The following is a 144,179-nucleotide window of genomic DNA, read 5'->3' on the forward strand; positions in this document are numbered from 1 at the left end:
TAGACCTACTTACACTGTTACACGCCTTGGATCATTATTAGCAACCCTATATAATCTTTACAAAAACTTAATGGAAAAACCTGGCATCCTTTTATAATTGTATTATTATGTCTTGTTATATTGTTTATAATGAATAGATTGAGGAATGTTAAGAATGTCTAACTTTTAATAAGGAGGACGGTATGACGTCCAGGGTCACTATAAAGACCCGAGGTATGCATTTAAGGGTTAAAGAGGTTTTCCACATTGCTTTTGTGTGTATATAAAAAGTATAAAAATATCTATCTTTATTTTTTATTTATCATACAAACGTTGGGATTTGGGGTTATATCAAAACTCTCCATACTCCATAGACATAATAAGTTTATACTGTAAAAACGTAACAATCTATCCCCTGGAGCCTGGACTTGACCATTGCAGGAAACTTTCTGCATTTTTACATAAAAATAATAAGAAGTTAGTATAACATACTGTTTTCATCATTGGGACCAAAATGTTCAGATTTCTATTTAAAAAAATGCTGTTCTTTTGAACTTTCTGTTCATGAAAGAATCCTGAAAAATATATTTAAAAATGTATTGTGGTTTGCACAAAAAAAAAAAAAAAAAAAAAAAAAAAGAACAACTGTTTTCAACATTAATAATAATTAACTTTTCTTGAGCACCAAATTATTTCTGAAGGATCATGTGACACTAAAGACTGGAGTAATGGCTGCTAAAAATTCTGATTTACCATCACAGTAATACATTATATTGTATAACAATATTTGAAAACATTCCTGTTTTTACTGTTTTGATCAAATAAATGCAGCCTGGATGAGCACAGGAGACTTGATAAAAAATATTTTAATATATTTTGATAATGTATTAGTAAATGATCAAATTAACATTAAGATTAATAAATGCTTTAGATGTATTTTTTAACGTTAGTTCATGTTAACTAATGTAGTTTCATTAATGATTAACAAATGGAACCTTATTGTAAAGTATTACAAAAAAAAAATCTCACCGACCTCAAACTTTTGTCTTTTGAACAGTATATATAATCTTAAAAATCATGGGGCATTGTGGTAAGATCTGATATCACATAAAAAAAATGAAAAAAATTATATATATAAAAAAAAAAATATATATATATATATATATATAGGCTATATATATATATATATATATATATATATATACACTGAATGAAAATGACTACACCAACAGAAGTACTTTTTTAGGGTCAGGTCAGGTAGAAATAGCTCTTTATCTACACATTTTTGACATCTTTAGACTGTGCGCACCTGTAATTTGAAAGAGGATTTTACATTTTACAGTCATTAGCCACATCCAAACATTGCATTGATTTTATGCTACACATCCGATTGCATGTTTCATGAGAAACAACTTGGCCTGACTACTATAGCACTATACTACAAGAAGAGCTACACAATCATGTCCACAAGCGTTTGTCATGTAGTACTATGAATGTCTAATGCATATGGAGAGTTCAGCCTGTGTTTTATCAAACGGTTTAAACTCTGTAAATTTCATTATGTGTAGGTTCCTCCTCAGAGACCCTGTCCATCCGAAGGCATGAAAGACCCATCACGGGATTCCAGCTTATTCTCATGGACAAGTTTCCATGTATTCGCCTATGTCTTACTTTGTGTGTGAGTGTCTGTGAAAAGAAAAGAGAGACTAACAAGGTTGAGTCCACGTGCCCAGCGATGGATGGCTCCCTCTGCTCTTCTCTACATTGGAAGCAGATGACTATATCAGCGGCCTACAAAAACACAGTCCTGTCCGTTCATGCACACGGTTCATGCACATGGTCTGACAAACCTCTCATCTCTTTCTCTCTACATCTTCTATAAAATAGAGAAATATAGAAAGACATAGAGAGAACAAGAAACAGAAACATACCAATTTATCATAATGAATGTGCTCATTGATCAACTAGACCTATATATATAAGGAGTTTGTTTTCTAATTACAAGCATAAAGATAAATAGACTAGCCGAGAATAGTTCGCCTCTATATTTCATGCCAAACCATTCCCTTCAAACACACATGGATTAATCACACTAAAGGCTCTGACCAATGAGAGAACCAGTCCTTTTCATTTTATAGTGCGGTCTCAGGATATTATTATTATTTTCCCTATCATAAAGCCATAGCGCGGCTGAAAGTAAAACCATGTGAGGTGGTTGTTTGAAGAAGGAGTGATGCTGTGAGTGGGAGTTGTGGTTCTGAGAAAGACCCCATATTCAACCCCATCTGGAGGTGATGGTCCATGGCGAAGTGACTGTTGACTGGATTTTCATTGCACTTATTTAATTGCAATAAGAGCGTTATATTTTCACCATAGAGTAAGAAAAAAAAAAGTTGTTATGGGACCACTGACATAACAATGAGTACATTAAGTTATGATGACCACCTATTACTCATCATCACTAGTACTCTGCAACAGTGTGAACAACACTGATACATAGTCAACCAAACATAATAGAGAAATTCTAAGATTCTTAAAGGTACAGAAGCAAACCGTTGCTGCTGGGCAAAAACCTTGTATCTCCATATTTCATCGTTTTTATTTATTTTCATGAATCATTACTATTGGTCAGCCTTCACATGTTTCTGTGGGTTTTGCAAAAACTTAACCAATGAAAAGTGTTAAAAAGAGCTTTTGACTAAACCTCTTAACTCCACTGGCTCCTCGAATTGTCAGTCAAACCCATAGACTGTAAAAAAATATGGACGTAGTGTCCGTGACGTCACCCGTAGGTTTCTAAAGACCGTTTTTTGATGCCTAAAGTGGGCGTGGCCGACCGTCGCCATCTTGGTAGTGCGTCACTCCCGAATTTATTTATTTTTACAGTCAGACAATTAGCTGAGGTAATGTGACGGCTAACAAACAGCAGACAAACGGCTAATGATGACTAATGACCAAAGCAGCAGGAATCCACCTGTCACTCAAAAGTGGACACCCTTAATTAGGCAGAACTTTAAGGCTTAATATAATGTAAACGGATGAGTTATAAAAAAAATTCACCCCCCTCACAGTTGTCATGAAGGGAAAAATAAGCTATATAGACCAAAGCCACTTTTTGCACCAGGCTGTAACGTGTTTTTTTCTGCTGTAAAGTTGGGTATTTTAACATGGGGGAGATACAGATTTGACTCACTTCTGCATCCAGCCTCAAGCGGTCAGTCGATGAATTGCCGTTGAATTCACTTCCGTGTTGGTTTCAAGAGAGAGACAGGGAGGTTGCCGCTTGGTCAAACCTCATACGCCTTTATCGTGAACGAACTGCCGCACGCAGTTTGGACTGTCTCTTCTTGTTTGTGGTGCAAAAGTAAATAATAAAGAACTGTTTGTTTGAACAAGTACAGCGTTTTCTTTACTCAAGAAACACTATATAATATAAAGACTAATGTTTTATGTATTTGAGGAACAGAGAAGAATGCCTTAGTCTAGCATTTGTCATCGAGTCTTAGCCAATACTGTCTTAAATAGCCTGTGTGAAGCATTTTGTCTTTAATAACTTGAGATTTGGGCGAAATTACGAGAATACAGAAAAAAACTGGCTGATCGCATAGCTACTGTACAGTAAACTTATAACCTGGAAGTTGATGAAAATGTAATGAGATGCACTTGCGGCCTCAGATCCGGCTGTTCTAATGACGGACAAAACAAGCAGCTTTGAAATTCGCGGGTCAAAACCCTCTTAACTCCATTTGAGCTTGATTTTGATAATATGTTAATAATATAATGTCACAGGTAAGTGTCTGACTATAAAGCCATAATATCAGCTTTGACAACGCAGTGTTTAATTATATAAATAAAAAAAAATAAATACAGTGTTTTCCATTTCTTGAAAAGTAGCGTATTTGGAGATACCAGGTTTCTGCCCATCAGCGATGAAATATAGCCTGATAAATTCTACAGGTCATAGGGAGGGTTAAAAAAGGTTATGATGAACTAAATTACAACTGTTTTCGTTACAAAACACCTTTACTAACATAGTGGATAAAATATAGGGATGCATAATCAATAAAAAGCCAATATAAAAATTCTATTCCATCATGTATAACATTCAAAATAAGACTAAAAACTAATCGTTTCTAATGCCACAAGTCACAACATTATATTGTACAGTATGACAATTGTACAACAATAATGACAACAACAATGACAACATTATATTGTACAGTATAGTGTTTTTAAAGATAATAGCTTTTAAAGCGCAATAGCTGACACTGAAGGTAATCTAAAATGTATAAATACATGTGCAATTAAATACCAAATGTTAATAACAATATACTAATAAGGATAACTAATAATATACACAAAAACAAACACCACTACATTATAGTGAGCTGTGGTAAACTTCCAAGTAGGCGCTGTCACGTATGCTCTCCATCTTCCCATCTTCACCAGTCCAGTGATCCAGTTAGAAGCTAGACTTCCCAGCATCCCTCCTGTCCCTCACCTGCACCTGCACCTGCCCCTCATCAGGACTTGAATAAAAGCACACACCTCACAGTCACTCTTTGTCTGGTCTCCAATACGGCTGTATTACTACTTACCAGTGAAATCTCCTTGTGGTACTGTAGCGAACTCCTGGAAGCTAATGTCTGGAACATTACACTTACCTGTCTACTCACCCTATACTCCGCCAATAGGTGTGTGCTCTCTCGACTCTTCACGCTCCAGTCACCGCCAGTCCCCCGTTACCCTGGTAAAAAGGAAAGAGAACCTGTTAGTCAGTATTCATCTGCTCATTATACTGTCTGCTTCATTACTCGCCTGCTTAACTGTGCATATCATCTCTGTCAATGAATACCTGTTTAAGTTGAACTAACTCTCTCTGTCTCTGAATCTGGTAGTCCCTGACTGCAGCAGGATAACTATATATATATATATATATACACACAGGGGTTGGCCAATGAAACAAACACCTGGTTTTAGACTATAATTTATTAGTATGGTGTAGGGCCTCCTTTTTTGCAGCCAATACAGACTCAATTCATCTTGGAAACGACAGATACAAGTCCTTCGCAGAGGCCAGAGGGATTTTGAGCCATTCCTCTTCCAGAACAGTGGTCAGGTCACAATGTGATGCTGGTGGAGGAAAACATTTTCTGACTTGCTCCTCTAAAACACCCCAAAGTGGCTCAATAATATTCAGATCTGGTGACTGTGCAGGCCATGGGAGGTGTTCAACTTCACTTTCATGTTCAACAAACCATTCTGTCACATGTTTTACTATGTGTTTTATTGCATTATCGTGCTGATACATGGCATCGCCTTCAGGGTACAATGTTTGAACTATTAGGTTAACATGGTCCTCCAGAATGGTTCAGTAGTCCTTGGAAGTGATGCGCCCATCAAGCACAGAGAATATGTGTTTCCAGCCTGATCTCACGGCAATTCGTACGAATTCTACGAGGTGGCTAATTCGTACGAATTCATACGACCTCACTCGTATGAATTAGTACGATTTTTGCTAAATCGTACATATTGTACGAATTGCCCAATTCGTATGAATTCATACGAATGACCTACCCCTGACCCCGCCCCTAAACCTACCCATCACGTGGGTTTAGACAAATCGTACAAATTCGTACGAGTGAGGTCGTACGAATTCGTACGAATTCGCCAACTTTTTATCACTCGTTCGAATTCGTACGAATTGGTCATTGGTGTTTACCATACAACGACATAACTCGCTGCTTCACTACCATAGTACGATGCATCGTTGAAGAAATCATCCAGCTATTCACGACTGTTTCCCGAAACCGTACTGTCGCAAATTGGTCGTTCAACAACGTTGGTTAATGATGTCATGCACGTGCTGGAGTAATAACCACTTTTAATGAATCTGTTTGAGCTATAAATGAGTGACAAGGCATCTGAGGACTATTTCTCATTTTTCTCAGTTATTTTGCTTTATTTCCAGATTCAATCATAGACTCATTCTTGCGTATTAGAGCACGTTCGCACATGCGCACTCTTCAGAAACAGTGCTTTAAATCTCTTGACGAGCTAAAAGACATAAATGACATTTGTATGTATTCTAAATAAAAGATACAGGTTGTACTGAATGTCAGCTTGCTTATTTTGCTCAATATAAGGATTTATTGAGTCCACATCTCATGCAAACAAAGAACTATGAATCTAACCACAGGTCGAGAGCTGTCATTCCAACTTTGCGATGCTGTTTGCGAATGTTTATTGGAACTATGGTTTCGGGAAACACCGACTTGTTGAACTACGCTGATAACGCCGGAACTTGCGATCATAGTTGGCTAACGATGCTTTTGGGAAACGCACCCCAGAATGGTTCAGTAGTCCTTGGAAGTGATGCGCCCGAATACTGTGATATTGCAGCCCAAACCATCATTGATCCTCCCCTGTGCTTCACTCTGGGCAGCAACTGTCCGGTTGTTAAGGCTCTTTGTGGCTCATCCACACCGCAACTTCCACGGATGTGAGAAAGACAGTGAAGGTGGACTCATCAGAGAACAATACATGTTTCACATTGTCCACAGCCCAAGATTTCCTCTGCTGGCACCATTGAACTCAACGTTTGACATTGGCACGGGTGACCAAAGGTTTGGCTATAACAGCCCGACCATGAGTATTGACCCTATGGAGCTCCCGTTGAACAGTTTTGGTGGAAACAGGAGAGTCGAGGTGCACATTTAATTCTGCAGTGATTTTGGCAGCTGTGGCTTTGTTTTTTGGATACAATCCATGTTAGTACCTGGACATCCCCTTCAGACAGATTTCTCTTGCGTCAACAGTTACTCCTGTTGGAGTCCTTCGTGGATGTATGCCGACATTACCCTGGACAACGTGGCTCTCGATACACCACAAAGACTTGCTGTCCTGGGGTCTACACTATGATGGTAATTGAACAATCTCAGGGTTACTGGATTAGTTTCAAGTTGACAAAACCAACCCAATTCAATCCGGCTTAGTTTGTACCATGATGCTGATCAACTTTATATGTCAACTCAGGCTTTGATCCTGAGTTTATGGAGCATGTTTACATGGAAGTGTGGCTTCAGTAGCAAACAGCCAAATGCATGTCATTAAACAAAGAGAAACTGCAATTCACTTCTTGCGAGAGAATCAGCAAGGTTTATTTTTCTCTTCTGCCGAAGATAGAGATTAATGAATATGAAGTACATAAATGCATCTCGAAACAATTCGCAAAGGTTTCAAATTTGTTTCGAAGACATCCATAACTAGTGCTAAGATAAAACTAATTCTATTAATATTATATAGAGATCCTTTGAATACTTATGTCGAACAGTCTTCCAGTCAAAATGCTTGATAACCACTGCTTCAGACTGTGTTTACCTGACATGTCTTGGTTAGTGGATGAGTTGACTGGGAAACTAAACCCCCGGCCTAGTCCCAGACTAAAATGCATGTATGAGTTGTCTTAACTGAAAGCGACTTGCACTGACAAATCTTAGAATATATCAGTGTGAATGTTGTCTCAAGATAACTGTCACCAGTTATGTTTTTTTTCTAATGCACATTTAAAAAGCTACTTAAATGTCCTAATTGAACTAAGACCTAATCCTGGCTTAAACTAAGCCCTGTCTATGAAACCAGGCCTATATGTTCTACCTGCTCAAAGGAGTGTGAAGTTGACAGGAAGGACAGCCATGAGACCGTCCTGTCTCCGCAGCTCATGATGCCTAAACGGGCCAGTGAGACAGAACCTGTGCCTGTGTGTCTCCTGTTGCTGCTGTGTGTTACTAAAATCATCAACACACCAGTGACTCTGACACCCACACACTCTAGAAACCCCTATTAGTTTGTCTGGGGAAAAGAGCAAGAGTGACAAGAACAAAGACAGCCAAAATGCATCTGTGGTCACAAATAAGAGAGAAGCGTCTGGGAGAGCTAAAAGTCATTAACACGCTTTCTTTTCTGTAAAATTAAACACAAAAGCGGCGCTCTCTGGGATTAATGGAGGTTGATGGGCTGTAATGTTTTGCCAAGGGATGTCAGGGTCCTTGTTAAACTGTTCTATTAAAAAAAATTTTTTTTTAGATGACTGTTATTGCAAACTACTGTATTTCATATGTCAGGCTTTACAGAGTAAAGCATAAAGTGTACCTCAAGTTACTGGAAATGAGACTGAAAACAAATCCTAGGATGAAGGCTCAGAGTGGGGTTAGGTGTGTCTCTTTACTGAATATTTTCTCAGGGTGGGTAATTGGAAAAAAAGAATTGACACAATAAGCATCTTCCACATAGTTAAAAACAATTACGTCTCACTGAGTATTTTGTGGTGCAAGTACAAATAAAAATACATTCTAAAATGAGTTTAATGCAATTTTATTTTTGTTTTGTTTTCAAAGAACTGAATAAAACAACATTCATGGTAAGACACTCCTATTTGTGTACATTTAGACTAGTTACTGTAGTTTAAAAATCAAAATAATACAAAAAAAATATTTAAAAGAAAATCATAATGAAGTTGTTTAAATTAGGCTAAGTTTTTTGGCAGATTATAATATTAAAATTACAATTTTAAAACAACAAATCCACACCATCTGTTTAAAATAAAAAGTCTACATTTGAAACAGTATATTCAATAAGAAAAAATGCTAGATGTACTTGATTTTTAGCCATTTGACCATGTAAAATCTTTATATGGCACGGAAGTGAGAAGTTTTGCATAATGCGCATGACGCCACCATTTCCACATATTCACATTTTTGTAGTTAACACAGAGATGATAAATTGTATCAATTTCAAAAACTTGAACTTTGAAAGCCGCTTTCAAAAGCGCTGTTGACATGTAAATGAAAAGTCAATGAAAAGTTTTCAGTTTTTAGTTAAAAATGGTGTCGTGTAAACGGCCCCTAAGTCTGCATAAACTCTGATCTTTGGATTGCTAGATGAAATAAAATGAGGACTTCACTACACTGTTTGCTTCTTTATACCAGTGGTACTGGTGAATCTTCACTTTCTGGAGTCATTGGGTTTATGGGAAGGCTGCAGCGCTGTGTTCATTGTTGAAACAATAGTTGTACTGTAAAAAAACAGAATAAAAAATAATTATGACTTCAAAAAACAACGCCAACAATGATATTTTTATGTGTTGCATTGTATTGCAACTCTCTTCTAGACTGAAAGCAGCATAAAATTCACCATTGCATAATTTCATCTAATAGCAACTATAACACAATTTGTTTCATTGCCCCTCTTACAGATCAAATTGGTATTTACCCAGTAAATGCTGCTGAATGGCGCCCCCTTTAGTACGTGACCAAAAACACAGCCACTGAATTATGAAGGCAAACTAATGAACTGCTTTCCACAAAACAAAATATCTCATGACTTATCACTCATTTAAGCTTTTTCCGTACCTCATAAATACATTTATTACATCTAAATTCCCTGACATTATGTCCAAATACAGTGCAAGAAGTAGTCTGTTACATGTATATCTTTAAGACTAGGCAAAACTCAAATAAAGGATTATGTTATGCACAGAGAAATCATGTGTTCAAAATTAAAAATAAAGAATTCACAGAATCACTTACCCCTGCTTTTATCTTCAGTTACATTTTTAATAGATAATTAATATAAATTAATAATTATAGCCTATTATATAATTACTGTATAGCCTGTTGTTTAAATAATTAGCCTGTTATCTAAAAAAAAAAACCCATATCATTTATAGTGACTAAAATAGGAGGATTGGGATTTACATCATATAAAAGTACATTAGTAAAAAAATAAAATAAATAAAGACAGAATTAATTTATTCCTTTAACGGTTTTTAAAATTGGAAAATAAATATGATTGAAAATAAGGTCTTGCTTTTAAGCTTCATAAAATGCCCTTTTAAGGTGTCATGCTGAATCGCAGCACTAGGTGATGCTGGAGGATCACACAACAACACTGCACTTCCTTTCAGAAATCTCTCTTTCTCTCCCTTTCATCTACCTGAAGCAAAACTGCAAGTTCCACCAACATGTCACACGTCACACGCCGCTTAGTTATAATAAAAAGTCACACACAACACCTGAGTAATAAATAAGCAAGTACGTGTGTGTATGTGCGCGCATGTATAAATGATGGATGGATAGGAATAGGCTGTTATCACAGAGTGCATGAATCACTGCCTGCCATTTTTACACAGGCCCGTGACAGGACAGTGACATGCGGAACATGGGCGGCAGCCTCCGAGATGAGCAGATCTTCATTTCCTGTTCCTGCTCAGAGCAGGTGAAAATATGTGACATGTTGTCTTCATTAATTCCCCCTTCATTTGAATCTCTCCCCGCCTGGGTGTCCTATCAGTCTCTTTCTCCCTCACATGACCATATGTACAGTCACACACACACTCACACGTCCATTATAGCATGTTATAGGTCTGGTTTAAAGCCATGCATGACATCACATATTGTGCATCTTTATATTCCATGTTTTATCATATATTCTAGGTAGCTGAAAACACGCGCACACACACATCCTGAATCATTAGCCTCCCTTCAATAACATTTTTCAGCTGTGCAAACTACATAAAGACGTCAGCTCAAATCACTAACTAATTAACACTTAAAAAGACACAAATTAGATATGCGTGGCTAAAAGCAATTATAATCTCTACGAGTTTTGCAAATCATTTGGGAAATGAAAAGAATGCGTAATTGCTGGAACCAACATCTTCAAAAAAAAAAAAAAAAAAAAAAAATGGCTCAAGTGATGCTTGTTAGGGAGCGGTCTTATCGACGGACCCGATTGTGATTACGACGCTTTTCCGCAATTACATGTGCATATGTTTAATGTCACAAAATGCCTCTTTTTAATGAATGTGTTTTTAATAGAATTAGCAATCAGTCAATTACGATGTGCATCAAGGCCCCGAGCAGAGAAGTTATCATCCAGAGACTAATGAAAGAATACGTGCAGATTCCTACTGGAAATATGTATTCAGCTCCTGGTCTATAAATGCAACTGATTTATATTATACGCTCACTTAAAACTACAACTTTTGCAACACTTTACATGACAGAATCCATGTTATACTCATTACTTATTTCTAAAAAGAATGACTGCAGTAATGACAATTACAATATGTGATAAATAGCACTACAAAATTATTACATTACCATAGATATTATTTAGTAATAGATCAGTACAACTGGCACAGAACTATAAAATAAAAAATACAAATACCAAAAATAAAACTTTTTTTGTCACTTCATTGCAGCGGGCTACTCAATAAACAATTATTAACATAATTATCTTTATTTTTGGAACTCAATTACACCACATACTGAAGAGGAAATACATAGACAAACTATGTATTATGTTTTATACATCAACAGGAAATCAATAGGAACATTACCTAAATATTTCATTTAAAAATGTAATAATAATTACTGATAATATTTATAATTTATAATTTTTGAAGCCGACTTACACCACAAACCAAAGAAGAAATCAATAGGAGAATTACCTAAAATGTAATATATACACACATACATACACACAAATGTATAGTATTCTAATATATATATATATATATATATATATATATATATATATATATATATATATATATGAATGAATGAATGAATGAATGAAGTATTTATATATATATATATATATATATATATATATAGTATAAAATATATACATTTGTGTGTGTATGTACAGTGTGTGTATATTACATTTTAGGTAATTCTCCTATTGATTTCTTCTTTGGTATGTGGTGTAAGTCAGCTACAAAAATTATATATATATATATATATATATATATATATATATATATATATATATATATATTACATGCATTTAAGCATGAGCATAAAATGTTATATATAACATTTGTAAGAACAATAATAATAATAATAATAATAATAATAATGATTTTTTATTTATTTTAATTTCATTTTAATTTGTTATGTCACAGGGTCACACACAAGCAATATACGACCAACAGTGACTGATTCAGAGCAAGAGCATCCCGGCTTGCATTTTTGACAGGGTGGCAGGGAAACTGCGTTCCAGGTCGAAGATGCGGCTGAAGAACAATAGCTGTGGATGCTCTCACACTGATTCTAATTATCAGGGCAGTCGCCGTCAGCCCTCGCTTCTCCATTAATCTTGTGCTGTCGCGCACCTCACTAAACCCAGTGCTGTTACACTATCTCTGCTTTACTTCATCTGCTGTAATTAATGAATCCCCCCTCCTCGTGTGGGTCTGCTGCTTCTAATCACAGCCTGCTTCGCCATGGAAAGTGTTGATGGGGAGGGGGGTCAATGCGATAGTAAATATGTATAACTAAACAAAGAGAAACTGCCATTTTAAAACAAAATCCTGTTGTTTTCACATAATTTATTCTAGATATTCTGTAATGGCTTGTAATGAAATGAAAGCCATTATCAGTCTTGCGTATCACCAAGTTCATTTTCTTTGAACTGTCTATACACTGACTTGCATTACTGCCTCCTTGCACTACATTCTTATGGCATTACTGCTGTAACTATATTCATTAATATTACTAATTTTTAATAATAATACTTATTTGTCACTTCATTGCAGCTGCCTATACGCTCTCAAAATTATCATGCGATTTTTAGAGCTCACTTACACCACATCAACAGGAAATCAAAAGTAAAATTACCTAAATATATTCGTTTAAAAATGTAACAATAATTACTGATAATATTTATCATTTTTCATTTTTTAAGCTGACTCACACCACATACCTAAAATGTAATAATATTAATAAAAATATTGCTAAATATCACTGTATCGTCAAAAAACTTGTCTGCTTAGTATGTTGGCAGCTGATAATTGCAACAATGACTGAGAGCACATTCATTTTACGTTACAACACAAATGTAATACAATATAAAACAATATGCGCATGTGCATGTACAGTATGTTAGCTATACTCTCAGGGCACCTAAGCATATTTGAACTTACTTCCTCCTCAATCTCTTGTGGTGATTTGATGGCAATGCTCAATAAATGGACTGGCTCTATCTGAAAAAAAGAAATAAATAATAACATATGAAAACAGACAGAGGAAACATTACGGTGGCGCTCATGGCTAAGTAAGCATGATTAAGATCTTTAATCCTCTCGCTCTCATTCTCTCTCTGACAATAAGAGCAGAGCACTTGTGACAGGGGCCAAATGGCCCTCCGTGAGCCAGCTCTGTCTGTCTGCGCGTATTCATCAGCTGCAGATCCGTTACATGGTTGGGCAGCATCTGGGTGGGATGGGGGGTCTAGCAAAAGTTTGGTTGCATAAGTAGCACAGCGACAGATTTGTTTGAGCATCGGGATCAGCCCAACATCGCAAGACTGGCTCAACCACTGAAGCTCAACCTATCCGTCTCTGTCCGACCAATGAAAGTCAGGGAAAGGGTTTTGGAAATTTGTTTGAAAAATGATGATTATTATTTTCCTTTTAAAAAACTTACTTCATCTCTGGTTGTGGAGGTAGATTTGTTGGAGATCATAAAGGGTATATCATCCATAGCTGGAAAGAGAGAACAATATAGAAGTGATAATGAAGTGGTTATTACTGAAAAAACAAACCTGGACTGGACAACTGCAGCTTATTACACCAAAAACAAAAATAACTAGACATCCCTGCAGAACAAAACCAAGTTAAAACCAGCCTAAGCTGGTTGGCTGGTTTAAGATGATCAAGCTGGTCTCCCAGCCTGACCAGCTAAGATGAGCCGTACCAAACCAGCCTGCTAAACCAGAAATGACCAGGCTGGAAGACCAGCTAAGACCAGCCAAACAGCTTATTATTTTATTAATTATTTTATCAGAGAAGAAAAAGATTGAAGAGACATGAAACTAGTGCAGTGCAGGAAATTGTTTGCCAGGGACAACGGTCAGATACACATTTTACTCAGACAGCAATATAGCGTCGGCCCAGATCCGGCCCACATCTGGACCATGTGTACCAGATGTGGGCTAGATCTGGGCCGACACCACGTTGCTGTCTGGGAATAAACGTTCATTGTACAAAAATACTTGACAACTCCACTATGGACAAATCAGAGAGCACTGTAATAAAATTCAAAATAATAATAATGATAATAAAAATAAAACCAAACAAGTGATATTCCAAACAAACATCTGCAATATTCTGTACTGTTTTCTATGTTCTGAAAATGCATTTGACTTAATCTAATGGCCGCAAATAGCAGAAGACGGAAAGTTCCCGAATCCCCTCGGAAACTCGCTCAGACAAAGCGAGATGAAAGCCTTTTTTATCCTCCACTGTACCCCCCCCCCCACTCGCTCTCCTCCCTCTTTCCCTGTTAATTACTCTTGATTATTCCTGATCCTGTCTTGTCAGGGAGACGTTCGACTCCAAAAACAAAGCCCCACTCGCACACGTCGAAAGAAAAAGGGGAAAGAGAGAGACAAAACATTCGCCGGATATCAATTTGCATGAAAATGAGCCAGAGTGTTCGGCTCTTGGAGAGAAAGCGAGAGCGGGAAAGAAAGAGAGAGGTGGATTGAAAGAGGACTTGCCAAGAGTGCGGTGGTATAATTAGCATTCTACCAAACAAACGAGCTTCAACAGAGCTATAATTAAGCAGGCCTGTAATTAAGTGTATGCCCTTTATCATAATGATCATGGTTAAAGCGCCTTTGATGGCTGCCAGTGGGTTATTAACGGCGTAACCCTGCGCCACACGGCGCCCACGCAAGAATCAGGGTGTCACGACTGTCAGGCTAAAGAGCGCCCCTTTGTTTATCAAATACATTAGAGCCCAAATTAACACAGGGTGACACGAGCGCACAATAGCTCCCATTGACTGAACTGAAGAAAATGTCCATCCCCTCAAAAAAAAATTGGAAAGTGCCTGAGTTTGCTCATGGAAAACATATTGAGTATGGCAACTAACAGCAGCGCTATATATTTACAACAGCACATGGGATCCGCTGGCATGGAAGGAGGAAACCAGAGGACGACTTCTCATAAGTTACCTGGAGGTCGACAGTGTAACATTTACTACTAAAGGCAGGAAGAATATCTTAAACTGTCATACGGTTTCATTTCCTTGGCAAAAGCTGAATGCTTCTTTGTCCCCAACTTTTCCACAATTTGTCCATTTTTCTTAATAAATATCTGAACACACGTAGGATGTCTTGGGGAAAAGGTGAACATGTTATAAATGATGACAAAGTCCCCCAATCATGAGCTCAGTCCACCTTGGCAAAGGTTGGCACTGCATAATTCACAAACTATTTGTATTTGGGTAATGATGTGATGCTTTTTTTTTGTAGTCATTTATTCGAAAATACAATAAAACACGGTTCATACATGCAATTACTTAAATACATCTCTTCTATGATGGGCACGTTTCATAATAAAATTAAATAGTTTTTTCATAATATATTTTTTTCAGGTGGGGGGTGGGTACTAATATCAGTTGGATCAGTAAGGATAAGTAGTTTGGCATTATTTATTACAATTACAAAATAACAAAACAACTACACTACTTATTGAAATATGAATAAAGTTTGTCCAAAAAATCAAAGTCATGTGATAAACCAAAAAATAAAAAACCTCCTATTTTGGGTTTTTATGGGGAATTTCCATAGACATAATGATTTTTATACAATGGAAACTATATATTATATCCCTTAACCCTAAACCTACCCATCACAGAAAACTTTCAGCATTTTTATATTTTCAAAAAAACATCACTTAGTATGATTTATAATAGGATTTTGTATATTGCCATCCTTGCATTACCACACACACACACACACACACACACACACACGCACACACACGCACACACACACACACACGCACACACACACACACACACTTTAGTTGAAAAAATTTTTTTTTAAATGGTATAAAACAACATAAATACATGAATATATCTGAGAAATCCATTTTTTAAAACCAGATTTTACTGTGTTTTAAACTAGATTCTACATAATAGACACAGTATATATATACACTGCCATCCATACATCTCACCCTAAGAAACCTAAAACCTTTAAAGCTAAAGGAGGGCCCGACTCATTCTGACTTATCATACAAGCTCTAAAATCAAGAGAATGATATACAAGGTTAAATTACTTCACCACAGCCATCAACGACCTACTCAAATAGCCCCTTCGGGCTTCCCTTATGGATATATTTTTAACATAGTTTTGGATACTACCTTTACGGCCATTAGACAGGCCTCTGGGAATGTATCACTCAGCTTTAGAATGGACTATTGAACAACAAAGCGCTTCAAGAGGTCATTTTACCAGCAGGGCTCGGGTAATTGAAAGGAGGATGATAACGACTTGTTTCGGTCCATAAAAACAAGTGAATAAACATGTGCTAAAGCATCACTGAACAACAGCGTGGGGGGAGAGAGCAAGGCTGGCGGGGACTGCATTCGAATCAACATATAGTCGCTAGGAAGGCTTTGATGAAACGAGAATGCGTCGGATGAATGAAGGTGGGACTTGAAGGCCGGAGCATTCCCTTTTATTGTTCAAGCATTGCGTTTTCAATCAGATCGCACTTAGTATTCACCCGCCATTCATACTGGGTGTCCCACACTAATACACACATAAATGCACACGCTTTTTGCACACGCTCATGGCCTGATGGTAAGATTTGGGGGCGATTGTGAGGGAAGAAAAATGGATGTGAGTTTGGGGTCATGTTGGGGAGGAGTGTTAAGGTAATGTTTGTCCAGACTGGACTGAAGTCGTAAAGGTAAAGTATGGTGCCTGGCAGATTCTACTCAAGTAGGTTAGACCACGGCAGCCTGATATGTACGCTCCTCTGGAAGAGCATAACTGAGATTATAGAAGCAGCTTGAAATGTCTATAGGTACTAAATCACCAAAATGCCAGTGTTCAGGAAATATACACCTATAAATGTAAAGTGTCGGGTGAGATATCATTATGGAACTTTGGGTCTTTGTGCTCCAAGTAGTTGTAAAGCATTTAAAACAATTAACTTGCCCATCTACCCACTTCATAATTTCCAGTAGGTACAACAGCAATCAAACCCATGACCTTGGATTTGGCCCATTACAAGCACAATGCTCTACTAGCTGTGACCAAAACACCTTGTGCAGGTCGAAAAGAGCTCATTGATCTTCACAAGGCTGATGGACACAGATGTGCAGTTCAATGATGCATGATATCTGTTTATTCAAAACAAACACTACAATAGGGATTTTCAGTCTGCCAATACTTGATATTAGACCTGGTCCACATGTACCATCATTTCATTCATTGCTGATTAGAGTGGTGCGTTCAGCACTGGGATCGGTTAGAGTGAGTGAATGATGAGGGAGTGCTGAAGTGAGTATGAGTGTGGCTATGAGGATCATTGCCTTATTAATAGCAGTGTCAGGTGTTGTGAAAAATTTCGGCATTGTCATCCCCACAGCCCCCGAACCCTGACGGATGGTTGCTGCAGGCAGAGAAGACTTCCCTTACATGCTGCTATGAGCTTTAATCCTTCACACTTCCATTGTTGGATGCACTCTCACACAGGACTTCCGCCAGCCACGCTCGCCACACCGACTCGCACACACATCAGATTTATACGTAGGCTAATGCTAAAAGACTGACAGATGGAGGACTCGGTCAGCCAGTACAGCACAGTTCATGAAACAAAAAAATAATTTCTTCCCCAGAGGATGAGGGTGGGGGTGGCGGGGGTTCGCGAAAGGTGAGAAAGAGAAATTCAGTAAGTTTGAAATGATATATGGCGAAATAGCAAGTCTGATAGGGAGTGGAAAAGACATTCCTGAAAAAACTAACCCAACTACAATTTGTACACTAGTTTTTAAAAGTTTGGGGTCAATAAGATTTTTTTGTTTACAGAAATTAATACTTTTGTTTAGCAAGGGTGCATTCAATTGCTCAAAAGTGACAGTAAAGACATTTATGTTCCAAAAGCTGTTCTTTTCAAGTTTCTATCAATGAAAGAATCACGGTTTCCACAAAAAACACGTCAGCTGCTGATGCTACAGTATGGGGACGTGCCCTCATGAAAACCCAGTGTCCCAGGCACGTGTAGAAACACTCCATACAATGATGTCGCAAGGTGCGCCTCAGTGTATAAGAAGGGTGCCTGACAACACATCATCAGATTCTTTGTCTTCAGTAAGCCGCTTGTTTGAGTGCTGTGTGAAGATAGCAGTGTGTGAAGAAAGGATAGAAGGTAAGCAGAATAATGGCAAGAAGACAACTCAAGCGCTGTGTTCCTCTGTGCCCGCGTTTGCAGTGAAGAGAGTCAAGCCGCAGAGCCCAACGGCTCTAGCCCCATGTTTGCTGAGGCTACGATCAAGGGAATCTCATGCAGAACTTGTAGAGGAACGTGAGGGAGTTCCCCTCTCCTCTCCTGCTGGCTCTATTGACTTTGTGCCAGAAGCGAAAGCCCTCTCAGCGGTTTCTTCAGTGGAAAGTGAGGACTCATTGCTTGTCTGTGATTCTGATATAATAGATGTGGTTTCAGTAGAAATGGATATATTTAATAGATCTGTTTCTTGCTCAACACAGCTGCATATGGTGAGCTGGTAAAACTTATGAGTCGTGCTACAGCCAGACTGAGTTTAAACTGGTCCGGCTCGAATGGTGAGAGAACATTGTGCCTGGTTCAAACTAAACTTGGGTCTCCAGCCAACAAAGTTTAAATTCTGGCTAGCAAGCTTCCTATAATGTTTATGAATTAAGTCAGTAAGCGGAGAGTAGGCGGTCTTTTGTGGCTGTTCGAACACATTCAACCACATGAGCGTCTACATTGAAAGCAATCCGGTCTAATGCGTTTTCGACTACCTCTTGAAAGTTGAAAGGGGACAAGCTCAAAATGTTTTAGACCCCATTTACACCTGTATTTAGTATCGCCCACTTGTGATCTGATCAACCAAAATGCATCTCAATACCAGGTGTAAACAGGGTCTTAGATGAACGATATCTCCGGACTCATAAGTGTGCAGCTCCAGTGAGCCTTCCCCTTCTCCCAGACCTGCACAGCATGTTGTCAGGTGTGTGGAGACATCCATACTCTGCCTACATGGTCCATTCAGCTTCGAGTTATTTGAATCTAGAGGGGCTGAGCGAGCAGGGTAATCGGTGGATGCCTTGGGTGGAAAGAAATTTAGCGAATTACCTTTCTCCAGGGACAAAGGCACAATAGGAGAAAGCCATTCACATATATGGGCGCTGTTGGTGTGATGAAGAAGTGGAGGATGGTTGAGCAGGGCTAAAGTCCAAGCTCTCTGCCCACTTTTTCATTTTTTTCAGCTCCTTAGATCGTCTGTGCCCTTTCCAGGAACAAATTCCTGGGGAGAAGAGAAAAAGGCGAGTGTAGCTAAAGCTAGCTCTCCTTCTGAGGAAGCGAATCAAGTCACACACAGATCTGGGTGCTGAAAAAAAGAGAGTGATTGAGCAGGGATGCTGTTTAAGCATACCCCCTTTTCATTATTTTTCCTTCTAGTCTCAAAAGGGAACATCTAAGGTTACGTATGTAACCCCGATTCCAAAGAAAGGGAACAAGAAGCTGCTGAAGAATCATGTGACACTGAAGAATGGAGTATTAGCTGCTGAAAATTCAGCTTTGCCATCACATGAATAAATTACATTTTAAAATAAATGAAAACAGAAAATAGTTATTTTAAATTGTAATAATATTTTACAATTAATTTATATACTACAATATACAAATTTATTATTAATGCTCACAGTTAACACGTATTGGTCAAAGTAAAATAATGCAAAATACTATAGATTATAATACAGTACATATTAACAACAACAAGAACAACAATACACTTTTTTATTAGTAGTATTAGTTTTATTTTAGTATTATATGTGTACATTATATTACATTAATATAGACTTTCCCCTGCCATGCACGTTATATTTAACCATTTGACAAAAAGTTATTATTATTAGTATAAAGCTATATTTATATATTTGTTTTTGTATTCTGTATCCTGGGTGAGGAATTATGTATATTTTGTATTCTGTGTTGTACAGGTTTTGGGTTTAAATGTCACATGCAAAACATCATTATTTTCCATACATTTAGGCTCTGTAAAGTAATTAATGCTTTTTCCATTCAACTATTCAGTCCTTCCCCTAACCTTACCTTTTCACCCCATAACATGCATTTAATCTCCTCACACCCACAGCTCACACTGACAACATCCAGCCAAACCACAGGAGAGCAACAGCCGACTGCAAGTCTGACTCACTGCAGCAGCAGGTCATGCATAAAGGACAATAGTGCAAGTGGATGTGAAAACTGGAGAAGTTGATAGAAAGGGAGGGATACCCAGTGGGTGTGAACTGCAGATTAGACACAGTAATACACGGGATACGGACCAGGGCTAAGATGGGACGCTTTAACCCTTTGGATATCCCAACAGCTCTCCCATCAAACAGACAGTCCTTCATGCTTTTAAAGAAAAATTGTGCCCGCCGCCTAAAGACATCTTAGAGACATATTGTCGTTTATTTTGTCGCCTGGGTTTGCCATCTGTGCCGTTCCAATAGAGGCTGCTGCCTGGTGAAGCCAGAGCCTGGGCGAGGAGGTCTGCCCGAGCCCCTCCAAAGCCCAGCCTGGTCATTAGTCAAATTGCCTAATGAGAGAGAATACAAATGGCCCCCTGCCCTGACAGGAGGAGTTTTGGAAGTGTCAGCGCTCCTGACCCGTGCTATGAGAACAGATGATGGCTCGCTGCTATTTTCAGCACCTTTTAATGACTCTGTCGTGGCCCTTGCCATTCCTCCTCTTTTTGTCTGATTTTCTTCATTTATTCATTTTCCATCTTGACTTTGTATCATTGTGCATCGCACTAATGCATGACTGAAGTGAGAAGAATCAATATTTTGCTTTAGAGCAACATGGTGCCTGAACTTGCCGAACAGAAAACCCAAATGAAATGTAAGTAAGACAGAGATCTTATAAACAAGTACAACCACATGAGCTATTCTTTTGTTGTAAGACTGTATGAGATTTTTTTACGAGCCATTCAGAGAAATGCGGCAACACAACATTTTAATGTACTAGTTTGGACAAAAACTAAAAATCTGTCATTATATACTCGCCCTCATGTTGTTCCAAACCCATTTGAGTTTCTTTCACATTTTGGATAAACATACTGGTTGCTGTTTTCCATGCCATTACAACAAACAGGGCCAGAGGCTTCACATAGGACACTATAATCCTATATATTTCTTTTAATAGCTTTGTGCGAGAAACTAGGAAAATCTCCCACACCATTGGGCTGTTAACAGATGCGAATACATCTTAACAATAATTTTGATTAAAAAGAAAAGAGTCGCCAGGAGATTCTTAAAAATTCACCTTTCGTAATGGATGGAAAGTTCTACAGGTTTGAAACGACATGAGGTGGAGTAAATTGTTGGGTTTAAGTTTTTGGGTGAAGTGCACAAAAAGTGAAAGAGCGATAGGGGGAGATTAGAGAGATAAGGGGGCAGGGGGGAGATTTATTAAGTTTATTTAGAAGAGAATTGTTATTTTTCCATCTGGGTGACAAGTGGCCCTTGAAATCTGGTAGAGGGTTGGGTGCCAGCAGGCATCACCCACTGGGCACTGATCTATCTGTCTTCCATAGTGGAAGAAGAGCCAAATTCTCCAACTGAATCCTGGCAATAAGCACATAGTTCAGAAATACTGTAACGTAATGCAGTCCCAGCACCTATCACCTGTTCCAATCCATAAAGAAGGTAAAGAAACATTAGCTTTAGATAAATTCCTCCATGTAATGATAAAGAACTAAAGTATGCTTTCATAGGATGCTTACAAGGTATTGGTGTCCAGTTCATATGGTTTCTAAGCAACTCAGTCCATTTGAATAAGTGGTCTGGAGTATGGTTCAAGTAAACGACAGTATTGTTCACAGTTAGTATGAACACTATCTGTCCTAATTTACAGAAGTGAGTCACTAATTTGCATCGTTGCACCTGGAAACACATAGAATTATGCATTTGGTCACACTTTAGATTAGGGTCCAATTCTCACTATTAACTATCTATTAAGACTTTTGCCTCAAACTCCTGATTACTGCTTATTAATACTTAGTAAGGTAGTTGTTATGTTTAGGTGTTGTGTAGGATTAAGGGATATAGAATATGGTCATGCAGAATAAGGCATTAATATGTGATTTCTAAGTACTAATAAACAGCCAATATCCTAGTAATATATGCATGCTAATAAGCAACTAGTTAATAGTGAGAATTAACCCTAAACTAAAGTGCTACCATGCATTTTTCTCAGCTTTGATCTCATAATAAATTGTCTTCAAAGAGCAAGTATTAAAAATAAATACAATAACTGAGTAAATAAAAAAAGAAGCAATATAAAATAAAAGCAATATTAAAAAACACAAAATAAAAACAAAACACAAAAATAACATAAAAACAATAAAATAAAATACACATAAAAATAAAAACACAATAAAACAAATTACAATAAACAAAATAACAAAAAGTAAAAACACTGAAGTAAAATAAACAAAATTAAATTAAAAACCAGACAATAAATAATGTAATAAAATACAACTCAAAACATAAAATAGACAATAAAATAAAAATGTAAAATATAATAATAATAAACATTTTATAAATGCAGGGGTAGGAATTGAACTGATTTGGACCAAGTGATCTATGGATTAGTCTATTGTACTAGAGAGATTAGTACTAGCTCTGGCATGTGAGAGGTCTAGTGGTGCTGTAATTCTAGCATAGTGATCTGAAGTTGTTTTGAGACTCTGAGCAAATGAGCTCGGCCTCTCCAGAGCATGCATGAGGGGCAGAGCTGGCAATGGACCCGCCGCTAAATTGCGTGTGCCGGATGGGCCGCAGCAGAAGGCACAATTACATCAAATCCCCTCTTAATTAGCGGTTCTGTGGGTATGCTAACTCACCATGCTGAAGCAGGAGGTAGGGCGTTCTTGGAAAGGGATGTTGAACCATAAAAGAAAGAGAAGCAAATTAAGGCAAGAAAGTGGTGTTAGGGTCACGCAATAGGGTCAGTGCCCGTATTTGTGGGCTACAGTCAGCGTCAGAGCTATTTTGAGCTGAGCTAGCATCCCATACCTCTACTTAAGTTGCACTAGCCCTCTACAGTAGACAATCACTGGCATGGAGCCCCAATAGATCCCCTCAGAGCTGGGGAGTGTTATTAAGTTTTCCATGTTGGCGGCTGCAGGGCGATGTAAAGTGGCACCTCGGCCTGGTGAGTAATGATGTGTGCCAGGACTCAGGCAGGAGGGATGACAGCATGAGAGGCCTCGTTGGCAGCCACTGGTGCAGCCATCGGACCATTCATCATCTCTTTAAACCAATCTACCAATGCCGCACCGCCATTCCTCATTAATTATGCTAAGCATCGTAGCATTACGTTCGCCGTGACATGAGGCTCAGTAGACACTGTAGCTTAGATGTGTCATTGAGAGATGAGAGTATGTGCATAAGGTTTGACAGCTGCAGTTTGGCCTAACAAACAGTGCAGCTACAACACTGAGCCCTGAATGAAGTAACCAATCGTGGTTATGATGCAATAGCCTGATTGACTTTAGATGGCTAGATGTCCAGTTCAGGAACTATGAAGTGCATGGAGCATAGACCACTGATATAATATTATATATATATATATATATATATATATATAAAGAAAGCAAAAAGAAACAACACCAAAAACAAAAGCAAAAACAAACAAAATACCAAAAACAACATGAAAAGAAAAACAAAACAAAACAAAACAAAACAAAACAAAACAAAACAAAACAAAACAAAACAGGAAATTATAGAGAAGACCCCTAGAGAGCCTCATGACTGTCAAGGTCAACTCTGTTAAAATTTTAAAAAACGTTTTACTAAGTCAGAGTTGGTTTAGATTGTAAAATATCATGTGTTATGACTCTCCCCCCAAAAAATATACTCTAGAAAAACAGAAAAGTAATTAAATAAATAATTAAATAAATAAATAAATACATACATACATACATACAACAATTTTAACAACACATACAATAGCATGCTGTCTATAAGCATTTATTTTTGAGAACATGGGTGTGGGAATTTGGTCAGTGTTTTAGAAAATAAACTCTTCATACAGCTGTAGATGAGTCTCTTAATATATTTAGAGACAAAGCAGGCAGCACACTTTCAAAACAGCCTTTGGGGGGCCCACTTCCCCCTTATCAGAAATGGCTCCATTCCCCGGAATCTCATTGAGAGTTTAAATCGCACTATGTATTAGGGGCTCGTTAATAACCAACTTAACGAGTCCACAGACCCATTAAAAGATCTTTAAGAGCATATTTGATCATAAATCTCCTTAACCTATATTTAATGGCTGGATTTCGAGGGAAATATTTTTATCAAGTTCTAATTAGATGTGCGATAACAAAGACTGCTGAACATGAGGGCAATGGGAAGGCTAGACAGGCCCATCTATTGAGGGCGGCCATGTTTGATAGGCTGGAGACTAATGAAGGAACAGTTCTTATTCTGGGCTGGGAGATGGACGGCTGAGAAATGATACCCCGGACTGTGATTAGGCCCACAGGCACGTGGTTCTCATTAGTCTTACAATTGACTTAAATCTCCAAGAAACTTACAGACATATTTAGAAAATAATAGAAGAGCACATTTATATTTTTAGCATGAATAGAAAAGTAAAAGACTAAATATTTCTCCACTGGTAATGATAAGAAAGGGGATATTAATGGGATATTAATTGTAATGCGAATTGTATTTTAATGCTAAATAAATAAATATCACATTAGAGTCTCGTGTACCTGCCCAACAGCAGCAGTACTCTGTCAATTATTGTTGGATGTATGGATGGATGGATGAAAACTTCAGCCAAGTAAACCTAAAAGGTGTTCATTATGTTTCATGTTTCATTAGCCCCTTTCACACATACAGTCTTTACTGGTAAATTACCGGTAAATTAACAGACCATGTGTGAACCGGACCTTTTCAAATACACCGGTAAATTGGTTCCGGCAATTTACCAGTAATCGAAGTTGTAACATTACCAGTTAATTACCTGTATATGCGCTGTTTGAACGCGGAATGAAGATAACCGGTATTGTGCACATACGAGGTCAGAATGCGTAGAAGCAAGAAGTGCCGATCAGAAGCCGTTGAAAGAGCAACGGCTCTAAGCCATTCATAAAATTATGACGCAGGTGACATGTTTACCTCAGCACTGTTTACAAATGTCTTCAAATTGGAGTGATACCGAAACTAAAGCTCTTCTCCTTGTCCGGGCGGATGAAGAAATTTGTCAACAACAGTTAGCGATACTGTCAGGTATGATAAAATAACTAGCCTTCTTCAGGAAAAAGGAATGAACTTCCGGTTAATGACACCATCACAGAGTTTACCAGTATTTTGGAACTGATGTGTGAATGGTCTGTTACCGGTAAAAATCAGAACGCTGTTGCTTGTGTGACCAGCACATTTTGAATTTACCGGTAAAGACGTTCTGGCAATTTTATGGTAATTTACCAGGATTGCCACTGTGTGAAAGTGGCTATTGACACTACGGAATTAAAGGGTTAGTTCACCCAAAAATGAAAATTCTGTCAGTAATTACTCACCCTCATGTTGTTCCAACCCCGTAAGACTTTCGTTCATCTTCGGAACACAAATTAAGATATTTTTGATGAAATCTGAGAGCTGTCTCACTCCTCCACAGGCTTATGGACACTATGGGCCCTATCTTGCACCCAGCGCAATTGACTTTGTACACCGACGCATGTATCATTCCTATTTTGCACCCGCGCAAAGCGCGTTTTTTCCTCCACAGAAGCACGTCACTAAACTAGGGAATGAACTTGCGCTCCCTGGGCGGTTCAGCGCAAAAAAGGAGGCGTGTTCCAGCGCAAACGTTCCTTCATGCTATTTTGCCGGTTTAGAAAACAGTTGCGCCACTAACCAGGAAAAAATGGTTTAAAGTCAGTGGCGCGTTGCGCATGTTATTCATATGCTATTTTAAGGGCGCATGCTTGGCCATAATCAATGTAGCGTGTGCACAACGCGCATACACTTTGATTCTCTCATCTACACAGAAGCAGCAGTTTTCATTTTTGCAAATCATACATTATTACGATAGATAGATAGATAGATAGATAGATAGATAGATAGATAGATAGATAGATAGATAGATAGATAGATAGATAGATAGATAGATAGATAGATAGATAGATAGATAGATAGATAGATAGATAGATAGATAGATAGATAGATAGATAATTTATTATAAAAACATACATCTAGCTTACACATTTACCCAAATTATCATACGCCTTTTTAACCGAAGTTAATTTGGGTGGGTTTCTCCATCCCCAACGTCCCTGACGAGAGCGTTGCTCTCCTCGGCTGTGAACCGCGTCTGGCAAATCCGCCGTTATAATAGGAATCCGCTTTAGAACAAGCGCGCCTGCTCTTAAAGGAAATGTGAGATGACGCTCTGATTGGTTTATTTCACGTTACGCCCAAACCACACCTATGAATAATGAAGCTACTTCAGACCAACCCATTTTAGATTTGCGCCTGGCGCAAGAGTCATTTATCCCGCCGGGAAAATAGCAACAGCGCCAAGACCCGCCCACAAAGTTACTTGCGCTTTGCGCTTTGACACTTGCGTTTCAGATCGTTAAAATAGGGCCCTGAAACTTGCTGGCCCAGAAAATGTATTAAAGACATTGTTAATATAGTCCAAGTGAAAACTAAAATGTAAATGTAGAAGTATCTTTACTCTGACAATAATTATTCTAATTCTAACCCTTGGTCTCCCCCTAAAGGAAGACTGAGAGTAAAGATTCTTAAATCTGGATTAATCCAGAAACAAACATTTGGAAGCAACATCAGTCACAGGTTTAGTGGTATACGCTATCATGCACACAAGCCAAGCAAGTTGTAAACCGACTCTACATTTTCCTCCGGCTCCCTCTACGTAGTCCACGAGAATAAATCATTAATGGCTTTTTTGGAAAAGAAGCTGTATGCAGTCTTTCATGCCCTGTCGCCAACCTGAAGTCCTTGGCTCCCTTTCAGAACGGTTTTATTGCCCCGAAATTGCACGGCTTAAATCGTGTACCCATCGAAAGTAAAACACAGCTGTAAATCTGGTCTATGTCTATCCCCCTCCTAGTCCCCCCACCACCACCCATCAAATATCCATACACAATTCATTTAGGGCAATTTAGCTGATGCTAAACAGAATCAAGGTGAACTTTCAATGGGCCCTCAGCTATGAGAGAGGAGGAGCAGAAAAATGGTGGCCTAGCTTTGGGGGGTTTTAATCAACTAGCTCCTCAAGGCTAGCCATCCAGCCATGGAGCGGCCGCACTTAGCAGATGAGTTTTTGTGTCGCTAGCCCGAGTGCGTGTTCTCTAATCCTTCAGCCTAAAGTGTTTTGGTATTGTAAAATATGGCCACACGGGTCTAGAGAGCTGCTGGGCTACACGAGATTAGAGTCACGATTAAAAGCCTATGGGATCCTCCTCGACTGCCAAGCGCTAGCTGGAGTGCTAGTCACGGCGCAGTCTGCACCCGGAGATAAGATGGAACTTTTGTTTGAAACCTGATGAGAGGATTCCTAATGAAAGTGCTGGCCCAAAAATAATCTTTTTTCTCTGTGTTAGTCAATCAAAAAAACAGTGTGGTCGGAGATGGTTAAAAAAAAAAAAGTGGGGAAAAAGAGAAGTCATTTTGCATAATCAGTGAGCACCATCTGGAACAATTAACGAAATTCCACAGAACTCGGAGGATCAGTCATATTGGCTTATTAAAGATCCTGAATTATAGGAGCAATAAATCCGTGGAAAAATGAAGCGTACCCCCGGCCTGTCATCACTATTTTAACTTCAAATACGCACGACTATTCGATAAGGCTGAAAAGAAGAGATTAATATATGCAAATTAAGTCAAGCATTTAAAAAAAAAACCAACAACTGTCTGCCATTTTTTTCCTGTCTCTTATTACGAGCCTTTATGTTTTATTCATACACCAGCTCACCTGTCATTTCATAAGCTCTAATATTATGGGGGTATTATTAAAGTGCGTAAAGTGGCGCTTTAATTGGAAAGCTCTGTTGCATTTTCCAATTATTTGGAGCAAATTAAAAGCAGATGCACATACTTTAATAAGGGGAATAATATCAGTTCCGGAAAATCAAAAAATCATTGTCAATTGCTCTGATATTTTGCAAAGGTAATACTGAAACATCTCTGTATTTTCATCTCTCTCTCCAATCACCTCTTAATTGATCTTCCTTTAATGCACTAACGAATAACTGATTGGCACTCTATATTATATTTAATAAAGGGCATTGTCATACTTTTTTGATTAATGTAATAGATATGTTAATGCAAGTTAACTAGAGGATATTGGATATCTGTGAATATTTTATTAAGAGTGTTCCCTGTTTTTTTATAGACATGGATGAAAATAAAAATGTGGCAAAAGTCAAGCTCCTAACCACATATAATACTTACAAAGACATTATCAATTTGATGTTACCATTTAGAGAGTCACAGCTCATATGACCACACAACGCTCATTTCTGAGACTTCATTAATACTCCCCAAAAAAAGATTATATTCAAATCCGTCGCCTCACAGATGTTGCAAACGGACTCTTTTTTTTTTCACACTGATTCCTTCGCTAATTAGGAAATATTTCTTTCAACCCATCAAGCTAAATGAAAAATAAATGACACCAAAAATCTGCTCAGCTTCAAAGAGGCAGTGGTGAAACAAAGTAAGAGGTTGAGAAGTCTAGAAAGACCCAACTTGTTAAAATGAGCGTGGACTGTCAAGTGAATGAAGTTTGCCAAATCTATGTGAATTAGTTTTTAATACTCTGGTAATAAATGTCAAAACACCTGCACCTCAAATCCACACATAATGTGGCTGACGATGACAGATTCCCCGACATGTTGAGTCTCCTACGCTGGGATAGTCTTTAATGCGCTGGCCCTTTTTTTTTTTTTTTTTTTTTTTTGCATGTGTGTGTTTTGTTGGGAAGTGACGGAAGGTTTAATCAAGAAAGCAGGCAATTCATCAATCCTGAAGGAGCTGGTGCTATGAGCCTGACAAGAGCGCACATGGTTTTAGCCCAGCTCAAACCTGGCCAGCTGTCAACATCCACACACATACATATATGCGCATATGCGTACATGCGGAGTCCCCAACGATTAAGGTAAATCCAGCTGTCTGTTCAAAACCCCACATTTGCTCCTCAGGTCAACTCAATTAATGCAGAAATTCAAACAATATAATGCATAATTATATTGCATTATATATATATATATATATATATATATATATATATATATATATATATATATATATATATATATATATATATATGCATAATTCTATATAAAATATATCCATTTATAATATCTAATTACAATAAAATATTTAATATTATATAATATTTTGCATAATACTAGATAAGTGTGTGTGTGTGTTTGTGTATGTATGTATATATGTACACACACACACACACACACACACACACACACACACACACACACACACACACACACAATTTCTATGGTAAAAAATGTGTTAATTGGTTAACAGTAAATTTCCTAACTATATACTATAAAAAGTAAAGTAAAAAAGAACAAGTAATTGTATTACAGTGAGTAATACTGAGTAATACAGTGAAAAACCGTATACTGACATTTCCAGAATTCCCTGCATGACACTTTACAGGTGATGTATTTTCGTTGAAATAACTATGTTTCTCCTTAGTTTTTATGTAGGCTACATTAGGGTTTTATATTACATCTAATGTTGTTAAATCAATGTTTTTTTGCGTTATTTTAGTGTCATGTGTGTTACCATGATGGTCTTGATACCACCAGTTTTTGGTGGTTGTCAATGTATTAAAAAGGTACAAAACAGATATTAGTACTTATGTTGATATATTAACATTATATCAGATAATGAAGTATGTTTTTTTACTGTGTATTTAAAGGGTTAGTTCCCCCAAAAATGAAAAATCTGTCATTTATTAATAAGACATTCGTTTATCTTCAGAACACAATTTTTGAAGAAATCTGAGTGCTTTCTGCAGTCTATGGGGGTCAGAAAGCTCTCTGATTTCATCAAAAATATCTTAATTTGTGTTCCGAAGATGAACAAAGGTCTTACAGGTTTGGAACGACATGAGGGTGCGTAATTAATGACAGAATTTTCATTTTTGGGTGAACTAACCCTTTAAATTCAATCTGTACAACCTAAAATGTTGCTACCATATTTTAGATTTCTGGCAACCACAGCTGCCGTTGCTTTTCCCCCCCACTGAATATACACACATCTAATTTATTATTATTATGTCTATCTTATTTATGTATAAGATATAAGCCTAAAATATCTACTTCATCAGAGCTGCTGCAGAAATGTTGATTCACATTCCCTCTCTACTATCTCCATTCAATAAAAATAGCCAAATATCCACTCTATAACTAGACCACATACTGAACTGCAGCTGAGCTCATCTGTGAACATAGTTACTGACGGTTACAGAGACGTTGCTAAAGGAGGATCAATAGAACACACTACTTGTGGTGACAGAGTGATGATTGGTGGCAGAGCATGTGTCTGCCTGTCAGTCAAATGGCATTACCATGGCGACATGGAAGCAGAATGCATCAGCCTTCGTGCTGACAGAACCTTTCCTTTCTCTTTGGCCTCACTTGAGATGAACAAGTCAATCTGCTGTCACTTTAACCACGTCAAAGGCAAGTGGCAGAGTTTAATGTGTCAGTCACTTATTTTAACCAATGAAACCTTGATATGATCGGCGTGCCTGTAACCATGCAATTACAGTATGCATAAAATCTATACATGGCTGACTGATATCTTTGAGGCTGTGTTAAAATCAAAGAGCCTGAAAATGCAAAACATAATTAATTCCGAGCGTGAGAGCCCAATTCGTCAGTCGTTCTGACGTAACGTCGAACGTGACTGGCTGAAAGGAAACAAAAAGTGTTTCTGTAGCGAATCACCGATTGCACCTTTAAAAAACGCTTTTGATGAGGCACGTGGAAATTTGTCTGATCCTTGACGAGATCGCAGACAGCAGCGCAAAGTTGATTCTGTGCTAAATTGATCTAATATTTAACTTTTTTTTTTTTTAAATGTAGCAAATGAGAATCGATAAAATTGATGTCTATATTTTGAGACAAAGGTCTTGCTATTGATTTTCAGTTTTGTTCAAGGTAAATAAAGCAACAGTTTTTCAATAACGGAAGAATATGTAAAAGTATGGTATTTGGGGTAAGGGCACAATATTTACCATAAGAAATAGCCAGCTGACTTTTCCATTTGTTCAACATTTCCAGATTCAGATGGGAAATATCATATATCAAGATGGGTGTCCAATCACCATATTTATATTTTAAATATTTTAAAATACGATATTAATCATATCATTTAATAAAAGTATTTATTTGTTACTACTGTAAAGCTTTATGGGATCTCATTCAATGCTTTCAGAATTACTTTTTTAAATGATCTTGTTTCTGTTTTTTTAAAACAAAATCTTTTAATGACAGTATATTTACTGAACAAAAATGTATTATTTTATATCAAAATAAACCGAAAGTAGTGCAAACTTTGTATAGTGATTGTTCTGAACAAGTATTAACTTAGACATTATGTAAAACATTATTTAAGCTAAAGTATTTGTATAAATAATTTGTGCCTTTTGTCCCACACTGGTGAGCCTTTTACCCCTTGTGCGGGGTAAAAGGCCCCCCTCGCCAACAGATTTTTAAACAAACCACTTTTATCACACAAAATCTGTTGCTCCATCAATGTTCAATATATATTTTTTAAAACAATCTGCAATCATAAACTATGGGAGTAGTGAAAAGCACATTTTTCTTAGAGTGTGCCTTTAGCCCCACTGTACACTTTATAAAAAAAATGTATAACTCAAAAAACAGCACACAAGAAATATCGATAACACTTTACTTAAAGCCTTAATGTATAATGGATTATAAAGGTATTCATAGTGTATGTTATAATGCATTATATCTTTTCATAAATAATTGAAACCAAAGTTAAAATGCATTAGAATATGTGCAGATTCCTTGTTACATCTGAGATTGGCTGTTTGTCGTGTGCTTTCATGCATTCTACTTTCTAAAGGCCTAACATGAGTATTATAATATATTATAACTGTGGTTACAATTATTCATGAGACCAAACAATGCATTATAAGGTGAATTGCAAGGCATTATTCATGCATTAAAAATACTGCATTATATAAATGTGTTACTGAAATATCTGTGGCTCGAGAATTCACACCACAGGTGTGACCAAATGTTTCTTTTGGACCCGAATGTACCTCAGTACAGGAAGATATCTTTCCCCTGTACTATAGATAAGCTCATCCTCACCACATGGTGTCTCTCTCCAGCCAGAAAAAAAGCACATGAGCATGCCTTCACAGTCTAAACTCAGAGTTATATTTTGGACCTAAAAGACAGATCTGCAGGACGGTGGTGGTCAGTGGGATTTCCTGAAGTACACAAATGTCATTCCCCTAATGTTTGCATAGAAGTGCACACGGCGTGGTGTGACGGTGTAATTTTCACTTAAACGTTAGCAATAGTCCTAGGGATGTTGCAAAAGTTTATTCAAGACAATGGAAGGTTGTGTAGTGACAAAATGTTGAACTCTATAGATAAGTTACATTGTAGAGGGACTGACCTGATTTGGTGTATATGTTGTAGATTTGGTGTTCATAATCTGGCCTGACGATGTTCTTTTTAGTGGGACTGGCCAGAGACTCTGGGAATTGTCTAGGAAAGAGAGGCAAAACTCAATAACAATGTGCAAAGATAGGCAATAATGAACATATATTTTCAAAAGAAACACTATATTCAATGTAAAGATTCTAGAAGGAGATATCACAGACAGTGTTATATAGAAAAGTTTTTGCTTTCTAGAATTTCAGTGTTCACTGATAGAACTGTTTATTTGCACATGCTGCCTGAGGAATTATGAGGGAATTATGCGAATCAGGTAACAACGCAAACACGTGCTGCAAAATCTGTCATGAATGCAATTTACACCGTGCAGTTCAAAGTGTCTACGAAGTGCTAAGTTGTGAATGATGCACCAAACTGCTGAGATCTGGCATACTTTACTGGAACTGTACAATATCACTGCGATCCACACCTTAATCAGCTCTTTAAAAAGTTCTTAAAGCTAGAATATAAATGTAATAGGAATCATTGATGGTGGGTCTCCATCTTTAACTACTGTGAATCACTGACTCCAACTGATCATTAACCTCCCATTTTCTCTCCCTCCCTGTCTGTGGCTCTTAGGTGCCTGTGAGCGGTTGTCATGGAGTCATGGTAATAAGAAGAGTTAAGAGACAGGATGCTATAAGACACACACACACACACACACACACAGGTTTTCCATGTTTTATGGAGATTTTCCATAGACATAATACGTTTTATACTGTACAAACTGCATATTCTATCTTCTAACCCTAACCCTACCCTACACAGATTTCGTATATTACCATATTTGTGGGGACATTTTGTCCCCATAACATAGAGTTTACCAGGAACACACGCACACCTTGGTATTGGTGGTCTATTTGCTGTTTTCTTGAGATCACAACTTGAACTCCAGTAATTTTGGCAATACGCAAGTTATCTAAAATAAAATCAACATTTACTTGATATATATTTTATTATAAAATAAACAAAAAAATTATAAATAAAATAACACACATTCCATAGGAGTAATGGTTTTTTATACTGTACAAACTGTATATTATATCCCCTTATACTAAACCTACACCTAAACCTACCCATCACAGAAAACTTTCAGCATTTTTACATTTTTAATAAAAATCGTTTTGTTTATTTTGGGTTTTGAATTACAAGGACATCGCCATGTCCTAATGTAGGGGGTGTGGCCTGAAACCTGAATACACCAAAATATTAGGACTTTGTATCCTCATAATGTAGGTCAGCACACACACACACACACACACACACACACACACACACACACACACACACACGCGCGCACACACACAGAGAGAGAGAGAGAGAGAGAGAGAGAGAGAGAGAGAGAGATCAACAACAACAGCAGCCCAGAAACAGTCCTAAAACTCAGTTACACTCTCTCTCTCTCTCTCTCTCTCTCTCACACACACACACACACACACACACACACACACACACACACACACACACACACAGAGAGAGAGAGAGATCAACAACAGCAGCAGCCCAGAAATAGTCCTAAAACTCACAGTTACACTCTCTCTCTCTCTCTCTCTCTCTCTCTCTCTCTCTCTCTCTCTCTCTCTCTCTCTCTCTCTCTCTCTCTCTCTCTCTCTCTCTCTCTCTCTCACACACACACACACACAATCACACACACATACACACACACACCTCATCAGTCCAAGGAGGGTGTCTGTGGTTAAGGTCATTAGTGTCACCCAGCATGGACAGCTAAAGTGTTGGACTTACTTTTCCTTGGAGTATCACACTAGATTCCTTTTATACCATAGGAGTGCCAATGAATCTAATCATTTTGTGGTAATGCTAAAAAAGATTCTGCAAACCAAATTATCTGATCAAAATCCAACCAATAATTTACAATAATGAGATGTGATGAATATAATTATGTAAATATCAATAGTAGTATATAGTAGTAGTAGTTCTATATAATAAATCATTATTATTTCTTAAATTATTTTTTTTTATAATAAATGCTAGTAAATTTAATTGTAAACTGAACAAAAACAAATACTACTTCTACTACATTTATACTTGAATAAATGCAATTTATTCTAAAATATTTTGAATAATATTAATAATAAAAATACAAATTAGAATAACATTTGCATAAACAAAAGAAGCCTCTGATGATTTCAAGTCAAACTGCTTAACCATATCAAAGTTTTGGGGAAGAGCAAAAATAGCATGCACTGCACTTCATGGACAGTTTGAACTTGCTCTCCTCATCAATCAGGCGCTGGTGAATTACACTCTCTGACTCACTCACGGGAATCAATAAATTCAGTGCCTCGCTGCCTGAGTTTCTCTGCATCAGGAGCGCTGCATAATTCTGCTTTAGACATGCTTTGAAGACCAAATGAGCATCTCCAACAGGTTACAGGATGCATCAGATGCATTAAAGTCAGACGGAGTCATGTTTGGAAGAAGATTAGGAGCAAAGTGACACCGCCAAGGGGAGTAAGATGTCATTTAGGCGGCGGGAGAATCCAGAGTTTGAGAGTAAGTTAGGAAGGTAAGTGCAGAAGTGGATGTTGGAAAAGCTTCTGAAATGTGATATCAATGCAAAGCAGGAGATGCCTACATGTTGAAAATGGAGGACGGGTATGTCTGAAATAAATAGATGAAATGGTTGAAGTGCTCGGGCCGGGCAAAGGATGCAAATGCAAATCTAGTTGGTTACTTTGTTGTAGAAATCTGCTATGCAAAGGCAAAAGCCAAATTAGAAAAACAGTCATCTATCCTTTCTGGAAGCACTTTTTTTAGTCAAACACTGTCCACCAGAGATCAACTGTACATATTCATCCGAATAAATGAATGGTAATTGTGGGTCAGCTCATGAGTAAACTGAAGACAGGTCTGTCCTGAGTGGCTACTCTGCATTTCTATCAGGTGTGATGAGATAAATAAATGCAGTAATTTCTATCAGAGGCAATAAAACATGCTTCCTGACAGCCTGTGGTATTTATGAACTGAAGCCTGCAACTCAGATTTATTTCTCTCGATGGGGCCGACTTCTCCCTGTTCATCTGCATCAGCATTTGCCCGTGTTCAATTCGGCCCAATGGTGAATTTTTAAAAGGTTGGCATCAATCTTGTGGAACCGATTGCCACATTTAATGAAGACTTCCCTTCGTTTGCAAAGGTTGACTCGAACGCAGGGTGGAGAGAAAGCCGGGGACATGGCTCTACGCGCATCCAGACATTTCACAAACAGCCATAAACTGAAAGGAGATGGTCCGGATGCTCTTTCGTCGAAACTGGCCTCAACTACCCCAGTCACTGGAGCAAGCCAAAACAATAGCGAATAATACCGAGCGATACAGAAAATGGAAATGAGATATATTCAGTGAAAAGCCTGTTTACGACACACAAATCTATTTGGACGTAAAACATCACCAATTTGATAAGGTCAAAATTGAGATAAGAGTTGGTCTTTAGAAAAGTGACCATTTTAAGATTATCTAACATCTTGTATGTTTAAAATGCAGTATTTATATAGAGCAACTCATTGTGTCAGTGTCAAGCACCCAGAAAAAACATCTCCAAAACTTTTTGTCTCTGTGCCGCCTCTCAAAAAGGGAAATAAAATATATGCTTGAATCAATATAAGTTGCAGGAGCAAGCGTTTTCCAATCTTCAGAGCTGTCAAACAGTGTAACCATACTCAATCCCAATTCTTTGCTTTTTACATTTTAGGGTACATTGGGTTTGGGTAGCATATGGCAAATCAATTACACATCTAATTCTTAAAATATAAACATGGCTACATAATCAACGGCAGCGCGAGGCTTGCATTACGTCGGCCACTGGAGTTTTGAGTACAATTAATCATCATTCAAACCCATCAGAGCCACAGTGACACAAATCCCAATTTTGAATATATAAATATACCATAATACCTCCCAGAATTAAAACAGAACTGGGATTAAGATGTAAACAATTGCAACATTTAGCTTGTACACAACAACATACGTTAAAAAGAAATGGAGAAAGCCTCAAACGGATTCTGTATCTTAAGACATTGTAGATGTTCAACATGCTCCACTTAGATCTACGGATGACGACGAGGCCAAGAAAGATCAGAGTTTGAAGACAGACGAAGGTCTCGAGGCACAAACTGAGGACAGTTGATGGTTGATTCCTAATAAGGCCAAATGGAAGACAAGTGGACACAAAGACAAGCGCTCAAGAATATCACAATGCCTGGTAGGAGGAGGAAGAGGCTTGACTTGGGATGAAGGACTGGACAAATTAAAGGAGACAGGCACATACGAGCGGCGTAGGTAGACTAAAAGAAGACAAAATTGTGCTCGGACTAACACTAATGATGAAACGGAAAACAATTTCATGTACTTTAAAACTGTTGCACGAACCAAAAGAGTTGCCACAGTATTTACAGGCAAGGCAAAATTACAACCCGGAAAATTTCAAGAGGCACGTAAAAGGAGCCAATTAGTCAGAGTAATCTCAATATCAAAAGCCCAATCCCACATGCTGGAATCTCCACGGGTGGCTGATGAGAAACTCAAGAAGGCATCGACGTAGAAGCGGAAGCACAAGTCCGTCTCGGGGAGGAGACGTCTAGAACATCTGTCATAGTGTGGACAAATTTGCCAAAGCCTTCGGTGAGGCAAAGACTGGGATAAAAACTATATATAAAAATAATACTGTGCGAACTGAGAGGAATCTGGAAGCCGGTGTTTTGACACTCATCCGAGATCCTCGATGACAACACCTCAGCGCTCGCTCCGAGCAGGCAGCCCACACAACCTACGGCTTGTAGACAGCTGCTTTCTGCAGTGGCGGCTTTCCCGCTTGTCATTACCCCACTTAAAGTTCCATGTCAGGTGTGGAGAAGGAAGAATCTTGAAGAATTCCGTAGCGGAATATGGGAGTGTAGAATCTCTAAAGAGCCACAGATCTTTGCTGATGATTCTATTGTTTGTGGCACTGCTCAGTTTGAGTTTACTTGATGTGTATGGAAATTTGCACGCTTTTTAGGGCTTTCCGGGAAAGGGTACACAGAAAAGTGTCTGGAAAACACATTTGAGGATGGTGTCACAACAGATCTCGTACAAGCCCTGCCTTCCCTGAGAACTGGTAGATCAGCCATTGTTTGGAGTGCAGATGTTGAGTAGGTGACACGGAGGTCAGTGAAACCAACAAAGAGCGGAAAGATTGACACCCGTCCATCAGTGCTACTCTTACGCTGCATAGAGTACATGCATTTATTTATTTTTTGCATTATTATTTATTTTTTGTCATATTATAACTTTTGTCTTTGCTGTTTTCTTGAAATCACATCTTTAACTCCTGTAAGTTTGGCAATACGCAAGTTATCTAAAATAAAATCAACATTTACTTGATATATTTCATTATAAAATAAACAAAAAATGTATAAATAAAATAAAGACCACGTAGACCTAAAATACAACACTTAATTTGATTCAATATGTTAACAGGGTGGTCTTTTATGTCTTAAAGTGATCTAGATTGCAAACTTTTTTGAAGTAATTTTTTGTTTTTAAAGTTCTTTCAAAGTTGCCAATGTGGTCGTATATTTACTGACCTCCAGTAGTGAATCAGTGGAGTGAATCATGGGACGGCATAAAAAAATCTTCCTGCTCACAATGGGGAATATGCTTGACCTTTACATTTATACTGTTCGGCTTTTGGATATAAAAACTTTCCCTGCCTTACTGTATATTGCCCTATCATTCAGAGAGAATTGCCTGAAACCTTGATTCTATGAAGAAAAAGAGAAACCGAAATATTAACACAAGGCAACTTTATGTTCTCTGTCAATCTAGAGGTCAGATTTCAGAGCGAGAGATGACAGTTTTATCAGGACGACAAATAGCAGCAAAGAGGGGAGAAGAAGATCTGTTGTAGAGCTCACCCTGAAGAACAACAACCCTAAAATCTATGGTTCTGGAACGGGATTAAACGGGCCTAGTTTGAATGAAATGGGGGTCACAAACTTGACACCAGGCAATTTGATGCCAGATACAGTATTCACAGTGCAACACTAACACCTAAAACATATGACTGTCAGTAAAAATAAAATGTTGACCATTTAATGTACACATAAGCATTAATATTAGCAATATAAATATAAGCAAGACAAAGTGGAGAAATGGACAAAAAAAAAAATTAGATTCATGGAAATGCTTTGAAATTTCAAACAGGCAGCAAGGGAAACTGAGATTTAAACAACTTTTTACTCAGTAGTCTGCAAACACAGTGATTAGTGTCCTTGTAGCCTGAGGCAAAAAGGTTTATTTGCAGAACCACCAGCATCCAAAGTTAAAGGGCGGGTCATTAAACATTTATTCCTTATTGACTATGCTTAAAACATCCTTCATATAACTGTAAAAGGCATTTAAATTTGACGGCGTCTTAAAAGAGTCATACAAACAGTAAACATTGATGGGTCCGCAGAGTTTGTGTGAAATGAGGCAAGAACAGCATCAAACCTTGTAATGCGACATGAACACAGGCTTCCTATTCTAAAGCCTCTATTTTGCCATTCTGTGACAACATATTCTGATATCTTTAATACCACTTTTGGTTACATCACAGAGGGAAAATAAGTATATAACATTTTATTTTTGAATAAATCAAATCCAATTTTTTTTTTACATTTAATGACCTTTAGCTTACTGAGGTATCATTTACTACAATAATATTTATTAAAGGGGTCCATGATTATACTTTCTCTTTTTTTTCTTTGTTTGAGCATAAACAACATCTGCAAAGTTACGACGCTCAAAGTTCAATGCAAAGGGAGATATTTTCTTTTACAGAAATCACTTTTTAAGGACTACAACAAACGGCATTTACAGAAACCCACACAACAAAGGGGATGAGGCCATGTTGGGATGCTTTAGAGAAGAGAAAGAGTTGTTGCCGGTGGAAAAAGTTTGTCCAAAGGCTGACATACTTAGAGAAGTAAAAAAAAAAATTTAACACTGTACCTGAATTACAACCTCAACGTTTGTCTGTGCACATTTTACGGAGAACAGCTTCCAGAAGACAATACAATGCAGGCTATACGCAGAAAGATTCTCTTGAAAGACGTAGCCATTCCCATTTTGTCGGGACAATCTGTTGTTTATGGATCACAACTTGTAACCATGTCTTATTATTTGTAGTTGTGTTTTCTATTAACAGTTCCAATTATAAGTTTATGTAGTTGCTATGATAGCTATGATGTAAACGAAGGGCAAAGCTTTGCCTCCGCTAGCCTGCTAAATAACATTACAGTATTGATGTAGTGCTTACTTTAGCTTTTGTAAGCTCTTGATTTTGTAAGCCTGTTTACCGCCCCTTAGGAAAATTATCCATGATTTTGTGATCGATTACTGTTTGCTAGACTTGTAGTCAAGACCGCCTAAACCGAGACCAAGACACTACCATGACCAGAGGGTATCGAGACCAAGACAAGACCAAGACAGACCAAGTCAAGACCAAGACCAAGTCGAGACCGGAGGGGAAAAAAAACAGACTAGTGTTGAAGCTAAGCTATAACTTGTATGAATTCAAGAACAGCAGCATACTAGGGTTCAGCCGCAGTTTACATTCAATACATATTAGATGGTATTACTTCAACTACACAGGCAGAACAATACAGAGACAGACCATGTCATGTGTGTGACTGTGAGCTCACTGTAAATGTTTTTGCAGACTGGATGAGATCAACTATGTGTAGCAATTGCATGACAGCTGTTACTGCACTATTAGAGGATTGAGACTCCCTTAACTTTTGTGTACTGTTGAGGACTGACATGACTGGTACTGACTGGTTCATCTGACAAAACATCAAACACCTCCAACACCATCTCGTGGATATTGTAGTATTGTATTGCTAAATCCCCCGACCACTATGTCGTTCTGAGACAGCGAGACCTAGACAAGACCGAGAGGTCCGAGACCAAGACAAGACCAAGACCAAAGACCGTCAAGGCCGTGACAAGACCGAGACCACGTAAAAGTGGTCTCGAGACATACATCACTACTGTTTGCATTACCATAGTTTTCTGACAAATATGATTAAATGGTGGATAACATTGTATCTACAGTATAAGAAAAAAAAAATGAACGACTGGAGAGAGATGAGCTGTAATAATGTAAAATATGTGAAAAATAATGCGTTTTTTGAACAATCAACCATGAAAGCATTTTCTAGTACACCCCAAAAACAAAATCAAGACTTCGTAAAAGGGCATAATAAGACCCCTTTAACATTTTGAATTAGCTCTAACTTTAATATTTTACAATTTAATGTTCCTTTTTAATTTTAGTTTAAGTTTTAGGTATTTTGTTATGTACTTCTGTTATTTTTATTATTATGTTTTTAAATTTCTGTTTAGCTTTATTTTTATTTCAGTTTTAGCAATTCTATTTCCGTTAGTTGCCAAGGCACCACTTCTAATTATCGTTCAAGTTAAGTTTAAGTTTTTCATCTATTTATATTTTATTCAATTTCAGCTTTATTTCAATTATTAAAAATGATACTTAATAGTTTTAGTTTACCATAACATCACTGTGTCACAGCCTTGAACATGAATTGCTACATTCTATTGTTAGCCAGAAGTGAGTGGTTTTAGAAGAACAATAAATTACCTCAAAGCTCATGGACATGCATTAAAAGCAACAAAAGTGATATTCTTTAGCAAATACATTTAGCTCAAGTGGAAGCTAGTCGGAAAACATCTTCAATAAAGCACTTGGTTACCTCTTGTGCCTCTTAACCAAGTTCTTTTTCACAGATTCACATATTGCAGTTGGACATTCACACAGAAGTAAGAGCATGAAATGTAATAACACCAAAGTGCACAGTCTGTGATCACAGCAGGTATCGGAGTGGGGAGGCGTGGATCCTCGCTTGGAGGTACAATTTATTCTTCTCCAACTTGAAAAGTGGCTTCAAAAGAGTGAAGAATTAACAGGGTGAGACGGAAGTGTGTGAAAAGTGTGGGACTGGATGTAGGATGACTCAGAGACATCAAACGCTTCTCCCTTGTAGCTGCCCCTTCCAAAAAAAATACACAGCACAAAGGGCTTTATTCAAGCCACGAAACCACGGTAGGTTTCAGAGGTCGGTCTTGAGCAAAGGTTCAAAGAGCAAAACTTCAGAAAATATTTCAAGTGGACCCCACTGTAAAATCGTATGCTCATCGCGGGATAAAAACGACCAATGATCACAGAGAATTTATGTGAGAATTGGACCAAGTCAGATTCAATGCCATATTTAATTTGAAGTGGACAAAACTGAAGGAAAAATATAAAGTTATTTAAATGTTGTACAGTACTGTTGGGTACCTGTGTGTTTGATCATTCACCTGACAATACACTGTTTTGTTCACTGAAGTTTGTAGAAAGACATATTTTATTTTCCAAAATCAAGCAAGATTACTACACAGTCAATACCACTGCAAATAATGTGTTTGAGTCATTGTTTGGAAAGATTGTATTTATGAGCGAGGAAGTGAGAAATTCTAAATTATCTTTGTTTTTTTGACTTGTCAAGTTAGAGGCATGTCAGTGAGAAAACATTCTGGATGCACAAGTCTTGACAGTAAATTTGTTGAAATATTTGTTGCATTTTTCATTAACAATAAAAACTGCATGTCGCAAGTTGCATGTACAAAATACAATCGTATTGTACAATTACAATCGAATATATTAGAATTAAGTTTAAAGCACTTTCATAATTGAATAATAAAAAAGCAAAAACATACCTGATATGCATTCTTTATTTTTCATTTTTAAGTATGTTTTGTAGAAAAGGTACATCACCATCTTGCTCTACCCAAAGTAATTTGACTGACTTCACAAATATGACTTCACAACTTGTACAACAAACTTCCCCGGAGGTTTGAGTGCACTAAAAGGCACTTTGAAAGGAATGATGTACAAAATGTTGCTGCTTTTTAGGAATAAATACAAATAAAGATAAATTTAAAATGGCAGACGAGATGATTATTATGAATAATACACTGAATATACTGAAAAATATCAAGAGTTTATTTATTAATATATGTATTTATGGTTCATTAATTTTGCATATTTTTATGTTCATTGGTATCACACACTGAGAGCTTAGCAACCTGCTAACAACAAAATGTATTGAAATCAGTTGCTCTGTCCAATCTGTGTGGCGCACAGAGTTGCTGTCTATGTTCCAGATCAGTCATGGTTGTTAGGATGTTAGATGACTAGGTTTTGGAACAGAGATAATGAGTTGTCGACTGACTGACCAACAACTATAACTTCCAAAGTAGGAAACACAAATCTATCAAATCCTCAAGCACTGAACTGGTATTGAAATATAAAGTGGCTAAAGTTTGCAGAAATAAAATTCCATCTAAGCTTTATGTGCACTGGCCCTAACTGCAGTGCCAGGAACCCTCATTACCTTCTGGCATGCTTAAATCTAGCACTTTCAGTTGGCACCATCCATATGCCCCCTCCTACCAACCATTGGAGGGGAACAGTGATTGTTTATTTACTATTTACAGAGGAAAAACCCCTCTACTTCCTGCTCATAAATAATTGACATGTTTGAGTTGGATGAGGTACAAAGTCACACTCCCTCTCTGTCTTCTTCCCTTCAGGCTGTGTGTTTATGTGCATGGCTGTTGGGCAGACTGTGTGTTTGTGTTGTGTGTCAGAGCAGACAACAGACTGAGCTCTCCTCATGGCAGTCTCTCTTCACCTCGTGGCTTTTTTGTCTGAGCTGAACTTCGGGTTATCAATGGAAACACACTCAGTTATCTCGTGCTGCATTCTGTTCAACTCGAAAAGGTGGAACTTACAACTTCCTACATACATAGTAACTTAATTTTACAGACTGTTGGAATATCCCACATCCGATGAGACCCAATGACAATGAATAATTTCTCCTCATGAGTTAAGGAATATCCTATTAAAATAGGCTTTATAGTATATGTATTCTTACCTGACGACATCAAGAGCGGTTGTAGAGGAAGAGGAGGTTTTGTGCGTCATCTCCTGCGACTTAGTGACTTTTCCCAGCTGATACCAAATCCCCAAACTGTTCAGCTCTCTGTGGACAAACCCAGCTTGTTTCATTATCAAGAACATTTAACTTGTTGCGTTGATACTTAACCTAGTTCAAGTTCACTTGCATTTGGGTCCTTTTGTGCAGATGTTAAATTTATGTTGTGTATCTAGGATATCTGATTAAACTCATATAGGATGTTTCATAAAACGGGCTTCAGTTTACTGCTGTTCATTTACTCTTCAGCTTCACCTCATGCAACTATTCCTTTAAGATGCTTCTTTTTCGAAAATAAGTGTTTTCATTCAAATATTTTCATTTTCGCCACACCCCGCCCCGAGTACTCAAGTACTCGTTTTTGAGATCTATCAGTATTCAAAATGAAAAATTTACAAAAATTCCCATCCCTAATTCAAATGCTAACATTTGTAAGACATATCAGGGGTGGCTTTAAAAGCTGTTGGAAAAGCAGCACAAGTAAAGCAAGCGCACATAATGCCCGAAGCAGGCCGCAGGCACTGAGGGGCACTAGAGGAAACAAAAAAAAAAAAAAAAAAAAAACCAGACAGACCAGAAGAACAATCCACTTCGGTTAAAAAAATGACGATTCAGACAGCATAATAAACACGGCTCCAGGATATTTACTTTGGTAAATTTTTTACCCTCAGAGGGAATAGTGACCAAAACATCTAAATCAAACACACACAAATAATTCTCAGAAAACATGTCATGTTTGTGATATGAACTACACTCGATTTATCCAAACATATGATATCTTACCCTATAAATGTATAATTAGCAAGGCTGTGCTTTGATTTCCCCTGTATAACCACATCGCATATAGCCGTGTCGGTGCTGTTCCTGGGGACCAACTTCACACACAGCCTCTCCTTCTTCAAAGCCTGCTCCTCTGAGAGAGAAAGAGATATAAGAGTCATAACATAACAGCCCTAATTATGTCTTTCATTTATCAGCAGTCTAACTACATTTACACCAGAGTTCAAATGTGACTTACAGACACAGACTCATAACTAAAACCTACATTACGCAAACATATCGACTGACCTATTTGTCCTTGGGAAGCCTTATGAACAATGACACAACAATCTAACTACATATTATATATATATAAACTACCTATTTCCTAAAGGTTTATTCAGACAGACTAGCTAAATATATATATGCATTAATATTTGAACACCTTATAAATGCAACGTATATGTGCCTTCAGCCTCAAAACATCATATAAGTATATGAAAGCCCATCATAATTGCATAAAAATGTCTTTGGGAGCTAGAGGGGAATCTTCAGTGTCAAGTGTGTAAGAAGGATATAAGGGGCATGACTGAGAGTGAAATGGCAATATAGTGGCTGAGGCATCTATTAAACATGGTTTTACTACAATAAAGTGGCACATTAAAACCAGCGCCCAATGAGATTCCATCTTCTTTTTAGTCATTCCTCCAGAACCTGCTACCAGACTCGGCCATATTACTCCTGAGCCCATCCCATTCGTTTTGAGGCGGCGCCGGGGCGAGGGCCGTGTAAATGCAATAATAATGAAAATAATAAACAAGCTGCCCTCACTCCCAATGCCAAAATAATATTGCGGCGTTCTCAAAGGCGTGGTGAGAGGAGAAGAGAGAAGACGAGAAGGGGAGAAATACATAGCACTCAAAAAGCACTAAAGCATCAAGGGAATGCATTTCATTAATATTAGATAACCACCATCCACTCCCGCTCTGCACAAATAAATACATAAATAAATAAGCACATCATAAAGAAAAGCTGGGTTCTGGCAGAGATAAACAATGACTCATCGTTCTCCTCTCCTCCTACCTTCGGGGCAAAATGTTTATTTTACTCTCTCGCATTATCATAAATTAAGCTAAACCTGAGCCCATGAAACATTCACATTCACAACCTCTGGAGAAGCGCTCCCTCAGGATGACTACAGAGAAGAGAGAGAGAGAGTGAGAGACGGAGAGAGAGAGAGAGGAGGAAAGCAAAAAAAAAAAAAGTTTATTTTTGAAGGAAACTGCTTACGGGTATCCGTGGTGTCCTGGATCGGAGTGAAGCCCTCTGGCAAACAGTCCTTCAAGTCAATCAACTTCATGTCCACGACCACGTTGCATAATTGCTTCTGCCATACAATTTAGTGATATAATAATGATTATATGAGTTTAAACCATTATAACAATGAGCCTGTTTAATAAAAGCACTTCGCAGGGTTAAAATTAAGTCTGAAAGTGGGCGGCTTTCAATTATGCATGATTCGTACCTACAATGAAAGGCCGCTGTAGTATTTTGGAGACGCGCACACACAGTTTTGTTGAATCGCTGCCCTCTTTTAAGCATGCGAGCACCTGTGTGCTAGCCATCATCTTCAGACATGGCAGCCCAGCGCTAGGGCCAGTCGGTGGCAGGCCAAATTGCTTGTGCTTCAGAACAGGGAGTACTTGAAAACAATCAGGAGCTGTTTAGTTGACATTTTCAAGCATGACTTTTTCCCTCAGCCTTCCCAGACTGGACTCATTATGGTTCCATTTTTCGCAGTAATAAATAGCAATAATCCAGCAAAAGCCCTGAAAGAGTGCAGCTAGCGTAGCGTGACGTGATGAGTCCGACATTCTGGATGCCGTTGCTATTGTTACCCGGCAGTTATTACCACTACAGACCGTTTTTATTCATAGTTCTGACTTGAGGGTACAAATATGGATGAATGCTATTACTATGCATGAGGCATGTTTTTTTTTTAACACTTTTTTTTTTTTAATAAAAGACACGGGAGAGATTTTTCCCATCAGGACCTGACAAAGGGCCATCTACCTCCAACCCTGAGTATGATAAATCACAAACTGTTTACTTCCCACCACATAATTCACTGGCTAATTCTGTAGAATCTGTTTTTGTCATAGACAATTACAGTGGGGGCCACTTTGACTGACAGACAAAATAGCCTTTGTTGATGGCGCTGCCATGTTTTATTAACGTCAGGGACTTCAAAACAGTGCAGACACACATTTTAAGACTCCATGCTGGAGAGATGGCAGAGGGGACTGATGTGCTACATACTAAAACTGCAGCTCTCATTTAACTTGATCAACAGGCAGGAATTGTCCTAGGTAAACCAGTCACAGTGGATAGCAAAGTCATCTCTGAATCTCATAATAGGGATCTTAGAAGATGTACAGTAGTTTTCCTGCAATGATAACAATATAGCACCTTAAAAAGTAGGGCGGGACTTGATTTCACAAAACGAATGCGAGTTTGCTAAAACAATTGCACTGTTTTCACCCAGTATTAAGACGAGTTTACGGCTTCACTATGGTCGGGACACATTCTTCAAATGTCAAATGTTAATATCATATATATATATATATATATATATATATATATATATATATATATATATATATATATATATATATATATATATATATACAGTGCTATGCATAAGTTTAGACACCCATGCTAAAGTTGACTAAAAAGAGGAATAAAAAAATCATCTTTTGGAAATTAAACTTAATGCCTTAATTTAAAAAATTAGGAAAAATCCAACCTTTAAGGACACCAATTTTCTTTGTGAATGAATAATGTCTCGTAAATAAATAAATGTTCTTCCTTAAAATACAGGGTGCATAAGTTTGGACACCCCTATGTTAAATTCCCATAGAGGCAGGCAGATTTTTATTTTTAAGTATTTTTATTTTTTTTATTTTTTTAGGATACTATGCATCCTGATAAAGTTCCCTTGGCCTTTGGAATTAAAATAACCCCACATCATCACATAGCCTTCACCATACCTAGAGATTGGCATGGGGTACTTTCCATAAGATCATCTCTCAATGCAAATCAAACTAGCTATTAGGCTAACTGAAATAAAACCATGCCAATCTCTAGGTATGGTGAAGGCTATGTGATGATGTGGGGCTATTTTAATTCCAAAGGCCAAGGGAACTTTATCAGGATGCATAGTATCCTGGATCCATGAAGTAACTGGCCTTTAAAAATAAAAATCTGCCTGCCTCTATGGGAATTTAACATAGGGGTGTCCAGACTTATGCACCCTGTATTTTAAGGAAGAACATTTATTTATTTACGATACATTATTCATTCACAAAGAAAATTGGTGTCCTTAAAGGTTGGATTTTTCCTAATTTTTTAAATTAAGGCATTAAGTTTAATTTCCAAAAGATGATTTTTTATTCCTCTTTTTAGTCAACTTTAGCATGGGTGTCTAAACTTATGCATAGCACTGTATGTATATATATTATTCATATCAAAATATATATATAGGTTTAAGTTTTTTTTTTTTTTTAAATATTCATACATTAATCAGTGAAAGGCATTTTGTGGCAACAGCGCGCATTAAAGGAAAAAGCAGATGCACTGGTGAGATGCAACACTGAATAACAATGACCCACCAAAACAAGCTTATTAGCCACAGCCTATTTTTGTCATCCTAACAAACACTACAAGCAAACATTTAAATCCAATTATGAACACAAGGTGAGTTTCTTTCAATAAATAAATAAATAAATACATCATTTTGAGGGGTTTCAATTCAAGACAGAGATAAAGTATAGACTGTTTTCTAAAAAGACATGCTATGTGTTGCCTTCGCTTACACAGCAAATGGAGGAACAATAAAGGTAGGACATCTCAACTTTCCATTGTTCAGCTTAAATGAAGACCGATAACCTAAACAGCATGACTGGGCCACCTGTTTCACTTTCGAGACAGATACCTGCACATAAAAAGACGCTCATTCTCAATTTAGCTCAGCCGAAAGGGAGGGAAATGTTCAAATAGTTCCAATTCACAGAGGAATATTTTAAAATAGGTGCTCCTTTAGCAAGCATATTGGATGGCTGTTTGATGTGTCATATTTCATAAGCAAGAATCCCCATAACCAAAAGTTTGACATTTTTTGGATGCTTTTTCCATCTTTGATGAATGGCTGGGAGGTATTCAAACTGTCTATAGGGACCAGGTTAATTGAGCCAAATGAAATCGTAAACTACTAACGTGGAGAGTTGCGTTTATGAATAATCATAAAGCAAATTCCTTAGGGAGAACTGGAGATCATCAACAAATTTTCAAATGCAACCATATTGGGACTTCAAACCATTCTAAATGCAGAGAAGTATTTGCATTCGGTTTAGATACTTCACTTTAACATATTTTGAAGGAATTTGTGATCAAAGATCTAAGCAGAACCCTAATGAGGGATGGACTGAAACGAACGGAGCAAACGCACTTTATGACGGTGTGTGAAGAAAAACTTGCAATGATGCGAAAACTTACACGTTTTCACTTACATTTTTGGATGTGGCAGCTCGGGTGAAGCAGAGATAGCGTGTGACCTTGGATTTGAATATGCTGTCCTTCCACAGGTTGGCGTCAAAGCCATCTGTTGTTTGTGCAACCTACGTGAAAAGAAAAAAAATTCACAGAGAGGAGAATGCATTGAGGTGAGATCAAATTAATGTATGGACGATGTGCATGTTTCCTTTTTTTTTTTTTTTTTGCCCTGCTATGCGCCTACTTGGCTTAATTAAAGCTTGCTAGAGCTCTCACTCCATCTCATTAGAGCCCTACGCAAGTGCAGAAGAATCCTCAGCCTCCTAAAAAGGGTAAAAATACCATCGACCCCCCATGGGACAACAAGGATGAGACAAGACCTCACAAAGAAGGCCTTTGAACAAGCTAAATGAGACTTCATTGTGCTCCTCAGAGATCAAGCAGCTGCCTTTCTGAAATACAGTAAAATAATGGCAGTCACGATTTAGGAATTTGCCAAAGTATGTTGAATTAGAATTGCAATGACAGGAAGTGGAATTTACTAGATTGCAATTCAATGAAATTTAACAATCACAAGACACAAGTTAATCTGTCCAACTCATTTTTTGTGACAAAATTGTGATACGTGGAATATAATTGAAATTTTAGTATGCATTTCACATTTTTGTAAGTACCCTATAATATATTTAATTTTATTACTTTTATTGGACAGTATAAGTCAAATACTGTCAAATCAACAGCCATCAAAACCACTAAATGTCCACCACATTGTTTTCAGAAAAATTATTTATTATATTATATTATATTATATTATATTATATTATATTATATTATATTATATTATATTATATTATATTATAATTCCATTACAAGGAATATTAGCATAAACATGTAAGTGAAGATTTTAAAAACAGGAGGGGGGGGGGGGGGATAACATTAGACATCATCATGCTATTTGTTATCTCTGCCTTTTTGCTTCACTCGAGTAGCATATATTTTATAGTAGTTGTATTATATTGAAACTTTTAATGGGTATATAAATGAAATCATAATTCTATAGATGGCATTTCAAACATTAATTTACGTCACCCAATTTACGGTATTTCTAGAAACATTGGGTGACGTAAATTAATGTTTGAAAATATATTGTGTATGATAACATGTTTATGGGTTATTCATACTGAAAAATCAAATGTATTTAAAAAAAAATACATTTACAACAACTATACAAGTTATTTTGAATTAGAATTTAAGAAAGTACAACTTTGCATGCTGTTTGCTACCTTTAACTTTAATTCAACTTTAAAGTGAACTAAAGTGATCTTATGTGAGGTCTTGACAGGCATACATTATGCTCTCAGGAAAACAGACAGACTGCTGGACAGAGACAGCAAGAGTGTGGTGGGGCTACAGCATCCGCAGACGTTGGCAAGGACCAAAGCTCTCAGGAGGAGTCTATACATCAACCACAATATCCTCCTCTCCTTCCCGTCTCCCTCCCCCCTTTACAAGACAACCCGTCCTGGACACTTTTTCCAGGTCAGTGCCCCGCTCCTCCTGACAGCGTAAACAAAGAGCTGGAGCTGTGAAGCCCAAAGTCAAACAGGGAGGAACCAGGCACCAAAGGAGTCAGTATGCCACCGTGCAGCCGGGGCAGGCAACGCAGCCTGAATGTGGAAACAGTTGCTAAGCATTGGGACTAGTAGAGGGAGTGGAGAAATCTCTACTTCTCAGAAAGAAAATAAATAAATTAATTAATTAAACACAGTCTAAAGACGCTTAAATATAAGTATTCTGTGTCTTGTGGTTTGCTGTCTGCTGATGTATAGTTGTGTCTGTTTAGAGGTTGTTGATAAAGTTCAGAAGCCTAGCTAAAACTAACTAAATTTTTTGTTCATATTTAGTTGTCTGAAGTTAGTTAATAAATAAACAGATTTGTTTGAAAAAACAAAGTGAAAAATGTTTTTAGTTTAAAAGTCAAACTTCAGAACACTTGCTAAAACTAGCTCTTAAAGGGCACCTATTATACAAAATTCACTTTTACATGGCGTTTGAACATAAATGTGTGTTGGCAGTGTGTGTACACAACCACCCTATAATGATAAAAATCCACCCAGTGCTTTTTTAAAATCCCCATAAATCATAAGCTGTGTCTCAGAAGAAGCCGTTTTCAGATTCTGGGCAATGTGACGTACTTTTGAACAAGCCCCGCCCACGACTGTTGACTGACACTGCCGTATTAGCATAGACCCGCCCTGAGTGAGCTGTACACAGTCCGCCATTGATTCGACGCTGGAGCACTGAGCAACTGTAGACAAGAATGTCTACTAAGCGATTTAGGTGTTTTGTTGTTGGATGTAAGAATGAACACCCCAACCCCAACATCTGAGCTGCTGAAGACGCAGTGGATTACTTATGTTTTTGAAGGGAACGCGACCCTCAATCTACCTAAATGCGTTTATGTTCGCGCAAATCATTTTACAAGACTGCTTTGTGAACGAGGGTCAGTACAAAGCAGGCTTTGCTAAAAAATTGTTACTCGAGGATAGGGCTGAAACGATTAGTAGACAATAAAAAATTATCGACAAAATATCTTGTTGTCAAGTAGTCGTTTGATCTCACGTGACCTAATGTAAGGGCCTGCAATATCGCGATTTGACCGCTACGGCGCTTTAGCGCTAGAGTGTAATGCAGCCGTTACAAATGCTATTGCGGTAGAAGAAAACACAGCGCGAATTATGACGGAGTGCAAACGAATCCGAACTAGCAAGGTGTGTGAAAGTTTCACAAAACTTCAAACCAAGAATGCTGTCGTATGCAATACATGCAAGGCGGAACTTGCTTTTCACGGGAGCACAAAATGCATGTTAAAGCACTTAAAGAGGAAACAAGAGGAGCCGGTGAGAGGTGAATGTTCTCCAGCTGGAGCTCAATAACTCAGTAAATCTCTTTATTAGAGAATGCAATACAACTAATAATATTAACAATAATAATATAAGTAGCCTACAGTAATGTGATGATTTATTTTTGCATAGAATAAAGCTTGATCGAGCTTAGAAGTCAGGGCTGTTTTTATTATTGTAACACTATTAGGTATTACAGTCTTATTACTTGCATGAAGACTTACAAAAGGAGATGTTATGAAGAATAATATCATGTCAGTTACTTTTTCATACTGTAAATTAAAAGGTGAATGAGAATGTCTCTATTCTTATAATAATTGTTTGCAGATTAAGTTGGTCTGTATTGCAGCTGATTAATTTTTGTTTATTTTTTTCTATTGAAAGAGAACAGAATATTTAACCAATGCTTAGAGAGCATTTGTGTGTGATTTGAGTTGGACAGAAATCTGAAACCTTAAAGAGGTTGGACAGAAATCTGAAACCTTAAAACCTGTTTAGTTGGCTCAAAGTTCATTAAAACAACCATTTCAAAAGCTGAAGTGATTTTCTTTTTTTTAGAGTTAGAATATGTATAACTCAGTGTTTTAACTAACTAAAAAAGCTGAATAATCGGTCCAAACTTACTGATTAGTCAGCGAAATAATCGATGATTAGTCGAATAATCGTTCTAATAATCGTTAGATTAATCGATTATCAAAATAATCGTTTGTTGCAGCCCTACTCGAGGATGGATCTGTACCAACTGTTGGGTTCGTGCTCCAGCTTCCAGTCTCCGGAGTGATACTGGTCACGGCAGTAATGAAAGGGACAGCTCGCACTTTATTACAGTTCATCAGAGTTGTTTTAGGGATCTAAAGTTTACCAGTTTCATTAGCACCAACTGAAAAGGTCTGTAAGTTTACTGTTAGTTGTAACGAGTGTTTTTGTGTAATTCGCTGTGTATGTTGATGATAATGCAAGGGAGAGAGAGAGAGTTCATGAATAAGACTTTAATGCGCGCAACTTATACTGTGTTTATTCAGCTATTACGGTGATTTTCTGGACTAAAACAAATGCTTCACCTTTTGTGTGAAGTACAATAAACTTCATAAAACTCATCAGAAAAGTTTTGGCCATCATTCAGATGTGGTCTACTACAACAAACTTGTATTAATAGTGGATAAAAGCAAGATGAAAAATAAGTTATAACCATAATTAAACTAAACTATACCCATGCAGCCAGAGAATGCTCTATAGGCATCATTGTTCGACTCTGGATCGAACTGAACACTGCTAATGTTACTGAGAGTTTCTGTTCTGATATTTTCATTCCGTGAGATGAGATTGTCTTGACTGAAGGGCGAGCTCTTGAAGCTCCGCCCTCTGTGCCAGGAGCAGCAGCTCATTTGCATTTAAAGGGACACACACAAAAACAGCGTGTTTTTCCTCACCCACAAAAAGTGGCAATTTTAACATGCTGTAAAAAAAAAATATCTGTGAGGTATTTTCAGTTAAAACTTCACATACACTCTCTGGGGACATCAGAGACTTATTTTAAATCTTGTAAAAAGGGGCATAATAGGTGTCCTTTAAGGTTGTTAATAAATAAACATGCTTGTTTGCACAAACAAAGTGAAACAGTTGCAGTCTGCTGGATACTCAAGTATTGTTAGAAGGGTCAAAAGTTCAAATACTGAAAAATCTGCTTTTGTTTATATTTGGTTGTAAAAAAAAAGGTTACGTTTGTTTTTGCGAACAAAGCGAGACAAATAAGTGCTGTTTGAAGCTGTTGATAATCAGAGTACAACTTACTCAAAGTTCAGAACACTTGCTAAAACTAGCAGCTAAAAACAAACAAACCGTTTAAGTTTCTTTTATCTTTGGTTGCATAACATTTTTTAATAAATAAACATGTTCGTTGGGCAAACAAAGTAAGATGCATTGACAGAAGCTGATCTGGGTTTTTTTTTTAAGTTTGTTAATAAAATACATAAATAAATAAATGAAGGCTGATATTTAGAGTTTAAGATAATTAGCTATTAAACATCAAATATTTTAATTTGCATATATATTTTGTTGTGTAAAGGTTGTTAATAAATAAATGTGTTTGTTTGTGCGAACAAAGTGAAACAGTTGCATCCTGCTGCGTGTGATGGAGGGAAAGGCCAAGCGGAACAGGGCCTCTGAGAACACGCTGATGCCATGTGGCGTACACCGGATCCTCAGCGCCAGTGGGCAGAACCCCAGCACCATGCCAACCCACAGACAACCCGCCAGAGACGGCAACAGTTGGGGACTGGTGGGTGGGGCGGGAAGTGAGAGAGAGAGAAGAAAGAAAAAGGAGGGAGAAGAGGAAAGCAGAGAGGAAGAACTCTAGCTGCCCGTAAGCTTAACGCAGTCTTGTTTTATACAGTGTTTGCTTTGTGCTTTGTTTTATTCACAAAACTTCCCCTCTCTCTTTCCTCCCTGGTTCTTTTCTCAGTCTTTTTGAGACACACCCACATACACAACAGACACACACACACACACACAAAACATTTTCCTAGAGGCCATTGATACCGTTGTCCCAGTTTCCCTTCTCAGGGCTCTGGGATTGCTGAGAGTTGCAGAAGCGCTGGAGAACCAGCCACCCTTGTGTCAGTGCCATCTGAGTCCTAAACAAACACGGGCACTGGTGCCAAGCTCTGTTGGAGGCCTCATCTGAAAGAGTTGTTAAAATCTATCCTCAGGATATAGGCCGAAGGATTCACGGCTCAGAGCCAGCCAGAGGAAGAGCCGAAAAACCAAACCAAACCATGTCAATAAATAATGTTTGTGCCTTCAGGGAAGGGAAGTAAATAAAACAACTGTTCATTTTTAGTAAAACTGTAATTGTATACTGTATAATAAGGCTCTAGCAAGTTGAAAACTGAATCCAAATGCAGATTTATTTATGAAGAACCACCCAGAACAACATGAAAAGATATTAACTACAAAAAATAACTTACTAATACCTGACAAAACAGAACAAGGTCTGATATACAGTAGGATAAGAGAAACCTGAGGGCTTGAGTAAACTGAGAACAAACTAGATGGCATGACAATCAAATGATAACCAGTCACAGATAACAACTAAACAGATACACTAGACTTAATCAAACAAATTAATCTATGACAATACTTGGCTGCATTCCCCTCAGGGGAATCCCCAGCGCCATTTTGAAGTGCGTTCAACTTCGTCAAGTGGGCAAGTGTAGTTTATTTGGACAGACCCTTGACCCCTCGATTTTAACAGAGGGAGCGAGTCTACTCATGTACACTTCAGGAAGATCCATAGACCACAATGCAACATGATTGTGAAATCACAGCAGATCGCGCTTAATTTAGTCCCACCCCATACTAATCTCGTGTATGATATTAGTTGTTTTTAGGGATGCAACGGTACATGGTAAAATACCGGACCGTTCGGTCAGCCCTGCACGGGACAATCTACCCTCGTGTCCCGCGGTACTTCGGTTTTGCCATTGAGTTCGCGCTGATCCTTTTAGTTTTTGCTTTAGGCGCCGTTCACATATCGCGCCTAAAAACGCGTAGAAAACGCTAGGCGCGCCGCGTTCTCCTTTTTCCAAAGCGCTAGGGCGGTTGCCTCCGGAGGCGTCGGTCGTTGCTAAAGCAACTACTGTATCAGCTGCGCTCTGGTTGGTTCTTGTCACGTGACCTACGGTGCGCTTGCGGCATTCTGAAAAGTTGAGAATTTTCTGCTGGGGACATCGTTAGTGCCAACCGGCCTCGCCTTGCACCAGACAGTGTTGATAGACTCATCTTTTTGCACAAAAATCTCTCAATAGTGGATGAGTAAATAACATTGCACTTTGTATCCTGAATGCAGTATTTTTTCATTATATTATTTTGCTCTGCTTTTTTTTATTCAAAGCACAAGCTAATTTATGTTTGTTAAAGGTAAAAGTGCACTTTTTCTTTCACATTGATCACTTCATATACCAGTTATCAAGCTTTGGAATTGGGATCCACTTGAATATTTTGAAGTGTGTTTGTTTACATTTTGTATTTCATATAAGTGATAGTTGAAGAGGTTGAATTACTTAGTGTTGTTCAATACAGACTAGAGTGTTAATTTATTCCATACATTGATGTTCTTCCTACTGTGACATTCTGTTTATGCTCATAAGAAAAATAAAACATATTTTTGGGATGAAATAGCAGTCTCTTTCTGCACAAAACATGTACCAAAACCGAACCGAGACCGTGGCCCAAAAACCGAGGTACGGACCGTACCGTGGGCTATCTGTACCGTTGCACCCCTAGTTGTTTTGTCATTTAACTGCATAATACTTGTAGCTACCGTACCTTAACTCTTTCCCTGCCATTGAAGGAACTTTCCATCATTTATGAGACAATGCTTCCCCTCTGTTGACGAAATTTTCCGTTTTTCTGTGTTTTCACTGTTATACGGTAGGAGGCTCTATTATGCATCTTCTGAAAGAGTACAGAATTTCTGGATTAAAACACAGACGAGGAAAAAGCAGAAACAAGCAATAGCTATGTAAGCAGATGCAAATAACGTGATCATCAACATTAAACAGCATATAAATCAAAACTGCCTAACGTTACCGAATGAAATGACGATCCAGGACGAGCTATAGTCGTATAAAGCTTTAGGGTTTTGATGGACTCAATCTACGGCATCTATGTTTTGAATATCGTTCTGAATCCCATCCAGACATAGCCTTTGAAAAAAACATGATTTTTTCAGCTTTTTGCTAAAAATTTTGCTTGTTTTTATTACTTACCCATATTCAGGTGTTAATAAAAAAGAATACATGAAGCTAGAATAAAACTTTATTTTAAAGCAGAGGCTTTTTCTTTCTTTTGATATACTGCATGTTCAGCTATTCATACAACAAAAGATTCTGGGGGCCATGAGCATTTTGTGAATATCAAAAATGCTGTTACCTGCTGGCAACTCTTTAATAAAAACCCTGGCAGGGAAAGAGTTAAGCTGATTGTTATAGTTTATTGTATTGTTATTTTCATTTATGTCATTTTTTAACATTTTTTTTATTATCAAACAGCCCAAACACATCCAGGCCAACAGAATGGTGCATAAAACACATTTAAAAAAAGCTGTATATAATAAATCAGCTCCTTTGTGGATTCCAAGTGCATCTTTACATACCTGAATTAAGGCTGCTCTGTGCCTGCTCAAAATTCTGTGTAAAGACACAATGCAGCATAAAAGCCAGACTAAACGAAGTCTGCTCTGACCCACTTAAGCCCCTTGTATAACAATATGCATGCTGCTAAAATTTCTGTGTAAATGCAATTATGCCACCTCTGAGCAGCATTAAACTGTCTGTGTAAAGACGCTCATTATTGGCACTACAGAAGCGCTTCTGTGCTGCCTTTGCAATGTAAATTTGCCATTGTGGCAAAGGGCAAACACATTATAAGGGTTCCGCCAGTAGTGGGCACTTGTGCAAAGTCAGCAATGATGTACATAGGAGTGAACAAGACAGAGGGAAGTTAGCGAGGGAAGGGCATAAAAATTGGAGTTAATTTTTTTTTTCAGCCCAGACCACACCTGAACACACACACAAAAAAAAAAACTAGGAAACCAAACTTCACAATACAAGACAACCAAACTTCAACATAAAATACATGACACGAGTTTGTGTACTAACCCTAAACGTAAAGACCAAGAAGAACCACGACACACTAAGATCTGTTAAATGTTCATTACCTTACCTTACATTTAACAAGAAAATACATTAAATTGTATTGCAAAATTATTATATTATATTATTATAGTTAAAAGTGTGAATTACACAAGGTTTTTGTAGTTAAAAACAGTAAAATGTTGTGTTTCCACTTAGTTTTGTTATAATTTTTTATTTTTTTTATTTTAGAATGTAAAAAAAGTAAAAATGCTACAGTAAAAAAAAAACTTTGTTGGACAATAAGTTTTAATGCAAAATACTACAAAATGTAATGGAAGAAAAATATACTTTAAATATTAAATATACTTTAATAGTACAGTATTGGTAAAAAAAGTAAAATATGGTGATATTTAAAATATACAGTAAAAATAAACAGTAAAAGGACATTCCCAGATGTCCCTGCATGACAGATTACATTTGATTATATTTTATTTAAATAATTACATTTCTTATTACAACCCCAAATCAGAAAAAGTTGGGACACTGTACAAATTGTGAATAAAAACAGAATGCAATGATGTGGAAGTTTCAAATTTCAATATTTTATTCAAAATACAACATAGATGACATATCAAATGTTTAAACTGAGAAAATGTATCATTTCAAGGGAAAAATAAGTTGATTTTAAATTTCATGGCATCAACACATCTCAAAAAAGTTGGGACAAGGCCATGTGTACCACTGTGTGGCATCCCCTCTTCTTTTTATAACAGTCTGCAAACGTCTGGGGACTGAGGAGACAAGTTGCTCAAGTTTAGGAATAGGAATGTTGTCCCATTCTTGTCTAATACTGGCTTCTAGTTGCTCAACTGTCTTAAGTCTTCTTTGTTGCATCTTCCTCTTTATGATGCACCAAATGTTTTCTATGGGTGAAAGATCTGGACTGCAGGCTGGCCATTTCAGTACCCGGATCCTTCTTCTACGCAGCCATGATATTGTAATTGATGAAGTATATGGTCTGGCATTGTCATGTTGGAAAATGCAAGGTCTTCCCTGAAAGAGACGACGTCTGGATGGGAGCATATGTTGTTCTAGAACTTGGATATACCTTTCAGCATTGATGGTGCCTTTCCAGATGTGTAAGCTGCCCATGCCACATGCACTCATGCAACCCCATACCATCAGAGATGCAGGCTTCTGAACTGAGCGCTGATAACAACTTGGGTTGTCCTTGTCCTCTTTAGTCTGGATGACATGGCGTCCCAGTTTTCCAAAAAGAACTTCAAATTTTGATTCGTCTGACCACAGAACAGTTTTCCACTTTGCCACAGTCCATTTTTAATGAGCCTTGGCCCAGAGAAAACGCCTGCACTTCTAGATCCTGTTTAGATATGGCTTCTTTTTTGACCTATAGAGTTTTAGCCGGCAACGGCGAATGGCACGGTGGATTGTGTTCACCGACAATGTTTTCTGGAAGAATTCCTGAGCCCATGTTGTGATTTCCATTACAGTAGCATTCCTGTATGTGATGCAGTGCCGTCTAAGGGCCCGAAGATCACGGGCATCCAGTATGGTTTTCCGGCCTTGACCCTTACGCACAGAGATTGTTCCAGATTCTCTGAATCTTTGGATGATATTATGCACTGTAGATGATGATAACTTCAAACTCTTTGCAATTTTTCTCTGAGAAACTCCTTTCTGATATTGCTCCACTATTTTTCGCCACAGCATTGGGGGAATTGGTGATCCTCTGCCCATTCTGAGAGACACTGCCACTCTGAGAGGCTCTTTTTATACCCAATCATGTTGCCAATTGACCTAATAAGTTGCAAATTGGTCCTCCAGCTGTTCCTTATATGTACATTTAACTTTTCCGGCCTCTTATTGCTACCTGTCCCAACTTTTTTGGAATGTATAGCTCTCATGAAATCCAAAATGAGCCAATATTTGGCATGACATTTCAAAGTGTCTCACTTTCAACATTTGATATGTTATCTATATTCTATTGTGAATAAAATATAAGTTTATGAGATTTGTAAATTATTCCATTCCTTTTTTACTCACAATTTGTACAGTGTCCCAACTTTTTCTGATTTGGGGTTGTATTTTCAGTTATGTTATTGGATTTTAATAGAAGCTTCCTGCCACTGAATAAAAAATAAAAAAGGTAATTGCAACTTTTTATCTTGCAATTCTGAGAAAAAAGTTAGAATTGCGAGGTCTAAACTCTCAATTGCAAGAAAAAAGTCAGAATTGTTAGATACATTAACTTTTAACAATTAATTACCAATTATCTTTTATATATATATTTTTTTTTTATTAAAAAGAAAAATCATTTATTTTTTTAATTCAAGCTTCCATAGATGTTTCGGCCACATTGATTATTCTTTACAAGTTCGTGTCATTATTTTTTTGTGTTATTTTAACTAAATTTAAATTTAATTAATGACTGCTTATTATATTCTTATTTATAGATTATAAGGTCCAAATCACATACTGTATATTTTTAGCAACTGCAAACTCACAATATAGTAGTCTGCTGGAGGTTCTTTCTTGGATGCCAGCACACCAATATCAGAGATGGCTTCAGGCTGTAGCTCTGTTTTAGCACCAGAGATTTCCGGAAGATCTGCCATGCTTGCTGCGAGAGAGAAATAAAACACATACACTTACAATAGTTACAATAGTTTATTTTTAGAGCAAAACTAAACTTCTCACACATCCCACTAACAAACAGTGCTGGGCATAAATAAAGACTAAAATACAGAGAGACTGCAAAACACTTCAGAGCTGTTGACAAGGTGTACATTTATTAACACGAGAGCATCTATAAAGACTTAAAGTGCAACTTTGCCGATTTTCAACCCGCTTTGTAAAGTTACAGTGTCGGTAGTATATGTAGCCTAAATGAACAATGTTTGCTTGTTCTCTGTGTTACATGGACCAAAATTTTTACGTTTATCTGCAAAAAGTCCTCTGGATGATGCAGAACTGAAGAACATCTGGCAGACTTTTGACAGCTTCGGGCTTTTGTGAAAACTACAGATTATGCTTCCATATTTGTGTATCCCCACCGATAGACAGTAAGATCGGAAGAGGGTTATTAACAGAGTAAGGGTATGCATATCACTAAAAAGAATTATCTCTACTCTTTAAACAGAATTATGTTAAAAATGGAACACTATGGCAATAGATTTCATTTTTGCTTCGGGGGGTTGGGCATAACTGACAGAATGGCAGTTTCTCCATTTCACCTAAAACACTGTGTTCCTGGTCATCCAGCTTAAAATGTTGATAACAAACGATTTTCCATTGCGGCGTTCTCTCCGTATTTACGATTCTTTGCAGGCTTTAGCCAGCGCGTTGGATACTTCACTGGAAACCGCAAATAACTGACTCCCGGCCGCTAAACGTTTATTCTTTGAATTTTTGCACCTGGGAACAATAAAAGTTTGCTAAGAAGTATTTCCTACAAAAGCAAGTCGGTATTTGACTCTGGTAAGCATATCCATAGCAGACTGGTGGGAGTGGCCTTGGATGGCAACATGCCCTTTGCATTACGGGTGTTAAAGTTTTCATGCCTATTTGGCAAAAGGGAATACAACAGCATTTTTTCTGTTTTCTCTAGTCGGGTAGCATTGGTTTCATTTTTTTCCCTCCTTTCTAATGTAAAGACGGTCACTTTTTATTGAAAGGCCATTTTGCCCGCAGTGAAGTACCCCTTTAAGCATGTAATTTTATTTTGATATTAAAACAATCTATAAATATCAGACTCTTTTTGTATTTCCAAGCCTTTGCCTTTCTGCTTGACGTAACTAGATGGCAATCAGTGCACAATTTCTCAAGTATATGTGCTTTCCAGTATTTAAAATAGGTTTGGCAGACAAAAACACAAGAACACAGACCCACACACATATGCACAGGTGGAAACAAAGACAAAGCAAGCGATATAAATATATAAATATATCAAAATAAACTCTCTGATGAAGGCTTTTCAGTACCGGACTGAACTCTCAGTGTCAGTAAGCTGAATGATAGTCATTGTGCTGATTGCTAGGCGTTTGAGTCTCCTAAACCAGAGAAAACAATCATGCAGCCGGTCTCGTTTGTACACTAAATAAGCAGAGCAGACACAGACAATAATACTGCTGAGGGCCCAATTAGCAGGGTAATTAATTACTGCAAACCTTTTTTCCCCTGTAATGAGCTCCAGATATATGGAGTGGGCTGACATTATGTTCTGAACTGTTTCAGATGAAATGGTTTTAGTGGCAGTTGTTCATAAAGATGAGGGATCTTCATTCTCGTATTAAAGAGTGGGAGTAAACTTTTCACTGCGTAAATGCCACCAGCAAATCTCTGGAAATGAGGTAGTGCTTGCAATAGTTATGGCCACTTCTCTATTCAGTGTTGTCTTGTACATTTATTGAGATCTTAAAGCATTACAGAATGCTGTTTAAAATGATTTATTTTGGATATGCAAAAGCATTAGGACATTTATCTAAAAAGCTTAATACATTATGGTGGGAATTTACTAAGAATCAATTGTGCCCGCTGACAATTTTATTTATTTGCATTTTGCACACACTGTTTGTTCACTAAAATAATTACACAAATCAGGTAAGTGTGCAAATGCATCCACAAAATAAGAATACCTAAAACAGCTTTTTAAAATGGCAGAAATTTGCTTGTCTGCACTGCATTATAATGTACTAATTTACACAGAAAGGGCATGTTTGCCCTAAAAAATTTTTTATTTACAGTAAATGCTATTTAAAGGGATAATTCACCCAACATTCACTCATTTACTTCTATGCAACACAAAATGAAAGCATTTTTGTCCCATACAATGAAAGTCAATGGGGTCCAATTTTTTTGGACCTTGTTTAATTTTAAAAATTGTATATTTGTGTTACACAGAACAAAGTCAATCAGGTATAGAACAACCTAAGGGTGAGTAAATGATGACAGAAATATGACAAATATCTGCTTAAACTGCATTGTGGATGGTTTATATACAATACGAAGGTTTTTTTTTTTGTGTTAAAATTCCACACACAAACATGGCGTAACTGGTAACTGTCTTAGCTCATCTCTAAGACTAAGAACTAAATAGATAAATGTTGTGGTACACCTTTAAGGCTTTGAATGATAATAGGCCTACGTTAATACCCAGTGGACCCAACATAAATGACCTGAGATGGAGTAGCAATACAAACATAATTAGGCTCCACCAAGTGAAGTCTCTCTAAACAACAAGCCATGGCGATCAGATATTTTCTAGGAAATCTAGATCAATCGTTGTCTATTTTCGTCCCAAGATGCTTCAGCCTAATGTGTACGCATGGATCACCAAGGATTAGTGTACTAGCCTATGTGGAGGGTCCTTTGCCCTTTTATTAAATTACGTTTAAAGCAACCTACTGGAGTAAATGACACAGTTATTGCATTCAATCTAAATGTTTACCGAATTTATTGCAATTATGGTTATTAAATCTACAGGATTTACTGAGGCAGTGGAGGGTCTGTGTATAAAAAGTCTGTCGGAGGGACTTATTAAGGAGAACCGAGGACGGCAAATTAGCTTATGGAGGGAGAATGATTTCTTTCTTGTGTTAATTTGTACACTAATCAATGCAGCCTTTTCCTAACTGTGCTGGGCTATTTGATTGTAAAGCAACTTTAATTGAAAAATGGAGCCCAGGCTGTCGAGACTAAGGGCGACTTTCTGTGGCACTAATGATGCACACTCATCTTATAGTGTCTTTATGTTAAAGATCAAAGAGAATGGAGCGGATCCAGCTTGCATTGCAACAGATGAAGAGGAATTAGTGAAAGCAACAAACCACACACTTGAGAACAGCATTAAGCCACTGCCTGTCATAAAACAGAATGAACAATGGCCATCGCGAAATCTACCTACTTACAAACATCTCATTTTTACATAAATTATTAAGATAGGATGAATAACAATAACAACTTCACACTATTTACCTGACAGCATTATTATTGAAGCATTAGCAACCAAAATGTACTTTTGAGTCAAAAACAGTTGATGTATTTTACACAGAGTTGTCAGTTATGAATAACAATGACTGTTTTGTTACAATTTTACCTATTTGTATCAAAGCTCCAAAACGGAAGAATGTAAAACAAGTCATAGACAGGCCTACATCTACCATATTTCGTGCACATGCTATTTAAAAACTATATAGCCTAAATCATTAATGCATCAAGATCACTGTATCACAGAAATCATAATCACCATAATACATATTAAGCATGTCAGTGGTCACATTTGTGACCAATGAGAGAACATAGAGATTTACTGACTCATATTATAATCGAGCAACTGAAACATTTTTCATTCCGTCGTTCCTCATTGGCTATCCAAAAACTAGAATACATGTGCTCACTTCTCTAGGAAAAAAAAGGCCATTAGCTGACGAAATGGGCTAACATACATAGCCTTCTACTGTTACTAAAGCAGGAATATTATTATAATATTTTATAACGTTTTCAAAGATTTTCATTAATATGAGTCAGCCTATAAAATGTTGTACGCCTACACTACAGAGTTATAAACAGTTTCAAAATAAGTCCAGTTGGTTAAACAGTGATTAAAACTATTCATTCAGCGTTCACTGTCACAGCGTACTGTCAACACAAGTTATTTAAAGATTAGTTGCGTCTTTTTATCCGCACGCGATTTAAGCGAGCTGAAGGATTAAACTGTGAATTCGTACATTCCTTACCTGAGGGAACCAAATACAGATGCGTATGCTATACTGAGATTGTCCTTTTCACTTCCGCAATTAGTCATCGATGTGACAAATTATTAACTAAGTCTGTGGATACAAAGATCAAGAGTGACACCTGTTGTAGTCTATATTTCTTACCTAAAATAAACGTCTTTTAAATTAATAACCTCCTCGGTCCCGAGATGGAAACTTACAATGTTTTTGAAATTACAGTATATATATATATATATATATATATATATATATATATATATATATATATATATATATATATATATATATATATATAATAAGTTTGTTAATATATACACATTAAGTCTGATTTTGTTCTGGTATGAAATGAACGGTCAAGACAAAAGCAAGCAAACACACATACTGTACTGTGTAATATGTGTAATGAAGAGGTTTATCAGATAAAATAATTCTGAAAATTATTTCCTGTATCATCTTATTGTTATTGCTAGTCCTACTGTAATTAAGGTAACATGCAATGTGTGTGATGTGCATATTATTGTATAAAATAGCCTCACATAAAAATGTAACTTTTATTTAACACACACACACACACAGAGAGAGAGAGAGAGAGAGAGAGAGAGAGAGAGAGAGAGAGAGAGAGAGAGAGAGAGAGAGAGAGAGAGAGAGAGAGAGAGAGAGAGAGAGACCTTTTATATAACCCTACCCCTAGACACAACCCTCACAGAGAACATTCACCATTTTTATATTTTAAAAAATAAAATAAAACATATATAAGCTGTTTTACTCATGGGGACCAAAAAATGACATTTCAACACTAATCATTAAAAATAACATTGTTCCTCAGAAAACACTATTCAATTAAAACACACAAATCATAATTCTATGTTTTCATTCAATAAATGTAGGTAAGAAACTATTACATCCCAGAAAATAAAGATTCCACAATATCATCCTTGCATAGTAGAAGATGAATAATCTGTGTAGATGTGGAGGGAGGCTCGTATACCCTCGTGAAGCACAGCGAGGTGGAACAGATTACGCCACAGCCAATTGCGTGGCATAAGAATACATCAGTCTGCATCGTCTAATGGCAGTCGCACAGTGGCATAATCCTGATGGATTTGACTCTGTCATTCCCTTGAAATAAGTTTCAGAGAAGCGAAAGAACACAGAAACAACAGCAAAAAAGCATCTATCATCAACCCAGTGTTCTGCTGGAGCTAATAATGCTCAATAAGATCAAACGCACAGGAACTAAACAAGATTTAATGAACATAATAAGGTAATGAGACCTCTTACGCTCATCATCATTCATGAAAAACTGACAATGAATCAATGCCCGTGGCCCAGAGCAGGCGCCCGCCACTAGTGTACACTACAGACGTGTCAATGAGAGACTAATGGATGCCATCTCAACTGAGACTTGCTGTGTCAGTTTGGCTCACAACCAAACCGCCCAAAAGCCGGAGAAAGACGCTGGCAGATAGCGAGAGCGCTACATGTGTTTCATGTCAGAGCGGGTATACAGCGCAGAGGCATGTCAGGTCACGCTGAAGCAGTGCCACCTGCTAAGTGTCGCTATGCGTAGTGTGATATAATGAGCCTTTGTCAATATCTCCAAGCCTGTTGAGGTGCTAAAGAAACACAGTCATCCCGAAACAATACGGCACGGTAATACACCGTACATTGTAAAAGATATTTCTTGGGTACTTTTAGCAGCTAACACGGGCTGTCAAGCGATATCTCACGCGCTTTCCGCAGTACAAACATCTCCACTAACTCCCCGAGCTGTTCTCCTTCATCCTGCTGTGTTATAGTGTCAGCTGAACTTCTCAATGTCACACCTGACTCTCCTGACAAGGTGGGGGGAAAAAACAGACTACAAGCTTTCCTCTAACACCTCAGCTAGATTTCACAGACAGGCTGAAGTTGATGAAATAAAACATGGAGTGTGGAGAGATGTTTTCAGAAGGAAGGAGGAAAGCGGGGAAGTGGCACACCTGTTAAAGTAATGGTCTAATTATGGAAAAGGTGGTGAAGCACTCAGCGCGAAACAGTCAGCGATCAGCATTCTCACACTAACTGTGAAAGCCGTCAGCCATTATGGACTGGTTTTAATGCGTGCCCGACGCATGCTGGGGATTTGCGGGTAAGATGAATGATGCCCGCATATGTGAAAGCGTGTGTGTGTGTGTGTGTGATGGGGGTGGAGATGGTCCGCTGAGCGATGCAGATGGTACATGGGAGGGGGGATCATTAGATATGAGGGTGCTTTGTTTGCAGCGCTGCATTTCTTACATTCCAATAAACCGCCTCTTCAGGTCCAGTAAATGCCACCCGTACGGTACAGTTCACTTTCACGGCCTTAAACTTCCCACAAAAGACCTTGTCAAAGGTATTGGATAATAAGGAGTTGCAAAATTCATATAATGCTGTTTAAATGTCATGGGGCTCAAATAAACAATGAAATGGCATGTTTGCATATATAAATCAAGTGTTGTGGGAAACTGTGCCTTTAGAAAGTTCCCAGATTTCCGTAGAATGCCAACACCCATCATGCACAAATTTATATGCAAGCCATGTTGAAAAGTAAATGTTATTTTGGTATTATTTCATAATGTGCTTCGTTGATAATAAAAGCATAGAACTCTCAGATCTGTTTAGCACATTTTATCATGTGCAAATCAATCAATTCCACAGATTGTTGGAGAAAAGAAGTGAAAATGCGGAGAGGTCTGCAGGTTCCATCTAGGCTGTATGTAGAATGTTGCTACTGTAGCTCAAAATGTATTCATGTTCAGAAGTAAGTAAAGGAACTCCAGATCCAGGAGTCTATAAAATCTAGCTGAATCTTCATGACATTATTCCAACTTGATCACTGATAGATATGCAGCCCTCAGTCACAGAGACAATATATGTCAATATATTTTACATAAAGGGTATTTATCAACTGCTGGGTCACAACCTAAATATAGGCCATATTTATGTTATCATAATGTTGTGGAAAGCACAGAAAAATAATGCAAAATATAAAATAAAATAAATGAATGATAAAACTGTTATGACACAATACTGTAAATGTAAATGTACAAAACTGTAAATGTTTTGTTATGCTTATAGTTTTTTTTAATAATCCATGAACTTCTTAGTATTAATAAATTCCAATATTTGATTTTAAAACATTTTTGTTCACTTTTGTATGATGAAGAATTTTGGTACTTGTTGTGTCACCGTAATCTGGTATATACATATATACATACACTCACCTAAAGGATTATTAGGAACACCATACTAATACTGTGTTTGACCCCCTTTCGCCTTCAGAACTGCCTTAATTCTACGTGGCATTGATTCAACAAGGTGCTGAAAGCATTCTTTAGAAATGTTGGCCCATATTGATAGGATAGCATCTTGCAGTTGATGGAGATTTGTGGGATGCACATCCAGGGCACGAAGCTCCCGTTCCACCACATCCCAAAGATGCTCTATTGGGTTGAGATCTGGTGACTGTGGGGGCCATTTTAGTACAGTGAACTCATTGTCATGTTCAAGAAACCAATTTGAAATGATTCAAGCTTTGTGACATGGTGCATTATCCTGCTGGAAGTAGCCATCAGAGGATGGGTAAATGGTGGTCATAAAGGGATGGACATGGTCAGAAACAATGCTCAGGTAGGCCGTGGCATTTAAACGATGCCCAATTGGCACTAAGGGGCCTAAAGTGTACCAAGAAAACATCCCCCACACCATTACACCACCACTTCCAGCCTGCACAGTGGTAACAAGGCATGATGGATCCATGTTCTCATTCTGTTTACGCCAAATTCTGACTCTACCATCTGAATGTCTCAACAGAAATCGAGACTCATCAGACCAGGCAACATTTTTCCAGTCTTCAACTGTCCAATTTTGGTGAGCTCGTGCAAATTGTAGCCTCTTTTTCCTATTTGTAGTGGAGATGAGTGGTACCCGGTGGGGTCTTCTGCTGTTGTAGCCCATCCGCCTCAAGGTTGTGCGTGTTGTGGCTTCACAAATGCTTTGCTGCATACCTCGGTTGTAACGAGTGGTTATTTCAGTCAAAGTTGCTCTTCTATCAGCTTGAATCAGTCGGCCCTTTCTCCTCTGACCTCTAGCATCAACAAGGCATTTTCGCCCACAGGACTGCCGCATACTGGATGTTTTTCCCTTTTCACACCATTCTTTGTAAACCCTAGAAATGGTTGTGCGTGAAAATCCCAGTAACTGAGCAGATTGTGAAATACTCAGACCAGCCCGTCTGGCACCAACAACCATGCCACGCTCAACATTGCTTAAATCACCTTTCTTTCCCATTCTGACATTCAGTTTGGAGTTCAGGAGATTGTCTTGACCACGACCACACCCCTAATAGCATTGAAGCAACTGCCATGTGATTGGTTGATTAGATAATTGCATTAATGAGAAATTGAACAGGTGTTCCTAATAATCCTTTAGGTGAGTGTATATATATATATATATATATATATATATATATATATATATATATATATATATATATATATATATATACATACATACATATATAATATACATACATATATATATATATATATATATATATATATATATATACATACATACATACATACATACATATATATATATATATATACATACACACACATATATATATATACATATATATATATATATATATATATATATATATATACACATACATACATACATATATATATATACATACACATATATATATCTTGTATACAGTTTATAAGCAGTTTATTTGCAGCAGACACTTATTGGTGAATAACTTTAAATCATTTCATAACTTTATTGCATGTTTTCCAGCAGCTATGTTTAGGGAATGTTTGATGCTGTCAAGCTGTAAGAAAAGCATTTGAAAAAGGCTGAAAATGCCTCTCCTCCATATGTGTGAGAAAGAAAGGTCATTGGTTGTGTTTTCTAATTTACCAACACTTGTCTGGGGACCTGAAGGGATGGAGATTTCTTTGTTACCAGGCAGTGTAATAATATCCTTATCTCGACCTGGGAAATCTACAGAAGCCCTGGTGACCTCCGTCTCCACGCTCAAGCCATTACTTGCGGAAGAGTGAAAAATCCACCACGCTCGCTTCAAATATGATCCCATCCTCGCTCCCTTGTCCCCCCTTTTACTAGCGAGCATATGAAAAGGCCCCGTGTCTCTTGAATAGCTTATAATAATGTGTTTTAAGAAGCGCAGCCTTACTGCACCCAGAGGACGCAGCCGAGTGCCTGGATGTAATATCAATGCATTTTCTGCAAGTAATTAAAGGTCAGCTTGGGTTAGGCTACAGTTGCCTGGGTTGAGAGAAGCACTCCTGCGCTCTTTTCCTTTCATCAGCTGTGATGCTTTGCCAAATGTGATTACGTCTTTTTTAAGCCATCTGTTTTCTTGGCGCTACCAATGCATAAGCTTAAAACGTACCCTTATTACTATAATCGAAAACATCATCCAAACTCTATTTCCTTTAATCAGGCGAGCTATGGTGTTCATTTCAGCGCTAATGTTATAATGCTTAAGGAGAGTAAACGCTTTGAATGCTATTTGAAAAGGATTCAATTACATTTATCAGGACTCCACTAGAATCAAAATTAATGTGGACTGAACTTCGTGTAATATTTCCTGACATCCTCATTGCTTGATCTTAACCCGAGTTAACAAGGTCAGGTTTGCGACCCTGACTCCAGCAGAGGCCACCGATACTCTTTTGCTGATAGATTCAGCTGCCAACCTTGCTTCGGTCACACGCACAGTGACACGGACACATCGCAGGCGCGGTGCTCACGTATTTGCACACACATACGCACACGCACTCTCGCTCTCCAGCGTCTGGCAGGAGGTCTGGCTCGCTTCGACTGGCTGCGCCTCGCTGCCCTTGTGCAGCGGTGTGCCAGTTGTGCCTCCCCCCCATTGCTGCGAATGCCACCATCTGGTGAGCCACGTGGACATCATAATCTCCCCTTAATTACATTAGCGCTGCAATCAGTTACTGCATTACAAGGCCCGGCGAAGAGCTTTTAAATCTTGGAGGAAATCATAAATAATTGCACTAAGTACCCGGCGCCAGATGTGAGTGCCAACTTGGCGGGCATGAGATAAATAGTCACCCCTGCCGATGACGCTGTTCAATATTGGTGGGTTTTTTTTTGGACGATGTCATCCTTTTTTAGCCTTTGCTCTCTTTGCTCTCTCCCTCCCTCCATCATCCCATAGTCCTCTTGGCTCTCCTCTCTGCCGCTGGCATAAGGAATAGCAAGCGCTTATGGTCTATTACCATTACGCTGCTGGACCTGTTGCTGCAGTTTTGCAGCTCACCGAAGAGTGGTCATCCGGACATGATCAAACATCGGATCTGTAGCGGTTGATTCTTTGGTTGTGGATAAAATGATTTGTGGGAAGATCTTATTTATGTGTTTTAAACAAATGTTGTCATCTGTCATTAATCTGAATTAATACATGTATTTAAGCGTTACTGCCTTGTCTTGCACCTCATCTTGTGGAGCTCTGTGTTGGTCTAAATGTTCAGAAGAATGGGAGATGCACGTTGAAGCAGCAATGAAACAAGTAGTGACAGATATTTTATTCTGTATTGTGATGTACATCCAAGTGTAACGGATTATTGGGAAAGAAAAAAAGTAAGGCGGGGACTTGATTCTATGCATCAGTTGTTGATTGGATTTTGAGATGTAGGCGTTGCACTAAAAAGTGGAGGCTGATGAACGCGAGCGAGCAGGGGCGGCAGGGATTAAATGGACTAAATTATTAGAGAAGTCACCAGAGAGAAGTCTGTTGTTTTCCCTGGAAGCTCCACTTAGGATTTTTGATCAAATATCACAAATTTAAAAAAAGAGAAACATATGCACGGATGAATTGTTCACAATAAATTCTATAATATGCAGTTAGAAATTAGATGGGGTAAATTTTATTTCGTACTGGCGTTATTTATTACTGGGCCACATTTATTAAAGGGGGGGTGAAATGCTATTTCATGCATACTGAGTTTTTTACACTGGTAAAGAGTTGGATTCCCATGCTAAACATGGACAAAGTTTCAAAAACTAAGTTGTACGTTTGAAGGAGTATTTTTGTTCCAAAAATACTCCTTCCGGTTTGTCACAAGTTTCGGAAATTTTTTTTCGAGTATGGCTCTGTCTTACGTAAGATAGGGCGGAATTTCCTTATATGGGTGCTCGTTTTTTCCCGGAAAGACTCGGTACAGCCTATCTTTATGTTAAAAATTTAATAAAACAAAATACTTTTTGGAGATATGAAGGATGCAATATTACTCTATAGGTACTCAAGATTAACAGGAGATTGAGTGAAAATGAGCATTTCACCCCCCCTTTAATAATTTTGTTCAATTTGCATATTTGCACATGTGAAGTTCTCTCATGAAACTCTAGATGGCGCAGGCTAATAGGTCCTTAACTCAACCTGCTTGCAATCACATCATTCTTCTGCAGCAGAGAAACAAGCATGCAGCCGTCTTTAGAATTGTATCTTTGAACTTCCATATTTTGCGGTAGCCCTGTATATTTCTCTGGCATCGCTGTTGAAAAATAATTAGCTGGTGAAGTGGATTTACTTATTGTAGAGTTAACAAAAGCTATCATGAGCATTGTACTGTTTAAAGCAGATGTCTTAACAAATGTCAGTAGACTGAGAAGATTTTAAAACGAGCAGTAAATATGTAAGATCACTGTGGAAATACAAACCGAAAAAACAAAAGACAATGAGCGCAGTGCTAAAAAGGGGCGGGGCTACATAAGATCTATAGCAGTGGTGTCCAAATGGCGGACCACAGTCCGGTTCCGGACCTACATTATCGTGGCATTTTACCAATTCTAAAATTTAAAGTGAGCAGCGCATCAAAACAATGGAGCGGTTCAGCCCACAAGCGATCAGGGTCGTTTATGATAATGATCTTTCGGTGCTACATCATCTCATATTTTTATCTAGTGCCAAATGCGCTTCATTCATTCAGGATTGTAGGATATCAAAGGCAGTGAAGAATATATCTCTTGCCTTCAAAAATCGATCAGATGATGGTATCTCAGGAGACAGGAAGAAGCTATTGGATTCGGACGTGCCTTAATTCCTTCCTACCTTGGACTGCGTGCTCCAAAGGCACCCCAAGATTCACATCTTTAATTACTATTTTGAGTGTTTTGGATTTTTTCTTATACAAATTACTACGGCTGCCACGATGGAAATGTATAGCTGTTCAAAAAAGTATTGTCCGGACCTCTGCTGAGAAGGAAATATAGTGACCGGACCTCTTGGAACTTTAATTGAATAGCCCTGCTCTATAGGTCACAGCTGATTGGTTCCTGCTGTATTAGTAGCCAATATAGTACTAAGACATGCTGCTGCTGTATAAAATAGCATATATGAATTACCCATAGCAGATCTATACAGGTGGAGCTGGGGAAGGTGGAGGGTTTCTGAAAGTGCGCTGCACTGCTACAGCAAATGCTGGCCAAGTATTTGAAGGTTGACCTTCAACCTTCAAATACTTGATATTTAGCACAGAACTAAATTCTGTTTGCACATAACGCGTTTTTCCATTCCAATGCGCTACTTTTCCATTGTTTTTCTATGTAAATGTGCTAGACGGATGTGTATGACCGTTATGCTCGCGTCTTGCGTCTCATTCTAAAAACGCGGCGCTCAAGTTAAAATCATTCAACTTTTAAAAAACTTTAAGACCTTGCATTTTTTCTCCATTCCACTGACCGGTTTGAAAAACGCGTTCTGTGTGGATGAGCCCTTACTTGCTCACAGCAGCGTGTATGTATTGGCAGTAGCACCCATACTTGCTCTGCAGCAACATGAGCGTAGCATATCTATTTCACCAAGACCAAATATATCAACATTGTCAAATATAAATATATACATATTCTGTCAAAATGCACACTTAATTTAGAGGTGTACTGTACTAAAAAAGATGTGCTACATTGACAAATGGTCAATTATACTGTAAACAATTGTCTTTTCTAATTGCTTTCTTATCGCTCAGTTAACTAATTGCTCAGTTTAAGGACAAATATCCGAATTTGCCACTTGTCACTTTAAAGTCCTCATGAACTATAATGTCTGGCAAGAAGAGGCAGCATGGAGAATGATTCATTGGACCTGAATCGACTCATTCGCAATTGTTCGCTTATTGTGAAAACACAAACGACTGTAGCATTCATCATATTCAAACGAGGCAGTAAAATAAATGATGCCTGTGTTTTGGTAAGGAGCAGACTGCTTTTGGCATTTGTGAGCAGAAAGAAAGAAAGAAAGAAAGAAAGAAAGAAAGAAAGTGTAAATTCAGGCCCCTCTGGTACTTTGTCTCTGTGATAGAGAAAGCAATGTTGACCTGTGTCATGCTCATTTTCATCACTAGAGCAATATGGCTCTCAGTTATGAAACTGATTATAATTCACTGTTAATTTAATTCAGAGCTTTTTTTTAGTCAGGATGACTCTATATTTATATAGATATAAATATTTATATTTAGCCGTGTCGAGTATGTACAGTGTGTGTGTGTGCGCGTGCGTGCGTGTGTGTGACCACAGGCACTTTGCCTCCTCTCATTTGCTTTCATTCCAAGCAGACCCTTGTTAGAACAAAAACCAGAGGGGGTTGACGAAGGAGAATTCCAGGTATTGACTAAATATATCTTTTCATTTATCATAATTTCTCCTTCCCACTTTGTCGCAGCTTCACTGTTTAAGGAAGATGGATGACACAAGATGTTGTCTTGCCTTTCAGACTCTTTCTGCTTGGGTAAGTGTGTCCAATGCGAAATTATTTTGCCAGTTTATTACTCTCCAGTAAGCGGCTGTCACTGTGTTCCCACTCGTGTCACTTCCTGTTCAAGCCTGTGTAAGGGCTTATCTGAGTGGCGTCAGCTGTCAGATGGCTTGTCAGCCATTGTGGGTCTATAGAATCATAGCTGGAGTTGATCCCAATTGTAAATCAGCATTTAAATGGAGCGCACTTTTAAATATTTGTGTTTTTCTGCTCTCCTGAGCCTCATACACTCGGGCTCTGTGCTTATGAAAATAGACAGTTATTTTTAGCGAACACTGAAATCAATAATTCTCATCTATCAAGATACCGGAGCATGTAGAGGAGGATGTTTAATAGCTTTGTGTTGCTGGCGTATTGTAAACTAATATTATTGATTTGAAAATGCGGCATGTTCAGGTGTCAATCATAAATGGCATCAGAGATAAATGGGAAAGTGAATATCACCATTGAGATGCCATAAAAACTATTTTGCTATTGCTAAGCTTTGGTATCAACACATAACATTTACACTTGGGCATGTCATGAATTATTACTGATCAGATGCCAATTTGACCTTAAAAACAGCAAATATTTTAAAGATGGAGAGCAACTTGAAAAATTAGTCCTTATTACAGAAATAACATACTTTAAAATAAGTTTAGTGCATACTGAATGTAATGTTCAGGACACTTAATTTCATGTTATTTACAATTAAAGGGAAATGTATTAGTTTGAATTGTATTACACAAACTATTATAAATGTATTATAGTATATACTTCATATTAAATGTAATTAGCTGAACTTAAACATACTTTTTTGACCCACTTCAGTGGGACTTAATGTGATTTTTATTAAAACATATAAGTTTAAATATATTTGAAGTTACACATTTGTAATGAAGTTACAATTTAGTACATTTTAAATATATAAACTTTAAATGTAATATCAAATAAAACTACACTTAAAATTATAATCAAGTTCTTTACATGTGATTTAGTATGTTAGTCGATACATCAAAATACGTGTACTTTAAAGAATGACAAAATATTAAAAACATAATGATTTAAAATGTACTCTCAAGTGAAATTATTGATATTAAAGTATAATTTGATATTGTTACAAAGTGTAAATATAAAGTTCTCATGAAACTCCAGATGACGCAGTCTGACCCGAGGTCCTTAACACTTGCAATCACATCATTCTCTAAAGGTCACACCTGATTGGTTCCTGCTGTCTCAGTAGCCAATGAGCTCGCTGCTCAACCTTCAAATACTTGGCCAGCATTTGCTGTAGCAGTTACAACGCGCTTTCAGAAACCCTCCACCTTCCCCAGCTCCACCTGTATAGATCTGCTATGGGTAATTCATGTTGTTCATTTCAAGCTATGTTGTATGCTATACAGAAACATAGTCATAGAAGTGTACTCTCTTAAGGGTCCTTTTATTTAATTAATATTATAGTTATCTGCAAGTAAAGATTTTTAAAATAAACTTTACAATTTGAAGTACGTAACCACACTTCTTTTTTAACAAATCTGATAAATCCAAGAATCTGATGACTCAAACTTCAGGAAGCGATTTAAAACACATACAAGACACAACTCGGCCAAGTGAATATGTATATGGTTGTTGAGGCTACATATTCAAACTTTACTCCCCCAAATATTAGCATCAGCATCAGCATTATCACAGAAGTGAACAGACGCCGAGTGTAAATGGAATGTGTTTATGCAATCGGATAGATAAGTATGCAGGAAGTATAAACGCCCTATAAATAGTTAACACATCTGTGCTTCTATGCTTAAATTATGTATAACGTTGAGTCTGAAAACTGCAATGTTGCCCTTAAATCCCTCCAGTGTCCCAGGTACTCTTTCGCCCTGTGCCACAAGGGCAGCCATTAATATCACAGGGGGACGATTCCCCTGGTACTGTGACTTATGAGAGGGGGTCTTGCTCGGCATTGTGACACAGACCCTGCTGGAGTGGAGAGTTGTGGAAAACGCTGACTTCCTCATAAACCAGACATGAACCCCAACCATCTGCTCCAGCGCTAGTTACCTTCAACTACTGGTCTTACTGCTATCACCTGTAATACTTCATCACAGAGCAGCTCTACAGTCAGCAGTTCACAGCATTCAACTTTTATTTGAACTTCTAGCATTTTTGGAGTGCACCTGTTTCTCTCAGAAGGTCAGCAACTACTGGAATATAAAGTTGAGCAATGTTTAACATTTAGCGCTTGGTTCTACAGCAAATAGTAATTTATTCATTTAAATAAATGTATGTAATAAATCAACTTTAGTCTTCAGTGTCACGTGATCCTTCAGAAATCATTCTAATATGTTGATTTGGTGCTCAAGAAACATTTATTATTATCATCAATTTTGAAAGCAGTTGTGCTGTTTAATTTCTTTGTGGAAATACTTTGATGAATGAACAGCAAATTCAAGTTCAGTGAACAGCAAATTTTTACCACAATATTTAAATGGAGGAAAGAAAATGTCTTTGTACTGTGCTTAATTACCATATGTTTAGGATTGCCACCTCAGAAGTCTTGGATGAAAATGACCCCATTAACTCAAACTGGCAACCAGTCCAGGGTATTTGTCATTGAAAGCTTAACTTTATTGTATCTCATACCTCTGCCAAACTGCAATCTATTACCGAATCAAACAGCGGTAACATTTGGTAGCAATAAATCTATCAGCAAAACAAGAGACAAACAAATGTTGAATGAAAACAACAGAAGAAATGCCTAACATTTGCCAGAGGTTCACATTTTTAGTGGCTGCATGTGCACCATTAAACTCCAAAAAATGTTCTTTGTTCTTTTTATGATATAGCACTATCAACATTAAGACATTAATTATTATATATACATATATATATATCTATAAATAAATCATAAAGTATACAACTATAATGGAGGTTAAAGATTTTAAAAACAGCATTTTATTTTATTTTTTTGCTATTATAAAATCCAAATAGATTTTGACTTCACATAGCATATAATCTATATCACACATGACAGGAAGGATCTCAAATAGTCTGTCAATTAACATTCAATTTAAACGCTAACAATGCAATTTAAACTCACGGACAAACTCACACACAAACATTCGCACACATACACATACATCCACCCACTCACACACACTATCCGTAACCCCCTTCCCAAACTCGCCCAATATCTTCCCCTCGGCATTGTGTTATTTCCATTATTATTAATATCTGCCAGCTTAATTTTCAGCCCTGTCATAACGTGACAGCCTAAATGACTAGAGACAATCGCTTATTGATAACTTTCCCAGCAAACCTGCCACTGGAGCCAGCTGATCGGGCTGCTCTCTCACGCTGCGGGCGTCTCACATGGTTGAGATAATGGGCCACTGCTCCCATGCTGAAACAGATTGAATGTGCAGTCAGTCACTGTCTTACTGAATCATACTGCAGTCTATCAGACAGACAGACTCGGATTATCATTTTACAGAGGTGGGGGGAGAAAGAGAGCCAGGGTGAGGTAGAGAGACAAAGATACCGTGTGTTATGTCATTCAATTTTGTGCTCATCCTGGTTTCACATTTAAGCCCGAGACATCAGAAAAGAAGGCGCCCCCGTGTTAACCGAGATTCCGATATTCGATATTCAATTCCGGCTCCAAATTCTTGATTTGTGATAAATGTCTTCCTCTGTCAAGTGGCCCGTCACTCACATCGGTGGAGAAATCTTTATTATGATAGCCGACATTGCTTCACTGCTCTGTCAAAATCAAAGTTAACAGATCGGGTGTCAATAGGACACCATGCATCCGCTCACTCACTCAGCGTCAAACCTGAGAGCCTGTATGACAGATAGACAGACGTTTCTACTACCATACAGGTCCAAAAAGTGTCAGCCTCAGCAGTTGTCTGCTGGACTGGACCTGTAATGGTCCGGTTCTTCTAGTCTCAGGATTGAGGTGATGCACCTTCTGCCCTGACAACTCTCGCTGAAAAAAAAAGAGAAAGTGCTGACTTTATAAAACATAAATAAACGGATAAACCAAAAGTCTTAGCTGAAATCCAAGGGGAAGGTTTTGAAAGTTTTACCACACCACAGAGCGAATGGAGATTAATAATACATTAGGATTACAGATACAGACTGAATGCAAGATATAGGAGGGATATAGAAAAGGAACAAAAGAATGGTTCATATATATATATGAATTTATAATATATGTATACTCCAGCTGGACGTTTTGAGGAACACCGTTGTACTTTACTGTCTGTCAGACGCTTCATTATGAAAGAGGGAGGCTTTTCATTTGAGAGAGAGAGGAGCTATGAGAGGGAAGTAATTGGCACGGAGGTGTAAGATTTCCCCTGTTCGGTGCCAGCTGTTTAAAATATGGATGGTGTTGTTTGGGTTTGTTGGTTTCTGTTGGATTCTGCTGAGGGTGTGCAGCATATATTACTCTGACCTTTTAGAACCCACTGGAGAAGTAAACAAAACTTTGCAATGATGGGTTTTTTGTGGGATGAAGAAGTTTTTTGAACAAGTTTTGTGAGATCTGACTTTTCGGTGAAGCTACAGGTTTCAAGATCTCTACAAGATCTCCTCAACACCATAGAAAACAACCTTTACAAATGCTGAATTTTAGCAGGTAATTGGTCATATTGCTCGTTTGGCTAAATGGTCTTATTTGATATCATGATTGGTGGTTTCTTTTTCGACCCAGATGACATCACTAAACACTTTCCTTGTGCATTGGCAAGCTTTGTCACACCATTACACTAATCTTCATCTGCTTGATTTGATTCTCTCCTAGACATCCCTTTAAGTCTTGCATAAATGCATAGATAACAAAATTATTAAATTAAAGGAAAGGTCCTTGACGTTGCTCACTGTCGCCTTAAATCATGCATGAACGTGATAATTATCCAGGCAAGGCTAAGAAGGGCCCATCACGACTGCTTTAAATCCAATAAACGTCCTGACCCGATCATTAGAATTGACCATCTATCAGGACCATCGAGTTGCACGTTGTCGTTAGCCGCCGCTTATAATCCCTCTTGATCAGCACTAATTACAGATAGCGGGAGAGAGTGACCAATATTTTCAGTCGGCGAGCTGGAAGAGGCATATATGTTTTTGGCTTTAACTTCAGGTTGGAGATAACAATGATGGCGGACACATTTTAAAACTCTTTAGCTTGAAATAAGAAGGTACTCTGTGGTGCTTGTATGGATTCTGGTGACAGCAGCTTGGCAGAATGTCTTTGTTCACAGAGAAGATGGCCTTCTCTCTGCCTCGGCTGCACTTCTCTCTCAACGTGAAGAAAGAAAATTTGACAATTTTGGATGTGAAACAGAGAAATGTAGAGATAAAAAGAAAGCATGTAAAAATGTTAATACATCCCAGACAGTATTGCATGGAAATTCATATCTAGCACATATTTACCAAACAGTAAAATTCATACAATATCAAAACAAAAATATTTAGATTTACGAGTCACACTATATGGGAGAAATCATTTAAATATCCATGATTTTTTTTTTTCTCATTTGTTTTGTAAAAAAAAGTTTAATAGTTTTAAAAAAGTTTTGTTTTAAATTATTTATAATTATTTTTAATTGTAATTTTATTTAAACAATAATATTACATGTATTGTTTTCTTTATGGCTAAAAATAAAATATAAACATAAATATAAAAAAATAATAGATTTTTATAAAATATGTCTTTTACACTGTCAAACAATAATGTAGACATGAAGTGGCCCACCTAAGAGGCTCAGACATGTTGAGATCACATGACCAGCTGAATACTAGATTTATTTAAATAGTAAAGCCTTTAAAAATGAAAATGATATCCAAAAAGCAGAGGGGATGAACTTGGTCATCCATACAGAATGTAAAGGATCTGATTGTATGTAGAATTGCGTCTTTTTTGACTGTATGAAGAAACAAATATTCCAAACCTAATAATAAATAATTCCCTCATGCCAAGTCAAAGACTATAACAGCTAACCTGTTGATCTAAAAGTAGCTAACACTTGAATGAACCAGAATAAGGAGGTTTTTGGGGCCGCATGTGACCTAGACCTCGATGGACCCAATTAACTCCACCAATTATAATCCTGAAAGCTGGAAGGGTGAACATACAAACAAACTGTGGTTTCAATAATGATTCCTTCAGAGATGGAAGCTGACATTGTATGTTAACAATCCTGCGGGTTTGGCTTTTGCCTCGCTGGCTGGCACCCCCAGGCCTTGCTATGCAAACAACAACAGAAAACAACAGGAACAGCTGCAAGAACAACAACAACAACAAAGACGTGTCCCCATTTACCCTTCAGCTGGATTTCTGAGCTCGCTGCTTCAGTCCCATTAGCATTGGATCCCAGTCGTTCTTTTTTATATTTGTGGGTGACAATATTCCGCACAGCGCTGGCTCTAGTTATAAGCCAGAGAGAGCAAAGAAACCAAGAACAAAAGGGCCGAGATTTGTGCGGAGGACGAGTAGGGCCACCAAACTGGCTGCCGTCACACTGCGAGTTCCCTGCCAGCACAGGCTGCCCGACCTTGGTTTATTGGCTCTTCACTGGGCTTGCGGTCACATTAGATACACAACCGTTCTGCCGCAAACACCCGGAGGAATGCATGGGTGGCGCACAACGGGATTCTGCACACAATCCGGCTTTCATTTCACACGAGGGCACAAATCCCTGTTCGTCTCAGCCTCCTTTCCCTTATAATCACATAATAAAAGCTATGAAATCATACACAGGCAAAACTTGTTTCATTACGCGACTTTATTTTTTAACCTCTCTTAACCTCATTTAGTTTGGCTGTGCGGTTCATCTCAAATTGTCCACATATGTGACTCAAACTGATGTCAGATGGGGTTTAACTTACACAGATCAACCTGGAGTGGACTGGAGAGACTCCGAGTGGGGAAACAAGTCAGGTAAGAACGGTGTGAAACGGGAAACAATGGTCACGCCATGTCTGGGACTTCATAGAGAACCCCCCTGAGGCTTTTTGGATTGTGAAAATCCACATATCTCTCTTTCTCCTTTATTCTTCTCTCCTCTCTTCCTTGGAAACACTTAGGCAGCACACTATTCTTCTCCAGGCTTTGAGCATTGTTCACGATCTTTCTGCCTAACGCTTGAAAGCACCCCATTTTTCACTCGGCCACTTCCTCGTGGGACCCCAGCCCAGAGAGCAGCATGCAGAGGATATGTTTTATTGGAATGTTGCTGACAAATAAATCTAAATATGTATTTTGGTCATGTTTGCAGGCAGGCGGTGTCCTTAGGGGGTAGAAGAGGGTGATTATCAGCCATAAATAAAAGTAGCAGGTCATTCACATGTGCATACTCTTAAAAGCAAAGAGTAAGACCGGGAGAGATAGAGAGATCTAGAGGGGGAAAAATATTCCATTGGTGTATTCAAAGTACTTTGCCGTTTGAGCTCAGTAACTGTGTTGTAAGTTCCGGTAAGTAATCAATTTAAAGGAACGGTTTATCCAAAAAAAAAAAATCTGTCACCATTTACTCTCATGATGTTTCAAATCCATATAGAGCACAAAAGGCAAATATTCATTTTTTTTAATACAATTAAAGTGAATGGGGACTGGGGCTGTCATAACAAAAATATGCGTAAAAGTAGTCCAGTTGACTTGTCCGCTATATCTTCAAACCTTCTAAACCCATAAATGAATGTTCGTGGGATAAACAGACCTCTCTGTCAGTTTTAAATCAAATTTCTGTCATGACAACTCAACAATGTTAATGTGTTTGGTCTTGGCGACATATCTGCTACGCTACTGCAGAGCAAGTATGGAACTTGCCACTGGCAATACACACGGCATGCTGCTATTAGTAAGCAAGACATGCTGCTGCTGTACAAGCATACATATATCATCCCTGTAGAAGATCTATACAGGTGGAGCTGGGGAAGGTGGGGAGTTTCTGAAAGCACACTGCAAACTGCAACAGCAAACAATAGGCAAGAATATGAATGGCAAGCTCATTGGCAGTACAGCGGGATCCAATCAGTTGTGCCCTAAAAAGAATGATGTAATTGCAAGCAGACTGGGTTAAGGACTTTTTAAGCCTGCGCCATCTAGACGTTCATAACAGAACTTGGTATTTCTGTTTGTGTATATTCAAATATGGTGTGAAGAAAAAGCATAACATTTCATTGGTTCTTGCATTTTTCATTGTAATTATGAGATACACTCTAAAAAAATAAAATAACTCTTTATTTCGATGGTCCACCTTAGACAATCTACTAACTAGTAACTTTGCAACTACATGTCAACTTATTCTATTAACCCAAACCCTAACCTAACAGTCTCCTACAGTCTACTAATACTCTAATAAGAGTTAGTTGGCATGTAGTTGCAAAATTACTTAAAGTTGGCAGAATGTCTAAAGTGGACCATCAAAATAAAATACAAAAATAGATACTGCAAGATATTTAACATTACAGTTATAGGAGAAATTTGATTACAATTATGAGATATTAAGTCATATTGTAAGATATAAAGTCACAAATATGAGAAACAAAGATGCATTGTGAGATATTACGTTATGTCATAAAATAGCACGGGTGGCGCCATGGATGAGTACATGCAAATATATTTTTTGAATCACAACAGATCTTGTTCCCCATTCACTTTCAGAGTATGGCAAAATAGCCAGGATAGTCCAATAAACTTCTCCTTTTGTGTTCCACAGAGGACAGAAAATAATTCAGGTTTGCAACAGCATGAAGGTGAGTGAATGATGACGACATCATTTTCATTTTTCATTAGTACTCAATTACTTTAATTAGGCGTAATCATTCTTTTAATTAGGAGTAGTCGACCTATTGCACAACTGATGGAGCAAACAGTAACAGGACGGTGTTAAACTGACAAAGACCACCCTTTAACTCAATGTTCTATCTTTCCAAAATATCAAGCATATTTCTCCCAAGATCTTTCCCAAACTTAAGTCTTAAACGTGTCAATACGGTCCCATAGGAAGAGGAAGAGATGACCAAAACACAGAACACACCCGAGGGAGGGAACAAGAAACTGGGGCAGGTCATACGAGTGACAGGCACATATAATATACATACTTGAGTAGATAAAAGTCAGCAGCGTATTGAGGCCTGCCAGCCCGACACAAATCAAGCTGTCCATTACAGGAGGCCCTTGCAGGTCACGCTCTTAATGAAATGGTCTGGGCCTGCTGACGGGGCTGAAAGAAAGTCAATGGGAGACGCTGGACAGCGGCACGCCTTTGTGATTGACACATCCCGAGCCACCGGCCCATCCGGCGTGTCAGAGAGGAACGGCGGCGTGGCCTTGACTGGACGTCCCCTATCAGCGTGTCACAGGGTGGGGATGGGACTGTAAATTATGGCCGCTTTGTTCGTGAGCACTAAATGTTAAGTTTGGCCTGATATATGAGGGTGGGGATAACAAATGAAGATCTCCAGCTTGTTCCCTACGTAGTTAAAATGTATTAATATACGTTATATGTCATTTCATACACGCAATATCAATCGCGCTTTTCATACACCACAATTACAGTTGTCGCATCACGTATTCACCGGCGCCGCAGCGCAATTGGCACAATACGGGAAAAGTCTGCTAAGTTTTCAATCGGAGATGGGCGCTTTGAAGGTAGACAAAACTGCAGGGAATAAAAGCGGGGGCCTTCGGCAAGCTGCACTTCTGAAGGCTGGCGCGCTTCTCCAGCTGCCTGGCTTGACAAGCGAGCTCTTCCACGGCGCCGCTGAATTATATCGGTGTGTCTAATTATGTCTTTTCAACTGCTCACAATGAAAGACTACGTGCCTTCCACTCGCGTGGAGTAGGACAGCGGGTGGAAGTGCCGCCCAAAAAGAACACACTCCCGTGCGTCTGACATAGATACCTGTCTGTGTGTCAACATAGCACATTGCATGACGTCCCGGCACCCTAATGAAAGAGATCTGTGCGAGAAGCTGCCATTCTGTTGTTGTTTATTTTATATATATATATATATATATATATATTTTACTAGTGAATCACTTTTTACTCGTGTGTGTTTTATTTTATTTTCAAATCACTACTTAAACACAATTATCTCTCATTTGGTGTGTCTTTGTTAAGATCTCACTGCTTTTTCTATACAAAAGGCTGTTTTACAAAATGATTTATAGGCTAAGGAAACATTTAACAGAATTCCCAATATATTCTTTACTGTTTTTGGAGGTGTATAAAAAAAAAACTCTTCTGACTGAATTAAAAAATCGACTTATTCTCATCTTCTAACTGTATGCTCTTCTTTCTTTCTCTCTTTCATTCAGACGGAGGCTGGTATCACTCGTACACCAAACCGGTCACAAGGGGGTAGCATTGACACAGCTCTGCGAGGCTCTCTGGCTGAAGACATGCTGTGGGACAAACTGCCTTTGATGTAATTGAGGTCTCAGACCTTTTACGAGAGCATATATTGGTTTGTACGTGAAAATGTTCAAGGAACAATGGATTTCCATAAGTGGATGTAAAATTGTGTTTGGAACTCACCTCTGCATGCTAACCGCTTCTCTAAACAATAACAAAAAAATGGCTGCACGGGCACCGGGTCTCGTAATTTCTCCGGGGCCGTGCTGAGGAAATGAAAGAGACTAAAGCATTAGGATTAAATAGGTGACTAAAAGATTCAGACACACTCGCTTATGTGTGCTGCACCCCCGTTGAGTCATCAAAATAAACATGCAGATTTTCATGAAGTCAAACTGTTTAAAGTAGGAGGGGGAAAACAGAGTTTAGGAGCAAAGAGATCTATCAGTGTTTGCTAGAAAATATACATTATTTTTAATGGGGAAATTCCTTCACTGAAAGGGGGGTAAAAAAAAAAACCTGACATGAAGGTAGATTTTTATCCCGGCCACATGGGAAGATCAAAATCAGTAGGAAGAGGTAAACATGTTTTTAGATGGGCATATGATCCAAATAAAGCATTGCAAACACATGGTACAATTATTACTTCATTAATATACTAATTAAGCTTTGCTAATCATTAATCATATTAGAAGTCACCTAATAAGCATTTGGGTCTATTTATCTTATCATCCAAAGCGATACTTTAAAGCAGAGTAACACCGCAGGCTCATAAATAAAGGTTACGCATTTACATATTCAGTATATCATGAATATTGCATACACTGTACATAAAAATTCAAATGCACTCTTTATGAAATATGATCTAGCAACCAGAGAGAAATGATACACGCTGTCCGTTCACATTACTCAATGTTCCTTATTAACTCCCTTTGTTGATGAATAAAGAATGAAAGATATTTGACCTGGTTTATTAATATAGCCTCAGCAGCTATCCGTATTTCCAGGTTTATTGTGTGACACGCGTAACGTTTAAATAAATATTTTAGAAATTGTTTATACATTATCACTTTGCAAATGCCTGGCTAATCGGAAATTGAACAATTGGTTTATAGGGGAAGCGGGGCACGGTCACATGGTACAACAGTGATGACCCAATGGAATGCCACCTCACCTTACCTCTGCCAGCTGTGACTTAATTATGCCATCTCTCTGTGTGCTGATTAACTATATTCATTATTAATCTGAGGGGTAACTATAGCAGAGGCACGGAGGGGGAAGATGACACAGACTTGAGAGATGGTGTGTTTCTCCCCAGAGGTAAGTTGACTGACACTCTGTATAATGTAACATGAACAGATATAGTATGTCATGTACAACAGATAACATATCTTTGCACATTTGTGTTGTCATTTTCAAGGAAAAGGGATTATTCAGAAGGCTTATTTTGTAATATTCTAGCAATTTTTAAGAATGCTATTTTAACAGTGTGTTTATGTTTAGCCCTATTAAAAGAATACATATTTGTATTTGTGTGTGTGTGTGTGTGTGTGTGTGTGTGTGTGTGTGTGTGTGTGCGTGCGTGTGTGTGTGTGTGTGTGTGTTTAAATAGATTTATTTGCCATTTATTTACAAATTGAATTTAATTAAAAATCATCAAATTGTGAATTATCTTCACAGTGAAATGGAAAAAGTTTTAGTATATGCATGTTTTAGTATATGCATAACTTGAGTGCAACATGTTCCTGGATCAACATCTTTGTTGATCCTAGAACAACATTCCATCCAACCATTTAGATTTGAGTGTCAAGTTTATAGTTTCTGTCAAGTTTAGGCTTACAATCAGGGTTAGGTGCTTTTACATAAGAGTTATTCACCTATTATTTCCTCTTATGGGTAGGGATATAGTTAGGATTAAATTTTTGGACAGAAATGTTGTTTTATGTTGACCCAAGAACGCATCTAACTCTGCAAAATCAGGATGTGATATATGCACATATAAAATAATGTTTAAAAAATAATATAAAATGTAACACATATTTAATTTCAATATTTGCAAATAAACTTATTCACAATATTATTTAATTTAAAATCAGCAAACTGGGAATTAGCTTCACACTTCCAGTGCCAAAACCCCAATATCACTGTTCCGAAACACATCTGTCCTGAGTGAAATGGAAAATCCTCTTTTTAGATAATCTCCACAGCTTAAGCCAAGAAAGAGGGTGTGATCTCCAAATGTATTCAGCAGGGGGAGAGAAAATGACCTGGGTTTGGTGGAGAAGAACTAATCTGTGCAGGCCTGACACAGGACAGGAGAGGCCTCTTACAGTTATTATGATGTGTCGCCTCAAGTTAGAAGAGAACAGGGCATGATGGCCGGAGAGGAAGCCGTGTGTGTAACCAAGGGGATCTGTAGAGGAAGTGTAATGCAGGGACAGGGCTTTTTAGATCAAGACCAGACCTTTTTACAATCAGAGTTGGCAACTACAACATATTATTTAAAGAAAAGGTAAAAATAATAATAATTATATTCATACACATATATAAATATACATATTGTTTTTTATTGACTATGAAATGATTATGATGAGAAATCTACACTGATTTTTTTTTTCTCATTGTACTCTTGCATAGCGGACCTTTTTACATCCATCATTGGCAACTAAATTGGCATTATTTAAAGGGACTATATGTAAGAATTGTCAGCACTTTTTTAAAATAACTTTTCATTGCCAATGTGTAAACAGTTGTAACAAAACATTAAAAAACAAGACCTTTCCCGTCTTCCTAGTTTGTCTATGAAAGCCTGTATACTGATTTTTATGTGAAAGACTCAGGACAATTTTTGTCGGGAAAATCAAAAAGATATGTTTACGCGCACTCCTGAGAGCCTTTCTTCAGTACTATGACACATGAAATGAATGCTTATTCAATGTTCAGGAAAATGCTGAAAAAGCTTTTCTGTACTGTAATGTCAATGTGTCATGCTAAGTAAAGGGATTAGTTCAAACTATAGTCTCACATAGCCAGATCTAGTCTCAAATATAGGCCTACTTTATAATCAAACGAACATAACAGAGTCATTTTAATGACCTCATCTGTCAACATGATGCTGTGCTTTGAATTGCAGAGCTTGTGCAAACATAGCCACTATGATCAAATGTTTTCTAAACAGCTGCTTTCTTTTGTTCCTTACGTGTGTGAGCACGTGCAATAAGTTGACTTAATTGACAGTTCACTTAATGGCCACCGGTGTCGCTAAATACAAGGGTTCCTGAATTATACGTATAGCCCCTTTAAAGGGATAGTTCACCCAAAAATGAAAATTCTGTCAGTAACCACTCACCCTAATGTTGTTCCAACCCCGTAAGGATTTTGTTCATCTTCGGAACACAAATTAAGTTATTTTTGATAAAATCTGAGAGCTGGCTCACTCCTCCATAGGCTTCTATGGGATCGAAACTTGCTGGCACAGAAAAGTCATTAAAGACATAGTTAAAATAGTTCAAGTGACTACAGTGGCTCAGCGCTGCGCTGTTACGTAAATTCATTCAGGCCCACACATACGAAAATTAATAGTTGAATAAAGTCGTTATTTTTGTTGTTTTTTGCGCACAAAAAGTATTCTCGTCATATTGAGGTTGAGCCACTGTAGTCACTTGGACTATTTTCACGATGTCTTTACTAACTTTCCAGGTTTGCAAGTTTCGATCCCATAGAAGCCTATGGAGGAGCGATCCAGCTCTCAGATTTCATCAAAAATATCTTAATTTGTGTTCCGAAGATGAACAAAAGTCTTATGGGGTTGGAACAACATGAGGGGGAGTGATTACTGACAGAATTTTCATTTTTGGGTGAACTAACCCTTTAAGGCAAAGGTAAAAAAATAAATAATAATAATAATAATAATATACATGAATTTTATTATATATAAATATATATATATATAATTCTTTTTTATTAGTTTTATTTATTCTTATTCATTTGTACTTATTGCTAAATGATGAGAAGCGCACACTTCTTTTTTCACTGTACGCTTGCATAGCACTTCCATCACTGTCTCTCATCTGTCTGTTTGCTTTGTCAAGCTGCGTTACAGTTGCACTGTCAAACAGACAACTCAGATAAGCTCTCATGGTCAACACCCGCAATCCATTCTTCAGACACTTGATTTAAGACACTTGATTTGAGAAACTCAGCAAAACATAAACACAGCCTCACTCTTGCTCTCTCTCTCTCGTCGTCCCTCACTTCCTGTGACACCCATCCATATCATTCTGCTACGCACATTTTTGGCATACGGAGCCAAAACGTCAAAAGCGAGGACGTCACGCTTTGACAGAAACTAGCCCGGACACAATACCCTGCGCAAGCACAATCATCTAATGCTGTGAGCCGCGCTTTTACGGCCTTGTTAAGTGAAGTCTCTCTGGAGGCAGGGCAGATGACACACGCGTGGGGAGCGGAGTGTGTGATCTAACAGGGAGCAGGACCAATGGCTGAGCTGCTGGGGGAGGAAGGGACGGGCCCGCGTGCTGTCACAGGGCGTTTGTTGACCTTTGAGTGAATGGTGCTCAGAGGAGGCTAAATGACAGGATGAGTGGAGACTCTTGTGAGTGGGTGGTACTCTTCTGCACACACACTACTACAATGCATTCAGCTTTATAAGTCACAATATTATATTTATAATAACTCATAACATAATGTATTACATAGACATCATGATTTTTATACTGTACAAACTGTATATTCTATCCCCGAACCCCTAAATCTACCCATCACAGAAAACTTGCATTTTTACATTTTCATAAAACTTTTTCCCCTCATGGGAAAAAAAAAAAAGTGCCCACAAGGACAAGGATTTCGGATATTGCCATCCATGTGGGGATATTTTGTTCCCATAATGTAGGGAATACCTGAACCACGCGCACACACGCACGCACACAAGTTAAGTTAAGAAGACTAAATGATTGGAGAAGTCCTGCTTACATCACCAGAGGGAAGCAGTTTTCACCGGAAGGTCCAGTTTTGATTAAATGTCAAATATTTTTTTACAAAATGAAACGTATGCATGGACAAATTGTTTACAATATGATCTAAGACCTACAGTATGACATTCATTTAGAAAACAGACTGGGTGATTTTTTTTTTTCATGCCACACTTAATAAATCCACTGTAGAATATTCCAGTGTGATCACCATTCTCTTAAACTGTGTCATATCCATTCAGCCATTGTGTGTGCAGAAGTCATCCCAACACAGGTGTCTCATGGGATCCCCTCTGTTCTGCGGGTGTCAAGGTGTGAGTACTTAAGCAGTCAGAGAGTGGGACAGTGTGGCCTATTTGCTGCTTACTCTTAACTGAAGACAGAGAGAGAGGAGAGGAAAGGTGCTCTGACATTATTGAGTATAACCCTGCCTACCTCCTCCCAAAAATGATGATTGATTACCCTATTATGGCCCTGCATTACCCCTACAACTAAACCCTCTTTTCGTTCATGTTCTGTACTGCACTACAGCACAGTGAGGAGCAGTGTAAGGTCCGAGGTGATGGGGGAACGTTTCAAAAGGACTGTTTTTCACCGGGCCTTGTGTGGTCTCCTAGGGAAATGAAATCCATAAAAGGTTACATTTTTGAATGTTTGCCTAAAAAACATTCAAAATGTTTTGAATGAATGAATTTTTCCCAGCTATGGAAAAAATACAAAATAATATGGAAGACATAAGCATAGTTTAAAACTAAAAAGACAGATCACACATGAATTATTACCAGTGTCATTTTAGTATCATTGAGATAATCTTAGTTTTTATTGATATTATACAAGTTTTTATTGATATATTTTTATATTTTACTGATATTTTTTTGCTATGGAAAATACAAAATTGCTGTGTGCAAACATATTTTAAAATTTTGGAAAACAGATATGCTTTGTTTGAATTCTAAAAGACAGATCACACATTAACCAAATGTTACTACACTGAATATATATATATATTCAAGATTTGTCATCACAACTTGTTTTACTTTTGTCAAATCAACTTAGATAATTAATGTGGTTCAGATAACATAATATTTTGAGTTTCTGTTGATTAAACCTCCTTTGTATGAACTCACATTTTTAAGGCAGCCAGGTTACTTTAAGTTAAACCAACAATTGCCTATTTTAGTTTCATTGTTCATTTTATTAATACGTTTTTATTAATATTGTTTTTTAATTTCTGGTTTTCATTGTAATTTTAGTTAAAGTTATAGAAATTTTGTTGTGTTTTATCATCATTATTATATTAAATATGTCTATGTATAGTTTTTGTTCATTTTATTTCCATTTTAGATTTGTTTATTTTAAACTAAATGATAAATGTTACCTTGGCATCTAGATAAAAAAAGTTTAATTTTTAAAATATATTTTATTTCAGTTAAAGCTTATTTTATTTAAAGTAACAAAACCCTTTTGAAAAAGCTAAATGAAAATGAGAATGTTGCCTTGGCAACTAGTTTAAATAAAATTAGTTGGTTTTTTTTTTTCAGTTTTAGTTTCAGTTCACAATAATAACCCTGGATGTTACTAATGAAGAAAGTGTCACTAAAAGTGTGAAACACTGGGTGTGGTTTGCATCTGGGTCTAGACAGCCAGTCGTACGTTTGCTTTCAAATATTCACTTGCCCTCTGCTAAAGTCTGTCTACTTAGTGTCATTACGCAGCTGAATGGGTAAAGAGTCACATTTAATGTGCAGAAATGTTTGACTCTTCCCTAAATGTGCACAAACTGTACCTTTAGAGGTACAACAGCTTGTCACTGGGGCAGTACCCTTAAAAGTATATCATTGTACCTTATTAATGCCTAAAAGGCTAACAGTAGTACATATTGATACTCTAAGGTACTAAAATGCACCGTTTAGGGGTAAAAAGATGTCCGTTTAAGGGTACTGCCCTTATGTGAATGTAAGGAAATGGGGTTAGAATTCCCACATCTTCCTTTATGCATACTGTTTAACATGCTTAGCATACAGATATCTAAGCTCTTCCTTTGAGGGTGCTGATTCTTCCTGTTTTCCTACCTAGTCTGCTGGCAAGTCCCCAGGGCTCGGCGGAAAAGTGCAGGTAGAGACGGATGGTGCTCCTGCTTGGCCTGGTAAAGATGGGAGGTGTGGCCCCCACAGTGGGGACACATGCACTGAGCTGCTCACTAGGGAGCACAGTCGGGCCCCTACACCTGCATGAGCATCCATCTCTGTAACCCAAAGAGATTAATGGAGAGGAAGTCCTCCGAAAACACATAGCAACCAGAATTCGCAGGGTACGAGCAAAAGGTGCTTTACAGTGTGAATCACTTTTTAAAGACAAACTCACTCAGGTGTCCTCTGTTGTCACAATGCCTAACCTTCGCCAGCATTTTAAGGAAGGCACGTAACCCTAAGCGCTTTTGATTTTAAACTCATTAACCTTTAATGTTTGATATAATACCCGAATAACACTTCACAGTATTTCCAAATGTGTAATCTGTCCAGAAAAGTCGTCTTCGCTTCACCTTCTGTACAAAGTCCATGATAGAAAACCCAGATTTGGACCTTTATTTTATCAAAATGATGTGATCTTTGGATTGCCCTTTGTCTTGGAGGAAAAATGAATTCTCATTTGCATTAGCGCGTCTAAATGTCAAGCTCAGATATTTTGTTAGACATTAGTGAAGCTGGCAGCCACAGGAGCAGGATAATTGCACACAGCCTTCTGCAGGGATTTACATAATTTCAGACAGCAATTAAAGAATCCTTGGGAATTTCATTCCTGGCCTGCGTCTCACTCTCCGTGTCTCTTTATTTCTCTCTCTCTCTCTCTCTCTCTCTCTCTTGCTCTCTGATCTCCCGCCCCCCAGCACCTACACCAGTACAAAAGGAGCATTCGTTTACATTAAGCTCCATGCTCCGTGCTGTTCATTTGCATGAAATTAAAGGTTTTCATGATCTTGAACAGCAGGGTAACATTTAGAATGCTGTTTTAAAGCTTTCACCTTGGAATAATAAAATGCCTCTCTTTCTCTCTCTCTCTCTCCCTCCCTCTCCGTCTCGGGCTGAAAGGAGCTGCTTGTTTCCTCCGCGCGGTAACCTTTCGCACTTCTCAATAGTCATTTGCAATATTGCACTTTGAATTAGGAGTGAGAAAACTTTCATTTACATGCACACTCTTGCAAGACCCTATGTGAAATAGTCTTTATCGCGTGTCATCTCCCATATTGTGTGTAAGCATTAGTAGTGAATATCAATTCACAAACCTACATTCGCCGTTGGAGTTTATTTGTAAAGGACTGTTCAAAAGAAACCAGCCCTGCATTTTAATGTGTGTATTTCTCTACAATATAAGGTAGTATGCAAAAAGCAAATGAATAGGAAGATCAAATTGTACAGTTTGTTGACAATACTTTAGGACTATTGCAAATGCTGATATACTGAAGTGAGCAACCAAAATACACATTCTTGAGGCCACGGGAGCTGAGGAGAGTCAGATTTGTTTAAAAATAAAAAATGGTGGAGAACTATTAGGTAGATGGTTGTTTTTCAAGTGCAATTGCTATAAAATTGTTCTTTGTGATTAAATTATAATTACTATCTATCTATCTATCTATCTATCTATCTATCTATCTATCTATCTATCTATCTATCTATGTATCTATCTGTCTGTCTGTCTCTATCTCTCTATCTATCTATCTGTCTGTCTCTATCTCTCTATTTATCTATCTATCTATCTATCTATCTATCTATCTGTCTATCTATCTATCTATCTATCTATCTATCTATCTATCTATCTATCTATCTATCTATCTATCAATGAAATGTCATTTCAAGTTCTGGTTCAGTTATATGAATTTCTTTGAATTTCAATTAATTTTTAATTAAACTTCCTTATATTTACATTTGAATCACGATTCTACGTCTTTACTACCCTCAAACTGAATTTTAAAAATAGGAATTCAGGAAAAGCCGTTCTAAATTTAATTGTGGACAGAATCCATGTTTTCCATTCATCCTGCAAAGACCTATACACACAAAAAAAAAAATAATAATAATTTTCGACCAAAATATCTACTGCCAGTCCAAGCACTTGTCACAGCTGAAGCTCTGAATAAATTTGTCTGAAACGGTCCTCAATGCAGTGAATAAGCCCAGCTGAATATTTATACAGCAAAGACCTTGTGTGTAAATAACAGGGCTGAGGTGTCAAAAAAGTAGGCACACAATTTGAATAGATAATGTTATAATATTATAATCTCAGCGACCCTACTGGCACAGATAAAAACATCAGGGAGAGATGTGTTCTGGTGTGAAGATACTGCCTGCCTAACTAATGCTCTCCAGAACAGTGCTTTAATTAAGTCCCTATAGGTTCCAGTCTAGCTGATTAAAATAAGCACTTGTGGAGGCTTTCCTCACACAAAGCCTTCTTCCATGAACTGTTTTTTGCCCCCTTTTCTCAGGACCAAGGGTTAAGAAGTACCGCTGTTGGGTAGACATTGAAAAATCACGCTGAGATTTTCCACTGAGGAACGAGGCGGTGCTGTTTCTTTGAATATAATCACATTTAAAGGTACTTTGGATATCTGGCTTCCTATTGGACAGCCTGGGAAATTAATGCTAAGCAGTGTGGTGGGATTGGTCGTTGTGTGAAAACTCACTGACTTAAATTACAACACTGGTGCTTGTGCAATTGCCCGGCTATTGTTGGTGTGAAAAAGATGACACATTTGTTAAGCTTCATTGAGCAGAGGGATTACTTATATTGAAGCTTTCTTTGAAAAGGAGATTCCGACACACACACACACTTTACATACCGCATTTCCTCGCTTCCTTAAGGCATCACAGGGCATTTTTTTGCACGCGTGTGAGCTTTGCCTGCGAAATAAATTGTGACAGTAACTCAATATGAAGTGAAATAGCTGAGAAAGCCCTGAGTTCACTTGCGCTGACAGTGCTGTTTAATTCCATCTTGTGCCGGCCCTGACATTTCTGCTGCCACTAAATATTAAACATGTATACCCCTTTCATTTGCATCCGGTAATGAGTATGAAGACAGCACCCAACTGGTCAAGCCTATGCTAGCACACTGGCTCCTATAAAGTCACGTGCCACAGAGATAGAGGGAGAGCGAGTGAGCGAGCGAGAGAGACAGAGATTTTTCTCTGTGACCTCTGGGTTGACATTTTGCCTGCTTTTGCACACATGTCTCCCCTAAAGCTTGAAGATACACACTGCTCTGTGTCCAAAACCCCTTCCCCTGGTGTTTTGGAACAGCAGTATATATGCCAGGAGAGGTAGAGTTAAACGCATTTGCTCCAAATGCCAGCCGATCTTGATAATGCTATATATATTCATGACCTGGCAGCCATGAAAGAGCAGAAGCCAAAATACGCTTAGTAATTCCTCGTGTTTGCGTCAGATCTGGGGCTATCAATCTGCAGATAAAATTTCATATATTGGCACATGAGCATCTGAGGTCATGACTGAAACAGTTTGGCATTAATGCTGGTTGTTATGAAGATGATTAAATATGTATGATATCATGTGCAGTTTGTGCACTATTTAAAATAGTGAACAATGGAAATGCCGCTGTAGAGAAATGCTGAATGCAAATTTTATGTCTCTGATGAACAGCACTGTAAATTCTTTTTAGTATTTTTTACAGAGAATGAATGTAAAAATCCTACCACATATGCTAAAAATTGCATTATATTTTAAAAGTTTAAATTATTATAATAAATTATATTATGATATATTATACTTTTTTCACATATTTTATATAATAATAATCTTATTATATTATTCACACACATACAAACTATTATATTATCATTTAGTTGTGCCAATGCCATTTTTTTTGTAAATTAAACAAAAATAATTTTAGTGTAAAATAAGGTCATTTAGTAATAACGAAATTAAAATCTAAAGCACCACAAGCATAAATAGAAAGAAATATGTCATATTATCCAAATGCTGCTTTAAAGCACTAAAGTGTATTTACAGAATACAAGGAAAAATCACAGCATGACTTAAAAAATAAAATAATAAAGAGCTTAAATGAACTTCCATTTTTCATAATCAAATTGAACAAATTTTGTCTTTGTCTGCAGTGAGCTAATACAATATCATTTGTTTACTTTTTATACGTTTCATGTGAAACACACACAAAAAAGGCACATGTCAAGTAAGACGAAAGAAAAGGAAAAGATAAAAAAGCCTAAAAATCATGCCATTTTCTCTTCTCTATGACAAAATCTCCAGACAGCACAGGAATATAATGACTTTCAAAAGGAATCATCTGTCTCAGAGCTCTGTGAAGAAACTTTACAAATTAATTTCACTTGTGAGGCACTTGGCAGGATGTTTCTTTTCTTTTTTTTATATGCTTAACTTAGAACGCAGCATTGTGCGTATCATTCCTCCTCACCGACGCTGGATGTCGAGAGATTTTGAAGACCTTTCAGAAGAATTGTATCGCTTTAATAAAATGAATCAGATGTGTCAGGTTATCAAACTATGATCAAATGCAGAGCTGACTGTTGAAAAGACACAGGAGCACTTCAAAGCGTCGGGATACCGAAAAACCAGGAGGGAGAAAGATAAGGGATATTGAAAAGTGTCTGTGGTACGGTTTGAGTAGGGAGGTATTTCTTGTAGTTTCCTGCATCATTCACATTGTTTACCACATTACACACAAAACAGCTGCAGTAACAGCATCAAATCCAGTCCACTTCCCAAGAGTCCAGTGATTCGTCCTGAAGTTGGCTGATGTTAGCTTGTCATGTCTGCGTCAAGTACGCTTATTGCCTTGAGTCGGAACAACAGGATGTAGCTCAGGTACTTAGTCACAGGTTTGCTTTTCGCTGCCTCAGATTCTCTGTCACATACAGTTGCCTGTCATTTATAAGAGGTAGTGAGCATGAAGTAGCCTTGCAACAAAACTATCATAACACTGTCATCAGAATGCTTAGCTACAGATTATTTTCTTTGTGATTCTTGAGTTTTATTCTCCAGCTACAGCTTAACAGGCCCATTACAATCTAAAATTGAGAAATACAACAAAGCAGCCTCTCCAAAAATCCCTGTCAAACATGATGCTAACAGGCAGGCTAAGTGTTAGCAAGAAAATGCTAACACTTAGCTTTCGTTACTCTAAAAATGTACAAAAAAATGTATTTACTTCTAAAAACCACCCTACCCTGTTCCATTATCTGGTTTGCCATACCAATATTTTCTGTAGCTTTCCCTTTACCAATTTCAAGCGAAAAGTTCACTATTTATTTCTACTCCTCAGTGCGCAGCGCTTGACTTCCATCTAAGCCTTTTTGTTAACTCATTTCTCTTCCATATTTTTCTTGTCTGAAGCCTGGCAATAGTCCTCTATTATTTTAATACGCACTTGGTTTTAATACATTATTGATCTTTAGGTTGAACTAAAGGGCACTGCATTAGGACTGCGATTCTGAGGCTTTCTGCCGCATGACATTCATGTACTTGTGAAAAATTATACCAATTATGAAATCAACCAGCAGCTGCCTCAAAAAGCAATCAATTGTCACATTGAAAAGCATTTTGTTCCATTGCTATCAATAGCTTTTTGGTTACACAGAGGGTGTGAGAGTGGGGGTGTGAGGTGTTTAATGGTCTACGAATGCTCGTTTTTCTTGTGCTTTCGTCTTTTTTTTTTTTGGGTGGTGAGTTGGGGGGGGGGGGGGGTCATTTTATTCAGGAATGTGCACAATAGGATTTGTATGTTTCCTAAACAAAACATATGGAAGCATGGTGCATTGTGTCCTATTGATCTCCTCAGTGTTTTTAGCCATTTTCTTCCTTCATGTCTCATATCTATGATGGCAATTAAGGGAATGCAGGAGAGGTGTGTTTGTCACTCCTGGGGAGCCTGTCTCACCACGACACATAGACAATTAGCCTGAATGTCTCTGCTGTTGCAAATGAAACATGGGGTGATTCCTTTGAAAGCAAGAGACTGTTCCACCTCCTTCCTGTGGAAGAATTGAAAATATATTTATAATTAAAATTATTCAACCCCCATTGCAAATCAGGTTTATTGGCACAATTTACTGACTTTCAGCTGTTTAAAATAAACAAATCAAACAAAAGTAATTGAAATTGTTAAGCTCAACACAACAAATGTTTCAAGTGGTTTCCCCAAATTCAACTGAAAATGAAACTTTGAATGACTTCTGCAGTCTCAAAACTATTCAACCCCTTTATGGCAAGCATCTTTAGTACTTAGTAGAACACTCTTTTGCTGTAATGGCCTGTTGCAAAACGAGATGTATAACCAGACACCAGCTTCTGGCAGCGTTTCTGAGGAATCTTAGCCCATTCTTAATAAGCAATGGCCTCCAGTTCAGTAATATTCTTGGGTTTGAGTGCTGCAACCACTTCCTTCAAATCCCACCAGAGATTTTCAATGGAGTTCAAGGCAGGTGATGGTGATGGCCACTGTAAAATCTTCCAGGACTTCTTCTGCAACCAAGCCTTGGTGGAATTTGATAGTTTGGGATCATTGTCATGTTGCAATGACATCCAAGCATCAGCTTCCTCATGGCGGCATTACGTTTTCTTTAGGATTTCCTGATACTTCATTGAATCCAGCTTGCCTTCCACAAGCTGCAGGTTTCCAGTGCCAGAGGATGCAAATCAGCCCCAGAGCATCACCGAGCCTCACCATGCTAAACTGTAGACAGAGTGTTCTTTTCAGCATATGCTTCATTCTTCTTCCTCCAGACATAAAAGTTTTGAAAAGTTTAAGTTTAGTTTAATCACTCCACAGAACAGAATCCCAAAACTTCTGTGGCTCATTTATATGATTTTTAGCAAATTGGAGACGACTTTTCTTGTGCTTTTGTGTCAGTAGTGGTGTACGTCTTGGAGTTCTGGCATGGAAACTGCATGCATTTAGTACACGCCTTACTGTGGAACCTGAAACCTCAGTGCCTGTTGCCACCAAGTCTTGCTGCAGGTCTTTTGCAGCCTTCTCAGAAACCTGGTTGCAACCGTTGAGAGCTTCCTTTTCCTGCCCCGTCCAGGAAGTGTAACCACTGTTCCTTTAACTTTGAACTTGTGAACTATGCTTCCAACGGTGTCTCTAGGAACATTTAGTGCCTTCGCTATCTTTTTGTATCCTGTTCCTTGTTTGTGAAGGGTGATGATATCTTATCTTAACTTTTTGGACCATTCTTTTGACTTAGCCATATTTCTAACATGCAGTCAAACGGGACACTCAACAAACCTAGCCAGTTCAGATATTTCATGTGTTCTAGCTCAAGCACACCTGGTGCAACTAATGAAGCCCTTGATTAGTTGCATCAGGTGTGCTTGAGACAACACCTGTTTTGCAGATTTGTGCTGTTGTGAGGGATTCTATTCAGGGGGTTGAATAATTTTGAGACTGCAGAAGTCATTCAAAGTTTCATTTGGGGAAACCACTTGAAACAGTTGTTGTGTTGAGCTATTTCAATTAGTTTTATTTGATTTGTTCATTGCAAACAGCTGAAAGTCTGTAGATTTTGCCAACAAACCTAATTTGCAATGGGGGTTGAATAATTTTGATTACAACTGTATACACTGCTGTTCAAAAGTTTGGGGTCAATCAAATTTTGTTTTTATTTTTGAAAGAAGTCTCTTATGATCACCAAGACAGTAAAAAAAAACAGTAAAAACAGTAATATTGTAAAATGTTATTATAATTTAAAATTACTGTATTTAATTATAATTATATTTTAATTAATATATTTTAAAGAGTTAGTTCACCCAAAAATGAAAATTCTGTCATTACTCACCCTCATGTCATATCAAACCCCTAAAACTTTCATTCATCTTCATTTGTGTTCAGAATATTTTTATAATGAAATCTGAGAGCTTTCTGTCCCTCCATTGACAGCCTATGCAACTACCACTTTTAAGCCCCAGAAAGGTTGTAAAGACATCATAAAAGTCATCCATGTGACTCCAGTGATTTAACCTCAATTTTATGAAGTGACGCAAGTGCTTTGTTTGTGTAAAAGAAAACATAATTTACCACTTTATTTACAAAATAAATAAATAAACAGGAGATTAATTATTTTGTATTAAGATTAATCATTTTTAATAAATGTAGATAAATTCTTCAGAAGAGCCCTAACTGTAGTTTCTCCTGTTCCACCAACACATGAAGAGGATGAAAGGTGCCAAGAAGGAAATAAATCCAAATGGTGTCTCCCCAAGATCCCTCGCTCAACTGTGCGTGGGAGGCCTCCACGTAAACCTTAAAGTGATAGTTCACCCAAAGATGAAATGTACCCCATGATTTACTCACCCCCAATTCATCATTGGTGTATATGACATTTTTCTTTCAGACGAACACAATCGGAGTTATAATAAAAAAATGTCCTGGCTCTTTCAAGCTTTATAATGGCAGTGAATGGCCGTTTATGTTTTGAAGTCCATAAAAAAGCATCCATCCATGATAAAAGTAATCCACACGGCTCTGCTGGGGTTAATAAAGGCCTTCTGAAATTAAGTGATGTGTTCATGTAAGAAAAATATCCATATGTAAAACTTTATCGACTAAAATAACTAGTTTCCGGCAGACGGCTATATACTACGCAAGTCGACTTACGCCACCGGGCAGTTAACGCCTGACGTTCTCTGCACCATAAAGGGAAGACTCTCCACTTTAAAGGAACACTCCACCCATTTGCATTAAGCTTTGCAATGTTAGAAACCCAGTCATACTATTGAATGGTCGTGCAACATTTTCTCATTTTCCCCTGAGACGAGAGAAATCTGTATTTACCTCTTTACACTTCCTCCTACAATGACGCAAAAATCGTCATTTTGCGTCATTGTAGGAGGAAGTGTAAGAGGGGGGGATTTCTGTTAAGACTACAAGCACTAGTTCCCACCCTTTCAAACCCGCCCATAGGGGGTTGGACCTAATGCGCTAACAGACCTATCACAGATCAGTGCCAGTGCGTTTGATTTCACCGGCAGAAACCTGCATGTCCGGCCGTCGAGATTAGTCAAAAATGTCTGGGATTCGGCTTTGCTTTCTACGGTCGCCATTCATTGTTTACATGCACACCTTTTGTTTCAGTCTAACTGAATTCATTCCAGTTGGTGAATCTGAATGTAGTGTTTACATGAACGCTAAACAAGTGATCGGTTGATGTGCGTTTTACCCTTGCTAAGAAAATACCCGCTCCTCCGTGAGAGATAGCCCACGAGACCGGTGAGTCTCACAGGCACCGCTCATCAATAATCACACCACCGCTTTTGCGTTCTACAGTCGCCATTCATCATGTTTACTGTGGCGAGCAGGACGAGGCTAGGGCCGCGGGAGAAAGACGCGAGGCCGGTGGCGTGATCGGTTGATGTGCGTTTTACCATTGCTAAGAAAATACCTGCTCCTCCGTGAGAGATACGAGACCAGTGCCTCACAGGTGTCGGTCATCAGTAATCACACCACCGGCCTCGCATCGTTCTCCCGCGGCCCTAGTCTCGTCCTGCTTGCCACAGTAAACACAATGGCGACTGTAGAAAGCAAAAGCCGAATCCCGGACATTTTGTGCGATGCGATCTCAAAAGCCCAGACTCACGGAGACTAGTTAGCTTTATTGTTTACAACTGCTCTCTAACCGGTAGGCGTGGCTTGGGAGTGGCCTCATAGAGCAGCAAAGCAAGTGCATTCTGGGAGTTGTTGTCTTTCATCCACATGAGCCAAAAATACATTTTCTGGCTTTTCTCAGTCTAGAAAGCTCCAAATTCAAAAATAATTTCACATTTCTTCTTCATAAATGACCCAATTTAAATACACATTCATCTTTCCAGAGGTGGAGTGTCCCCCACATGTGTCAAACTCAAGGACCGCGGGCCTATTCCGGCCCGCCACATTATTTAATATGGCCCGCGAGAGCATATGGGTGTCTTAAAATTAGGGATGCAACGAAATTTAGGATGCCGAAAATATTCGGCCGAAAATAACATTTTCGTTTTTTGGCCGAAAGATACTAAAAAGCCGCCGCGCTCCTCCGTGTTCGGCGATGGTTTGACTCTGGCTCAGCGTGTTTTATGACTTTGCGCGAGTCCGCTTCCGAAGATGCATAACTTAAAAGCGCTTAACAGCACGTTCTTCTCAATGTTCCGCAAGCAACCTCCATGTGTGTGTGTGTGTGTGTGTGTGTGTGTGTGTGTGTGTGTGTGTGTGTGTGTGTTGCGAGCTCTGCTCACGCTCACCGGAAAGACAAAGTCCGCTAAAAAAAGCGTGCCGACATGAAATTTCTCTGGACTTGTTTCTTTTTGCAATAGCACTACTGTGCTGTAACATGGTGTGTATAGCCGTGCTGGGCAACACTGGTAAAATTACACGAATCACGATCCTCTCGTTCACTGGTCCTCTCCCTGCTTTGCTCATGCTCTGATAAAAATAGCTTTTTAGGACTATAGCCTGCTTTATTTTGACAATTGGTCAAAAAAATAAATCTGTTAAATCTGATTCTGCTGCATAGAACTGATTGAAGAATAATATATTGATATTTTATATTATTTTAATATAGGTACCAGTAGGCTATTAGCCTTTTCACCATTTGTATCACTCCGCTTGTCTGTGTTTGCGCCACTTGCATCATTAAAGGAGAACTTGGTAACTTTTTTAACTTAATAAAACTGTCTAGAATTCATTTGGATGGTTAAACAACCTGTTCTGGTGATATTGGTGACTTTCCCCGCTCCCCCCAGCGTTCCCAGGCGGAAAACCAACCTTGCAACTTGGGGACTACCGTCCCGGCAAGATAGAAATTGGAAGTCTCGTGAGAAGCGAGAACTAGAACGAGAACGAGCGCGAAACACAAACTGCTTTACGGCAATTCGACATAAACACCCACGCATGTATGATGTATTACCAGATTACCCACCTCGGTAGACATAACTCCACACGATACAGTTGGCTTGCTCCGATCAAAACAAACGCACATGAGCAGCGGTAGAGAGGGGGAGGAGGCCGCCGCAAGTGAGTTTTTTTACGACCGTGTTGTGAAATATACGCCCCCCCACAGCTGTAGGGGGAGCTCGTGGGGAAAACATGCGACGACAAAAGGAAAAATCAGCGAAGAAGTGACTAGAGTTCGCTAGAGTTGCCGAGGTCTCCTTTAAGCCAGTAGGTGGCGACAAGTGACTGTCTTTATGAGTGAACAATTGAACTTTAAACTGATTAGTGCCAAAAACATTGATTAACTCAGGAAAGAAACAAGTTGCTGAAACCAATCTTTAATGCTAATATAAATTGCTCATTTGCCTCTGGACACAAAAAGATTGCACTGGTTTTTGATTGAAATGTTACATCTATGCAAAATAATCCTTGAAAGATTTCTCATTTAAGGCCATTCCTGTTTGGAATATGTGATTGTGTATTGTCAACAATAAGCAGAAACATTCTGCATTTCCATTTTGTAGTGTGGATCATTCATTGCAACATTTATCCTCATTCTCATTTTTAAGAATCTGTTATCTGCTTGACAAATAATTTATGCTACTGCCCACTGACATGTTTTTAAAGCTATTGTTATCCAAATATTTTGGCCTTTAAACACCTTAAAATGCACATATAAGTCCGAGAAATCCAAATTTTATCGGGGGAGCATGTCCCCGAACCCCCCTAACTACCTCACATTTAAATACGCATGACAGTCTTACAGTTACAGTCTTACAGTTACAACCGGCCCTTTGAGGGCAGCCATAATGCTGAAGTGGCCCTCAGTGAAAATGAGTTTGACACCCCTGTTTAACGTAAAGTTTAAGGTATATAGTTTCCTCATGGAGGGACCTCTAGAGTTAGAGTTTGAGAGACCAGTATTCAGGAGCTGTACCCCCTCAGGGGCCCCTGCAGGACCCATTGAGTCACATTTGGCAGAAGCTCCCATGCTGCCAAATAGTATAAAGAGATTTCAGCCTCTCGAGACTGACCTCCAGTGTAGGTTGAGTAATATGTCCAGTGCCCTGAAACAGCTCGCCAGCAGGGGACAACCGGACATACTTCTCCAATACCCACCTCGGAGGGAGTGAGCCTCCCAGTTCTGCAACATTCCTGGGCAGAGACTGGACCACACTCACTGGAGACCGCTGCGCCACGAAGAACCAGAGATGGTGGGATTGGCAGAACAGTCCAGAGGGCACCGAGGAGAAGCGGGAAAGAGAAGGTGTGAGCCACTCCCCCCACACAGATCTAAAGCTGCTTATTCGTTCTTAGTGGGACAAACACCACCAAATAATTTGCAATATGTTGCTGGCCTCCCTTTGTAGCTTCCACTGTACACCGCCACACGTCACGAGGTGGCATAGCACCAATCAAGATTGGACTAGTTGCACACGTGCTTCAGACACAGTCACCCATAGTGTCACCATTTGAATGCAGTGTGAGTTCCATCAAAAGAGAGCCTTGCAAATTGTTAGCAATCATAAGAATTTGTAAGGGGAAAAAAAGCATAAATGTGAGTTGATCGTACACATTTTATAGACTGTCGATGAAGAAAAATACAGTTTGTCAAAAAATTATACTCATACGGTGACGCATTGCTGCCACATATTATTTTTTCCACTCAATTATGTCGTAATAACGAGATCTTATGTCGTTTTAACGACATCTTTTCTCATAATAACGAGATCTTATGTCGTTTTAACGACATCTTTTTCTCGTAATAACGAGATGTTATGTCGTTAAAACGACATATTTTCTTGGCCTTATAAGGACATGTGTAGTCATTTACAAAATATGCCTTTATCCACATAAAATTGATAGCCTATCACGCCTTTATCACACTTCTACGTTCAAAAAGCTTAAGCAAATAGTAGCAGCCCCCAATCAGGCAAAATTAATCAACAAGGCCCTTTTTTTATATAAATATATAAGATTTATTTTTGTTAATAGGCTATATCTTCATTACCTAGAGATATAATTAAACAAAAAGTACACTGTAAAAAATGTCTAACCTCCCCAACTCAAAATTTTCTAGTGACTGGTCACATCTAAATTAGGGATGTCCCGATCCGATCTACGGCATCGGTATCGTGCCGATACTGGCCCAAAACGCTAGATCGGATATCGGAGGGGAGAAAAAAAATTATCCGATACCTATGATCCGATACCCATTAGGGGTGGAACGGTACGTATTCGTACTGAACGTACGTTCGGTGCATGGATTTACACAGAGAATACACGGTATAAAAATAAATAAATCTCACGTGCACATTAATTAATGTAATACGGAACTAACGTTACTGTTAGATACGCGCATATGCGGGTTCTTTAGGGACACCTAATCTGTAGCCCGCCTTAGCTCTGAACGAGCGTCTATATCGCTTCAAACGCTCACTTTATCATTATACGCGCGCGGCGCGTCCTATTCGCTTTGGACGCGCGAATGGATTCAAACTGTTCAAGTATCGAACTAGACACGATAGACGCAAATTTGACGCTCTATTCGCGTTTAGTGTGAACGCAGCAAAATGACCAGGCTGCGATGTCAAGATTGCAATGCTGGAGTGTGTGTAGCCTATGTGTCAGAGAGAGAGAGGCACGGGCGCGATCGAACAGTGGAAACATAAAAACATACTCCGTCATTTTCATACAGGACATCATTAAAACTGCAAAAAGTGTATAGCCTACTTATATTTGTGTAAAACACAACATTGTGCTTTTGTCAAACTGTAACTGTCACCCAACCAAAATCACACACGCGCACACACACACACACACACACACACACACACACACACACACACGCTGTTTAAAAGCAAAAATGATCTCATCTTTTGGACATTCATCATTGCATTGGTTTTCATTTCTTGTCCTAAAACAGAGCACTAATCTGTTTATTTTTAAGTTACACATTCTACATTGAATAAAAAAGAAAATCAAATGTGTTTTTAAAAGTAGTATTATTTTATACAGAAATAAATTATTTATAATTCAGATGAGAATAAAGTTAAAGTTAATTAAAATTTTAAGGAAACAAATATATTTATCTGAAATATAGCAAATTAATTTTAAATTCATTCAGGTTACCAAACATATCTCAAGGTCTTTTGAATAAAGGCTGGCAGTCTTTCATTATCAGCTGTTGTTGTGGACTATATACTGGAGAAGTATTTGTTCGAGATGTTTTTATGTGGCTAATTGAGCAAAGTGCTTCCATATATTTTATTATTATTAGTATTAGTTCAAGAATAAAATAAAAATATCGGATTGATATCGGTATCGGCAAATAGCCAAAGCTGCGGCATCGGTATCGGTATCGGAAGTGAAAAAGTGGTATCGGGACATCCCTAATCTAAATTTTTCAATTGGCCCAAGTGAAATTCTGTAAATTTAATTTGAATTTCACTTGGGCCAATTGAAAAATTTAGATGTGACCAGTCACTAGAAAATTTTGAGTTGGGGAGGTTAGATTTTTTTACAGTGAAGTCAAAACACATCTAACAGAACATAGCCTAAGTTGTTTATTTTTACAACATTGTGTTCTTATTTTGTTTAATTAACGAAATGTCAACCTTCGTCTTTATAACAGAAGACACAATACAATACAAAAATCTTCAAGATACAGCCTACAATCTTCACATGTATAACGGATTGTCACCTTATAAACAGTCCTTTGTGTGGTGGAATAAGTAATGCTATATAGAAATATATGGTTAGTATCTTAATTTAAACTTTATTTTATTATTTTATTAGCTCATTAAACTAATTATGCTAACTCAACTAATTTAATGTAAAGAGCTGGATACTAATTACTAATTAAATAATGTCAAATATTAAATGTAGGCTATTGATTAGAGTTGCCATAGACTAAAGATTTTTATAGTAATCATTAATTTAAGCAATTAGGACTAATCGCACGTTTATATTCAATCCTGGGTGCATGTAGGCTATAGCCTATTCCGCGCTCAAGCGCATGCATAAAACTTGCCGCAAAGCACAGGCAAAAGTAGGCTAATGATAATAAATGTGTCTGAAAAAAATAACGAAGCATTTTAATTGTTTATTAATGAAGTAGACTTTTCTAAATCAGTGTAGGCTGCCTGCAAACATATCTCCATACATCTCCGCTGTAATTTAGCCAAGATGCACCTTTCTTACGGACAGGATTACATAATCAGATGGTACCGTACGTATTTGCTTTCGATTCAATTTTTTTCGTTAGTGGACCTTTTTTTATAAGCTTTATACAGATACCTATTTTTCTCATGTATGTGAGGCTTGTCTATACACTGCTTTTCAGTTCATTTTTGAGACGCGCTCCTTTTTTTGAGATCATGAAAGCGCGCCCTGTTCGTTTTCTTTTATTTTACAAAAGCACAACGTTTTCTTGTTGTTGTGAGTTTACACAAATAAAAGTAGTTGCGACTGATGTATTATTCTTTTCTGTATGACCAGAAATGATGGAGTATTTTAAGTTGTTTCCACTGTTGATAGGAAAATGTGACATAAGATCTCGTTATTACGAGAAAATATGTCATTTTAACGACATAAGATCTTATTACGACATAATTGAGTGGAAAAAATAATATGTATGTGGCAGCAATGCGTCACCGTATACTCATTTAGCTGGTTTATGAAAAACAGACTTGTGCGCCCAAAGTACATTTCCCATCATCCCCTGTAGCAGCACAAAATTGATACAATACACAGCTAAAACATCAGTTAAACATAATGTACATCCTTTACTCAGTATTATGTAGCATTGACACTAAAACACTTCCTATCTTTAATAGGAAGTGAAAAAATTTAAAAATACACAATTGACCAGAAACTCATTCTGACCACATCATTTGAATCAGGGACGTGCAGTCAGGGTAGGCAGGGTAGGCAGTGCCTCACCAAAGGAAATGTTGACATTACATTTATTAATTCCAAGAACTTTATTAATTCACCACATTATTAATTGCATTTATTTTATTCCAAATATAAATTTTTGTAACAAAAATGTTCAGGAATACACACATAATATACTAATTTTGCCATTGTTTGCTCCTAAAACCATTGTTTCATGCAGGAAATTCAAAGCCATGGCCATTGAGGCAGAGGTTAGCAGTGCCTCTTCGGTCCATAGAACGTAGTTTACGTAGGTTTGCGCATGCGCAGTCAGTTCTCATGCTGTCTTGAATGATCAACATTGAGGCAGAGACCGAGCCTGCTTCATGTCACGTGACCCACTCGCTCTCGGGCTTGGCAACCGACGTCACTGCGCAGTGCATTCTGGGACGTAAACAAGAGTGCGCCGCCATTTTGTGAGGCCACATCGGGCGAGATTTAAAACAATCACTTACTACACGAAACAATGTTGAAAAGTCGATTAAAAGAACGAAATGTACTATACAGAGACACACTTCTACCTGACGCAAGAAAACGGTACATGGAAAAGATGTCATTGATCGGAAATATGGATCCGTATGAGGTGCCTGCAAGAGAATATACTCCCGACGATTTACCTCCTCTGACATTTCCAGATATTTTTGTTTATTTAGTCTGTGGTGTGAGTGCTTATTCCGAGGCTCAGTTTCGTAATTATAAATCTATGGAAGCCCACGTTCAGTTCACAAATGGCTGGGTTCATGACTTGGAAGCCTACAAACCGCCGAGTTGTGAAAACACTGTTGTTCGTACAAAGGTGCGTATCATCTTGCTTACCTAACTTAGTTGTGATTAGTAAAACCAGAGACAATTTATATGTAAAACTCCTGACTACCTACTATAGTGTTGTCCTCTGTAGAGGACATTATGTTTTAGCGATTTCTCTGAGACATTACATGTCCTGTACAGAGCACATTCAGGGCTTTTCAGAGATAAGTTACCAAATGATTGTATGTTTCACCATGACAACTGCGTGTCGGTGTGTGCGCGTAGCGCAGTTTGTAGGAGCGAATAAGCTGTTTTTGTACTTTAAAGCTGTACTGCTGACACAATGTTTTCTGACTGTAGCCTATTCAAATCCTGGTGCGCCGTCACCAGACCAATAGTGTGTGTGTGTGTGGCTGTCTGTGCGCGTTTGCGCATTTTGAAGGAGTGACTAGGCTGGTTGTCGGTTCGCTGACACCGCGCCGCCTCCCTCTCTCACTGTGTCCCGCACAAAACATTTGTTTGTTGTATAAGTCATAAGATAGATGTGTCCATTAATTTGATTATTAGATTTGATTGTGCATTAGCCTCACATATGACTGACTTTGCTGTATGCAGGCAGCGATGTGATGATGCCTGATATTGAACTTGATATATGCTGAATGAATATATGAACATATATGCCACATTGATAGGTCACAGCCTACCCATGACAAGATTTCACCGCACGTTACTGATTTGAATGCACATTATGTTGCAATTTCCAAACTTGTAAAAAAAAGGAACTTACCAGGAGGACTTGAACATAGCATAATTACTATGAAATCATAGGATGATTATGTCATGATAGCTCTGATTGGCTAATGGCACCATAAGAACTAGGGCTGGGTAAAAAATATCGATTTCTCGATTTTAATCGATTCTCATTTTTACGAACCGATATCGATTCTTAAATCCCAAGAATCGATTAGTCATCCTGTTTTCAGTTGATGAATGAATGTAACATTGTAGCGCGCATCCCATCCAATAAATCGCAATAATCTTTGTGCTTTGTTACTATTGATATAAAACAAAGTCTCAGATTTCAAATTACGTTCATTTTCTTCCGAAATTCAAAAACATAAATAGCCTACCGTTTTGGCGCTGTGGCGTGAGATCGCTCTGGCGCAGCTCAGCTCAAGAGCAGCAGCAGCGCGGAGCGCACGTGATCTTCTCTCCCGCCTTAATAATACCAGTTACTGCGCAAAATAAACATGAATGAGCATCTGAAAGTATGTTAAAAGGTAGAGTACAACTTATCGAATTCCGTATCATGTGACATGGAATCGCTCGATCAGTGTTTCAACCGTGGAAAGACGTCAGTAAATCAGCTTGTAAACAATGTCATGTAACGTCACATCACATTTACCTCAGAAAAAACATATCCAGTGGCCATAAACTTGTTAGTCAGCTAGAAAAAATTAACTCTACAGAGGAGCATTTTGCTAAATATATGCACCATATTACATATTCATTATAATTTTTAATGTTCTTCAATTTTGAATGCATATTTTTTTTGCAAGTTTTTATGACAGCCACCATTTAAATGTTTATATTTCATATAACTTTATTATTATAAAAATAAATAAAAGTGTAATTTAAGTGTTTGTATACAAATCAGTTCATTTTTACCTTCAATATTATAGTTGGCTAATGAAGCCTAGTAGGCTACAACTGACTCCCATAGTTTACAGCATTAGTTAAGAGATTTGTTTTTCTTGAGAAAATTTGCCATGTATTGTACCTGATATCCAAAATAATCAATATTGAATCGAAATCGAATTGCAAGCTTGTGAATCGAAATCGAATCGAATTGTGAAATTTGTGTCAATACCCAGCCCTAATAAGAACACACTCAGTGCCAAACCCTTCACTAGCGTCTAGCCTGAACTGTGGTGTCAAAGTCATCTAGATGTATCTGTGATTAGCATCACAGTTCTTTGTTGCATCAATCATACAACAGCAAGCCAATCTGTGTCCATGTTTTACATATATATGGGCCAATGCCACCTGGAGGTGTGTCAATGTCTAGTGCCCACGCTTTCTGAATCTGAATGTTACAATCTGAGGTTTGTGCTGTTAGCTGTTTGCAGCCTATTTTATTTTATTTTATTTTATTTTTTTACATGTGGTTGCTTTGTAATTTTATCATACCTGTTTATGGTGGAGTTTGGATCACTTCCTGGAATTTGTAACTATTACTCAGTTAACTGATTATGATGAGAAGCTAATCCACAGGTATGTCCCGGTGTTACCATTTAAAGGACAAGTTCGGTATTTTACACTTAAAGCCCTGTTTACAGATCGTTTCTGATGAAATAGAACGGTTAAGATTAAAATTTGGACACATGCTGCTGTCCCGAGAATTTTAGGTTTCTTTCGCTTTCCCCCCACCTCCAGAATGGCTGCATATGTGCACTGGAACAATCCTTCCTAAAACGCATTCAACTTTCGTTTACAAAGACGTGAAACTCACCGAGTGGTCAGGGGTGTTCACTGATATGCTCACATAAAAATCGCTGCAAAAGATGCTTTCCAACAGGTTTTATCATAGTTTTTGTCCAACTCCATTGACTTGTATTGGATGTGCTGTGAGGTACGGTATTACTCCGCTGGAAGTGGGGTTGTTTGTATTCTTTCTGTAGGAGTGTCTATTATTCAAGCTCTCAACGGAAGAATGTACGGGTGTGAGGCGTTTGGAAAAATAGGTCCACAGTTTTACAACGAATGGTAAAACACCTGTTGAAAAGCATCTTTTGCAGCGATTTTTGTGTGAGCATATCAGTGAACACCCCTGACCACTCGGTGAGTTTCACGTCTTTGTAAACGAAAGTTGAATGCGTTTTAGGAAGGATTGTTCCAGTGCACATATGCAGCCATTCTGGAGGTGGGGGGAAAGCGAAAGAAACCTAAAATTCTCGGGACAGCAGCATGTGTCCAAATTTTAATCTTAACCGTTCTATTTCATCAGAAACGATCTGTAAACAGGGCTTTAAGTGTAAAATACCGAACTTGTCCTTTAAGTTTTTATCTGCCCAGGCTTGTGTTGTGGCTTTAAATCCATGATTTGTTTTGCATCCATCTTGTGTTTGCATGTTTGTTTGCTGCTGATTCTTTTGAAATAGTTTGAGTGATATTATCCCTTTTAGGTTAATATATCAGTATCCACTTGACTTTCTCAACTGGAGCATTTCATCCACTCATGTTTGTTCCTTTTTGTTTGTGTGCGTTTTATTTTAGTCTTGATTGTTGTTTATTTTGTTCTTATATGGATGAGGAGTTTATATTAAATCATGTGTGGACGTGTGTCCAACTTCATCCCAATCTGTAGACCAATCATGCTTAAGATCAGGTAGATTTTCCCCATACGCATATTATGGATCCTATATTATGGACTAATCCAGAGTAATATAAATATTTAAATAGTGCCTGTCTGTTCCTCAAACCTGTTGCCAATATATCTCATTGTTTGTTTATCCATCATGACAAAATGATGTGTGTCAGTTAAAAAATTAAAATGGAAACAAATTGTAAGTTGACAGAAGAATTACATTTTTTACACAATTTATAGACTTTTGTTGAAGAAGAATAACGTTTGCCAGTAAACTATACTATATAAACAAACTATATATCCATCATCCCCTATAGCAGCACAACATTGATACAATACAGAGCTAAAGCAGCAGTTAAACAGTTAATGTACAGCCTTTGCACTTCATTATGTAGCATTAAGACAAAAAAGCTTCCTATCTTTAATAGGAAGTAAAAAAAAAAAGAGAGAGAAAAAGTTTCAAAATTAGCTTTTCATTTTCTTAGTATAGGTAATCACTAGTAAAATCTAAAAAAAAAAAAAAAAACTAAAAAATAATAATTAAAAGAAACCATTTAGAGTAATCGAAAAGCTTTGTTCTGAGAATAAAGCCTTTAGATAACTATAAATGCATTTTTAATTATTATTATTATTTCCGTTTATTGGTCACTATACTGAAAGCATTATTCTGACTACCTCATGTATACTGTACCCTTTTGCTTGACTTCACCTGCAGAAACAGTAACTGAGTGAGACTAAACACAGCAAGCCTCCCGTGTGATTATTCAGAAACAGGGTATTATCTACATCCTCACAGAAAGAGTGGATTTACATTTCACAGAGCCCCAGGTAACAGGAAGAGCAGAGAAAAAGGGCAGGCTGCACGCTCCTGTGGAATAGTAATGTGGTCGAAATGCTCATGAGGTCAAGTGTAAACCGTGGCTTCGACAATGGCAGACTGTCTGCATCTCCAACCCAACAACACTCAATCATGCAGCCCTCTCATGCAGAGAGGCTTTATCTCAGAGCCTGGAAGCTCTGCTTATGTTTACAAAGGAAGTTATTGCAAGAGGATGACACTCAAGAATCAAGTGACAGAGATACAATCAAACAACAACAGAAGCTTAAACTATCAAAGATTTGACCTTCTGATCATGTTCCCTCCTCTTCTTCGCATCATTTCCTGTCCTCTCTTCACTATCTTTCGCTACATTCGGATTCGCAGGGTTGCGACGCTATTTCATCAAACACAGACAACACGCATGCAAACTATCAGTCTCAGGTATGCATAACCTTGCATTAAATGCATTTAAAACTTGGACATCACAAACTATAATGGACAGTATTAAAGTCACAGTAAGAAAAAGATTACTAAACCTTGCATTTAACGGTTTTATTATTAGTGTTTTAAAAGATTCCCTTTGAGTAAGTGTTAGATGATGGCAAAGGTAATACAAATAGGGGAAATTACACAAATAAAATGTACAATAAAATATTAAATATCTAACTAAACTGATACAAAAAAAAAAAAATCTATAAAATCAGCCGATAACCGATACTGATAGGATATTTATACATCTCTCCATTTTTATTTTTGTGTAAATAAATTGTTTATATATTACTAAACTTTAAAAACATTTCTACCAGAAAGACTCGGAAGATAAAGTGATGTAACAAGCATATTTTTATTGGCAGCCCAGCAAGCATTGTAAAGTTCTTTGGCGTAGGCCCCGTCCATAGTTCGTAATCCGAGGGTAGCGGATCTGCATCTCCTGCCTGAAGACGAAGGCAGGGGTGCAGCCGACCCCCTAGAAGGTATAGACAGGACCATCCTGGTGGTGGTGGGGAGGGTGGAGGTTGATGTCGCGTCGGCATCTGCGAACTCAAACATGAGTAAGTACCATCTTTTATACAGAAAGTATAAAGACGTGATTGGATAGAGATGAAGGTAGTAATGACGTAGTGATTGAGTCTTCCTGGCAGAACTTAGCTAAAGCTTCCATTTCTAGCCTATTTCTGTTTAATTTATTTTTTAAATGTATGTGATATACTGACATTTGCATTCTCACTTAAGATGGCTGAATACCATGTGAAGACAACTTTGCTGGGAAATATATTGCTAAATTTAAATTGTTATCATAATTCAATTTTTATTATCAACCATAAACACACCGGTTTGTAGCGCTAATAGTTTTACCATTTACGGCACTTTGTTATTCTTCTAGTTATTTACCTCTTGGCGCTAATTAATCGGTAGTCACGCACACTTAAAAAAAAAAATGCAGCTTACTTCCGCATTGAAAAATAATGTCGACCGGCAACCACTACTCATCAAACTTGCAAATAAAACAGCAGTGTGTATCTGGCGAGTGGAAGGAGTGGCACAACATCCTGTATGTGTCGTGTGAAAGAAGAATAAATGAAGTGAAGGAACGGTAATACAGTGTGTTCCACTAGAGACTGACAAGCCCGCCATCTACCCTGAAGCAGCTGAGCTGGCATTAAACAGACAAGATGGGTGCAGAGTGAAGCGCTCACTCAGTTACGGGCGGCGGGAATAATGAAGGGACGGCTCGGCGGAGCAGAGCGGGGGACGAGGATGAGGACGGCCCAGCCATTCAACTGGAGAATTTAATTTCGCGCAGGGGGTCTCTCCTCAACCATGCACTCCCATGCAGACAGGCTACCTGTGCTGGGGACCCGCTGCACTCTTGAGGCATTATGGATCAGTGTTCCCTGGTTTTGAGTGAGTGGATGAGAGGGAAGGGAACGGATGGAGAAGAGTCTCTTGGGTGTCTGTCAAGAATGTTTATGACAAGACTATTCCTCTGAAGAGTATCTTAACACACTGACACGTTCACAGTGCCCAAACAAACGCAGTACACATTAAATAGCAACAGTTGTTTTGTTGCATCATAGTGAAAATGATAGTTGTGTTTCCTAATATTCCAAATCCAACTTTAGACAGTTTGACATTTTTCTGTCTCTCTATCTGTCTGTCTATCTGTGGCCCTGTTTACACAGGTATTAAGATGTGTTTTGGTCGATCAGAGAAGAAGTGGATGACTCTAAATAGAGGTGTAAAAGAGATCTAAAATAAATATATATATAAATATATATATATATAAATATATATATAAATATATTGCCTACCCTACCTTTACTCCTAGTCCCAGACTAAAATGTCTGTTTGAGCCCTTTTAACTGAAAGCAACTTGCACTGACATATCTTAAAATATGTCACAACCACTCTTTTGTCTCAAGATAACTGTTACCAGTCATTTTTATGTTTTTATAAGGCATATTTATAAAAGCTACTTAAATGTCCTAATTGAACTAAGGCCTATAATCCTGGTTTAATCTAAGCCCTGTCTGTGAAACCAGGCCTACATGTTTTTTAACTGCATATTTCAAGTCTATATTTTTGTTACATACAGCAGAAAGAAAATATAATAAAAAGGAGTCATCCATCAATTCCATTAATTCATCGTCAATTCACCATCGCAATTCATCTTTGTGTGTGTGTGTGTATTTTATTTATTTATTTATTTTTGCTACACAAGGAAAATTGGTAACACTTTAGAATACTGTTCCTTCATTAATGAATAATTACACAGGAACAAACGAGTAACGCATTATTAACATTCTAGTAACTACTATTAACTAACAAGAAACTCTGATTAACAAATTAGTAAGTAATAGCGCTCAGATGAATGTATTTTCATTATTAGCTAATCAGTAACTACTATTATTTTCATACCTCCTAGAGAACTACTATCTACAGGTTCATAATTAACATGAATAATGCATAATTTATAATAAAAGGTAATGGTAACCCACTAGTAATGACTCTATTACTACATCATTCTAAAGAAACTACTAATTATTTGGATCAGTATTCTAAAGTGAAAAACATGATAACTACCTAATATTGACTGAAGTCATTGTAAGCTTTTGAGATTTTTGTAAGATTTTGAATAGTAATTCCTTCCAATGGATTTGGTAACACTTTAGTCATTACTAGTGTGTTCCCATGATCTTCACTTTAGAATACTGATCCAAATAATTAGTAGTTCCTTTAGAAAGATGTAGTAACACTTGAGTCATTATACAAAACCTTACAAAAGCCTTAAAAGCTTACAAAGACTTCAGTCAATATTAGGTATTTATCATGTTTTTCACTTTAGAATACTGATCCAAATTATTAGTAGTTCCTTTAGAAGGATGTAGTAACACTTGATTAATTACTAATGAGTTACCATTACCTTATTATATATTATGCATTATTAATATTAATTATGAACCTGTATATAGTAGTTCTTAGTAGTCCACAGTGAGGTATGAAAAATAGTAGTTACTGATTAGCTAATAGTGAACTACCACATTCGACTGAATGCTATGACTTACTAATTCGTTAATCAGAGTTTCTTGTTAGTTAATAGTAGTTACTACAATGTTAATAGTGCGTTACTCATTTGTTCCTGTGTAGGTATTCATTAATGAAGGAACAGTATTCTAAAGTGTTACCGGAAAATTATATATAGCGGTCAAGTTGGATTTTTGATTGGTACATTAAATGAAAACTGTACAACTACACATACTAATGTTTATTTATTTATTTAGCTTTGGTCATGTCTTATCTCATCTGTAGGGAACCATGTGAATCAACAATATCTGTGGTGTGGTTCCTCTTTTTTTTTTTTTTTTTTTTTTAATAGGTCAATGATGCTCCTGCTTGACTTTGACACTTTACAGTTGCTGAAAAGTGCAAGACGGCATCGGTAACACTTTATTTTGATGGTCCCTTTTGAACATATGTTGACTACAAGTAACTTTGCAAGTACATGTCATCTAACTCTCATTAGAGTATTAGTAGACTGTCTGCTTAATATCTACCAACACTTTATTGTGATGGTCCTCCAACAGACATTCTACTGACTAGTAACTTTGCAAATACATTTAAACTTATTCTAACCCTAACCCTACCAGTCTACTACTACTATACTAACACTCTAATGAAAGTTAGTAGACATGTAGGTGCAATGTTACTTATAGTCAACAGAATGTGTTAAAGGGACCATCAAAATAAAGTGAAATCGAGACATCTCTTAAAACTCGAACTTCTTCAAAAATCGGTCAGTCAAATATAATAATGTGAGCTTTTTCATTAAAAAAAAAAAAAATCACAATCGACTTCAAAAAGAAAGATATCCGATATAACAACACAAAATAGGAAACTTTCATTCAGAGACGCATGGACTAACATCTACTCAGCAGAATGAGATCAAACTAAGAACTCCGATCAAAAGCACACATCATTGTGGGATGTTAATCACGGTTTCATCCTCGGCCCAGTTTCTCTCCATGAGTTTAAGATGATAACTATCTCATCATAGACATTCCCATATCTGATCAGAGCGCTATGAAGGGTTATTCATTCAATTAGGGATGAGCCATTGAGATAAGGAGCAGATGCTGGGTGTCAGGGATTAGGAGCGATAGTTGTAGACTGCATCTGCAAGGGCTATCCTCACATCACGCCACGCACGCACATGTTGGCATCTCACGTACATGAGTGAGTTTTGCACGCACGCACACACAAATAAAAACAGGAACACTCTTAGGCATCCAAGTGTTTTGGCTCAAGGGGACAGCTGCGGTCCCCCATGTGTGCACAGTCGCACACTCACACTTACTGTGGTTCTGGGTCTGTGGTTTAGTGGACCTGCCAAGGGTTCAGGTCCTTTAAGTGGAAGTAATTGGGGAAGAACACGCTCCATTAAAAACAACTATTTAATACAATAATCATTCAATTAAAAAGCCCTTGTAGCAGCTGCCACAGCTTATTTGTGTCAACTGCATATTTTATTTGCAGAAAAAGGCACAGATTTACCACCGCTTGATTTTTTTTAATATATCTTAACTGCTTTTCCCAGGCATTGCTTTACAAAATCTGAAAGGGATGGTTCGGAGTATAATAAAATATTAAAAGCCTTTATTCTTTCATGACTTAGATTTTAAAAAGGTGACAAGCAATGGAACACCTACGTGTTGCGGCCAATAAGCGTTCATCACAAACACAATCAGTTATTTTAAACAGTTATTTTAAATCATCTTTAATGATTATTTTGTAATATTATAAATGTCTCTACTGTCAATTTTGACCATTGTGTATATAAATACCTTTATGTTAAAAAAACTATCAATAATATTATATTTAATATGATTTTGGTGAAAGGCCTATGTGTTTGGTTAAAAACATTTTTTTTTGCAGTTTTGTTTGATGCCACTAATGTTATGTTATGCACTATACAATGGGACTCATAGATAGACAGAACGAGATAAAGCTCGATGAGACTAGAGAGTTTCTGTGGCAAAGTTCAATACTTCAAAGGGCAAAGAAGAACAGACAATTTGCAGAAACCACATGGCATTTTCCAAGGTTAACATTGACAGCATATTAATCACCATCTAGGTAAATGAAAAAGTATAATCCACATTAAAGAGCTTCACATTTACTGTACTCTTAAGTGGCTCATTGTAAAATCTTATCGTGAGGATGATTTTAATCAGATATTAAATATCGCCGTGTCTTACAAAGATCACTCATGTCTCTGGTGGCGCTTTAGAGAAGGCCCGGTTAATTAAGGAAGCCTGGTCTCATCGGGCTCCTCCACGCTCCAACAACAGATGTTTTTTTTTTATGGCTGCATCCCAGTGAAAGGTAGCAGAGAGCTGATGGGCAACATTTACACTTTGCATCAATCAAAGCCTATTGAGAAGCTTGGAATTGTAAGAAAATGTTTAGAAATTACACAGATACAATATTACTTTTTGGTAAAAAAATAAAGAAGATCTGTGCAAAAATATAAGTGTAAACTCAAATATACAACATTAAACTCAACCCTCATAGACATTCAATCTAAAAAGAACACAAGTTCACTGTCATGCTATTTTGTGTACAAAATCATCCCCCTCCCTGGTAAATATTTCAGTTTTAAGACAGTTTACTACACTGTGTTTTCATTCTCTAAACGCAGACTGGCTTGTATTGTGTTTTGCCTGTCTCAGCAAAGAAGCTCATTACTTCCCTCCTTTTGTTTTATTATGTTCAGCAAATTAATAAATGGGGAGAGTGCTGGGGAAAAAAAACAGATATGAAAATGTATACTTTGCATTATTAAAAAGGCACAGCCTCCAAAGGTTACACAGGGCTATTGTGGCACTACAGTGTGTGAAATGTAATTAAGGGGAGGGTGGAAGAGGGGCGCAGATAAAACCTCTGTGGCTGGTACCTCCTCCCTCTTGTCATCTTTTTCTTTCTTTTTTTTTTTCTTGTGCATTCCCTCCCGAAACTTATTCTCTCCGAACTAATTTTGCATGACATATTGCGTTTCTGCATCAGCTATCATGAGGCTACCTGTGAATTAAACAGGGCCTTGATATACAGGCAAATACGCGGATTACATTTCAGACGTGCAGATACTTCATACTCCCGCTGTGATTTATTAATTCCAGCAAAACAAAACTCACAACATCGCTTACAATTGCATTTGTCTGAGACTAGGCACAAGCAAATGGAGGATGGAAGAGTTATAGGGATGCTTTGGAAAATAGGAAAGGCTGGGAAGATGGATACGTGGACAGCTTCTGAGCCGGCAGTCAATCCGCATATAGGTGGATGAAGTCAGTCATGTGTCCTTGAATACACTATGTCTTGATATACATTTTTCATAGCTCATAAATTTATGAGTTAATAGAGAACTTTTGTTTATTGCCTTTCTTTACATGATGATAAAATTATCTGTAATATTTCTTTCCTTAGAAGTTGGGACCATGCTGAGAATTATGGGTATCTAAGATTTCTTTATCATCATTGAATGGTCATGTATTCGTTATCGATTATGTGTTTTGTAAATTAAACAAATATGGTATCATATTTGTCGGTTACACTTCGTTCCGATGGTCCACATTAGACATTCTACTAACTGTAAGTAACTTTGCAACTACATGTCATCTTATTCTACTAACCCTAAAATAACAGTTTACTATAGTCTAGTAATACATTAATGAGAGTTAGTTGACATGTAGTTGCAAAGTTACTTTAGTAGAATGTCTAAAATGGACCATCGAAATAAAGTGTAACCTATTTGTACTTATGTTCTAATTTTTAAATGCCTTAAATGATCATTATTACCAGGAACATGATCACCATAACAGTGAGTTCAACAGGCCTTCACCATGGCAACAAATGTCGAAATTAATTGTTGTAAAGAATTCAGTATCTATTTGTTAGTCTGTCCATGTCCACTGCCATTTTCTGTTCTATTCTACGTGTTCATGACTAATGAATGAAAGCACAATGATCATTAGATCAAAAAACAGTGTTCCGACTTGAATGCAGTATCCAACTATATCATGTGAACTCCACTGTCTGCGCTCATATTGGAAGTTGCCCCAAGGTGTCAATGGACATTTGCATAAAGTTGAATTCTGTTCAGATTGGTTGCATGTCAAATGGTCTCAAAATAAATTACTTTTATTAGATGTAAATCGTTGCAAGTGTGAACACCCCTTAGAGGTGGAGATCAATCCCAATATGCTAATTAGTAGGGCTGGGCCAATAAGTGACGATTTAGTAGATTTCAGTCCCGCCCTGATCACAGTAGTGCTCTGATGGAAGCGCCCTCCAACCACTGCACTTTATGTTAAAAGAAGTTGGTTTAGTTGTCATTATTTGAGCTTAAAGATTCTAGTTTTTAGATTCACAGATGTCTAGATGTGTAAATCTTGATATAAGGTTTGAGATATCCTGCTAGCCGGAGTACAAAAAAAGACAAATGCTTCATTTCCAGATTAAATAATCAGCATCAATTGCATTTACAAGTATAGTTTTCACTCTATTTTGATGGTCCCTTTAACACATTATGTTGACTATAAGTAACATGTCTACTAACTCTCATTAGAGTATTAATAGAGTAATAGTAGACTGGTAGGATTAGGGTTAGAACAAGATGACATCTAGTTACTTATAGTCAGTAGAATGTCTGTTGGAGGACCATCACAATAAAGTGTTAGCAGCCAACAGAATGTTCAAAAGAGGACCATCAAAGTATATTTGTTACCCAAGTATACTATCTGCAATAGTTACTTTATAGTGCAGGCATAGCATAATTTCTGTTGTGCAGAAAACAGTAGCCTTTTCTGCACCCTTCAGAGTAGGGAATTATAAAGAATTTGATGGCAACCAATAAATAGCTGTAGTCGTTTTTTTTTTTTTTAACACAAAAAGTACGTAATTTTATATTCAATATTAGAAGACACTGTTAAAAAGCCAATAACCGATATGTGCTATTTAGACATGGCTGATCTGAGCGTAGGTTCTAAAAGCATCATCAAAATAGCCAAAGTAGCAATTTAATAAATAAAGATGCAAGGGATGATTCTGCGGAAATATGTGAATATTCAACGCATTAGGTGGAGAGACCTAGCAGAACCTGATTTCACCAAGTACAACATGTTCATTGTTCTTGGAACAACATTTCCAGGATCAACAAAATATTTTGTTCCAGGAAAGCATCTAACTCGGAAAAACCAGGACGTGCAGAGACCAACTCTTTTTAATGACATGAAAATGAGTATGTTAAATTTCAGTATAACTGTTACGAAACTACGGAGATTGTGCACTTGTCATTTAAATAACTCACCGAGAAAAGTGATACCAATCAGAACAATCAATTCGCCACCTCTACATGATTTACCATCTTTTTTTCCAAATGGATTCTCTTTCAGCCTCATTAGGTTTAATCAAACACAAAAAGGTTTTCGACATCATCCTCACGCTCCATCATTTTAGTGTAACTAAGGAGTCAAGACTCTTAGCATGGTGGCTAAAACAAGATTTCTCTCATGCCAGCTTGCCCGTCTCTCTATTATACAGTACAGCAAACCCCCCTACGTTTGCCTGATAATCCTTCTCTTCCATTTAATGACTCTACCTGGTACAAAAGCCAGTGATAATGGACGCCAACCGGGCCAAAAGTTGAGCAAAAAGAGGAATGATTAAGGAACCTTATTAAAAGCATCCGTGTGGAGTGGGGGGACACGTGATGGAGAACACATTAAGGGATCTGATCCTTTTCAAAAGCGACACTGTGCTTTCCCCCGAACATCGGTGGAGGAAGACGAAGAGGAAGAAAAAACCTGATTAGGCTGACAAGCACTGAGTGATACTGCAAACCTGTTAATAACATGAAAATTAGAAGGGGCTCATGCAAAGAAAAGAGATTAATTTAGCTGGAGTCCATCTTCGCGGCAAATTGCGAAGTTGTGAATATGTTCGCAGATAATGAGCCTTCCTACTTGTCAGCTCACTTGTCATTTTCTGTAATTAATGTTAAGGAAGACTCCTTCCTGATGGTTGGTATTACTCATGTACCGGGGAAAATTTCTTCGGAGAAATAATTTACATTTATTATCATCAGTCTGTTTGTGTGGTTTATTTCACGGCGGAGTAATTTATTGCAGCACCGTTTCGAGCTCCTTGATTAGTCACTCGTCAGACTGAGATGTAATTTTTTTTCTCCCCTTCTGATGTCTTGGCTGGGGGAAATGGAAGTGTTGTGCCTGGGCGGCAATGGCACCTCACGGCTGCCTATTGCTACGTCTCTTTTTAAAGACACAAATCATCGTTTTTAGTGAAAAGGCTGATGATTACAAGACTTTGTAGAACATTTCTACTTACTTTTTTATTCTTGGATGCCTAACTCACCCATTATTTTACTGTCCTTCTTTACATTTCACCTCTTGGATATACATGCAGATGTATTCAGAGAGGAATATTATTATGTATGCCCTTCAGTTTTTGCTAATTTAGTCATTTTATTACAACATGCTTGGTTTTATGTACAGTAGTAATAGCATTCACTCTTAATGAAACAATGCTTTGAAGAGCTACTGTTCCCCAATTGATCATCAATATGATGTTTGTTTGTTTGTTTATTTTTTGCAGCGCCAGACAAGATTGACTGCTTGGTACAGAAATGCACAGCAATAAAAAAAAAATAGTAATAATACAACCCTGTGTGCAAACAAGCTATTATTTTCAGGAACTAAAAGTAAACCATGACCTTGACCAGATCTTTAGATCTTTAGTTCAAACATAAGTTTTTCAGCCAAGTCAGCCTACTTCATAATTTCAAATATAATGTTTTTGTTACATGGATAGGATTTTTCCATTGGATTATTGCAGAAAATATCTCTTGTTCATTATGGTATAGTCTTCACAAATGAACAACTAAACGTAAAGACGTAGACTATCTATACCACAGTCGCTCAAATTCAACGTCACCACTATTAAGCTTCCGACAACTCTTTCAGTCTCTGTTTAAAAACATTTTCCCTGAAAGTGTGAGTTGTAATAGTTTGCAAGAGCACAATTATAAACACAACAAGGCTTTGAAAGTGGACTAGTGAGTAGATGAGTTTATCTGATAGTCCCATTTAGCCACTTGTTAGCAACCGCCTTTTACAAGACAAGTAAAGGATTCCAAAAAAAATCACAAGGGGGTATTACTGATGTATTTCATATCATAAATGTTAAAATATATCGAGCTCATGTTCACAACAGACCTTATTTCAAGCATCTAACCAAAAACCCCCAAAACTCGGTGACTTTTTGATGGTGGAATTGGAAGTGCTAAAAATGCTAACTTGCTTCCGGGTTTTGGCCTACAAAAATGTCACCCCTGCACCACTCTATATTGTAAGTTACTTTGCATTTTTGCCATACCAACGAAAATAGTTCTAAACAAAAGCAGAATTAACAGTTGCGTGGCTCTGGGCAACACACGGTAGTGCCGTTCCTGAATGAATCTGTTATTGTGTATGAATCGGTTGTGTGAATATCTTAGTTTCTATCCACCTATTTTATGCAAAGTTTGGGATATTGCATACAAAACGCTGGATGGAAATGCCAAGCTGCGCATAAATTCTAAAAATTACATGCACATAAACTTCGATGAAAACACATTTACAGAAAAAAAAAAAATCCCTTGATGCGCAAACTTTACTTAAGAGGAGTTGATTGGATAACTTGACTAAACAGCAGTACAATGTCATTGCACATCATCTCAAATGTTGGTTTGGTCATTCTTTTATGAATGAATCTTTTGAATGAATGATTCAATGAATCACTCAAAGGACAGTCACTTGTCGCCATCTACTGGTGTAATGATGTGACCTGCAATATACAGTGTATATTTCAGAATATGGTGCACCATTGTTAACCAAATTATCCAGTCATAAGCTACTTTTTCATTAAAACATTATGCACCCATTTTAAACATTCTTCTTTCCCCCTCTTTAATCCTATGGCTGATATTAAGAGGTCATTTGTATAGGGAGAAATGTTTCAATTCTCCTGTGTTTTTTACACAGCTCCAGAAATGAAATGAGGGTCTCCACTCTGCCACAACCATAACTCAAGCAATATTCATCTGAGACATATATTCAAATCAGCCTCGGCTTGGGCTCTCTGCTTTGCTTTAGCTTTGTGTTGGCAAATTTATAAGCCTACTTCTTAAATGTATTATTCATCAGGGTGTGTAAATAATGCATGCTTGGTTCCATAGTAAATTAACCCTTTACCTTACCTAAGCTATCAGAGTCATTGTTTTGAAAGGCAATTATGTCATTTAATTCATGCTGTAATTAATACCGTAATTAGCTTAAATACTCCGCAACCCAGTGCCACTGCTAAGCTGTCTTAATTAAACAGATTGAAAGGTTTATATGTCTGTTTTTCCCCACAATCAGATTGTCTCAGCTGCAGCGAGGGACACAGTGAGACAATCTGAAATCCAGAAACGGGCATCGAAAAGAATGTAAAACAATGTGAAGACTTCTTTGGAGATTCACATTTTTTTTTTTTCCATTACTTTCTAAATGAGCAAGTTCATTCAAACCAGTAATAAAACAATTAGTTGATTCATCAAAATGAGCTCTGAAATTCTTTTGTGATTCATGCCTAAAGATCCGAGACACAGTGGCCTGGAGCAACCGTATCTCAACTGCTCTAAGTAAATGTGGAGGAACCATGTAGGGAAGTGCACTCTTGTGTTTTATTGTTCTGAGACTGCAGGGAGGCAAGTGGACAGCTAATCCAGGGCTGGAGAGTTTTTATCCCTGCTCTATCTGACAGTGATAGAAAGTGTTTTCCCCAAAGTAGAAAAATAGTCGGAGGTAGATGAAATAGTGAAGTGGTCAGTGAATACTGAGGAAAAATTCAGGCCCACTAGCACTTTACACTGCTAAGAAGAGAATAACGAGTAGTTTCATGAACAGCAAAGGTACGTAACAAGGTACGTTACATAAGCGAAACTTAAGCAAAATGTTGCAGGCAAAGACCATTGGGAGGTCCGTTGTCCATATCAATCGTGTAGCAAATGCATGAAGCGCCGATAACTCAGAGGTCTCTTCCAAGCTAAGCAGCTTTTTTTTGGTGGTAAACACTGCAAATTTGTGTGCTCTTGAATCCGATGTGAAATCTGTCTGGAGAAATGTTTCGGCTCACATTAAATTCCAGATTGCGCAAATTCTTAATGAGATGATGGCCTTTTGCCAGCGGAATTTTGACCAACAAAGGAAAATGTGACCACACTATAGTCGACTGAACAGCTAATATAGTGAGGTTTTCCTTTAGCGGGGCTTCTCTCTATGGTGTTGACACAATGTGTGGCCCTCCATGAGTGGGTTAACTGTATTTAGTTTGCAGTGATTTTATCAATGTCGTTAGAACATTCATTGAACTAAGTGAGAAATCCATCAAATGGTGACAGCACACTTTAGACTAATGGCTGTTAGGCGATAATAATTTTTAATATGATTTTTATTTCACTTAATTTCATCTCCTCTAAGCTAAGGTCCCATGTCAGAGGATTCAGAATGGGGGAGATATGTTGATGTGTTTTAGATGAGCTCACCTGCTGTCGAAGAGAAGAACATGAGATACACTGACGTTGATTTTCCATTCACCTTGTTACTCTATTCACAATACATCAGATTCTTCTGAATCAGATTTTGGTTTCATATTGTGTAATATTTCTTCTCAACTTGTCTATCTGTGTAATATTGTATTCCCCACATGCAGTATTGCTCCCAATTAATGTCAGTGTTGTTCTTGACTGAATGGTTAGGGACAGTTCACCCAAAACCTGTCATGATTTTACCTTTAGGCTTTCTATAGGCTAGGAATAAAGGCTCTCTTTATTCTGTGAAACACTAAAGAAGGGCTATATTACCTTGTGGCGAGCAGGACGAGGTCGAGGGCCGTGGGAGGACGGCGCGAGGCCGGTGGCGTAATTATGATGAGCCACACCTGTGAGACGCACCGGTCTCGCATCTCTCACGGAGGAGCGGAGGCATAAAGGAGGAGCGACGACAGTGAAGAGCGAGAGAGGACAGGCCTGATTTTTAGTTCATGTTTTGTTTCTGTTTGTGTCGCCAGCAGTCGTCCGTGAGGGGCTGCTGGCTTTTACTTTCATTTTTGTATTTGTGTATTTATTATTAAATATTGTTGAACGTTCGCCGGTTCCCGCCTCCTTCTTCCCATAACATCTAAACCCCGTTACATTGGTGCCGAAACCCGGAAGGAAGGAGGGACGCACTGTCAGAGAGCCCTCGCTGCTGGGAGAGATCGCGGTGCTGAGGAGGTCGGGCAGCACGAGGGAGCCGTGGCCGCCGATTGCTGCCCGAGGCGATGGTGCTGGAGCGATAGAAGATCAGGAGGGACGGACGCTTCGCTGCCGTACTCCTGGGCCGAGGAGGGGTGGCTGCCGTCCGCGAGGGAGCGGAGGAGTCGCTCCCGTTCGCCGTGGGCCGGAGCCTGTTGCCGTCGGCCATGATGGGGGCGGAGCAGGGGACGGGAGGCTCGCTGCCGGCTGCCCTCGGAAGGAGGAGCCATCGCCGTCCGCCAGGAGGCGGACGAGTGTCGAGCCGTCCCCCAACGGATGTCCAGTTCCATCGCATAGCACCGCGAGTGAGTCTCAGCTGGTTGAGGACCGAACGGCAGTGTGTCTGGGGACCGGACCAGGAATTTTTTTTTTTTTTCTTCCTCTCTCCCCTCTCTCGTCTCTGTTGCTCCTCATGCTTCCGCCTCCTTTTCTCTCGCCTCGTCTATCCATACCCCCAGGTACCGCAGCCGCCGTGATCGGTCCCCCCGGGGAGGGGGGGAGGGGGGGAGTAGGTGCAGCCTCGGTGGTACCCCCCGGCCTGCAAGGGGCGATGGGGGTATGTGGCGAGCAGGACGAGGTCGAGGGCCGTGGGAGGACGGCGCGAGGCCGGTGGCGTAATTATGATGAGCCACACCTGTGAGACGCACCGGTCTCGCATCTCTCACGGAGGAGCGGAGGCATAAAGGAGGAGCGACGACAGTGAAGAGCGAGAGAGGACAGGCCTGATTTTTAGTTCATGTTTTGTTTCTGTTTGTGTCGCCAGCAGTCGTCCGTGAGGGGCTGCTGGCTTTTACTTTCATTTTTGTATTTGTGTATTTATTATTAAATATTGTTGAACGTTTGCCGGTTCCCGCCTCCTTCTTCCCATAACATCTAAACCCCGTTACATACCTCTTAAGTTATTATACTTTATTAAAGGCCCATTCACACCAAGAATGGTAACTGCAATGCTAACTACACAAAACACTACACGCCTGCACACATATATTCAAACACGCATACCTATAGACTAAACTCGTAATACGCATGTGCACACCATCAGTGTTCTCACGGGTTCGCGTTTTTGAAAGTTTGCGCAGAAAGAACTTGAGAGTTTTCTGTTAAAACGGTGTTGTGTTAGCGGCCCCTAAGTTAACAACTAAGGATCGTTGCGATGGAAGTGAATCAATCAAAACTAACTTTAGCTGGACAATAACTTTATTCTAGAGCTGCTATAAAGCCAAAACAATATCTGTTACTTTATTTTCCTATTATCAATGTAAAGCCGCTTTGGGACAATCTACATTGCTAAAAGCGCTATATAAATGAAGATGACTTGACTTGACTAACTATAATTTTGTACACATTAAAGGGGATGTGTCAGCAGTGTGGGTACACAACCACCATATATTGGTAAAAATCCACCAACCCCTCTTTTTTTAATCTCCATAAATCATAAGCAGTGTCTCATAATTCTACATTTTTGTTATGTCACAAAATGCTTAGTTCCCACCCATGGCGGCTGACGGACTCTGCCCTATTAGCATAGACCCCACTCTCAATAAGCTGTACACAGTCCGCCATTTTCTACAGACCTGAGCAGCTGTAGTGATAAGAAAAATGTCTCAGTTTCGTATAAGAAAGCCAGGTGTGTTGTTGTTGGATGTAAGAGCGAGCATAAGACTCTTCATTTACTCCGGGCAACTGAGCAAACACAGTGGATTCATTTAGTTTATGATGGGAATGTGCCCCTCAAGTTACCTAAAATCATTAATTTCTGCAGTAATCATTTTACACCAGACTGCTTTGTGAAGAAGGTTCAATACAAAGCAGGATAAGCTAAAAAGTTGTTATTCAAGGATGGAGCAGTACCAACTGTTTGTGGTCCAGCTTCACACCTTGAAGACGCAAGTATCACATTTTATATTTTGTAAATGATTGAAAATCGCCTTTCCAAATGTGCTTGTTAGCAATTTGTTAGCATAGCTAACGTTAATGCAGGCTAAAGTTACCACTATGTCAGACAGACTCACCAGAGCTGCAAAACGTTGAAACACAACTATCATTGGTTCATTCTCAAAGTTGCTGCTTCTGCCGGAGTCTCTCCTTCATCAGTGTCCGACTCAGGTTCATACATATATAGGGCTGAACAGCCAACACCTGTATTTACGTTGTGTGCTCCTGATTTGTTATTGCCATAGGATCAGCATGAGCTGTAAAGGCCACGCCCTCTTCTGGAAAGGGGACGGGGAGCAGCAGCAGCTCAATTGCATTTAAAGAGACACACAAAAACAGCGTGTTTTGCTCACACCCAAATAGGGGAAAATTGGACAAGCTATAATAAATGACCTGTGAGGTATTTTTCGCTGAAGCTCACAGACACATCCTGGGGACACCAGAAACTTATATTACATCTTGTGATAAGGGCCATAATAGGTCCTCTTTAATGGACGATATTGTTTTGTCTATTATACGAATGCACTGCAGTAGGCTAAAAGATAATTGTGGCTTTTTATCTCGCAATTCTGACTTCTTTTCTCAGAATTATGAGATATAAACTCGCAAGTATGAGTTATACAGTCCGATTCTGAGGGGAAAAAAAGACTGACTTTTTTTCTCATAATTGCGACTTTATATCAGAAATTGCGACTTTATTTTCTGAGAAAATAAGTCAGAATTCAGATGTAAACTCGAAGTTGCGAGAAAAAAGTCTGAATTGTGAGTCGCAATTACCTTTTTAAATTTTTTTATTCAGTGGCGGAAACAAGTTTCCATAGACAAGTGGATGGTTTATTTTTAATGGCGTCCATCAGAGGATTATATGTTTGTTCAGAGAATTTGACTGCAGATTGTTTTGTAAACGAAGCACAATGCTATGGAGAGTTCACAAAGAAACTTTTGTTGACAGGATAAAGCAGTCAGCAGTATTGAATCTGACAGCAGCTACATTGCATATTGTAAGTTATCTGTTTAATAATGCTGTAAATGACGGTTTTCCACATTGGGCCCATATATGTTTTATTTATTTTTTGTGCAAAATAATGTATTAACATGCAAAGTGAACCTCACGGAACATATTAAAAAAGAATAAAAATATACATGTCATGCCCCTTTTAAAGATAAATTCATGCGTTGCCCTAAGAGTCTTTTATATACATGTGTGTTCCTGAAGGATTTGGGAGTACGAGTCCCATAAAGCCTCACCTCTGACCATTAGCGCACCAGGGGACGTCAGCGTTATCTGAGCATCCTCATCTGTGCAGACATTCAGCTTTGTAGAAGCTCTCATCTGTGAACAATCTCACATAAACCTCTCCACAAAATATCCCTTAGTAATAGTACATGATCATTCCTTTTGTGCTCTGATGATCATTCCAAATGATTTTTATTTTGGTACATAAATGAGAATTATCATTAAAACATAATGTAGCTGTTTTTAATGGAGCTTTCTAGCTTTATTCCCCCTGTATCAGTAAATAGATGATGGATCTGATTAATTTGATCTCTCCCACTGCCAGGAATATACTGAACGCTGTTTTCAGTTCAAAAGGGGATACATTTTGATTACAATGAAATGCGATTTTGTAATAGTTTAAATGTAACCGTGGCCTCTTCTACTCTATAATTATTCAGAATTTGATGCAGTTCTGGTACCAAACTAATTTTACACTTGCCTTCAGAAATTTCCCCCTCTCCACTCACAGCCCCATATCTCCAGAAACAATCTATCGCCCAGCAGAAATTGGCTGAAACATAAAGAAACAAGTGGAACGGAAATTCATTTCGCGCAACAGGATTATCGGCCCCTGTGCCTCTTATCTCCTCCTGCCTGTTTATAGGAAGAAAAAGCAAAGAAAGATAATTTCACAATTAATGGCAAAAGATCCTGGACTCTCGCTCAGCAGCCATTAGACGAAACGTTTTGGAGAAATACTTCTCCATATTTCTTGACTTTAGGTTTCAATTGTCTTGACCCTGGCTGTATTAATGAATAGGCTAATAGCCAGCGAGAATACTTAATTTATGCCAGGGTGAATTAAGAGGTAATGGATTTTGCTGCTTAAAAAAGGGCCAGAGCGAGGCTTTTTCCATGGTGCTTATCAAGGAAATCAAATTATCATATTATCTCTCTGAGTGGCTCTTTTGAAGCCATTTTTCACATTATCTTTGGAGAATAGTTTTGACACTCCTAACACGAGGCTGGCTTTATTGTGGCTTGCTAGAACATTCAGTAACAAAAGCAGGTAATGATTTTCTAACTTTGAATGAACGGATTGGCATTTACTATCACGCCGGGGACCATGAAGGCAAATAACCTGGATGACAAAAGATCCTATTAGAAGTCTTAGATTAGAATCGTGTAATAAGAAGTCGAAAGTTTTGTGTAGAGAAATTAAATATTCTATTCAAAAGCTTCTTATGTATCCCTCAAATAATACATACAATGAAGCCAGTGGGACTCTTAACACAAGCACACACACACATGCACACAGTCAGACACTGATATACTTTCAATGGGACTTGTTTGCTCCAAAGTTTATTACACCATACATTTTCAGGTGAGTAGATGATGATGGCAAAAGGCAGCAGTTATTGCAAGGGATGCAGGGAGAAAAGATGGCAATAATATACAATAATCCATTCCAATTTAACAGCTTCCTTTCTCATATTCCAGCAGTCTTTTTTTTTCTGGACCAGGTAGCTGCACAAGCTTGGCGGGTGACAGTGTAATGAGAAATATGATAATTTCCAAGTGCATTAATTTCATGTCCTGTGGGTTTTGCAAGATCACTTGTTATTCTCAACAAATTAAATCACCATTTTCCCTAGTATCACCCAGTGTACACCTATATATTCTGGCGTTAAATTAATTGTGCATATATCCTTTTACTAGGCTACATGTTACAGTATGTTCAGTGGGGTCCCATGCAAAGTCAGAGACCAGATTTTAAAAAATGGAATTTTTTCTTTTCTTTTAAGCCTGTGAATGAACAAGGTGTAGGATTTTGAAAAATGTTATGACATAAAATTAATACAAAATATTTCAAAGTATGTATGATCAAAAGTCACAGTAAATACATGTATAATGTTACAAAACGGTTCCATCCAAATCAAATTTCTTTGATTTCTTTCACATAAATACTTTTTAAAATTATTATTATACAACAATATTAAGCAGAACTGTTTCTTGAGCACCAAATCAGCATATTAGAATGATTTTTGAAGGATCATGTGACACTGAAGACTGGAGTAATGATGCTAATAATTCAGCTTTGCCATCACAGGAAGAAATCACATATTAAAATATATTCAAATAGAAAACTCTTATATTAAACCGTAATAATATTTCACAATATTACAAATAAATGCAGCCTTGGTGAGCATAAGAGGCTTCTTTAAAAAAATCTCATGACCCCAAACTTTTAAACGTAGTACTGATTGTCGGATATTCTTCTGCTGATGCACAATATGGTCTTTGTATCATATCAAATCATACTAGAGACCATGAACATAATCAGGTTTTACACAAACTTGTGGCATTTATGTATCTTGACTGTAACATGGTTATCTGTAAATTTTCACTCAAATTATGCTTATAATTTGTAAAGACAAATGTATTAAACAAAAAAAAAAGTGTTCTCAGACTTCAGCACCTTGATGTATCATCAAAGTATATGTTTAGTAATAAGATTTTGCATTATTTGAAACATATTCCATATTGATACAATAGCTGTAAGCCATTCTTCCAATGCATTAGTCCACATTTGCAACTTGTCTTTACATCATCCCTTGGTCTCCTCTTCTTGATGAAGACACATTCCCACACTACGTTTTTATTTTGTATTATTCCAGCAGAGGAAACAGATTCGCCCGTCACCCGATGTTGCTACACACCCGAGGGATTGCCAATCGGTGTCAGGAGTGAACTTGAGGCCCCCCTTCTGTCAAACTGCAGTGTAAGGTTGGCAGTTATTTGGGCTTTGTTTGTAATCTTTCTCGGCGCTTTGTCGGGGGGGTGCACGCTGATATTAGAGCGAGTGCACAAAAGCCCCTCGAGTGGTGTCACGCACAATTAATGTCCCCAGGTAGCGACTCCATTAGCCGTATGAACTCCGGCCGCGCCAGGGAATACTAATGGCTGAGGTGCCGGGGGGCATTAGAGGAGAAAGTGCCCCCCCCACCCCCAACCAATATGCCAGTCCCCCATCACCCACCCAATTCACTTCACCCTTCAACCTGACTAGGACATGTTCCTCCATCTCACTTTAAATCCCAGCCCCAGTCACCCAGTGCCACACACTGAAGCACTTTGCTTCACCACCCTAGTGGATCACTGCTAAGAGATATATAATGTTTGGACAGTTCAAAGAAGACATGGCTTTGGCCTTCACCACATCTTCAAAAAAATGTTGATGTTGACGGCATAAGTTCTAGGATATATTTGGGGGTTAAAGGCACTTTGAATTAAAAAATTTTTTTGGTTGATAAATCCCAAAATGGGTGGCCATCAATCAATGAAAAAAAAAAAAAAAATTTAATTGTAATAAATATTTAATATATATTACAGTATATTAAACATTTTAATGTATATTAAAATGTATTATTTTTAAATATATTTTGGAAAAAAATGTAATGTTTAGATAGAAAACATAAGTAGTTAAAACTAAATGAAAATATAGGTAAATAAATAATTTACATACATATTAACATCTATATTGTCAAAATATTTTGGCATCTCCTGTATATTTTGAAATATACTTTGAAATTTTGAAAAACACAACACTGGTCAAAATTTTGCAGTAATTATGGTTGGTTTGTATTTGATAAAAAAAAAAAAAAAAAAAAAAAAAAAAAAATATATATATATATATATATATATATATATATATATATATGTATATAATATATATATATATATATTGCAAAGATTGATTCTGAAGGATCATGTGATACTTAAGACTGGAGTATATATATATATATATATATATATATATATATATATATATATATATATATATATATATATATATTACAATTATTCTATAGATATATATGAATTAAACTGAAAAATATATAATTTCTGATGTATGCAAAGCATGGTATGAAGTTAGTCATGTTGCTGGTGTCAAAAATGTACAAAAGCAGCATCATTATGGGATTCTTGCCTGTAGCTTGATCTTAATGACATTGTAGTTTCCATCTCACACAAAAAGCCATGCGACGAATGATTCCACAATCCATTTATCCATCTGTTGATTTCTCCCTCTGTGAAAAGAGGGCCACCTTCAGCATGATCAATGTCAGTTTTCTTTCCACTACCTCTCTTCAAATCCCACATGGTCACATGACCTTGGACACTGATAATCGCCATGCCGACCTTGCCTGTGTTGCCATGTCCACCGGTTGAGCTGAACTAACAGGCTGCCTGCTGAACTTACCCCCGGGGCTAACACACACACACACACACACTTACCCCACATTCTCACACAACCCCTGCTTCAGCATGGCTGAAAATATGGAGGCTGTTAGACTGGAAGCTACCATGTCTTATAGCACAGCTCGATTTCCTCGATTTGTAGTCTTATTCTAAGGAAAATTGAAGGTGATGGAAGATGAAAAGCAATAAATATATATAGAACATTCTCTAACAGTCAGAATTAAGTAAGGAATAATTGACTCCGGGCCATTGAATTATTAAAAAGTAATGCACACCCAAGGTGGTAATGCGGTCACGACGAGATGCAGAGTTGCACCTTGGGTGTACATTATTTTTCTAATAATTCAACTGCCTGGAGTCGATTACTCTGCTTATAATATGGTTACCACACCTCAAGAAATTGTTTAGATGTTTTATTTCAAGACATTTGTCAGGTTTTTGTCGTTAAAATGCTCTTGTGTGTGGGACTAATTTCTTAACCATCTCATCCCAAGCCTCCGTTGCTAATTCCAAAAAGTTGGTTTAGACCTAATAATGGGGGCTTAAAGGGTTAGTTAACCCAAAAATGAAAATTCTGTCATTAATTACTCACCCTCATGTAAGACTTTCGTTCATCTGAACACAAATGAAGATCTTTTTAATGAAATTGACATTTCACAGCCTCCGCAACTACCACTTTCAAGCTCCAGAAAGTTAATAAAGACATCATAAAAGTAATTCATGAGACTCCAGTGGTTTAACCTCAAATGTATGAAGTGACATGAGTGCTTTGTTTGCCCCAAAAAACATAATTTACCACTTTACTTTACAAAATATTAATCTCCAGCACGGGTTCACGAGAGCACCGTGATGCATGTGTGTTGTTGATGCAAGAGCAGACGTTGTACCTGAGTCTGTGCTTGCCAGCAGCATCTCTACTAATAGCGAAGCTGTAAGTTTAACTGCTTCAAGAACAGCGATATTGTTACTACCTCGATACAAAGTAATGTCATGAAGCTTTTCAATTGCAAAACTTTTTTAAGTTTCTCTGCGCATGTTTCCATGTGTGTGCTTTTTTTTTTTTTTTTTTTAGAGAGAGAGAGCGGGAGAAAGAGACTGTGCTTTCCATAGATCATAAAACATCATTTTGTTGGGAAAACATGGCATAAGTTTATCATTTTTAATCCTAATGTTTGTTATATCTATTTGCATGGTCAGTGTATTTGTGGGTTTTATTTATTTTGCTGTTGTGGGCTGTAAGGACCTTTGAAAACAGAAATAATTTGGCGGAATGATATGGAACTGTAATGTAAAGACCTGCCTGAACTACTTTAGCTGTGTGTATCCAGAATAATAATTCCACACCTTAGAACATTCATCAACCAATTGTCATTTATTCACCTTCAAGTTGTTCCAAATCTGTATGAATTTATTTCTTCTGCTAAACACAATATTTTGAAGAATGTTGGTAACCAAACAGTTGATGATTAGACAGTGTTTCGCAGATGAATGCTCATCGTATTTTTATCATTCAGTTTTACTTTCCAGTAAATTATGCCATTCTGATAAGTAAACATAAGAAACAACCAAAACAACCAACATTTCTCTTACATATCTAATGGATATTATTTACTGATGAACCAATTTTTATTTTCCATAGGTTGACCAAATGAAATCGCTCCCATTATTATATGAATAAAGCTGTTGTCAATGGAGGTTTTCTAATTGGTGTCAGATTTATAGGCATAGTAGAATCTCTACCGGTTGATACATTTATGCTGTCATTTGGTCTATACCGTCATGCCACCGAGCCTTAGAGCCAGGACCTGCCGTATGGACTTAGCAAGCCATGAACGCTTAGTGAAAAATGCTCTTCTCAGTCAGAATGCATGAGTGCAGACCTAAGGTAGCCTGTACTCAAACCCTGCCTTTATCACATTACCAATTACACATTATAAATAGAGCATGGCTCGCTTTGTTTTCAAGGCTTACTCCATCACCCCACGCAGTCATCACTCAATTTGAAGCCCACACGGCGTCAACCTGCCCTACTTGCACGCAGTCACTCAGCGTTTCCCCCCTCCTGAAAAGACGCATGCTTCATTATGCTTGGCAGTAATGGCACCAACATTTGACACTCTTTGTTTGGACTTAAGAAATCCCCGGCTGGCCAGAGAGAAAGCTGTTCACAAAAGCGATCAGAGATGATTTCTGCCAAGTCATGCTGTAAATACCTGCTGTTTAGCTGTGTAGAGGAAAGGGCCTCGTTTTGGCAAGACAGCAAGGCCTATTCTTTAGTAATTTGACATCGACATCATGATTTTGGCACTTGGAGAGTTGGCAAATCAACATAAAAAAAAAAAAAAAAAAACTGATGATGGAATGACTTTCTCACAAATTGTGTGTTTATTTTCAAGACCCCATGAAATGAAAATTTGAGTTTTGTGGCTTTAAGTTCATATGTGTTAGTTTTGAGGCTACTCCATATTAGGGATGTGCCCTAATAGCTTTAAAGCCTCTAAAGGGACATAGTGATGTATGAGATGGGAGGAAAATATATTTCAAAGCTTTTACATTCTCTCAATTATATAGTTGGGTGATTATATCGTATATAATTTGCGTGCATCAGGGAGCCGCTATCAATATGTGGGGTATTGAAATAGCTTTTGAATATATTTTTTCACTTTCCAGTTTGTGACGCATACTCCATGTACAGGCAGCGGCGGTACAGACCATGCAAATTTTATGCAAATTTTATCAAAAATGACACTCAGATCTGCTGGGCACCAAATCCTCCAACATCGTCCTGTTATTCATCTCTTTGTACTATCTTCACATGATAAGTGAAATCTGTAATATAACCAACTTCCGAAGAAAGCCTAACCATGTCCCTTTAGGGGCTCCGTAGAATGCGTTAATGCATCCTTGCTAAATAAAAGAGTTAATTGTTTTAAATAAACAAACAAAAATTGACCTCTAACTTTTGAACATTAGTGTTATTGACCCTTTGAAATGTCCCATACTGCTTCTTTGTGTAATACGTCACTACATGAAAGAAAATTATGCTTATTAAAGAAATAAAAGGAAAATTCTTTCCTTTTCCCCTTTCCTATAGAATTTGTTTTCCCCGTAGAAGAAAGTAAATGACTACAGAATTTTCATTTTTCAAGTTCATGTTTTTTTTTTTAATGGTTAGATTAATACACATAAATATATATACCATAAAGCCAGTCTGAATTTAAACAGATCACACCAGGTAATTGTGTTCATGGATATCGCTTATGGATCCACGAATCAATTCCACCTTTTGATGTTCCCTCATCAGTTAAGTCCTTCACATATTTTAAGTGTGTTTTCACCTCATGTGAGAGGAGATTACACTGATATAACTGTGGAGGAGCTGGGGAGGTTGAAGAGCAGCAGTAGTTTTCAAGAGAGTTATAGCTGTTGGTGAAACTAGACGTGCTTAGAGCCCTCTGGGCTGCTGGGAATTAGACACTGCTTTAAATGGAGGGTGGATTCATATCCCTAACTCACCCTCGGCAAATAAATCTTTGCGAATTTCGCGAATACACTTTGTTTTCGTTGTCTTTGTGCTCTGTCTAGTATTATATATTGTGGAAGGCATGCATGCTGTCATGTTGCCCTTTTTCTTAACTGTTTTTCAGGCTGAATTATTTTAAGGGCTGCATTTGAATATATTTGTAATGATAAATTATCACAGCGAATCATGCTGATGCTACTAGATGCATTTAAAGCTCTTTTTGGCCTAGTGAAAGTTGAAGCTGAACTAAAAAGGTAGGTTGTATTATACAGCTTGGATTATCATTACTTACCCCCAATCTTTAGTAAATGTGGCAGCCGTTAAAAAGCCTGAATTGTGTGTCCTTGGTTCAATACAGGGCTGTCAGATGAAAAATAAGATACGTGGTATCTAAAGTCGTTCTCTCTCACCGTGTCCATCCACCAGACAATTTAAACACAACATTAAGTGCATATCAGAGGAAATTATGCTTGAATCTCAAGCAAAACTGCCCACTTTTTTTTTGGCCTGGGCTCAGTCGCTGCACAGATGGCACCTGGGCAAACAGTATTGTTTGTTGTGTTTGATGAGTTGGACAGCTTCAATTTGATCCGGAGATGTGAACTTAATGGGGCCGGTTTGCCAAAAGAGAGGCTTCATTTAAAAACTACTGCACTGGGAAATAACCCTGCATGGAAAGGCCCTGTCAGATGCTTTCATTGGAGATGGCCAGAAGAAATGGCATCTCTTTACACTATTGCGTTACACATCTGCTCTGGCCCTCTGCTGAGCGTATAGCATTTCACTCCTGAGATGTTTGATTTTATTACTGTCTTAAGAATGAGCCAAACAAGTGTTCCTATTGATTTGCACATTAAATATATTAGTAATAAAACAACATCCTGCAGCTAAGTGATTGTAAAATCAATAGTAATTGGTGGCAAAATATTATGAGTGCTTGGTCTGCATTCTCATTGTCTATCTATATAACTGACCACTAAAAACAGGAGATGTTTGCACAATAAATGTGATAACTATTGATGTCGGATACATAAAATGAAAGTAATTGAGCGAGCTGCAAACTTTGGACTCTTAGTTCAACTTCGAAGAGTGCTAAAATTTAAGATCACCGAGGACAATTCAGGACACTTTAGTAACCAAGATGTGGGGACAGAAGACATGTTACAAATCTGCAAGACGGGACAACAGGGAGTAACACACATTGAAAATCAGTGTCTGTGTCTCACACTTTGATATAATATTTGTATGTTTTTCTGCAGCAAACTGATGTGTTTTCGAAATGACTCACTAGATTGAGTTGTAACACCAATTGAAGACACAGGCATGCTAAATGTTACATTTATTGTGGTAATCAAATGTATTTTATTTATGCAATAAAAATATTGTATTATTTAATAATCTATATATATATATATATATATATATTAAAATAAATAGTTTTAATTTGTAACCGGTCTTACTCAACCTACTGGTGTAGGAGGAGGGCGCACTAACAAGGACACTAAAGACCGCAGCCTAGCGTCAGTCGCTAGCGCACCTCTTGAGGCCAGGGGAGTGAGGTTTACATGCACATATCTTACTGGCCTATGACAGTTACACTCACCCTCCTAAACCTCACTCCCATCTGGGTCACGGCACCAAATGTTGCCAGTCCAACTGGACCCAGTCCGAGTGGGATTCGAATCGGCATCTCCGGCGTGGGAGGTGGGCGCACTAACAAGGACGCTAAAGAACGCAGGTGGCATCAGTTGCTAGCGTGCCTCCCGAGGCCAGGGGAGTGAGCTACACGCACACCTCTTACTGCCCTACGTTACAAATGGACAAATAATAATAATATGTTTGTCTGTGTCACAATCATGTCTTTGTCACGTAAGGCGAGTTCTAGTTTGTTACCTGATTGGTTATTGTTAGCAAATAACATCATAGCAAAATTATGCATACTATTCTATTAGAATATAATATGATTGTACAGCACATTGGTCAATGCTCTGTTGTTTTAATCGCGCTTTATAAATAAACAAACAGAAGCAGAAACAGAAACAGTTCTTGTTTCGTTGATCACTATATCTCTGTGTATATAAGCCCTTAGTTTTCTTAGTTTCCTGTTCATCGTCGTTAATGGTAGTTGTGTTGTATTTCTAGTTCTTTGTGTTCATTAAAGTCTAGTAAATATTGTTCATTCTGTGTCAGGCGTCTCTCTTTTGGATTCTACTTCACAGCCCCCTGACAATCTGCATGGAATAGAAGTGGTTTCAATATCTGTAACTTAAGGCCTGTTCACACCGGGGTGAATTTCGCGCGCGATATTCGCTGACGTTTAACGCCTCGTGACTAAACAAAGGGCGCCAATGTGAGTGTGCACACCGGCGCGAAAAACGGCACGCGTAAAAGCGTCATTTTTTAAAAAACGCCTCGGGTTAGTTTTTTTGGTTTGACGCGCCGCGTCAAAAACTATCCGACCAATGAGATTGGTGCTTTTGCTCACGTGTCTGGAGCTTCTGAAGTTACAGTAAAACACAACTTGGGGGCGCTCAAACACAAAACGGTCTTGCCGAGCACACATACGTAACGGCGAAGAAGATATACACCAAGTAGCGTCTACACTGCCAGGAAGAAATAAGACGAGGAAGATGCAAGGCAAGATGATTGTAGAGCTGCTGGTCTCGTTGGTGTCGGAACATAAAGAACTATATGACAAACGCGACAGCGATTACAAAAATCTTGATAAAAGAGAACTGTTATGGAGTGGTTTCTGTTTTACATTAAGCGCCATCTAATGTCAGGGAATGAATTTGCATGTTCACTCGGCTCATCGTCAGCGAAAATCGCTTGGGTGTGAACACAAAAAACGCGTTGAAAAATGCTGCCGAATAACGCGCGCCGATATTCGTCCCGGTGTGTAGGGCCCTTTAGGGTGTAGAGCTGCATGATTAATCGTAAAAAGATCGCGATCTCGATTCAAACACTCACATGATCTCATTCCTATTTGACAATTCGCCTTAAATCTTTGACAAAATCTCACCGGAACATTCAAATCTGTGTCTTCGCTGCCGCTGTGCCAGAGAGAGAGAGCAGTTGTTATGTATGGTTACAGTCATTTCAAAACAGTCAATCTGACAGTACTGTTCTTTCTGTGTTACAAATATTCATATTCTCACAGAAGAACTATAATAAAAGTTTATCGTTCGGATATAAACATTGATGTTCATCATAATAGAGTAAATCACCTTTGGAGTAAAAGTCACCTTTTGAAAGTAATATGGCGCTTCAAATAACAATTATATCGATTACATCATTAAGCCACTAGGTAGGGACAAGTGACTGTTAAAAAATCCGTTGAATCGTTCATTCAAGAGCTTCGTTCATCCATTAATGAAACAAGGGAAGCAGCCTATTTATGAGTGAGTCATTGAATTATTAATTCAAACCGATTTATTTTAATATTTCATTTAGATTCATTAAACATTTTAATAGACCGCAGCAATTAACATTAGTCATAACCTCTAGTAAATAACATGTTATTTTGTTTAGTCGTCTGTTTAGAATCATGATCTCCGAAACAAAAAACTGTGATTCTCAATTTATCCAGAATCGTGCAGCTCTAGGTTGTGTTGTAACACCAACTGATGACATAGATGTTAAATGTTACAGTAGTCCAATATTCTTGTCAATTAAAACAGTTTTAATTCCAAATTGAACATAAGATTTTTAAATATTTTTTTTTAGTTGTATAGTTGTAGATTTTAATCATTGTTGCTACTATTAGGAGTAGTATTTCTTATTAACACTGACCCTAACTAACTCTCCCGTGCATTCGTGAGTATGGGCTGTTTTTCTTTGAATCCGAGGAAAGAATATGCTTGTCCCTGTAGTTTACAGCTTGGATAATGAAAACACATCGCATCCCAAACAGTTATGATCGGGCAGTTGAGGATAATTGCATGGTTAGCCTCTCCATCTGTTCTTTCCTACAGCTTTTTAGTGCTGGGAGGAAATCAGGGCCAGTCAAGCTTCACGCACACACACACACTCAATATTTCTGAATACAATACATCAGGGTCCTGTTCACTCATAATCACAAATCACTAATCAGCATAACACATTACCTATAGCCCCAGCATACCACGCTGCAGATAATTTCAAAGCTTATTATTTAGTTTATGATACCATAATGACCTCAGCTGTTCAGCACCATCAGCAATGCGGGGTTCTGCATAAGCAAAGTGAATGGCTTATTGCATAACATGTTGAGCGCTGTATGCTAACAAGACATCTTAAGATTTCTGAAATTCCAAGAAAACATTCTAACATTCTCTCCGGGTGCCCAGGAGGCGATGGAGGAGTGAGCACTCTGCCATCCTGGAGGCCAACAGTGCTTTATAACCCTTCTCACAGAGGACCAGTGGCTACACACCCTACTCATTAGGCATCAGGGCCCGATCCGCAAGCGTTGCCAGGGAGAGGGGCCTCACCCGGGGCCCAGCCGCTGCCACACCTGCTGCCCCACTCACGGAGCTCATACAGAAATCACAGGCATGAACGATGAGCCACTCGCCTTCAAACTCCAGGGACAAAATATCCACTCTCAGCCAACGTGTCATTTAAATAATGCAGAGCTGGAAGGAAAAGGCAGGAAGAAGCAAGTTTTGGAGCCAAAATGGATACCTCTGGGTGAAAGCTTTGCAAACATATCTGTTGTTGTTCAGCCAGCATTGAATCAGCTCAGTGGGTTGGTTTTAATAATGATTTAATCACAAATTAGAGGATTGGAGTTGTGGCTTAGCAGCTAGTGCACATGGGCCATGGTGCTTGTGATCTATGCAAGTTTGCAAATTTTACTTCCATAATATGTGTTATAATTTTCATTCTTGTATTCATGTTGGTTTCACATGGTTTTGAAAACTTTCAAGAAAAGGTTTTGGTAACACTTTAATTTGACGATCCACTTCAGACATTTTACTAACTGTAAGTAACTTTGCAACTACATGTCAACTTATTCTACCAACCTAACCTAACAGCCTACTACAGTCTACTAATACTCCAATGAGAGTAAGTTGACATGTAGTTGCAATGTTACTTATAATTAGTAGATTCAATGGCTCCGATAATGTTATGAAGTCATCAAGTACAAAGCAATGACATATTTTTTTGACTGTACACAACTTAATCATGAATCATGATAAAGTTTAAATATATTTAAAGGGATAGTTCAGGATTTTAGACATGAATCTCTATAGCTTCCCCATAAGCAGTGTGGTGCATTGACCATGACTTACCCCCGACAGCGTCCTGTGAGCCGAGCTCCGGTCCAGTTTTGGTCAAGATGAAATTAGTCCGGCAAGTTTGCTGTGTTCAAAAGAGTGATATATTTGCAGCACAAAACCGCTGTCTATGGAGAGGTCAGACCTCGTAATGGCTTGGCACTATTTTCTTCCCCGTCATATCACTGCGCGCTGCCGCTACCTACAGCCAGCTGGGAGCTGCGCAGGCGCACACCACTTTTTCAGTTGTTCGGCAGTGTTTACAGCAGTGTTTACGTGCTCAGAACAGCTACACGAACGAGCTAACATAGCTACTCACCAAGAGCGATCAGTTTGTAATCCTTTTGGCTGTGTGTCGAAGTCAATGTTGTCATCGTCGCTGCTGTAGTCAGACATGTTATCGTTCTCTTTACGAGCTGTAAACAAAGTGACACGTGCGCGGCTCCCAGCTGGCTGTAGGTAGCGGCAGCGCGCAGTGATATGACGGGGAAGAAAATAGTGCCAAGCCATTACGAGGTCTGACCTCTCCATAGACAGCGGTTTTGTGCTGCAAATATATCACTCTTTTGAACACATATTGATTTGAGAAAAAAAAAACTTTATTGCCGTGACCCCAGCAAACTTGCCGGACTAATTTCATCTTGACCAAAACTGGACCGGAGCTCGGCTCACAGGACGCTGTCGGGGGTAAGTCATGGTCAATGCACCACACTGCTTATGGGGAAGCTATAGAGATTCATGTCTAAAATCCTGAACTATCCCTTTAAGTTAAAACTTTTTTTATATAAATATTACGTTTTTCATAAATATAATAAAGTTTCTGCAAACCAATTTTTACGGACAAAGTTTTCTCAAATATTAATAAGCAGTGAAGAAGTTTTGCTAACAGTGAGGAAAATAAGTATTTGAACACCCTGCTATTTTGCAAGTTCTCCCACTTGGAAATCATGGAGGGGTCTGAAATTGTCATCGTAGGTGCATGTCCACTGTGAGAGACATAATCTAAAAAAAAAAATCCAGAAATCACAATATATGATTTTTTAACTATTTATTTGTATGATACAGCTGCAAATAAGTATTTGAACACCTGTCTATCAGCTAGAATTCTGACCCTCAAAGACCTGTTAGTCTGCCTTTAAAATGTCCACCTCCACTCCATTTATTATCCTAAATTAGATGTACCTGTTTGAGGTCGTTAGCTGCATAAAGACACCTGTCCACCCCATACAATCAGTAAGAATCCAACTACTAACATGGCCAAGACCAAAGAGCTGTCCAAAGACACTAGAGACAAAATTGTACACCTCCACAAGGCTGGAAAGGGCTACGGGGAAATTGCCAAGCAGCTTGGTGAAAAAAGGTCCACTGTTGGAGCAATCATTAGAAAATGGAAGAAGCTAAACATGACTGTCAATCTCCCTCGGACTGGGGCTCCATGCAAGATCTCACCTCGTGGGGTCTCAATGATCCTAAGAAAGGTGAGAAATCAGCCCAGAACTACACGGGAGGAATTGGTCAATGATCTAAAAAGAGCTGGGACCACCGTTTCCAAGGTTACTGTTGGTAATACACTAAGACGTCATGGTTTGAAATCATGCATGGCACGGAAGGTTCCCCTGCTTAAAC

At 38.0% G+C, this 144,179-nt stretch overlaps 1 protein-coding gene across 2 annotated transcripts; it reads right to left on the minus strand.

Moving 5' to 3' along the window:
* Positions 1 to 8,186: 8,186 nt before the first annotated feature.
* mvb12bb (multivesicular body subunit 12Bb) lies at positions 8,187 to 64,544 on the minus strand. Of its 2 annotated transcripts, none has more exons than XM_079896686.1 (10): positions 64,465 to 64,544; positions 60,235 to 60,350; positions 49,188 to 49,295; positions 45,910 to 46,006; positions 44,644 to 44,773; positions 43,801 to 43,908; positions 32,776 to 32,867; positions 13,470 to 13,528; positions 12,968 to 13,027; positions 8,187 to 9,052 (listed from the first exon to the last, which is right to left on the minus strand). In XM_079896686.1, exons 2-10 carry the CDS (start codon positions 60,343 to 60,345, stop codon positions 9,005 to 9,007), a joined length of 813 nt encoding a protein of 270 aa, XP_079752812.1. In that variant the 5' UTR covers positions 60,346 to 60,350; positions 64,465 to 64,544; the 3' UTR covers positions 8,187 to 9,004. The 2 variants fall into 2 exon arrangements, with proteins under 2 accessions (XP_079752812.1, XP_079752813.1); XM_079896687.1 differs by having other exon boundaries at positions 8,338 to 9,052; positions 64,456 to 64,520.
* Between the last annotated feature and the right edge of the window lie 79,635 nt (positions 64,545 to 144,179).

The sequence above is a fragment of the Squalius cephalus genome, assembly GCF_949319135.1.
Source record: "Squalius cephalus genome assembly, chromosome: 16".
In the NCBI taxonomy this organism is placed as follows: domain Eukaryota; kingdom Metazoa; phylum Chordata; class Actinopteri; order Cypriniformes; family Leuciscidae; genus Squalius; species Squalius cephalus.

Excerpts from the sequence above, each read along its gene's own strand:
- mvb12bb (XM_079896686.1), bottom strand. The coding sequence starts at position 60,345 with ATGGCAGATCTTCCGGAAATCTCTGGTGCTAAAACAGAGCTACAGCCT. Across the intron at positions 13,529-32,775 it reads CAACATATACACCAAATCAG|CTATGGATGATATACCCTTT; the intron begins GTCAGTCCCTCT and ends CTCTCTTTCCAG. Across the intron at positions 13,028-13,469 it reads CCTCCACAACCAGAGATGAA|ATAGAGCCAGTCCATTTATT; the intron begins GTAAGTTTTTTA and ends TCTTTTTTTCAG.